Source organism: Eumetopias jubatus, unplaced genomic scaffold, assembly GCF_037043125.1.
Source record: "Eumetopias jubatus isolate StellerSeaLion01/CBP00866 unplaced genomic scaffold, mEumJub1_p1.0 scaffold_4, whole genome shotgun sequence".
Lineage (NCBI taxonomy): Eukaryota > Metazoa > Chordata > Mammalia > Carnivora > Otariidae > Eumetopias > Eumetopias jubatus.
The window spans coordinates 143,243,386-143,387,564 of record NW_028274810.1 but is presented as its reverse complement, the minus strand read 5'-3'; the positions used below and the strand labels follow the sequence as shown (position 1 = coordinate 143,387,564).

The 144,179-nt window shown below is 44.3% G+C and overlaps 1 pseudogene; it reads left to right on the top strand.

The window, feature by feature from the left end:
- Positions 1-26,737: 26,737 nt before the first annotated feature.
- On the top strand, positions 26,738-138,052 carry LOC114215266 (small ribosomal subunit protein uS19 pseudogene; annotated as a pseudogene).
- Positions 138,053-144,179: the final 6,127 nt, after the last annotated feature.

Genomic DNA, 144,179 nt, shown 5'->3' with positions numbered 1-144,179 from the left:
CCCCCATAAGCAGTTCTCAACATGGCGATTTGTTTCACTCTTTGAGGCCAGCGGGACAAATCCTTCCCGCCGATCCAGCTAAGATGGAATTGTATGTCACACAAAGGAATCTCAGGCCTGATTGTCCCATCACGTTCCCAAGTCCTGGTCATATAAGAGAAGGGGGCTAGACAGGGCATGTACACCAGGGGGTGGGAATGTTGGGGGCCACGTGGAATTCTGACCACTCTACCCATTATCCTCCTTCCGTCTCCTTTCCTCCTGCTGTCTGCACTTGGGTGGGACCTAATCTTCCTACCTCTAGAAAAGTTTAAGTCCTACGCTGGAATAGGAAGCTCCTTGTCAAAAGGGAATTTGAAGTGAATCCAAGGAATTGGAATAGAAACAAACATCCCTCATTGGCTAATATGAAGTCCACCAGATTTGTTTACTGAACTATAGTATTCATTGTGTCCTAGGTATTGCTGTTAAATGTTTTACATACATGATGTTACTTAATTCCCTCAACATCTGAGGAGAGCATGGTGCCCCCATTTTACAGAGGAGGAATTTGAGACTCAAAATGGACTCACTCAGACTCACACGAGTAGCAAGCGAGGGGGGCAAGTCTTCTCAAAGGCCTGCTCCTCACCACTGTGCCATATGACCTCTGGCTACCACCTCACCAGTGTGTACATGGTGGGCTGGGGGTGAGAAACAATAGAAGCAGCACCCTGAATGACATTTCTCCATTGCATTAAATAGAAAACTGCACCATCTTCCGAAGTTCTACATATCTGGTGCCTCAGATGGGTCCCTTTAGCTTCTCTCTTTGTGACTGATGGTGTCTGACATTTTCAGATCCTCCTTTAGGCCTCTTCATCAGAAACACAACTTTGAATAAAAGAAGAATTTTAAACCTCAAAAATCAGAAAGAAGACCTCTCAGCCTGCTTCCTGCTCATGAAAGGATTTTGGCCTCTATCAGTAACTATCAAGATGCTGAGACCTCTGTAACTTCCTAATCAAGTATGAGGTAAATGAAAGTGTCACATTTACTGCCCAGGAACTTTATGGTTGTGTTTCACAGACTGAGTATCAGAAGTTAACCACTGGTTGCTGCCAACTGGTTGAGATGGAATATTCCATGCAACAGTGCAATGCATCTGTCTATATGGAGGCCAAAAACAGGGGTTGGTGTGGAGACGTGTTCAACTATAGGACCTAAATGCTAGTTTATAACTTAAAAGGAATTGCATTTATCTTCAAGAACAACAGAGTAGCTTTCAACCTTTTGAGTCAAACCCAAGAAACAGGTAAGCAATGTCTCATAGGTGTACAAAGGTGATTGCCTATTACTGCAGATCTCATTGAGGTTCTAAAAAGCCTAATGAATCCATCGGTGGGACAAACTGTGGACTCAACTCATTGGAGTTGACAATACCTCCCTACCACTACTCCTGACACTGAGCCAAACTAAGGAAAGGAGAGCCATCTTTTTAATCACCTTAAGGCAGGAGCCACTGTGGCATCTGTGGAGGGCCTGGGGCATCGCATTAACATCCTTCAAACCTATACATGGGTATATGACCAGAGACACTTCCAAACGCCAAGAATTAGGACCTGGCCATGCTCACCATGTCCTGCAAACGAAAGCTTACCCTGGGCTGTTCTTTGATCAAACTGTCTTCCATGTAGACCTGGTAAACATGACCCACATCTCTTCCACTTCCCCCGGGGACAATGAAAGTAGAATTTCAACTTCAGCTCTAACTTGTTATATAGGTTCTTCTCTTCTTCCCTGGACTTGTCACTCTTCAGTGCATTTCTAATAGGAAGGACAGGGGAAACCCTTATACTTGGTTTTCCCTTAAATGTGAAGCAGCATGAATTTATGGGACTCATAAATTCACGTTTGCCCTTCACTCATGTTTCCCTTCACTAAATCAAGTGTTTAACTGACTTCTTATTTAGTTATACAGTAAGTTGGAAATCCTTGTTTACTACAGCATATTATGCTTTTGTTAATATATTAGATTAAATCTAATTTGATGCTCTGATAAATGTTCATTTATTTTTTTACAAAAAAAGCAATACATTGTATTTTTAGTAAAAAAAAAATTGCACAAAAATAGACACATAGATCAATGGAACAGAATAGAAAACCCAGAAATAAACCCACAATTATATGGTCAATTAATCTTCAACAAAGGAGGAAAGACTATATAATGGGAAAAAGAGTATCTTCAACAAGTGGTATTGGGAAAACTGGACAGCAACATGCAAAAGAATGTAACTAGACCACTTTCTTACACCATACACAAAAACAAATTCAAAATGGATTGAAGACCTAAATCTGAGACCGAAAACCATAAAAATCCTAGAAGAGAACACAGGCAGTAATTTCTCTGACATCAGCTGTAGTAACATCTTTCTAGATATGTCTCCCGAGGCAAGGGAAATAAAAGCAAAAATAAACTGCTGGGACTTCATCAAAATAAAAAGCTTTTGCACAGTGAAGGAAACATTCAACAAAACTAAAAGGCAACCTACAGAATGGGAGAAGATATCTGCAAATGACATATTTGATAAAGGGCTAGTATCCAAAATCTATAAAGAACTTATCAAATGCAACACCCAAAAAACAAATAATCCAATTACAAATGGGCAGAAGACATGAATGACATTTCTCCAAAGAAGACATACAGATGGCCAACAGACACATGAAAAGATGCTCAACATCATTCATCATCAGGGAAATACAAATCAAAACTACAATGAGATATTACCTCACACTTGTCAGAATGGCTAAAATCAAAAATAGAAGGACAAAGAAGTATTGATGAGGATGTGGAGAAAAAGAAACCCTCCTGCACGGTTGGTGGGAATGCAAACTGGTGCAGCCACTCCGGAAAACAGTATGGAGGTGCCTCAAAAAGTTAAAAATAGAGCTATCTTAGGATCCAGCAACCACGCTACTATTTACCCCCAAAAGACAAAAACACTAATTCAAAAGGACATATGCACCCCTGTCTTTATAGCAGCATTATTTACAATAGCCAGATTATGGAAGCAGTCCAAGGTCCATCAACTGATGAATGAATAAAGAATGAATAAAGAATATGTGGGAGATATATATATATATACACATATTTCATATATATATATAATGGGAAATTATTCAGCCATCAAAAAGAATGAAATCTTGCCATTTGCAAGGACATGGATGGAGCTAGAGAGTATTATGCTAAGGGAAATAAGTCAGAGAAAGACAAATACCATATGATTTTACTCATAAATGGAACTTAAGAAATAAAACAAACGAGCAAAGCAAAAAAAAAAAAAAAAAAAGAGAGGGAGAGAGACAAACCAAGAAACAGGCTCTTAACTATAGAGAACAAACTGATGGTTCCCAGAGGTGAGGTAGGTGGGGAGACAGGCAAAATACATGATGGGGATTACAGAGTACATTTATCATGGTGCGCACTGAATAACATATAGAATTAATGAATCACTATATTGTACACCTGAAACTAATATAAAACCATATGTTAACTATACTGGAATTAAAATAAAAAACTTAATAAAAGAACAAAAATAAAAACACTTATATCTTTAAAAAAATCAGAAAGAAGAAACTGTGCGTGGGTTAAATCCAAGGCAGAGCTTCCAACCTTTAGGACTTGCATAAATTTTGTCTAGAAGTCAATGGAGCATGAATAGAAATGCTGACCTACCCCAAGCAAAGCACACACCTTCCCGGGTCCAATCACCCAGAGCTTGGCACGGGCCGGGGATGCCTGGGCATTGCTTCTTCAGAATTTCACTCTTGATTTGTTGCTGCCAGGATTCTGACCAAGGCTTACAAAGGAGGCAGGAAGCTATTGGCACAAAATGGTCCTATTGCTTTGTTTTAGAATCTTTGTCTACACCCCTGGGCTGAGAAAGCACCAGGGAAAGCCTGAGAACACGTAAAGGAAACAACGTAGCCCAATGGTAAAGACCGTGGATACTGGCCCAAGTCCTAACACCAGCTTTGCCATTTGATGGTTGTTTGACTGAAGGAACTCATTTTTAAATGATGCAACTTGATTTCATTCAGTTACATGACTATTTAAATTTAAATACAAGTGATAGCAATCTCTCTTTTTTATTGAAGCATAATTGACATATAACGTTGTATTAGTTTCAGGTATACAAAGTAATGACCTGATAATATGCACATGCAAAATGATCACCACAAAAAGTTTAGTTAACATCCATCACCTGACACAGTCACAAACTTTTTTTTTTCTTGTGATGAGAACTTTTAGGTTCTACTTAGCAACTTTCAGTTATGTAACATGGTATTGGTAACTATAGTCACCATGCTTTATATTGCATCCCCATTTGGGGAAGTTTTTTTTTCCCCTCTCTGAGCCTCAGTTTCCTTATCTGTAAGCTGAACACGGGCATACCCACCTAGGAGAGAATTTAAACGTGACATTAAAGCACCTAGCCCACAGTAGAGCCCCTGCCCCCAGGAAGTGTTTGCTAAGGGACGACTGTTGATATATTGCTTTTGCAGCTGATGCTTCCCTGCTCTGCACTGTCTAGCAAGTTCTAGCAGAGGTACCTCCATGCCCCAGTGGCAGCTTAGTCAAATCGCAGGCAGGAAATGTCACATCTTTTAGGCTAAGCTCTTAGCCAAGAACTGGGGTGTCAGAGAAGACTTTAGCATGAGAGGATGTTCAGAGCTACATGGACGGATGCACAGGAGTTAGCAAAACAAGAGAGTGTGGGAAAGGGATCCTGGAAGAGGATGTGTGAAGGCCTGGAGGTGAGACACAGTGCATCCTAGTGCTCTGTGGTCTGTTACTGCTGAAACTTAAGTCCCTTACGTTTTTCCTGCCCTGATGTCTAGGATGCATAACACATATGAAGTGCCACCATCTATGTCACTTAGAGATTTGTTTTGAAAAGTTTGTGTACATGTATGTGAGTCACACACACACACACACACACACAAAAGCAGCATTCTCCAAAAGTTCAGTGATAACTCTAGTCTTAGGAATCAGAACCTATTTCACAGACTGTGACCCAGAGGGGGAAGCCAGATGCTTCTCCGATGCAGGCACCCTGGGAACACCACCTCCACTGCATATTTTAAAGTGGCAAAAACCTGTTAGCTCACAATCCTGGCACCATGGTAAGGATTTCACCTGTGTGATGTCACATATGCTATTGTCTTTATCCATTTCCCCTTAAGTCAGGCTGTCAGTCATTTGGGTTCCTGGAGACGTGGAACATTTGATGGGCAGGCGGATTTTGTAATAGCCTGCCCCGCCTAACTCAGAGACTGGGATTTCTGCTGGGTTGTTGCTCTTGTGGTTTTGGAAGCCTGAATGGAGGCTCTTTGCACCCATGGCCTTGTGACCTGGAAGGGACAAAAACCAAAGGACCGTCCACCCTGGTGAAGGGGGCAGAGTGCTTTCAGCTTTGGGGCAGAGTAGCTAGTGCCTTCCGGCTCTTTGATTCTGTCCCCATATCGTATTCAGCCTTGTTTGCATCCCGTCTCTTTCAAAGTCTGCCACGAAATGACACCATCTGAAAACAATATCTTCCCTTAGAGCTCCTGAAAAGGAAGGAAGGAAGGAAGGAAGGAAGGAAGGAAGGAAGGAAGGAAGGAAGGAAGGAAGGAAGGAAGGAAGGAAAGAAAGAAAGAAAGAAAGAAAGAAAGAAAGAAAGAAAGAAAGAAAGAAAGAAAGAAAGAAAGAAAGGTAGAAAGCCCTATGTCAACCAAATGAAAACCAGGGCAATGTCAGTGTTCTTGGGCCTCCAGATATTATAACTTATGGGCAAATATAGCTGCAAAAGAAATCACAGCTCACTTCCATGCTGACGGCTTGGATCAGGCCAGACGGAGACCCCAGGTTCTCCTGCAGGGTCAGGCCCATGGCCCCCAGCCCAACCAGCTGGCCCCTCTTTCCATGTACCGTTCTGAAACCTGGGTTTCTCTGCATTTTGATCCTCTTCTCTGTGGACTATGTTGTTCACACGCAGGGGTTACTATAGTAATAGAAAAACCCTGTTGTGCTAGAAATTTTGCAAAAATATAATTTAGGCAGAAGCATGAAACTGGTGTGTTTATCTTTTCATGGGGATGGAAGCTCAGATCCTGAGCTTCCAGGGAAGCTGGAAGAATTCAGGTCTGAGCACAGCTGTCCAAACGCCCTGGAAGTGGGTCATCGCCTGACCAGTGGACTGGACGGGACTGTCAGGCCTGGGTGAAGCAGGAATGGTCTGGAGAAGGGGGTAGAGGACAACACCCCTGGCCCAGGAAATCGTCAGACTCCGAGTGTGTTCCTCACCTCTGCCCCTGAAAAATCTTGCAAATGAATAAATGAACAGGGGGCCTTGTTTTCGGCTCATTCCCCAAGCTTCTCTTCCCCTTAAGACTTGTGTCAGGGGAGGGCTAAGACCTCCCAAGAGCAAGGTGTAAAGCTTATTTGGGCTTTTTCCCCCTCCTCCCCTGGCCCCCATCTGGCCCCAATTCTAGGCTCACTGGACACTCAGCAAATGCTTATGTTGACTTAACCCATAGCACTGAAGAACTGGAGGGGACAGATTTCGTCAGTGGTGTGAAGGAATAAAGTAAGTGGATAGCCCCCTCTGCAGACATCTGTCTGAGCAGAGTTCCTGGGACAGAGGAGCTTTGAGTTATCATGGAAATCTTAAGACCTCTGTCTAGGGGTTGGAGAAAATGACCCTCCACCCCAGACAACCCAGGGCAGTTCTCGCTGATTCTATCATGCAGAACATTTCTGTGTCTCATGATGTGACCCACCGGCATATGGGCCCCACCTTCACCCCCCATTCCTTTCAATGTTTCTAAGGCTAATTATCTTTTCCTCTGCTCTGTAGCATAAATCACAGGGAGGTGACTTAGCTGTTCACACTAGCATTTTATCAAAATCACAGTCTGAGTGTGAGCACCGTCATGGATCTTAAAGATCATCTGGAACCGGGAGTGATTCACTATCTTTTTTCCACCCAACCCTCTGAAGGGATGAAACACACTTCCATCAGGAGGAGCCCTTCTAAAGCAGTGATTCCAATGGTGGGGGGGGAGGTGGGCTGAGGGGGGGGTCAAAACTGGAATCATAGGGGGTAGGGGTAGTAACTGTCAGGTTTGCTTTCTGTCGTCTGGAAGGCAGAGCTCTGGGGAAAGGTGACACAGGACAGATACATCTTGATAAAGGTAATCAAGAACAGCCTGAACCACACAGCTGGAAGCAGTCCTGAAACTCTGTGCCCCATGGTTCTGCTATCCCTTTGTCTACCCTGAAAATAACCAACCGAGTTAACACCTAATCGTCTAGATGTGGGAAGCCAGGGAGACCCAAGGAAGGGAAACAACCAGAAGTCCACAGAAAAAGACAATGCTCTGTGTCAAACTCAGGTCCTAGACTCCCACTCCAAGTTAGGATGTTGCACAGTACATAGATGCCTAAAAAGGCCTATGCTTTCTGAAGGAGAGGAGTAAAGGCACTGATCTGTTCAATCATTCATTTAAAATATGGGATGAAGGGATGAAGGAGGAGCCCAGGAATTTCTTGGAAAGAGGTGGGAAAGGCAGGGGAACGTGGGCATCAGCTAGAGGCATGGGAAGTAGAGGCGTGCTGGGTGAGGGCAGAGGCTGTTCTCCGGGATCTGCAGGCTGGGAGGGAGAGGGCTGTGTGGGTGCCAGAGTCAGCACTCGCTTGGACACCCCTGTCCAGCTCCCTATTCAGTGACATCATGTCGGTCACATGCCAGCTCTGCCACTTCCCAGCTAAACGACTCTGGCAAGTTGCCCAATCTCTCTGGGCTTCAATCTCCTCTTTTATAAAAATGAAGGTAGTAATGAAAGTCTTTATCTGCCAGGTTACTGTGGGGATCAAGCGACTCAGTGAGTGTAAAGTGTTTAGAATAGAGTGTCAAGTAGAACGTGATCCGCTGTATTAACAATGTTGAGGGCGAGCATCACCCTGGCTGGTGTCAGTGTGCCCAGAAAACCAAACAAAGACAGTCAGAGTCGTTCTAAAACATAAGCAGTTACTATGGAGCAAATGCATCAAAGTAAATGGGGGGTTAATCAGAGCCACCAGAATCTATCTTGGGCAAATCAATGAAGAGGGACTTGAGTATTGAGGCCTGTGATGTGCCTGCCAAGCTTGGTGCCAAATACTTGTCATTCTTTTTCTCCAAGTCCTCCCTGCTTCTAGAGCCTTCCTTCCACCTCTCAGGTGTCGGCTTGCATCCCACTCTCTGACCATGGGTACAACGCCTCCACCACCTGGGGCTGGCTCCCCCACAGAGGGACACTTGTATTTTCAACTTGACTGAGAGTTGCCATCAAACCTTCCTTGTGCTCAGATCTCTGTCTCCTACTAGGTGACAAATTGCTGCACTGATGAGCAAATTCTAGACATTCGTGGGATACTGATTTCTGAGTACCGGAGTTGCCTTCATAACCATTTCAGGCAATGGTCACAAATGTTTAAATCAGAATTCTAGAGAAATACGTGGTTTTGATAAAAGGAGAACAAATTACTCACCAGGAGGGATTCCTGATCACAGGATATCAAGCTACTTACTGCTTTCCCAGGGTGACCTTCGCCACTCTCAGTGTCCTTTACTTTTATGTCCCAAAGACACCTCCAATGCTATCTGTCCCAAACTGATGGCACCAGCTTCTCTTCAAAACCAGCTTCTCTTATGCTCTTTTTTGCAGGTGTTGGCAGCCCCCGCGGTTACCCAGGTCTGAAAAGGGTCATTCATTCTTGATCCCTTCCTCTTTCTTAACCCCCTGCCACCATTCAACAATGTCTGCTATGTTGAGTGTGACCAAGTACTAGGGTCTGAATATTTGTGTTATCCCCAACTTCATATGTAGAAATCCCAATCTGCAATGTGATGCTATTCGGAGACAGGGCCTTTGGGAGGTGCTTAGGCCAGGAGAGTAGAACCCCCCGTGAACGGAACAAGTGTTGTTATCAAAGAGACCCCACAAGAGAGCTCCCTCGCCCCTTTGTGCCATGGGAGGCTACAACGAGAAGCAAACAACCTGCAAGAGGGCCCTCACCTGACCATGCTGGCACCCTTGTCTTGGGCTTTCAGCTTCCAAAACTGTGAGAAATTGCTGTTGTTTATAAGCCATCCAGGCTGGTAGTTTGCTAGCGCAGCCTGAATGGACTAAGACATCAACTGTCCCAGTTTTCCTGGGGCTGAGGAATTGCCCAGGATGTGAAACTCGCAGGGCAAACATGAGGAAAGTGTCACGGACATAATGTTCTAGGCGAAATTCTGGGAAGAACGTGACCCTTAAACAACTGCACAACAGCCAGTGTCGTGCAGCACCCCTAGCCCTCGCAGGTAGGCCAGAAGTGCAGGAAAACTCAGAGCCTTAGAAGCAGTTCGCAGGAGGGGTGTACAAATACCCCAACCCCCTCGCTTTGGAAGGGATAATTCGGAGACGTGTTATTTTACACCATCTCTCAGTTTCTCCGCACATTTAAGCAGGTGATTAGCTGCTTGCCCTTCTCTGCGTCACTCCCCCTGATGGTACTCCCTGTACTTCTCGAATAAACTACTCACAGTTGAATCCTTGTCCCCAGTCTGCTTCTGGGAAAACCCCAACTAAAACAACCGCCACAGAAGGAGCCCTAGGCCTCAGATTGGAGCTTGTCGATCGGGGCTATTCAGTAGAACTTCCTGAGATTATGGGACTGTTCTAGATCAGTGCTGCCCATATCGAGAGTCACTAGCCACGGGTGGCTTTGAAGCATGTGAAATGTAGGCTGGTGTGACTGACCGGCTGAATTTTAAATTTTACACCGTTTTAACTTATTTATACTTAAAGAGTCACACATGGTTTGTGACTATCGTATCAGATAACACGTGTTAGGGAACAATCATATCTTTCTCTACAGAAGATTAAAAAAGTGTTTTGATTTGTTAAAAAACAAAGGTTGGGGGTTGATAAGGAGAAGAGGGTGGGGAAGGAGTGGGGTGAAAACCCTGGTTTCTGACAATTCCCTTTCGCCTGGGTCTCTGGAAGAAACTTGTGTAGTTGAAGGATCATGATTCACTGATGCCGTCCGTGAAGAATCCCACTAGCTGGACTCGCAGATCATAGACTTACCTGCACTAATTATAAGGCTGGCACCGCTCAGGATGCTCTTAGGTCTTGCAGTTAGTTCAAATAAAATCACTCAAGTATTCTCTTGGTAAAGTTGTTCCAGCTACATCCAAGCTACTTTAGTACCTCTTGTTCTTTTAGCCGCATGTTCTTCGAGACGATGTTTCCCACGACCTTGAGTTTATTAGGTCGCCATGAGAGGTTGAGAGTAATCTCCTCTGCGGGAACATTGAACACATCTTCCTAAGAGAGAATATTTGCTAATAACCATTTGTAGTGCTGAGAAAAAAAAAAACAAAATCTTTTCTCAAAGTCAGGCTCTTCACACGAACTGAGGGCCCTTGTAGTTACGCAGAGTTTTGTGTGGTGACCAGTTGTGTCTCATGCTGTTGTTGTACAGTGTACAGTGACAGGTTAAGTGCTTGGGCTCTGGGTCACGAGGACCTGGAGTGGACACCTGACTCTTCCTCTATGGGATTGTGAGACTTCATTACTTAGTTTTGCCCCATCTGTAAAATGGGCATAAGAATTGTACCTAATACCTGCCCCACCACAGTGGTATGAAGAGAAGATGAAGCAATGGAGGGAGAGGTCAGCACATTGCCTGGCACTTAGAAGGCACTCGATAATTATCATCAACTTCATCAATGTCATCAGACAGACCCAAGTTCCAATCCCAGATTGTGTGACCTTAGCCAAGTTGCTTAACCTCTCTGTGTCTCAATTTCCTCGTTTTTAAAGTGGGGATAATATCTAGCTTGAAGGACTGCGTGGAATAAAGATAATTTGTAGGCAGTACTTAATGTGCAAAAGGTACTTCCTATGTAATTATTATTCTACCTTTTTTCCCCCTGTAGTGATAAGCACATGGTGGGAATGTAGTGAATACTTTCTGACTTGATTTTTTCCCCTCTGCTGAAAAATACCAGGCCTCTTTGAAATCACGTTAAAGAACTCTGAAATTTGAGTAGTGTTTTATACTTTAAGATATGTCAGGGATATTCCCTCATTTGACTTCTTGTTTTTGCTGACTGTAATCAGGGATAAATTTTGTATTTTACATGGAAATTTCAGTCATATTTTTGTGATGTCTGGGCTAGGAATAAACCAACATTATCTGAGCACTTTGTGCCCAGCATTGGGTCCAGATTTACTTATATAATCTCGTTTTGTCTTCATAGCAACCCTTTGTTATTCCTCTAAAGGGCTAGTATCATACCCATTTCACAGATATAGAAACTGAGGCAAAGGGTAGCTAAATGGCTACAAGATCACACAGGGCAAAGCCAAGTTGCAAAGCCAAGCTGTCTTCCTCTAGAGCCCCAGCTCTTTGGCAGTCTGCTATCTCCACACAATGTGGGCTTTTCCTCTTCCTCAGGGAGCCCGATTCTGGCAAAAATCTTGTTATAATGAGTGTGGCCATGTCTGCCTCAGCTCTTCTCTTTCCTGTCCTTGAACCACTAGCTCCCAGCAGCAGTTTAGGTCCTGGCCTCCCTCCCCTCAAGCTCCAGGTGGATAGCAGTTGTCCCCACTTGTCACTCCATGCGGGTAGCTCCTGTGCTTTCTTCTCTGCAGTGAAAAAGCTCAATGAAGCATACAATGTGATAATGGATTTCCAATTGCTTTAGCTAACATCTTCGTAAATTGGTTTCCTGCGCTCGTTCCACTGCAGGTCTTTGCCATTCTGATGGAGACCAGGTAGTGCAGATTGCTGGGCCAACGCAAATGCAGTGTGTGCTGGTGTGCATGCTGCAGTCAGTCAAAAGCAAGTTTGCTGGGTGGGTCTAACATTTCTCTCTGTTTGTCTGTCTCTATCTCTCTGTCTCTCTCTCCAACAAACTTAATGGATATTATTTCACAAACACAAATGTGTTGCAAAACTCTCCCTTTTTAAAAAAGCAAGATGGTCTCTCATTTCCAGGCTTGCTGTGGTCGGTGGCACAATGACCATATATGGGCCAGATCCAGGCTGCATGTCACATCATTCACATTCTTGGCTTCCTGAGTCACTGGAAGTTCATTATCTAACCTTTCCAGAGAGCCTGCAGTGTGTGGGCGGTTCCATTCCTGCAGACGGACAGGAAATCAGATAAGCCCCATCTGTGTGCACATCTGCTTGGGGACCTCTTTACCTGTTCCTGGAGAAAGAGTTTCACGTCGACAGTGAAGTGACTGCAAAATTCTTGCCTGGATTTCTAAATCCCTCACTGGAGTCAGTGGACATTTCTGGAACAGAAGACATACGGCAGCCGTAACAGGCTGGATCAGAAGGCAGAAAACATCTCTTTAAATCTAAGACCTCTTTAACTGTGGAGGGAAACATCAGAAGTTCAAAACAGAGGCAGATTGTCAAACTGTTCCACAGTGAACATCATTCTACACATCCAGTCTTCATTCTAAACCTGTTCCTGTTCCCTTTAATCTCACAACTGTTGACACAGATTCTTCTTCTGCCCTAAATCCAGCCCTCTTCAAATGGAAAGCACCTTCGGGAACTTTCTCTTGAAAAGTTAGCCCTAAGTGGTGGAAGACCTCTTAGGGTTCATGCCTCTCAGTCTGTCGTGTGTCCACCCCCTCCATCTTTGCCCCCCAGTTTGTGTAGAAGGCCTTAATAAGAAACCATCCTGTGTGAGTCTTCCAGGGGTCTGCAGTGAGATGAGGCTGGGAAGTTCATTCCATCCCAATGGTAATGGTCTGAGGTCCAGGCTTAGTATTGGGACACCCATGTTCTCCTGAGGAACTGGCTGGCTTCTGTCCTAGGGACCCTGTAAAACTACCTCTGGGGTCGCCCACTTGAAGGCCCAGAGGGCAGTGCAGGTGACGCGAGGAGCTTGGGCTGGACGGGCCACCTGCGCACTGAGCATACATCACAGGGGACAGCTTGGTCAGCCCCAGCTGATGCTGCCAGCCAGGAAGGCAGCCCAGGACTGCTATACCTTCTGATTTTTTTTAAAGGGAAGCCAGTGTGAAATGTCTCAATTTTCTAAGGTTGGCAACCAACCAGTTGAAAACTATACAAACAGTACTGACGAGGCCCAAACAGAACGTATCAATGGGCCACATTTGGCCCATGAGCCACCATTTACCTCTTCTGGCCTTGACTATGAAACCCACATTCATGGTCTACCCTCAGCAAGCCTAGACGATGTGGTGTGCATTGTTTTACTCCATGGTATTTCAGTCTTCATCTTGTGTATGCTTGTTTTTGTTTTCTCCAGCCTCATCACTTGATAATATTGAATATTGTCTTGTTAAATTGCATGTGCCACTGAAGAGAGCTTTTTGGAATGAGAAAGGGAAGCCGCCCACTACTTAACTGCAACATACATTTCTTCCCTGCTTTCCACGCCTGCCCATTTGGACTGGTCTTCAGATGAATGTAGACTAGTCTAAGACAATCAGGGTAATTCCACTCCTCTTGCCAACAACTGGGTTAGGCATGGTCATGTGACCTAGCTCTGTCCAATGAGATGTAAGATCAAATCAAGGGGGCGGGGGGAGGCACTCTGGAAAAGTTGTCCTCTGTGAAAAATCTGAGTCTTGATGCCATTGTCAGTCCCAAAGCTAACAGCCCCGGGCCTCCCTCCCTCTGCTTCTGGTTAGGTGAGATAATCAACTTTTCTTCTTATTGAAGCTACTTTCAATCAGGTGTTTCTGTTGTTTGCTACCAAAAGCATCCAAACTGATACAAAAAGAAAATTTCTGGGTCACAAAGCATGCTCCACTCAGGAGATCAGATTACTTATCAGTCAGTGGGGTGGGCCCAGGCTGACTGGCCCCTGAGGCCTCTTGCATCGAGGAGACCAAATTGAAGACTCTGCGCTCTCTCTCCTGCCAGGTGCTTGGGAACAGGCCTTGGGCACATTCATTCAATAACATTTTACCGAGTCCCTACCTGTGCAACCCTCACCTCCAATGACCGTGTGACTCAGAGCAGGAAGAACTAGATGTGTGTTTAGGGACTTGACAGAGCTCCAGAAATGAAAGCTGCAGGGAGTGCTTGCTCAGAAGTGTCAGGTGAATACTCTTTCTTCTCACAACCTGTCAGGATTCCCAAACTATCAGGACTGGACCAGTTTGGGCTTCCATTCTAGCAACATTTTAGCCTCTTACTCTACCATAAGCTAGAAAATGTGAGTAGAAACGCCTGAGAGAGGCGTCAAGGGCTTAGCCATCCTCGAAGGGGCTACAGTGTGGAGGTGGTGGAGGGTGGCCATGACATTCCACAGTGGCCACTGTGCCCACATATGCCACCCTCTGGTCTAGGAGTCCTTCTCCCTAATTCTAGGTTCCTCGTGACACCTTCCATTTCCTGAACCCATTGAGGCTACAGCAAACACTATTAAGAATGATGATAATACTAGCAGGAGGAGAAATTATAGTAATGGCTAATCCTGAGTAAGACTCTGTGTGTCAGACACTGTTGTAAGTGCTTTACATGTATGAACTCATGTAACTCCCACAACACCTCACGACTTAGGAGGTCAGTTATCCCCATTGCATGCATAGGGGACCTGGGGCCACGGTCACATAGCTCATCCCCTAGCAAAGCTGGGCTTCGAAGCAAGGGGGTATGGTTCCGGGGCTCTTGCCAACACCGTCCTACCCAAAGCTAATTGTGCTCATTGCTGGCCTGGCAAGAAGGGATTAGAAAATGTTTACTTCTCACTCTCTGCAGGATCTGGATTTTTAAAAATCTTGAACCTGCCCTACTTTTTGCTGGGTTAAAAATATGAGACATGACAGTCACCACATGCTCTTGGGAGAATGTGTCTAAACACTATATGCCTTACACTCTGATGGACTGACCCTCAAGCCTATGTGTCTTCGTCCTACAAATCTTCCTTCTGCCCACTGAGGAGACACTGGAAAAAGAGAGAGAAAGGGTGGACTCTCTAGTAACTATATGGTCCCCAGGTAACCCTGGCTAGAGCACTCCAACCCGGGGAGGGGGTGAAGGGGAGAATGAGTCAAGTCTAAGGAAGGTGAACTTGGACAGGGCATTTGTCTTGGCTCTTTGATTGCAGGGCTTATAGCATGAGAGTCAGGGGCTACTGACACATTTCTACAAGGCGAACATCTGATTATCTTGGATAGATGTCTTTCTTCATTTAGACATCATTGGGTGTGTATGTTCCAGCACCGTGGCTATGTAACAATTGCCCCCCTTGACTTGGTGGCATAACACAGCCATCTTATGGGTTCCGTGGGTCAGGAATTCAGTCAGGCAGAAGGGGTATGCCTTGCTTGTGTTCACTCCACGGAGCCTGGGCCTTGGCTGGAGGCCTTGAAGGCGGAGAGCTGGGATCCTCTGAAGGCTCATTCACTCACCTGTCTGGTGGTGGATGCTGGCTGTTGGCTGAGGGCCTCCGTTTCTCTCCATGTGGTCTCTCTACTTGAACCAGTTTGGGCTTCCTCACTGTGTGGTGGCTGGCTTCTAAAAGTGAACATGGAGAAGATGGTGAGGAAGGGAAGAAGAGATAGAAACATAAGCACCAAGGGGAAGCTCTACCCTCCTTAGGAGCTGGCCTCATAAGCCAGGTAGCATCACTCCTGCCATTCTCCAGTGGTCAGTGCAGTCACAGGCTCGTGTGGAGACTCAAGGTGAAGGAAAGCAGACCCTAATTTCCCCATGGGTGGGTGTCAGTCACATTGTGAGAAGGACATATGGGATGAGGTAGATATCTCCATCTTTGGAAAACACGGTCTGCCCCTTCATTTGAGATGACAACAGCAGCAGAAGGAGCCTTGGCCATCCTTCCCACATCTACCAGAGAGACTGCCCACCCAAGTTATAGCTTTGAAAAGACTCCGAACGCTAGCTTTAACAGTTACCCATCCTGTATCCCTTTCCATCAGAGCCTTGTTCTGAGCAAGTTAATCGGAGAAACCCATCTCCGTTAATGGGTACTAATGGGTTACTCATCCTGTGAGACCTAATTGCAACCAGTAGGGATCTGCCTTTTGGAGACATGATTACTTAGCCTAAGATGTGACTTAATAATGTCCCCAGAAGAAGGGAGTGGGCACACATGGCTCTCTTTTGGTGCCACTCCTCTCATAACTGTGTGGGCAGCCACCTGTCTCTCCAAATGCCAAGCGAGGATCTGTGTGACAGTTCAATTAATGCAAGATTGCTAAGAGCAGGTATCCACTAGAGTACGAGCTTAGAGAAGTACTTTATTTTCTGGATCAAAGATGTTAACAATAATTGTGTTTGAGTGGTAGAATTGAGTGATTTGGGTTCTACAATTTCCTAATTTTTTATGAGTGTGTATTACTTTTATCATAAAAGAAAAAAATACTTATTTTTAAAACTTTCATCAGTAAGAGATAGACCGACAGGAGACCTGGGCTCCAACCCTCCTCTGTCACTATCAGCTTGTGACATCTGCCAGGGCCCTGGATGGGCAACTCTGTGACTTTGTTTCCACAGGCATCAATGTTGGCCCCCTGTACGTAACTTCTGCTCCGTCCCAAGGTTGCACGATCATCTCATGAGGAGCAGACGCAAAACATTTGGAAAAGGCCTAATTGCAAAGATACTATTTATTATTATTTGCCTTTTTTTTTTTTGCCCCTATGTTAGACTTCATAAAAACAGTAAAAGTGAAGTCAAGTTGTTTACTTGTTTACCTTAATATCCAGGGCCATTTCAGTCAGATGCTGGAATATAGTTTTCACGACACATTTAGAAATCCTATGAAGCCCTTATCACCACACTCATGAACAGAATTTCCTTTAGCATTTTCTTCTTTGGCCTTCTTGACATCCATCTTACAACCATATGCAGCACCTGTGAGCTAATAAATAATGTATTCAAAGAATTCCGCAAATCCAAAAAGGTCACCATTTGCACATCATCTGTCTATCAAGAGAAATTTTTGGCTCAAAGTAAAAAAGCAAGTTTATTTTGGTGTAACAGCTGCAAAAAAGAAATGGGAATTAGAGACCCTGCCACTTAATCCCTTTCTAAATATTCATTTAAAGCCCAACTTTCATAAAATTTGATGGGCCTTCATGGGTGAAATCTTGCCAGATGGGGACGTGAAGATTGGGAAAGTAGTGTAACCTGGAATTGGATTTGTTGGGTTGATACAGCATTCATTAAGCCCTGCCTGCCTTGTTGCCCAGCTGAAGAGGTGAGTGATGCTGTAGAGACTCAGGACCACCCTCACCACCCACTCCTTGGATCCTGGAGCAATCCTGATCGAGGCCCTAAGCCTTGCACAGAACCCCCTTCCTCGCCCTGCAAGCTGGAAATGACTCATAGTGATGACTTCAGCCTCCCTGGTTTCTTATGTTGCGGCAGCGCCCCCCACCCCCACCCCGCCACCGCCCCGCCGCACTCCCCTCTTTCTGTGCTGTGAATGTGACCTGCAACAGGCATTCTCATGCGAGATCCTCAAACAACCCCATGAAATAGACAATACCCCCATTTTCCCAATGAGGAAACTGATTTAGAGAGGTCAGAGGACTTGCCAAAGGCACACACACATGGCAAAGCCAAGTGTGTCTGTCCCAAATTCCCTCCTTTTGACCTCTGTGCTGTCCTGTGTCCCACGCTTCTGTTGGACCCCCAGGGTGAGTCTCCTCCCCACCACCTCCTGCCCTCACCTGCTGGTTCAGTAAGACCTGTGTCTTCCTCTGGGGACACTTCATTGCTGCTTTCTGTGTGCTGTGGCTGGGCCAGGTCAGGGGTGTAATCGTTGGGAAATTGCACCTTCTTTGGAGAAAGGATGACTTTCATCCCGTTCTCAGCCTAAACAAATACAGCTTCACCACCAGGGAACACAGTATTGACAATTTCCCCTTCTCTCCAGGCCATGGGATGCCCTGAGGTCTCTGACTTCAATATCTGGCCTAGGGGGCAGCCAGTTTCTTTCAAATTAGTTGTCCTGGCTTTGGAAGATGGCGCCCAGACCTTGGAAGAGTCGGGTTCCCGTGTTTAGAGCAGCTCCCATAGCAAAAAGATGAAGACTTCAAGCACAGAAAGGCTGCGTGGATCTTTCCCAACCTCCTTCAGCGGGGTGGGCCCACCGCGGAGCAGAGCAATGACAGTCTGATTGGCATTGTTTTCAAAGCCACAGGTTTTGTTCGTTTTCCATCAGGGTAGGCTAGTCAACAATGGGCAAAGCCTTTCTAATGTCTAAGAACATATGGAGAATTCTAAACCATTTTTTAAAATTCAAAATGGACATTCAGCCCAGGAGTCTTACTCCACAAGAGAGAAATAGATGCATTTGCGTGTTCCGTCTCAGTTGCCAGAGAAGAGGCTCCCTATCTTGTGACCAAAGGCCTCTGGCCCCAGAGGCTGTGCAGGTGCGTTCCTGACAGGCCTTGAATTCCAGCTTCTAATCTTTTGCAGACCTCAGTCTGGACAGACTAAACTCGAAATGTCTTCAAAGACAGCTCAACAGAGGCTGCACACTGCATGCGCTATAGCTGTTGTCTGGGCTCAAGTTCATGCCTTGGTTGCGTGAACTGCCTTCCCTAGGGAGGCAAACCGTCTCCACTCCAGCTCTTTAATCATTCCTTGTATGAGGCTGGATCAAACTTTCTGAAGGGCAATTGGTTTTAAATAAATAGTCGCAGGCTCAGTCCAGAATACATTTTCACTCTATTGTAGTGGGAGGGGACACGTATAATTGCATGTGGATCAGAGAAGGCAAGAGAGGGAAGGGTCAGCCCGGGACGGGAAGAGAGAGAATACATGTGTCCACAAATTACATCATCTACAATTACATAATGTGCTAGCAAGTAACATACTAGATCCCCAACTCTCTGGGAGGAGATAAAATAATTTGTTTTCCTTTTCCCTTGTCCTTTTCTTCCTCTTCAGCACTGAAAATGAGTTATGATGCAAAATCAAATTGCTCTAAACCTGTTATCAACACCCACCCTTGGAGACAATATGAAGCAAGCAGAGAATGACTATTCTCCATTGAATTTCTCCTGTAACAGTGTCACTATAACTACCGCTACTAACTACGACATCGGGGTGGGCTTTCTCAGATTACAAAACTCTCCTTATTCCATCTGTCATCCCCAAACAACTCCATGACTCCTCATTGCTATGATCCCCACTGCAGAAATGAGTCAATCTATCAGTTTCTCACTGTGTAGACAGGGAAGTCCAAATCAAGACTCTCTGATGATACTATGGATTGGGATTTGTGGTTGGACGGCCCCCACATCTCTAAGACCCTCTAGATGGTGACTAGCACACTGCGCATGTGGCGGTCACTAAATTCTGTCTAGTTACCTAATTGTTGCACGACAGACTACCCTAAAACTAAGAGGTTTAGCGCTACAACCACTTTCTTATATCTCACGGTTTTGTGGATGGGGGAATTCAGAGAGGACTTGACAGGGTGATTCTTCTGCTGCCTACAGTGTAGACTGAGTCATTCAATGGTATTCAGCTGGAGCGAGCTGCTCTGGAGGGTCCAAGACTGCTCACACACCTGGTGCCCTACAGGGACAGCTAGAAGGCTATGCCTTTCTTCTTCTCCCAGTACCCTCCAGACCCCTCCACGTGGTCTCCCCAGCAAGGTAGTTGGACTTTTTATGAGGAAGATTAGGCCCTTAGAACCAGTGTTCTGGGAGACAGGAAGTGAGCATTGTCTGACTCCTAAGGCCTGGACACGGTCAAAGCAGTCCCAGAGCCTGCCCAGATTTGAGAGGAAGGACAAGTTTACCTCACGTTTGGACAATCCCGTATTAACAACAGAAATCCAAAATTGATACTATTTGATGATGATATCTGAATAGCTGTTTACGAATGGATGCTCACAGTTTTGAGGAATTTTGATTCACAGGAGAGAAAATATATGGTATGTGTTTCAGGGCCCACAAATTTCTACCCTTCAACAAATGACCAGCTTTGGATTTCCCAGAGTACAGTGTATATGACGATCAGCTGGCCACCCCCAGGAAGACTAAAAGAGGGTACGGTTCCGGGGTGATTTTTGAGGCCTGGATTTCCAACAGCTCTTTCGCTCCCTTAAAGAACACCCAAATCTTAATCCCCTGAACCTGTAAATTTTACCATATATGACAAAAGAGACTTTCCAGATATGTTTAAATGAAAGATTTTTGAGATGGAGAGATTATCCTGATTATCTGGGCGTACCAAATATAATCACAAGGGTCCTTATAGTAGGGAGGCAGGAGATCAGAGTGGGTAGCCAGAGATGTGATGACAGAAGCCAGTGGTCTGAGTGATGTGAGGAAGGGGCCACGAACCAAGGAACGTGGGCGGCCTTTAGAAGCTGGAAGAGGCAAGGAGCAAATTTTCTGCTGGAGGTTCCAGAAAGAGCCAGCCCTGCCAACATCTTGATTTTAATGCCGTAAAACTCATTTTAGATTTCTGATCTCTAGAACTGTAAGATGATAAATTTGTGTTGTTTTAAGCCACGAAGTTTGCAGAAATTTGTTACAGTAGCAGAAGGAGACTAATATGCTTCTCTAAAGCTAAGAAATTACAACATCTCATGGGGTTTATATCAACAAAGAGGTCAGCCTCACAAATAATAAAGTCTAGCAAAATCTCTTTCTGCCATTTAACATCCTGCCTTTAACTAAGTCCCTGTTAACACACTCTTCGATTTGTGTTCTCCCTTTCTAAGGTAACAGCTTCCAAGGAAAGGAATTAAAACTAAGAGCTAAAAACTATCTTCTAATGAGCGAGGGAAGGAAGAACAGTGAATTTTGTTTTTGTGGAAACTTCTAAACTCAAAAGAGTGGTTTCACTGAGTAGGGAAGGGTGTCTCTTTTAAGAACTAGGCCATTAAACATTGAATGCATTTCTTAAGGATTATCTGAGTGGTTCAGTTGACTTTTCACACCAGAGAATAGAGCTTAACTAATACCTTTTTTTTTTTTTAAACAGGGAAATACTGTTGGGGATTTATGTAATAATGCTTATTTGCTTTTGACAAGTACTTAACAGACCACTCTCTGTGAATTTGGAGGCTCATAACAAGTAAGCTTGTCCTCACCGCAGAGAGACAGGGAAGGGAAGGCTCATACAGAACCCACCCTGTCATGAGGAGCAGAGGGGATTCAAGTCTGAGCCAAGTCCCAGGTGCCTTCCACTAAAACTCTCAGGTCAATGTCCAAGGGAAATGTTCCTACCTAACTTCCTGCTCCCCACCCAACAAGAAGGGCTGGGGAATTGAAGTGGGTAAATGGAAAATGAATATGGTATCTGCCTGTATCAAGTAACAGTTGGATCTCCGTTTAAGAGAACTGACCTTCAAGAAAACAGGGAGATGTGAATATGAAGTACTGTGGTATTAGGTGATAAAAGCATGGTGGGGGTGTTAAAAAACCTATCAGTTAAAGATGTGCCTCGGACATATTTATGGGTCCAATGACATATCTGAAACCTGCTGTAACTTCTCTATCCCTGGCTTCTAGAGTTATGATGACAGATGACATAGGGTGGCAACCTGTTGAAGCTGGATGATGGGGTCCATGGGGTTTCACCTTACTATTCTTTCTACTTCCGTGTTGGTTTTGAATTTTCTATGATTAAAAATAAAGAGAAAGAGAACTGTGGCCTTGGGTCCCAGGACAAATACCACGGGGATCTCATTACATAGGGTTCTCTTGTCTTAGTGTGTCTGTTCTCAGCCTAGGTCCCCCGGCTGGCCTCCTTGAGCACTTCTGTGTCTGAGAGCAAAGATCTGCCCTGGAGTGTGCATCTCAGGAAGGTGGATATGGCCAGCCGCCCCTGGCCAGCCGCCCTTGGCCAGCATTTTAGATGAGGGAAAGACAATCTCCAGCTTGTCTGAAAGAGAAATAAGGAAATGCTCACCAGGGCAGCTCACTGTCTGACACCAGTGGAGATAGGACCCATGTGTCCCAGATAAGACAGAATCAGGGTCAGCAGCTGAGGGCTGGAATCCATCAGGCCCCAAGAGCCCACCTGGGCCCACTCAACAGTTCCAGAATCTAGTTCTAAGAGGCTCTTTCCCTTAAAGATTCTCTTTTCTTTCCCATTTCTTTTTTTGAGTATGGTTGACACCAAGTGTTACATTAGTTTCAGGTGTATAACATAGCAATTCAACAAGTTTGTAAGTTATGCTGTGCCCACCACAAGCGTAGCTACCATCTGTCACCCTACAATGTTCTTACAATATCATCGACCATGTTCCCTACGCTGCACCTTTTATTCCCGTGCCTTATTCATTCCATACCTGGAAGCCTGTGTCTCCCATGCCCCTTCGGGTGTGCCCATCCCCCACCCCCTTTCCCTATGGCCACCACCAGTTTGTTCTCTGTATTTACCCCAAGATTCTTGATGACTTCCAGAGCAGAAGTGGGAGAGGCGGGGAGTTCAGGTACAAGGTCGGAGAGGTGCAGGTGTGGGAGAAGCAGCTTAGGGTGGTCACCTGGAGAGTAGAAAGGGTGCTCCCTACCCTAAGATGGAGAGATGGTAGGACAGTCCTCCCTGCTCCCATATAGGGCGCTCAAGTGAACTCACATTGGGGTAGGAGAGGGAAATGACAAGATTTCCCCTGCTTTTCTGAGAAGTAAGATGGTTCACCCGCCCAGAGGACTGCGGGAGTGTTTTCTGGCTTTCTGAGTGAGCTCTGCTGCCTCCCTTGACCGGACTTCAGGTAGCCACCTGGGACAGTGCCAACCCAGGGCCTCCAGGATGCAGCCAGCCAAGATGTCAGTCAGGCAGCAGCAAAAAGTGTCGCTGACACCTTTCTGGAGTTCTGAATATCATGGAACACTTTTCATTCAGCTACAGGAAAATTCCCTACCCAGGGGCATGATTTCCTGCTGATATATTTGGAGTTAATTGTTCTCAACCTTGGCTGCAGGTTTGGATCACCTGGGAGATTAAAACCCCCGGTGCCTAGACCTGCCCCTGGCCAATTAAATCAATAGGCCTCAAGTGTGGGCCTGGGCACCGGGATTGTAAAATCTCTGCAGGTGATTCTAAGGTGCCAATCATTTTTTCTTTTTTTAGAATCATTCAGGCCTCTGCGCACCTGTCACCCCCCAGAAAGGCTTTCTAGACCAGCCCACTGAAGGAGCCTGCTTATTTTCTCAGTACCTACTGATGACCGAGATGACGTGATAGAGTTATGTGTATGTTTTTATCATCTTACTGCCTAATTAGAAAGTTCTGTATGGGAATGGACATCATTTAATCATCTGTTTTGCTCACCACCGTACCCCCAGCTCTATGAAGTGCTCCTAGCATACAGGTGTCACTCACTAAATGTTGCTGAATGAATGCATTAGTAGGAAGCAGTTTTTATACACTTTATGATCCATTCATGGCTTGTTGTGGATGAATAATGTCTGTAAGATTGCAGACAAGAGGAGAGTGGATCAGAGTGGAGCCTGGCCCCACCTCCAGGCTTTGGAGGGACAACCCTCCTGTTGGGAGGTGGTAGAATCCCTCAAAATCACCGTTAGGTGGTCCAGCAGAGTGTGGTGCACAGCGCCATCTTCTGGACAAGACAAAACTGGGTTTGTTTTCCTCACATCCTGGAGGGTTGCCTGAAAGCCGCTCTTCTTGGAAAAAGATCAGAGAAGGCAAGCTTCATCCTCAGTGCATTCACCAGTATGAGTGAGCAGCATCATGGATGAGTGTGTGTGTGTGTGTGTGTGTGTGTGTGTGTGTGTATTAAGATTTTACCTAATGCACAAATGCAAAACCAAAATCCACCGCTCTTTTCGGATTGATCCAGTGAAGAAGCTCTGGGTCTGTGCCAGGAAAGTCAAACCCAAGAATCTTCAAATAACTCTCAAAAGTGAAAAATGTCAAGCCTCTACTCTGTGGGACATACTGCTCTCTCGCCCCCTTCAACATCTGTTGTTCTGAGGCCAGCCTGAGGTGACCACATAAAGGGCTAATTGATGGTCTTTGATCAATTTCCTGGAGCTAAAATGACAGAGGACCCAGCTGTTAGAAGAGCTATTCCAAGTTCTCAAGTGGGTTTCCAAATGCTTACCGTATGTTCAGTAAACTTCAGACTAGTTTTTTTATTTTTATATTGTAACCTGATCTTCAGAATGAAAGCTCCATAATCTCTCGATCTCTCTCAGACATGCACACACACGCACACACATACACCCCCCACACCACGCACACACCACGCCCAGATACACACAGGACTTAATATACTTAGAAGCTTCTCTTAGACCTTTACAAGAATATTGTTCTCTATTTCAACTTGAAAACACTGGATAAGGCCAGAAATAATTCCTGGGAGGGCTGAGATTATTTAACTAAGAAGGAGAAAGTTGATTTAAGAGAAACTTCAAATGAAGAGCAAGCCTTGATTAGATAAAAATAGGACTAAAATATGTGTGAGCTAGTCATACGGTGGGGGTTTCCACTTCATGAGGTTCTGTTCAGGGACATCACTCTACCCTGTGTGGTCACAAATCCTGTTGTAACAGGATTCTAAGGTCTACCAAAAATTGTTATGCCAAATATGGGCAGCAGCTGTTCAGTACAAAGGTGATAACAATGACAACCAAAAAAAAAAAAAAATCAGCTTACTGTGTGGCTGGAGAAGCTCAATTAAACATCAGGAATAATGTCCCAACGGTGAGTGATATTCTAGACCAAGCCATGGAACGAAGCAGTGAAATATCTTTTCTGTGAGTCTTTTCAATATATGACAGATATTCATTTGAGATTTCTGGAATCTGAGATTCTCAGGCGTTGAAGGCACTGAAAAAATCAGTAAATTCTGCAGTCATTCAGCAAATATTTGATAAGTCCCTAGTCTACGTCAGGGCCAGGTCCCTGGGGGGTATGCAAGCCTGTGCATGACCCAGTTCTGCCCCCCTGGGAGTGAGGGATGATGCAGATAAACACTAATCACCCCAGGAAAGTTTGCTTCTCATGGGCATGACCAGGTTGTCCTTGACCTGCGGGTGGAAAGATGGGTCGGATTTTGTTTGATGGGAGGTGAAGCAGGTGCCACCAGGCCAAGGCGATGGTGGGAATGTAGACCCAGCCCTAGGAATATACAAGTCAGGTCTAAAGGATAGTGGGTCATGTGGGCTGGAGAAGAGATGTGTGGGGCGAAGTGGGGACAGATGAACTAGGAAAGGTAGTTGTGGGTGGCCTCGAAGGCCAAGCTAAGGAATTTGGACTTTGTTCATGAGCAACCGAATGTTAATTATGACCTTCAAGATGCCAAAGGTCAAAAGGAATGGTTTGACTCACATATGTTTTGAGCCTGGGTGTTGGGTCTCAGGAGGGTCCCCTCTGTGTCCTGGACATCTGGGTGCAGGCACGGGGGGTCCTCTTCAGGAGAAAGGGCAGCTGTGGCACAGGAAGATGCTGCATCCCAGCAGACATGGTTGAAACCCAGCTCAGAAGGCATACCTGAGCAGCATTGCCTTGAAGTGTCATCGATCGATTTCTACTTTATTATGTTTGTAGGTTATAATCTGAATGAGATAATAACCCTCTCTTCTAGAAGCTAAGAGGTCTGTAAACCTCTTGCTATTTTTCTGGTGGTAATACCCTTCCTTGGTATTCTGAGACCAATTTATCTCTGTTATTTTAGATTTTTACCTACACTGTAATTGCTCCCTCTCAGAGGCCTAGTGCTATGTGAAGGCATTTAAAATACTGAAATCCAGGGGTGCCTGGGTGACTCAGTGGGTTGAGTGTCTGACTCTTGATTTCAGCTCAGGTCGTGATCTCAGGGTCGTGGGATTGAGCCCCACATGGGGCTCTGTGCTTAATGCAGAGTCTGCTTGTCCCTCTCCCTCCGCTCCACTCGCCACTCTGGCTCTCTTAAAATAAATAAATAAATAAAATCTTAAAAATACAAAAACAGAGTTGAAATCCTTCCCATATTTCTGGGACAAGAGTAGCAGAGTGGTTAAAGTTGAATTCTTGAGTCAGACTTCCTGGGTTCATAACTTAAAAACATATTGTGGGCATATTACTTACCCTCTTCCGGCCTCCGTTTCTTCATCTGTAAAATGGGCATAATAATGGTACTTTCTACCTGATAGGATTGTGAGAACTAAGTGACCTAATAGATGTCAAGTGATTACAAGCGCCTCACACAGAGTCGAAGCCCATAAATGCTCTCTTCATCAGTTTGCATCCTGTACTTGGGTCAGAGTCAGCCCCTTTTTGGTAACCGCGGGCCTGGCTCCCATCCGGCCTGGGGCTCTGAGTCTCCTCCCATCAGGAACAGCGCTCCCCCCCGCCCCGCCCCTCGCCTGGCTCCTGCTACCTCCTGGCCCTCCGCTCCTCCCTTTGCCTCCGTCCTCAGCAGTACTGGCCTCCACTAGAAATGTGTGCTTGTGCACACTTCAATGCCTTTGCATGGATGTTCCCAGGACTTTCACATCACCCCTCCATCACTCAAACCCAGCCCGGGGGGCCCCCACCGCTGTGAAGACCGCCTGGCTCCCACACTACCCTGCGTCACGCCCCCGCCACCCCGGAGCGTGCACTTGTTCGCTGTCCTAATCCCGGCCCTGCAAACCCTCCGAGGCTCGAGGCGGAGCGGGCAGGCACCTGATACAGATTTGCTCACCTGAACTAAATGGAGCTCAGAAGATTCCAGCCCGTCTTGGAGCTCCAGGCATGTACAAGATGCTGTCTCGGGGACTTTGGTGGGAGTGGGGGAACCCACTGACTCAGTCAGCAGCGTTCCATGATCCTGAGCGGGGAGCGAGGGCCTCCCGGGCCCACAGGTGCAAGGCCCGCGAGGAGCGAAAGAACCGGATGAACCAGCGCACAATCGCGTGGAGCGGGTCACCGCCGAGTGTCAGCGCTGAAGATGGTATGGGGTGAATTCGAGGCTGGGGTCCAGGTAGCAGAGACCTGGATTTGAGAAGAAGGTGGAGGGTGAGGCAGTGTGGGCCGGGCAGTGCCCACAGGATCCCAGAATAAGGACCTTGGAGATGGCCAGAGTCCCCGCGCGGGTCCACAGCCTCCACACCGAGCCAGGGCAGGGGAGGGCTTCGAAGTAAGAATCAGACGGGGAGGACCACCCTCCGTTCTCGGGGAAAGGACCTTCCTGACACCGGTCTTACTCTGCTAGTTGTTAGGTCCTTTTTTAAAAATTTATTTTATTTTTTGAATTTCACTTATTGATTTAGGTTCTTTTAATATGACCCTTCAATAATTATTTAAAGAATGAAGAGCAAGGAAGGAATATATAGAACAAGAAAGATGAGCTATGGACTCAAATGGACACCTGACGCCTGGGTTTGAATCCTGGACCCACTGGCTGCTAGTTCTGTGACTGGGGCATGTTCCCTACCTTCTATAAGACTCTTCTTTATCTGTAGACTGGGGAATGACACATGCTTCATTTTGGGACAAGGTCAGTTTTATTTAAATATAATTTACACACAAGAAAAACTTATCAATTTTAAGTGTTCAATTTGATGAGTTTTGTTTCATATGTCTCATGGTGCAACCACCACCATAATAAAGATATTGAACATACTCACCTTAAAAAGTTTCGTCTGGAGGCACCTGGCTGGCTCATCAGAAGAGCATGTGACTCTTAATCTCAGGGTCATGAGTTCGAGCCCTACATTGGGGGTAGAGATTACTTTAAGAAGTAATTAATTAATTAATTTTTAAAAAGTTTCCTCCTGCCCCTCAGCAGTCAATCCCCTCCTCCCACCCCAGCCCCTGGAAACTAATGATCTGTTTTCTATTATCACGATTTTGCTGTTTCTAGCGTTTCTTAGACATGGAACTGTACAGTATTATAATCTTTATGTCTACTCTTTTTTCCCCCACTTTGCATAACTCTTTTGAAATTCATCCATGTTGTTGCTATTATCCAGAGTTCCTTCCTAGCTGGTCAGAGTACAGTGGTGTTTATAATTAATTGTCATGACCAGTTATAGGTTTCTTGGTTCCTTTTCCCCATCCGCCTGCCCCACATGACCAGACTAAAACAAAAATAAAGTGAACTATTTTATTTTAAAATAAAATGAACTATTTTATTTTAATAGTTCATTCCTTTTTATTGCTGATTTATGAATATTCTGCAACATATTTGTCTATCCACCAGTTGATGGACATGTAATTCCAGTTTTTGTCTATTATGAGTAAAGCCATTATGAACATGTGTATATAAGTCTTTGGGCAGACATATGTTTTCATTTCTCTTGGGTAAACACCTGGGAGTAAAAGTGCTGGGCATATGGCAGGTATAGGTTGAGCTTCATAAAAAAGGGTCAATCTGTTTTCCAAAATGGTGATACCATTTTACATTCTTCCCAGCAAGGTGTGAGAGGGCTAATTGCTCCACATCTTCACCAACATTTGATATTATGTCTTTAAATTTTTTTAAGTTGTGAATTTTAAAATTTTAAATTTGTGATTTGCAAATATTTTCTCCCATTCTGTGGCTTGTCTTTTCATTTTTAAACAATGTGTTTTGAAGAACCAAAGTTGTTAATTTTGATCAAGTCCAGTTTATTAATATTCTTTTTTGTAGTTCATGGTTCCTGTGTCCTAGGTAAGAAATCCTTCCCCCGCTCAAATCACTAAAATTTTTCCTGTGTTCTCTTCTAAAAGTTTTAGAACTTTTTTTTCTCTTACCCTTAGGTCTTATGATCCATTCAGGGTTAATTTTTATGTATAATGTGTGATAAAGGTCAAGATTTTTTTTTTTAACATTTGGATAACAATGGATTTTTTTTTTAACATTTGGATAACAAACGATTTCAGCCCCGTTTTGTGGAAAAGATGATTCTTTCCCCATGGAAATGCCTTGGCTTCTTGGCCAAAAACGAAATAATGGCCATGTATGTGTAAGACTATTTCTGAATTCTCTAGTCTGTTCTAGGATCTATGTACCTATCTTCATCAATACCACTTTCTCTTCATTGCTGTAGAGTTATAACACATCTTGAAATCAGGTAGTATAACTCAAACGTTCTTCTTTTTTAAAATTGCTTTGCATATGCTAACTTCTTTGCATTTCCATGTATATTCTAGAAGCAGCTTGTCAATTTCTATAAAATCCCTGCTAGGATTTTGATTGAAATTGTGTTGAACTTTTATATCAATTTGAGGAGACTTGACATCTTAACAATACTGAATCTTCTGACCCATGAACATGGTATATGTATTCTTTAATTTCTCTCAGTAAGGTTTCGTGATTTTCAGTGTACATGACTTGTGCATGTTTTATGAAGTTTACAACAAAATATAACATTTTAATGTTATTACATATGGCATCTTTATAATTTCAGTTTATGATTGTATTTAGGAATACAAATAATTTTTCTACATTGTTGTATTATGCTGTGATCTTGCTAAATTCACTTTTTAGCTATTAACTTTTTTCTAGATTCCTTAGGATTTTCTGCATCAAAAATTATGTCTTCTGTGAATAAGACAGTTTTACTTCATTTCCAATCTGTATGTCATTTCTTTTCTCGCCTTATTGAACTGACTAGCACCACCAATACAAGGTTGAATAGCAGTGATTAAAAAACATCCTTGATTTGTTTCCAATCTTGGGCATACAATCTTTCACCATTAAGTATAATTTGTTGGGTTTTTTCATAGACACTCATTATTAGATTGAGGAAATTTTCTTCTATTTCTAGTTTTTTTTTTAAAGTTTTTAAAAATCATGAATTGGTGTTGAATTTTGCCAAATGATTTTAGCTCATCTATTGGTAGGATCCCATGGATTTTCATTTTTAGTCAGTTAATGTGGTGAATTGCATTGATGTTTTTATTGTTTTAAACTGAATTTTCCTTCTTGGAACAAACTCTACATAGTTACGATGTATTCTCTTTCTTCTGTATATTGCTAGATTTGATTTGTTAAGCACTTTTGCATCTGTGTTCATGACAGATTTGTCTATACCTTGTAATGTTTGTGGTTTGGTATCAGCTTTGTCTCCTCATTTATGAAAGCCATTGGATTCCACCTGGGATTCCCCCACAGTGGCCTGCAAACTCTCTCAAGGCATTACACTGGGGCAATTATAGGACTCATCTTATTCATTTCCAGTTTCACAGGACCACTGTCCTTCATTTAGCATCATACTCTAGGTGGTCTTGGGTTCTCCAGAGCACTTTTTAACCATCTAACTTGTCCCCATGTACTTTCTATGTTTGCCTCTATCAGCTCTCTCCTGCGGTAGAACACAAGCTCTTCACCATTCTTTGTCCAGCACCCAGGACAGTTCATGGCACATAACAGACACGTAACACAATATATTGTTTATGGAATGAGCAAATGAATATTTTGTGTTGTTGTACTCTGTTGTTTTATCATTTATTTTTTTCTCTTATGCTTTATCTCCCAAACTAGAGCCATAGTTTCTTGAAGACACCTCTCTGATCATCAATTCAGGATTATTATGAAGATTAAATTAAATTACACATGTAAGGGTCTAACCCAGAGTTTGGTTTATACAGATGCTCAAAAGATGTCAAGTGCTTGTTTACTAATTTATACTTTCTTCTATTCATTTAATAAAGGTTTACTTGCCAGCCACCATGAACAGATTTTGCAAGGCAAGGTCCTTAGAGAAGCATGACATCTGAGACACTAACTGAGGTATATCATCAGTGTAGCTCATGAAATGGCCATATTTTAAACTCTACAGTTCCGCAGGGAAGTGGTGGTATTTTTGCCACAGCCCACATCAAAGTCCAGATGGAGTGAGGGAGGGATGGAAATGGAGCCCCATAACCCCCAGGAACTCTTAAGATTTCATCTCCTAAGTAGTATCGTCCATCTGTTTCTGTAACTTCCTTAGCAACTTAACAAGTAAATCCTTAAATAGTAACTGCCAGCAATATTTCGGGGTGTTTTGTATTTCTTATTAGGTATAAGAGCCATGAAGGTAGCCCCTTATAAACTGTTCTGCTACTAGAGATATCCGTTGAGCTTCTCTGCTAGACCCACACGCCCTTTCAATCTGTCTCTAAGGGGAGGTTTCTACTTGGTTACAATGAGCCAGCACTCACAAGTCCTGCATATGGACATCCATTGTTTCTGCCAATCCAGCATCCAACACCCCTTCTTGAGGCAGCAGCTCCCTGGTGTTCCCTGGGACCCTTCCCAGGCTCAGACTCATGATTAGGGTGAGGATGGTGCCCCTCGGATGATGACTTATTTAGCAAATCATTCTGAGAAGCACATATCTTTTTTTTTTTTTAAGATTTTTTATTCATTTGACAGAGGGAGACAGCGAGAGAGGGAACACAAGCAGGAGGAGTGGGAGAGGGAGAAGCAGGCTTCCCGCTGAGCAGGGAGCCCGATGCGGGGCTCGATCCCAGGACCCTGGGATCATGACCTGAGCCGAAGGCAGACGCTTAACGACTGAGCCACCCAGGTGCCCCTCTTTTTTTTAATATATAAAAATAACGTTTGTTCTTGCAACTTTGGTCTCCTGGATGGTTCTTTCTTTGAAGAGTTTTCTTAAAACGTACAGAGAAAACATTTTGTTATATATTGTAGTCTGATTAGAAATGTGTTGGTCAGGGCGCCTGGGTGGCTCAGTTGGTTAAGCGACTGCCTTCAGTTCAGGTCATGATCCCGGAGTCCCGGGATCGAGTCCCGCATGGGCTCCCTGCTCAGCGGGGAGTCTGCTTCTCCCTCTGACCCTCCCCCCCCATGCTCTCTCTCTCTCTCTCAAATAAATAAATAAATAAAATCTTAAAAAAAAAAAAAAGAAATGTGTTGGTCAGACCTGAAGATATGATGAGTGTGTTCACACATCAAATAGATTTCTTATCTTAGATCATGTTTTTCAAATCAGGTCTTTTTCATTTTCTTTTATTGTTATTTTAAATATGACTCAAATTTCAGTCACCACCAGAGTAGTCACTGCTGCTTATTATTCAAACTCCCAGTAGCTGGACTCCAAACCTCAGAAAATGTGCCTTCTTACATTGTTGACCATGACGAAATGACATCAGCAGATTGGAATAGGAGCCTTCGTGTTCTTTATTTTGGTTCTTAGGCTCCATTAGCAGGTGCCCTGTACCTGCAAAATCCAGATATGACAACCACAGATATTTTCAGATTTTTCAGTCCTGATTTCTAAAATGTCCCTTTGTGGGTCACCTGAGTGGCTCAGATGGTTGGGCATCTGCCTTCGGATTGGGTGATGATCCCAGGGTCCTGGGATCGAGGCCCGCATCGGGCTCCTGGCTCAGCAGGGAGCCTGCTTCTCCCTCTGCCTCTGCCTCTCCCCCTGCTCATGCTCTCTCTCTCTCTCTCTCTCTATCTATCTATCTCTGTGTCTCAAATGAATAAATAAAATCTTTAAAAAATAAAATAAAATAACATGTCCCTTTGTCCACAACCATATCTACTTGGCCAGTTGTCTTTACTTTTGGGTTGTGATCTGAAATCACTGTAAGAATAGAGCCCTTGTTTTCATCACCCAAAGTCTCGGCTCCTTCACCCCACTTCCCCTACTCCTTGTCCCTCTTGTTCTTCCTGCTTCTGGAATGTGAGTCTTGGGCTTTCAGCCATTCCCTCGGCAAACTGATGACCTTTGCTCCAGATGACCATTGTCGTAAACAGTGTTGTGCTTCTTGATCCTCTTGGGTCCCCTAAAAAATATTATTTTGATGTGTTTAACTGCACAAAGACACAGCACTGCAAGCGCTCAGGAGTTCCCATCTCCTTCTCCACAGTCTCAAGGCCATTAGCCACCGACTGCCTGTGGAGGAGCACGAACACCCAGCTCAGGCTGGGCCAGCTCTGAGGCCTTCCCCACCCGCATGGTTCCCCTGAGGGGTGAGGCTGAAGCTGAGCTTCGCCGAGCCTTCTGTCTGAGATCTCACCCTTGCTTGGTGTCACAGGTTGAATTTGCCTTCACCCCTACCGCTCAGCTCACATGCTGAAGTCCTGACCGCCAGGCTCTTAGAATGTGACCTTGTTTGGAAATATGGTAGTTACAGATATAATTAATTAAGATGAGGTTATACTGGAGTAGGGTGGGCCCTAATCCAATATGACTTGCATCCTTATATAAAGGGGAAATTCGGACACAGAGACATACACACGTGCAGAATATCATGTGAATGTGAAGGCAGAGATGGGGGCGAAGCATCTACAAGCCAAGAAAGACCAAAGATTTCCAGCAAACCACCAGAAGCTGGGAGAGAGGCGTGGATTCTTCCTCACAGCCCCCAGAAGGAACAAACCCAGCTAAGACCTTGGACTTCTAGCCTCCAGATCTGTCAGACTACATCTCCGTTATACAAGCCACCCAGATTGCAGTACTTCGTAATGGCAGCCCTGGGAGACCAATACACTTGGCTTCATACCTTTCCCTGTCCCACTTCCCACTCCCTTACTGGTCTTTTCTGGGAGAACTTCCATGATCTAACCACTTGCCCATGAATTCTCATCTCCGGGCCTGCTTCCTGGGAACCTTGGACAGATACCAGACTCCAGATGTCTCTCGCCAGCCTGGATCTCTCCCAAGCTAGACAGCGGAGCCAACTGCCCACTGGACACCTGCACCTGGACATCCCTCAGATATTTTAAACTGAATGTGACAAAATCAGGCTCGCCACTTCTGATGTCTCTGTGCAACCCAACCGTGCTCCTCTCAAGTGCAATGACGCCGTCAAGCTTCAAATGGCTTGTGTCAAAAATTTGAAAACTCCTGTTGCCCACTTTTCCTCTCCCGCTCCCTTAGAGCTCGTCGTTGCCCAGAGCCTGTCAGATTCCCCCTCAGCTCCCAGGTCTGCCCTCCTGACTCCATTCTTCCCTGCTACTGCCCAGGCTTCTCCTTCGTTTATCTGTCTGGGACGATGGCACTAGTCTTCTTGCGCCCAGTCTTCCCTCTCCTGTCGCCCATAGGACTGCCAGAATATTTCCATGACAGAAACCAATGATGTTACTCTTTCTCCTAAAACTTGTCTGTGTCTCTCTATCACCAACAGATGAGACCCAAACTCCTTGGCATGGTGAGCCTAGCTCCTGCCTCACATGGCGTCTTCCTTACGGGCCTCACCGAACCACCAGGAGTTCCTTGGGTGTGTTTGCCATGCGCTCTCTTGCCTCCTGCTCTACCCCCTGTTTTAAGTCTAGAGCCATCTCTCCCCCCTCCCTCCCCCCCCACTTCATCCTGTGGCTGGCTAATTCTCATTCGCCCTCCAATCTCTTCTGAAGCTTGACCAGCTCTGTGGAGCCACCTAGCCACTCCACCCACCACCTCTGCCATGCCCTGGATGTCTTGGCCACAAGGATGTTGCCCATAACACTGGACTGTAATTGTTCACTCTTCTCACTGGACTGTGAGCTCGGTGAGGAGCAAAGGCGAGAACAAAGCCAGAGCCCAAGCGAGGAAGCTGGGCGGAGTCTAGAGGAAGCTTTTCCAAACCTTCTTTGTTATTCTACCAGCAGTGTTTTCTTTGATAGCATGTTCCTGAACACCGTAAGTCCAAAATTAGCCTCATCTCCATCCCACCTCTCCATTCCTCGATTGGTGCCACCCTTTCCCAGGACAGGCAGACAATCATGTCTGTTACTCTGGTAGCAAGGGAAAGACAAGCTTCCTTCTAAGGCTTTAGGGGTTTATGATCATCCTCTTGAGTAAAGGAGGAGGGTGAAATCAGAGCTCAGGAAGGTGATAGTAAGCTCATCTTTGGGCCTATTAGTCTTTTTGTTTTCCACCTCTTGTCTCTTGTTTTAATGTAAAGATTTCCATCCTTGAAGGAATGAGAAGTCATTTGGACTTTGAGATTAGAATGCAGGTAATGAGTATCCTCAATGCACTCCTTGCATAAAACACATTTGATTTTATCCTTTCTGAGTTTACACTGGAAAGTTTGTGCTCTGGGACTCATTTCATTTGGTAAGCATTCACTGAGCACCTACTAAGTGCCAGGCACTGGGCTAGATTCTGGGGATGCAGAATTGACTAAGAAATGGTATGTCTTCACCAGCAGACACAAGCATACTAAAGAGAACATGGTGTGGCTGGCAGATGGCTAGCGGTTCCCCAATCTTTCCTCTTTCCTTCTTCACAGTCACAGAGTTTTCTTAGCCCTGTTGAGCACCTGGGGCAGATAGTGAGAGGGGGTTGGGACTCTGAGAGGCGAGAAGAAAAGAGTGACAGTGGTGGTGGGTGGGGCTGGGGCTGGGGCTAGTTCTCAAGAGCAGAGAGGAAGGAAACTTTGCAGCCATAACATGGGACCCAGACTTCAGAAATGAATACTGGCTTTTTGTTAAATGATTCTTTTGGGGGTCTATTGAGATGATTCTATGGCTTTTCTTTGTTAAGTTCTTAATAAAGTGAATTACATTAATGTTTGAATATTAAACCCATCTTGCACATATGGGATAAACCCCATTTGGTCATGATTTATGCATTGTTGGATTTGAATTGATAAAATTTTATTTAGAATTTTTACAGCTGTATTTATGATAGATTTTGGTCTGTAGGGGCATCTGGGTGGCTCAGTCAGTTAAGCGTCTGCCTTGGACTCCCGTCATGATCCCAGGGTCCTGGGATCGAGTCCTACGTCTGGTTCCCTGCTCCGTGGGGAACCTGCTTCTCCCTCTGCCTGCCATTCCCCCTCTTTGTGCTCTCTCTCTCTGTCAAATAAATAAATAAAACCTTAAATAAAAAAAAGATTTTGGTCTGTAGTTTTCTTATAAAGTCTTTGATTTTGGAGTCAGGGTGATATTGACTTCATAAAATGAGTTGGGAAGCCTTGGATTTCCTGGAAGATTTGGTGTTGATTTGGTATTATTTCTTCCTTACGTGTTTGATAGAATTCACTGATGAAGCATGTGGGGCAGGAAGTTTCTTTGTGGGAAGGTTTTTAACTACAAATTTAATTTCTTTAGGGCTATTCAGGTTCTCTATGTCTTCCTGAGTGAGCCCTGTTAGTTTGTATTTTTCAGGGAATTTGTCCATTTCATGTAAATTGTCAAGTTTATTGACATAAAGTTGTTCATATCATCCCATTATTATTTTGTGAATAGCTGCAGGATCTGTAGCAATGTTGCCTCTCTCATTCCTGATATAGGTAATTTGTGTTTTTTTCCTCTTTTCTTTCTGATCAGTTTGGCTAGAGATTTATCAATTTTATTGATCTCAAAATTTTTGACTTCATCAGTTTTTCTCTATTATTTTTCTGGGGTTTTTTTTTCCTTTCATTGATTTTTATTCTCATCTTTATTATTATTTCCCCCTTCTCCATACTTTGGATTTCACTTACTTTTCTTTTTCTGGCTTCTTAAAATGAAAGCTGAAGTCCTTTCTTCTTTCCTAATAAAAGTATTTGGTGCTATGAGATTCCTCTTAAGTATTTCTTTAGCAGAATCCCACAAATTTTGTGTTTTCATTTTCATTAGGTTCTATTTTGCCTTTTGATTTCTTCCTTGACTCATGAGTTAATCAAAGTGTATTATTTCATTTCCACATCCCTGGGATTTCAGAGATCTTTTTATTACTGATTTCTAATTTAATTTCATCATTGTGAGAAGACATAATTTGTATAACTTGAATCCCTTTAATACTTATTGAGTCTTATTTTGTTGCCCAGAATATGGTCTAGTCTTGTAAGTGTTCTATATGCACTTGAAAAGAATGTGTGTCCTACTGTTGTTGGGGGTTCTCTGTCAGGGCAAGTATGTTGCTAGTATTGTTCAAACTTTCTATATCATCACTGGTTTGCTGACTACTTGTCCTATCAGTTATTGGGGGGGCGGTATTTACCGTAATTGTGGATTTATTACTCCTGGAAGTTCAATCAGGTTTTGCTTTGTGTATTTTGGATCTCTGTCATTAGGTACATAAATATTAGGGTTTTTAGGTCCTCTTGATGAGGTGAACCCTTTGTCATTAAGAAATTGCCTTTTTAAAATTCCTGGTGATATTCTTTGCTCTGAAACATACTCTGTCTAATATTAATATAGCTACTCCAACTTTCTTTTGATTAGGGTTAGCATTGTCTGGCTTTCCCCATCCTTTTACTTTTAACCCATTTGTGTCTTTATATTTCAAGTATATTTATGAAAAACACTATATAGTCGGGTCTTCCCTTCTAATGCAATCTGACAGTCTCTGCACTTATTTAGACAACTTACATGTAACACGATTATTGATATTGTTTGTTTAAATCTACCATGTTACCGTTTGTTGTCTAGTTTTACCATTCTTCTCTTTTTCCTCTCTTACTGCCTTCTTTTGGATTACTTAAATATTTTTAATGATTCCATATGTCCTTTTTTGGCTTATTAACCATAATTCTTTGTTTTCTTTTATTAGTGGTTGTGTTAGGAGTTAGAGTATATATTTTAATTTATCAGTCTACCTTCCAGTGATAACATACCAATTCATATATAACACACAGACCTTCCAGTAGTGTATTTTCATTTCTCTCCTCCAGACCTTTGTGCATCTAGCACAAGCCTGAGAAGTGATTCTTTATTTCAATTTATTGATTATTATAATATTATTATTAATATGACAATAGCTGACATATATTGAGCACTTTGTATAGGCTAGGCACTAGGGTAAATGCTTTACATGTATAAGCTCATTCTCATTTGGGAACTTGTTTCATCCAAGTAATCTCAGAGTGGCATCTCCCTGTTACAAGATATATAAACAACATTTCCGAGCACTCACTCTTTGCCCAGCACTGTTCCAGCTGCCTGCAATTGCATGCACTGATTCATTCAGCCTTAGTAATAACCTTACAAGGCAGGTAGAGGGAATTCAAGTAGCTTGCTCAAGACTGGAATTTGAGTCTATCAGTCTGACTCCAGAATCTACCTTCTTAACTGGTACACTATTAACAGGGACTATATTGATCTATTAAGTTAAAATAAATACTTGTAGGAGATGGGTGGAGGAAAGGGGTAACTGGGTGATGGGCATTAAGGAGGGCACTTGATGTAATGAGCACTGGGGTGTCATATGCAACTGACAAATCACTAAATTCTACCCCTGAAATTAATAATACGGTGTATGTTAACTACATTGAATTTAAATAAAGAATTTTTAAAAATAAAAATAAATTAATTAAATAAAATAAATAATTGCAATACTTTTAGGATGAGGAACTTCATGTCAGGATAACAGCTGTAGATAACTAGGAAGTTATCTCTGCTCTCTGAATGGAACATTTTTCTTTTGAAGACCCACATACTAGTCCCTGCTTTGAGGCTTGCTTGCTTTCACAGCGCATGGAGATCATGAACTCAGACCTGTTTAGCTCTCTGCTTCCTCAGATCAAAGTCTTGGGGTCACTTTAAAAATAAAATGTATGTTTTTAAGAGCACAACCTTACTTCATTAAATTTCATTTTTTTTGGTAAGTTATTCATAAAAATCATGGTCCAAGAACCATGAAATTTTTAAAAAAGGACCAAAAATCTATTCTACCATCTGAGTTCTCCTTTTACTTTTAGAGTGTCATATGGGATTTATGCTTTAAAATCATATTTCTCTTCCCTATGACCCAGCAATTGCTCTACTAGGTATTTATCCAAAGGATACAAACAGAGTGATTCAAAGGGGCACATGCACCAGTGTTTACAGCAGCAAGGTCTACGATAGCCAAACTATGGAAAGAGCCGAGATGTCCATCCACAGATGAATGGATAAAGAAGATGTGGTGTGTATACACACACACACACACACACACACACACACACACACACTGGAAAATTACTCAGCCATCAAAAAGTATGAAATCTTGCCATTTGCAATGACGTGGATGAAACTAGAGGGGATTATGCTGAATGAAATAAGTCAATCAGAGAAAGACAAGTATCATATGATCTCACTGACATGAGGAATTTAAGAAACAAAACAGATGAACACAGGGGAAGAGAAGGAAAAATCAAATAAGATAAAAACAGAGAAGGAGGCAAACCATAAGAGACTCTTAACTATAGGGAACAAACAGGGTTGCTGGAGGGGAGGTGGGTGGGGGATGGGGCAACTGGGGGATGGGCATTAAGGAGGGCACGTGATGTAATGAGCAACTGGGTATTATAGGTAACTGATGAATCTCTAAATTCTACCTCTGAAACTAGTAATACACTATACGTTAATTAAACTGAATTTAAGTAAAAATTTTTTAAAAAATCATATTGCTCTTAAGCTAGTTCTAGAGGAAATATGGTGGATAGGTGCATAGTTAACAGAATGCTTGTTTCTTGACTAAAAGAAGGCTAAATCAACATGTACTAAAGTACTGGTGCCATGAACCATGTTATGCACTGTTTATCCTTCAGAATTGTACACTGTGGTAGGTATTCTCAGTTCCATTTTACAGATGAAGAAACTGAGGCTCAGGTTTACACAGCTCATACATGGGCGAGGGGAACTGTGAGACCAGGTCTCTCTTCAGCACATCCCGTGCTTCCTCTAGTTCCCTTTACCACCAGATATAGAATCCATTATTATTTTCTTCCTACCGTTCTTATTTATTAACTGTAAAGGCTAAAGTAAATTTAAAAATAAATAAACTGGCGGTTTCTGATTTTTAAAAGGAAGCATATTTCTGAAGAAGTCAAGAAAGGAAACATGATCTGAAGTCGATGCTTGCCAGGGTGGAGATGGGAAATGCCCTCGTGATTTGGGGTTGGGACGCAGATCGCAGATCCTTATAATCCGGATTCGTTGGAAAGGTGGTAGCTGAGACACATTCTGCACCGACTCTTTATATGCATGATTGCACTGTTTCGCTTTGGTCAGCAGGTGGCAATATTGTGTCACAAGGGACATTTAATGTTACCAGAGGAGGTAAAACAGTGACTTTGTTTTCATGTCAACAACTGTATTTTGCAATAAAATAGTGGGTTCTGGTTTGATCTCTTGCATCCTATTTCTTCACATGAAGAAGGCAGCACAGATATTTCAGGCAGCTTCCCTGCAGCGGTGCGTGGACCGCAGGTTGCTCGCCCTCAGACCTCAGTGAGGAATGGGACCAGCATTCTTAAAACTCTCCCGGGGGGAGCCACTGGGGACCTCTTGACTCCTGAAAGTGGGTGCCAGTCACAGGGCTCAGAGTCACCTAATGGAAACATAGGTTCTTTGAGCGACGATGGAAATTAGAGTGACATCTCATTTCTTTAGAGATCCCCCAATTCGAAAATTTCAGTTGTTAAGATCCCATTCTAAAAGTGAAGCAAGGTGGGGTGGGGGTGTGGGGGGGAGAATTTACACCAAGAAATGGTTGTGGAATGGGTGCATAGAGACAAATCATGTAATTTGTGCCTGAGAGAGACACTGAGTTCCTTACTAGGAGCTGTTTACTCTTCGTTTCGACATAATTCTAATCAAGCTATTTCTTTTTTCTGGTATGTAGCAGAATTGGAGGAGGGAACAATTTTGGGGGGCAGGTGCAAAGACAGACTCAAGGTCAGGAATCGGGGTAGTAGGCCTGGGAACAGAAAGACGAAAAGAACAAAAATGAGACTAAAGGCCTCGGACTGCAGGGCTGGGACAGATAGCCCCCAGGGATGTCACTGTCACAGGGCTCAGCCCAGGTACAAAGGCCCCAAGCCATCCATCTGAGCCATAGTTCTATTTGCAATGCTCCATTTCCTAAGGCAAGTAGTGAGTAATGAGATAGAGAGGAAGAGATTTCTATCCAAGTGGGGAAAGAGAAAAAACGGTTTGCTGCGAAGAGTGGTTTCAGCAGCCGGGCAAATGAACTCCTCACCCAGCGGGAAGCAATGTGAGCCCTAGCGCTCGGGAGGCAGACCGACCTGGGCACAGATCCGAGCCGAGATGTGCTAAAGGAGCACTAGCAGGCTGCTCAAGCTTCTTAAGCCTTGGTTTCCTCATCTATAAAATGGAGGATGAGAGGGTTTTGGTGAACGCGCAAAGTGCTTAGCCCAGGGTGGGCATACATCCACCCCAGCTATCATTTTTTTATTCCAGGTAAGCCATGTGTGGTCCTGACCTCTACCACTGTTGGGATCCCCAGGACCACAGCCACACCGTGCATTGCCCCATTCCTGGACAGGTGTCGGGCTGGGTCCCACAGCTGGACCCAGGGGTTCTGGACAGTTCTCTGTGCTTGCTGCAAAGCGTGGCCAGGAGTCCCACCCCACATCTGTAGTTCGGGATCCCTAGCCATGCAGCTACCCTGCCCCTGCATCCTTGGCCAGTCTCAGTGTTGCTTCCATCTTCTGCCTGGACACTGCCAGCCCATCCCCCGAGCAGGGGTGCCACTGAGGCCTGATAGTATCATGACCGTCTCTTTCAGCTTTGAGCAGAGCCTCAGCAAAGCCAGTGTTGCAGGAATTGAGCCTGGTCTCATGGACAGCACTGACCTCAGGATGAGTCCTCCCAACCCAGGGAGTCCCTGACAGGCTAGACCGTGTCCCCTTCTTTGTGTGAAATTCTCATCCCCCATACCAGCTCTTCTTGTTTCCCCCAGGAAAGTATTTTAGCTCCGGGTGGCTTTGGTGAGAGCTCAGGGTTCCCGCACTGGATTACGGCATAGACCTCCAGGTGTGCCTGGTTCCCCAACATACTCCATATTTGTTTCGGTGGCTGTGGTTACCAAGTGCCACATACTGGGTGGCTTAGGTCAACAGAAATTTATTCCCTCACAGTTTTGGAGGTCAGAAGTCTGAAATCAAGGTGTCAGCAGGGCCGTGTTCCCTCGAGGTTTCTAGAGGGGAATCTCCCCTGGCCTACTCCAGCTTCTGGGGGCTCCAGACATTCCTTAGCTTGTGGCTGCATCACTCCAACTTCTGCCTTTCTGTGTCTTTTCTTCTTCTGTCTCTTAAAAGGACACAGGTCATTGGATACAGGGCCCATCAGGGTAATCCAGGATGATTTCATCTCCAGATCCTTAACTTAATGACATCTGCAAAACCCTTTTCCCAACCAAGGTCACATTTGCAGGTTCCCTATCTTCTGGGAGCTACCCATTCAACCCAGTCCACCCTCCATGCCTTGATGACCACTGAAGGTGGAGGGAGAGCAGTGGAAGAGGGCTTTGGAGTCTCTAGTTTGGGTTTGCCTGGGCTCCTATACTAATCCATTTGAGGGACCTACCCATCTTGCCCCTCCCCACCTTTCTTTCTTCTTAGTCCCAAGGCCCTCCACCTTTCCAGGCCATGGTCACGCATGCCAACAACTGATTGGAAAGATCTTCAGCATCTCAAGATGTGCCCATAGGAGACACTGTGGTCCCCACCCTCATGCCACACAGTCTCCCCAAAGCAGGCCCCCGTGAGGTCCACCAGAAGAGCCCCAGCACCCCTCAATGCTCTTATCTTCAACCGAGGAACCCAGCTGTACCCTTGGTGTTCTTCCTTGAATGCTGACATCACACTCCGAGCATCCAGCTGCAGCCTCCCCAGGCTCTGTGTATTAAACTGCCTCCACCTACTGAAAGTCCATCACACACACACACACACACACACACACACACACACACACACACACACACATCAATGCTTCAAGGTAAAGACTAGCACCGTTAATCCCCACAGTATTCTGAAAAGGTTATATCCAAATTGGACGTTTGGACATTGGCATCTATTTTCCTATGGATTTTCAATATTTTAGCAATGATCTACATTTCCTTTCTCATCACTTGCCTCATAATTTAAATATTTCTGTGCCGCTCCAAGTTGTGATTTATAAATGCTAAAGCGAACATTCAAAAGTCATGTGGGAGGTGGGACGACTTTCCTCTGACAGGACTGTCCCTAACATTGTAGGATGTCTCTCAGCCCTGCCCCCTTCAAGGCCAGCAGTGCCTCCTCACCAGTGACAACCAAGAGCATTTCCAAAGAGCAGAATGGGCCAGGGCAGTGAGCCTGGCAACCAGAGCCCCTTTGCTCAGAGGGGAGCAGGGCAAGCCTTCCCAGCGGAACTGCGCCGCAGAGTGCTCGGGAGCACCCAGGCTTGTCTAGGTTTCTCTGAGATTTCTTCTCAGTTCCATTTTTAAGAGTATTCCCCACCTTAAAATAACTGCAGATCTTGGTTCTCTGATACACATCTTGAAGCCTATTCGTTGATTTCACTGATGGGTGCTGAATAGACTCCAGGTTTCAATCTCACTAACATTCAGTAATTTGAAGACATGCCGATCTTTACCTCTAGATGTGGAAATTTACCTAGATGTAAATGGCCACATCTGCTGAGCCCAACCAAATGCAAAGCAACCCTTCAGCTCTTCCTAACTCCACCAAACCAAGGTCTCCAATGGGGACTTCTACCCAGGTCCCTAGTTTTGCTGATTGGGCTTTCCCTTCGGCAGCTAACTTCACATCTGCATTGTTAGTTTCCCGCATTCCCAGGGGGCCTGTACCCCCTGGGGTTCGGAAGAGACTTTAGAATTCCTACTTTTCCTAGCAAGATTATCAGGCCACTGGCAGCCAGGTGCTCCTACACTGTCCACTTGGAGCCTGCTTTCACCTGGCCTTGCTCCGCCAGCAGCTAACTCCCGGAAGTTGTAACCAGAGGAGGGGGAGATGGAGCTCTTTCCTGGTGGGTAAATATTGACTTGTGGTTTTGTATCATGGCAATCAAAGCCTTTCTTGCCCTGGCCCTCCCACACTCTGGACTCCTACTCCCTTCCATACACTGCCCCCACCATTCAACTGCACAAATGATTAGATTTCCCATAACCCGAAAAATAAGTATGATAAAGACTCTACGTGGTCCTTATCTTGGATTGTGTTTCCTTTGCTTCTCTGTCTAGTAGAAGCTTCCTCCCACTTCCAGGCCTCGGCGAAACCTTGCTGGCTCAGCCCGACTAACACTCTCTCCCACACAGCAGCGCTTCGTGCCTTGCCTACGTGGGACCAGGTGTCCCGCCAGCTTTGGGCCGCCTGCCTTTGGGAGTCTCGGTTAGCTGCTCCTCGCATGTGCTCTTAGCATCTGGGCAAACGTTTCACGGAAGCCCTGTCTCTGTATCCTCATGGCCCCTTGCTATCAGCCAGGCTGTGAGCTTCTGGAGGGCCGGGCCATGTTTCTGTTTGATGGCTTGTTTTTGTGGCCCCGATTCTGAGCACGGTAAGTGGTACAGACAAAACATGTTCAGTTAAAACTGATTGAATTGATTAGAATTTCAAAGCTGAAGAAAAGATGGTTTACTTCAGATCATCTACTTCGGAGATGATCCCACGTCCAGAGAGGCAACGTGGTTTGGCTACGTTCACTAGCGAGTTACGATGGAGGAGAGACTAAGCCAAATGTCGTGAATAAGTGGTTCCAGAATACTTGCCTTTTATTTAGCACTCTGCACAGCTTCATGGGGTCAAAAGAGAAACAGGAACCTTTATTTCTTCCATAAGAAACTTACACAGCAACCCACTAACAGTTACATTGTATTGTAGCCAACCCTCAGCCAAGGCTTCCTGAATGAATTAAGGAAGAGATCAACGAATGGGTGGAGCGACCTATCCTTTTATTATTTAAACTCTCTCATGTAAAGAGCACACCTATACGGGAAAATGCACACATTTTAAGTATACGACACAAAATTCTCACAAAGCGAGCGCTCTTTAACCACCAGTCCAGTGAAGAAATGAAACTAAGTCCTCTTTATGCTTTCTCCCAGCTCCCGCCCGTGCTCTCCCCTCCCAAAGTAACCACTTTCCCCATTTAACCATAGATTTGTTTTGCCTGGTTTTGATCTTTATCTAAATGGAAAGCGCAGCCATGGTGCCCTTGGGTCTGGCTTCTTTTGCTGAATGTCATGTTTGGAAGACAAGTCTGTTATGGTATATTAGTTGTGGTTTGTTCATTTTCATTGTTGTGTACAATTTCATTGTACGATCACGCCATTCTCACCACCACTAACTAGTCTGAACCCTGACGTGCCTGGTTTTAAACCCTGTCTCCACCACATGGTTCCTGTGTGATTTGGCGTAAACTGAGAAATTTCTGGTGCCTCTGTCTCTTCATCTGTAAGATGGGGATAATAGTAGTTTATAATATAAAAAGGATTACATGATGCACATGGGTCTACACCTCACTTTTTAAAACCTAAAATTTTATTTGTGTTATTCTTACTATATTTACACAGATCTTGCATGGACCTGCATCATTTTTAAACAATGGCTGCACAGTATCTCATCATATAAATGTATCATAATTTATGTAAGAAGTCTCCCGTTGAGAAACATCTTAAGTTGTTGACAGATTTTGCTATTGTAAACAATGCAAGAATTACTAAGAATATACTTTCCCGAACTTTTGGAAACATATTTTGGGTTAAGTTTCTTGCCAATAGTATTGCCAGATCAAAAGACACATGCTTTTGAAATCTTGATCAAACTTTTCTCCAAAGAGGTGGTGCCCTTTTATGCCTTCAACAACCCCATGTTGGACAACCTGATTCTCAACAATGTTCGTCAACAATGAACATTGCCAAATGTGTTGATTTTTGCAAATTGGATGGGTATAACATTTTCTTCTTATTGTTTGGTTTTACATTTGAAAAAATTAGAAGAGCCATTTGCATCTACCTGCTCTTATTTTTAGTTTATTTTTCTACTAGGTTATTTTGGGTTTTGTAAGAAAATTTTAAAACTCTTTGTAAATTAAAGAAGCTTATACATTCAAGAAATATAGGGCATATAGTTTCCTCCCCACTTGTCATTTGTCATTTGATTATGTTTAATGTACATAGTTTAACTATTTTGTTGTACAGTTTATCAATACTTGCCTTATGGCCCTAGGTCTTGTGTTTTGCTGCACCATTCTGAGATTATATATATATATTTTTACTTTTATATTTTTTTTAATGTTGAAATCTCTGCTCTATTTGGGATTTATTTTGGTAAGTGAGTAAGGCAGGGATTGAGCTTTATATTCTTTTCAAACGGTCAGTTTTCTCATATTTTATTGAATAATCTAACTTGTCCAACTGGTTTGGAATGCTGCCTTCAGAAGATAACTAAGTGTATGTGTTTGACTTTCTTTGTGAATTCCCTTCCATTCCATTGAATTAGTTGTCCATTTCCTCTCCAGAAGAAAATGGGACTTTATTGACTCTTAGGCTTTAATATCTGCTAGGGCCACTTATTCTCTCCACCTCCACCCCCCAAAATTTTGTTTGTATTCATTTTTTTGAATTCCAGTATCATTTTATAATATTCCTTCTCTTCCAAGATACTATTTTATTGAAATGACACCATTTATGGACTAATTTAGAGAGGTTTGATTTTATATTATTGTTTTCTGTCCTAAGAATAAGAAATCTTCTCTTACAGATCAGTTATTTAAAATTTTTCTGTGTATAGGTTTTCCGCATTTCTTCTACCATTTATTTCTTAATATTTTATTTTTTTACTTGCGATGGTAAAACAAGATATTCTTTCTATTATATTTCCCAGCTGGTTATTTTTTATTCATAGTCAAACTATTAATTTGTATACTTTAATGAAATAACTACCTTTTGATACTCTCTTTAGTTCCCAAATTTTGGAGTGAGCATCTTGGCCCCTCTAAAAATATAACCCCATCATCAGTAAATTGTGGTCACATTACTTTCCAATATTTGTATGTCGTGTTTCTTTTTCTAACTACATTGGAGTGTGCTTCTAGAACTCTGTTAAGCAACAATGGGAGAGTGAGCACGCCATTTTGTTCCTGATTTTCATGTTGTGCTTCCCTTTGGTCTGTGGGAAGACCTGTGGTTGAGTCAAGATCGGACCCTCTTTTCTTTATTCTAGGCTGCACTGAGAAACTAAACTGGTAAGGAATTCTCCACGAGCCCAGTCACTTCACAGGAGCAAAGTGCTGGAGCTTGAGGTCACAGACTCCACTCAGTAGTAAAATATCTGTTGTCTTGCTTCGTTTACTGAGTGTGTCTCTGTCAGTCTCTGTAGAGGTAGATATGTGAAAGGGTAGTGCCTGAGACCGCATTTCAGCTTCCTGGTCTCCTTGCCAAGCAATTTCCCACCCCATTATGTCATTTCCAATAATACATTTTTCACTTATTAACTGTAACTCATTTACCATTTGACATTTGTACCTTATGTGTGTTTATTTAAATAGTCTGTTTTTCTAAACCTATTTTATGTTTTTAAAGTTCTGGAACCAAGTTGCATTTCCCCATATATACCCAGTCCCCAGTATGAAGTCCCACATGCAGTAAACCCAGATAAATAATTAACTGAAGTGAATTATGTGAGGGTACTTTGAAATTAGGAAAGTACCCTTTATATAGAACATGAAGATCTTAATAACTTAATAAATAAGGAGAATGGTTCCTTTAGTCACCTCTCAGTGTTGTTTGAGATCGATAGGAAGGAGAATATTTTGGGAATATTTGTAACATTGTGGAGGCTGATTTTCCACTGCACCTACCATGTTGTAATGAAATGATGGGGTTTGTTTGTTTTCTTGACTAGACCATGAGCTCCTTAAGGACAGGACCAAGTCTTATCCATCCTTAGTACCCACCCCGGGTCCTGGCATAGAGTAAGTACTTAACATTTTTGGAACTGAATAGAGCAGCAAAAGGTCTTATTCTGATATGGGGCCAGTGGTGCTCTCGGTCCGAGGGTCACATGAGACATGGCTCTAATTCAAAATGGCCACAATAGACCAACCGCCAAAAATGGGACCCAGCTCTGGAGACTGTCAGTGCCCTGAAGCTCCCCACTTTTGGTTTCTGATGGCTTATCTGGTAATTAATCACATGCGGCTTGGGGCTATTTCTTCTGCTCTTAAGTGCTATTAAGTTATTTTATAATTTGGGGTTTTTTCCCTCATATATTTAGGTCGTTTCCTAATCAGACGACATGCAACTTAGGGAATGGTATATTAATATATCTGTTAAAGATTCCTGCACTCCTGGCGTTGTCCCTGGCCCTGACCCAAGCTCATCAAAAAGTCTTTTTTTCCTCTCTTCTATTTCTGGACTGATCTTTTGACTTCCTCATCTAGATTCTTTTTATATTTTTGAAATCCAAAATCTTTTTTTGCTACCCTTTGGATTCCTGGATCACTCCGTGAGAACAATAATTGCTATTTATGGAGGGCTTACCATATGCCAAGCATTGTACAGGGCACTTGACATAGAGAAGGTATCACGACACATGCTTTGCAGATGAGGATATGCTTGGAAGTTGCTTTTCTCTATTCTGCTCGAGTAGGGCAAGACAGTCTGGCTGCCTGTATTTCAGGATGCACGCGGGGTCCCCATAGAGAGCGCTGAGGAGGGGTTGCACTTGGCAAGGTGAAGAATCACGTGACAATTTTAAATGATTGTTAAATTACTCAGGTGACTTAGAAGCAACTTGAAAACTGGATGTCATAAGTGCCAAGGCATGCAGGTTTCCAAGGTGCAAACTGTGGTTTGGGAGTTTTGAAAGAGCATTTACTACTTTTGCTCTGCCTTTGTCAATACCTCATTTATTTGTTTGTTTGTTTGTTTGTTTATTTATTTATTTATTTATTTATTGTGTTCCTCCAAATGGAGCAACTCCACGAGCTGGGGATTACCAGGATATGAGTGTTCCCCTCCTGGAAAAGAAGGTTTGCTCTTTGTACCCCAGATGCAATTTTTTGTCTTGGCTTTTCCCATATGTTCCTGGCACCCTGGACCCAGGATATAATTATCAGGAATTAAGCTGACTTTACTTACCTGTTCAATCATAAATGTTGAGGCAGTTTTTTTCCTTGTTTGCAATGGCTTATTAAATTGCGTATCGATTTATTAAGCACTACAAGGCTAACCCTTCAAGTGGCAGATTTAAAAGAATGATTTATTCAAGGAAAATCTCAGCAACAGGATTAAAGAGGACCTAGCCTGCTCGTGAGGGAAACCTGAAAAATGGCCCCCCAAACGTCTTCATATGATGTTTCTCCCATTTCTTAATACATTTCTTCTTATTGTTTTTGGCGCACTGTTTCCAAGGACACATGAAATCACACCTAGTTATTTCCCACTGGCCTCCTGAGAGTAAGTGTCAGGTAAGACCAAGGTGTCTCTGAAGACAGAAGAGAGTATGGGGTTAAGTTCTGGTGGGGTTTGCACGGTTCCAATGCCATTTCAGTCCAACAAAACCGAACTGGAGCCCTATGCGAGAAATAAATAGTTTTGTTTGTCTTAACACTCATGTTAGCTTCTGGTAAATTCATATTTCTCTCCTCACCTCTTTTGGGGAAATTGATCCTCCCCCCCTACTTCAACTGTGCAGCTCTATCCATGGCTGCCAATCATAATGTCCCACTCTACTCACGTTAGGACTAGGGATGGGACCCAGGTTATGCTAAGGAGACACCTTCACTACGCCAAGGAGACTTTTTAGGATTCAATGTCTTTGGTGGTGGTGATGGTAGGGGCTCTGCTATCTCCGTTGACAGGTTGGGAAGATATGAGAGAGCGCATACAGCAGCCATGGTTCCTCTGTGTGGAATGAGTCCCTCTGCCTTTAGAGGAAGAAGAGACGAGCTTATAAGTACAGAGAAGCAAAAATGAGAGTGGAAAGGCAATCTATTTAGCCATAGCTTTCCTTGTTACATAAACTCTAAATTACCCCTTTTGCTTAAACGAGCTTACACTGAGTTTCCGTCACTTACAATCACAACTGCCCTGATTAGAACAGCTCTCCCTTAATGGGTGTCTGGTCCCGTTCTCAGTGCTCAGGAGACAGGGAGGAATATGATTCTGTATCTGTTTTCAAGGAACTCAGATCTATCGGGAGAGGAAATTACCTCAACAAACCACAAAGGAATGTGATGGCCGCCATAATAGAAGGAGTGCACACAGCCATAGGGTTAGGGGAAAGAATTCAGGAAATGCTAAAACTAAAGATGGATGTTTAAACCAAGCCTTCAAGTCTCTGGAGTCAAGGCTGATAAAGACCCAGTACGGTGGGCATTCGTATCCAGCCCCTCTCCCTTACTAACTGGGCAATTTGTTTACCTTCTCAGGGCCTCAGTTCCTTCTATAAAATGGAGACAAACATCATATCTATCTCATGGGTTTTGGCACATATTAAATGCTATAGTGCTTGTAAAATGCCTGGCACAGTACAAGTTTGGTAAATGTCAATGATTACCCTCCTCCCAAGGGCAAAGTCCACACCCATATATTTTTAGGGTTGTACCTTCTAAATGGAGCCATTCAGGACAACACAGCTAGGGGAGAACACATCTTACTCTCTACCTGATAGATACACTGCTTCGTGGAGAGGGATATTTCTATCAGCTCTTATGCACACTTAGTCACAGCCTACGCATGGTGTCTAGATCCTTGACTCTTTGGAGAGAAGAACCTCAGAAGGAGAGAGAGACCCCTGCTTGGACCTTAATGAGCTCAAGGTAACATCTTACAGAATCTGAAGGGGAGACAGAAAGCCCATTAATTCACAACCTTTTATGTAGGGTTTCAATAATCTCTGGCTTATTATTCTTCACAAAATCCATGGTACTGGCTTGGATTGTTTACCTTTGCGAATTAATAAACAATGAATGAAAAAGCACAGAGAGGTGTGCAGTTCCAAAATTTGACTCTTTAATGGCCTTTCTCCAAAGTCTTAAAAACCCCAGGGAATCTAGTCTTGATTTTGTTTGTTGGATCCTCCTAGGACCTGGAGCATGACAAGATTCTAATGAGTCTTAATGATTGGGTGATTAAGTTTTGTTTATTATGAAAACCCAGTTAGTCTTATGTGGCAGACTGTTGGATTTCAGCAGAAAGAGCATCAAACTAGAAGTCTGGCTCTGACAATATAATGGATTGAACTAACATGCATGTCCCACCTACTATAAACACATAGAAATGCTAGATAAAATAAAAACCACCAGCTCCTCTAATTTAAATACATAGCTGAATGAATAGAGACTATTTGGTTTAATGCTCTGCTGTGGTGGTTTGAAACTCTTGATGCTGTTATCTCTGAATGTGTGTTTTATAAGTGAAGTCTGATGGGATAATGGAGTGTACACATGAGCAGAGGAGAAATATGGACAAAAGAAAAAGCTTTATATTTTAGTATATTTAATACACTTTATTCCTGCTGTTTTTAAGATTTTATTTATTTATTTGACAAATCGGGTGAGAGAGCACAAGCTGGGGAAGCAGCAGAGGGAGAGGGAGAAGCAGACTCCCCACTGAGCAGGGAGCCCGATGCGGGACTCGATCCCAGGAGCCCGGGATCATGACCTGAGCCGAAGGCAGATGCTTAACTGACTGAGCCACCCAGGAGCCTCTATTCCTACTTCTTGAGTAAGAGGTCCCTCAGTTTCATTTTACACTGGGCCCCATAATCATGTAAGCAATCCTGGGTAAGTTTCTGTTTATTAATTTAGATGGTAAGTATATAGATGTTTGCTTTATTATTATTATTCCTTAAACAGTTCATATTTGCTTTATAGTCACCTGTAAATGTGATACTTTTTACAAGAAAAAGAGAAGAAGAGAAAGGGAAAAAAAGGTAAAAATACTTCCAGATCCTGAGACTCTTCTATGACTTCAGTGAGGCTGGTCTTCCTTTCTTCCTTTCTTCCTTCCTTCCTTCCTTTCTTTCTTTTTTTCTTTCTTTCTTTCTTTCTTTCTTTCTTTCTTTCTTTCTTTCTTTCTTTCTTTCTTTCTTTCTTTCTTTCTTTCTTTCTTTCTTTCTTCTTTCTTTTTTTCTTTCTTTCTTTCTTCTTTTTTCTTTCTTTCTTTCTTTCTTTTTTCTTTCTTTTTTCTTTCTTTCTTTCTCTCTCTCTTTCTTTCTTTCTTTCTTTCTTTCTTCTTTTCTTTCTTTCTTCCTTTCTTTCTTCCTTCCTTCCTTCCTTCCTTTCTTCCCATCTTTCTTTCTTTCCTTCCTTCCTTCTAGAGCGAGTGCGCACACGCGCATGTGCATGCAGCAGGGGTGGAGGAGCAGATAAGCAGAGGGAGAAGGAGAGAGAGACTCTTAAGCAGGCTCCACGCCCACAGAGCCTGATATGGGGCGCAGTCTCACGACCTTGGGATCATGACTCAAGCCAAAATCAAGAGTCGGACACTTAACCGACTGAGCCACCCAGGTGCCCCAAGTGAGGCTGGTCTTTCTTATGGAAAATGGATTTTATTTTTGGAAGCAACCTACAAGTAATTTGGCCATGAGTCTGGTTAATGACTGCTGGATAATGCCACTTTGATTCACACGTAAAATCATTACTATGACGGATTTTGTCATTTGGTTCACAAACTAGTTCTAAGGAAACTCTTAAAAAACTGTTTTAAACATACTTTTTAATACATAAACATCCCTAGATTGTTTAGATGCTTCCAAGTTGACTCTTCTGATTGGATCAATGATCAAAAGAGTTTAGAAATTAGGCAAACTAATTTCTTCACCCAATCCTTGACCTCTGTGAAAGCACAACAAGGATATATTTCACAATTTGCTCTCTTCTAAAACATTTAGAGGAAATTCACCAGGCAAGGCAACATATAAATACCTCTTTTACTGGTGAAAATCAGTCTATTTATCATTTGGCTAAACTTTATGTGGGGAAAATGAATGTGTGATGTCCAGGGTGTCCTAAATCTGGATCACACTCCCCCTGCAGATTTAAGATAAAGTTCGAAGATGAAGTTCTTCACTTCTAACCAATCAACATCTTTCCCCTGCTTTGTTTGGCATTTGATAGAACTCTGTATCTTTTTTTTTCTTTTCTGTGACAATTTAATCTTTCTTGCCTATTAATTTAGAACAAAATGGACAAGCAAGGTGCCATCATGTCTGAATTCGAATGTGACTCCTACTACATTTAACTTGCAAACCCTGCTCTGGGTAATGACTTCCAGCAGTGGTAACCCAGTGGACATAATTATAGGCTAACAGCATTCGTGGGCTGCTTATTCCGTGATTCTGGTTGCTTACTTTCTCTGGGGAAGGAATAGAACAGAAGAGTCAATAAGGTTGTTACATAAGGCGCCCCCAGCCCACACGAGCTGCCATCTCTCTGGAGGACTTTCCTGCATGGCCAAGTCGGCAGTGGGCCTGGCCCCTCCCCTCCCTGCTCACCAGGAAAGGAAGGTGTGAAACTCTGGCACAGTCGTCAGGGAGCCCGTCCCCAAGGCTCAAGCCAGAGGTGTGCTAGAGCCAGCTCATTCCAGCTTGCTAGGACCAATTACACACATCTTTCCCTAATTCGGTGTTCAGTGACTTCACTGTTGGTAAGCTTGAAATCAGCCATGGTAGGTTTGCTTACACCAATAGAATTAGCAAATACAGGGGGTGCCTGGGTGGCTCAGTTAGTTAGGCATCTGCCTTCGGCTCAGGTCATGATCCCAGGGTCCTGGGATCGAGCCCCACGTCAGGTTCCCTGCTCAGCGGGGAGCCTGCTTCTCCTTCTGCCTGCTGTCCTCCCCCCCCCCCCCCCGCCTGTGCTCTCTCTCTCTCTGGCAAATAAGTAAAATAATATCTTAAAAAAAAAAAAAAGAAAAAAAGAATTAGCAAGTACAAAGCTTTTCTGGTTAGAGAGCTTGTTGTGAACATGTTTATCAGCATGCCACTGGCTGAAGCCCTGAGCGCGGAGACCAGGGCCTGTCAGGAGATGAGAGGTGACAGACCTTCAGTCATGAGTTAGTTGGTCACATTGCAGGAAAAAATCCAACACAAGGACCAATCTGGCAGGACTGTTCTGAAGAGCACAAACCAGCAACCTGGCCGACCTTATAGGCTCACGGTGAATGAGGTGTGTTAAATAGCCTTTCGTTTTCCACCCAGCTATTTGGGCGAAGGAAAACACTTGTTCTTCTAGATGCAGGTCTGGCCTGTGTTGAGAACCAAAAAGATGTCAGCAGGTGTCCCAGAGGAGAAATGGCCCCCCGCCCCACCCCCCACTTTTTAAAATGAAAACTGTGCGATCCCTTTCGATATTAATGACTAGTTTTGAATGAAAAAAATAGGAAATTAAACAAAGAACTATATTTTACTTGAAAAAGAAAACCTTAATCCGAAGTGATCTAGGAAAAAAAGGCTTGCGTAGCATTTTTTTGTATGTCCTTTTTTTTATATGTCCTATATCCTTTTCCATGTGTCCTTAATTTCCCACCGGACTTTGCATGTGTTTATATACCCTAGCAGAATGTATAAATGGAAACCATCATGGATGAGAAAGCGCTGTCACCCTTGGTGACTTTGGGTGGGTGGTGGACTCCGAGAAACAAACTGAGGTTCTCGAGGGGAGGGGGTGGGGGGTGGGTCAGCCCGGTGATGGGTATTAAGGAGGGCACGTTCTGTGTGGAGCACCGGGGGTTATGCGCAAACAATGAATCCTGGAACACTACATCAGAAACTAATGATGTAATGTATGGTGATTAACATAACAATAAAAAGGGGGGAAAAAAGAAAAAGAAAACAATTCCCAACAGAGAAATTTCAGCAATTAATTTTGACCTAAAAAATCTAAGTTTTGAATAAATACCTGACTAGAGGATGCTATGTAAGCAATGATTCACATTGCCTTGGATTTATTGTATGCATCTTTAATACAAAGAAGAACTGCAAAAGAAAAAAAAAAAAGTAATTGTTGAGAAGTCCAGGGCCGAACGTGTTGGCTGGTCTGTCCAGTACACACTCGTTCTAACCCGCTGATTTGAAGTCTCAGTATGCTGCTTCCTTTCCAGCTGATCATATCTGAACCAAAGAGAGAGGATGATGGATTGAATCCACTTAACAAAATGACACAGACAAAGTAATACCCACAAGTGTATTTTTGTCTCTGCAAAAATGAAATAATTTCTTTTTCTTCTTTCAAGACGAATACCCACTTTCTAGACTCATTAAACTGTCATTTTTTTTTTTTAAATCCCAAACTGACATTTCTGGTCACATCGATTTTATTCACATTGAAAATGGTGAATACTTAAAAAAAAAAAAGTTGCATAAAATTTCCTGCTTCAGAAATGTCTGGAGATTCTTTTTTATTTCTGTGTGAATATGTATGAAGAAGAGTCTGGGCTAACAGCTGTAGGAAATGTGAGAAATACGTAGTGTTTAATTAAATGTGTTCTGGATATTTGGGGAAAACATTCCAGGTTTATTGAACATTTAGGCAACTGCCATCTTTGTGGACTACAGCTAATATTGTTCTCTGGAGAAGAAAGCTGCTAATCCCAGAACTTATTAAATGCTAAATACCTTGTCGAGGGAAAGTTTGAGGCTAAAAATATCAACTCTAAAATGTCAGAAAATTCTGAAGTTCTCATTTGCTCTTCTCATAAGGCATTTTGATGTTAGTAAAAATATTGTTAACAGACCAGAAAAAGGCAGCCCCTTCTGAATTCTGTTGAGTTAGCTCATCTTAATTAACCTAGAAGATTCCTCCATTTCCTGGCTGGACCCAGAAAAGACTATCTTGGTGCTGTAGAACAAGAAATAGAAATGGGTAGACTCTATGGCTGGGAAGCATCAAGAGGAGAGAAATGTTCTTGGAAAGGCCCTGAGTTCAAAACGAACATGGCCAAGCACACGCTGTTCTATCATGACGCAAGTTCATGGCAATTGAATTTTATGGCAACCCCATCCACTGGGAAGAAGATGGCCTTGGGACTCTGGAGGGCTTGGAATCCAGAGAGAGTCACACAATGATGGGGCTTTGGATCCCAAGGCCCTCCACAGTCTGCCTGAGTGGGCTAAATCACAAAGCTTTGGCTAAAGTGCCCTTAATCCCTGAATGGTTCCTGAAGCTACAGCCAATGTCATTGTTTTCAGATCTATTCTTCTGTCCTGCTTCCAGTAGATCATTAACATAGAACTGTTGAAAATGGCACTCCAATCAATGAAAAAAATCTAAAATAAATCTTGGAGATCACTTGAGGCAAGTATGTCAAAATTGATCCTGGGCAGGGTGAGTGCCCAAGGCACCAGGATTGAGACTGTGTTAGTTCTCTGGCCCTTGCTGGCAAACTGTGTGATCCTGGACACATCATTTAAGTCTCTGACTTGGGCCTCATGTAAAATAGAGCCATATATATTCCATATTGTGTGTGTGTGTGTGTGTGTGTGTGTGTGTGTCAAATTCAATGAAATAGTAAATTATAAATACTTCATCAGGTACCTGGCCTAAGAGATTATGATTTATTTACTTAGATTCCCTTGCACTAAAGATATCCCAACTGCTGCATCGGTTTCTGTTGCTTCTGTGAAGAACTTTGATTGGGATTAAGTCCAGGCAACTCTCAGTGGTGGCTCAAGGTATATTCCTTAGAGAACAAATCTGAAGCACTCCATAAACCAAGGCAATGATTCTCCACTGTGGCTGCACATCTTGATTCCCTGGAAACCTCTAAAAATACCGAGGCCCATAAGAATCAAGGCCTTTAAAAATTTCATACCATCGAACTTGGAAATTCCACTTCTAGAAATCAATCTACTCTTAGAGAGATGTGAACAAAGACATATGCTCAAAGCATCTCATGCATTTTTTCTAAGGCATCTTCCAAGTGTAGTTTAATGAATGGAGAATGGTTAGATAAAATATGATGTATCTGTAAGCAATTGCAGATCTGTTAAATGACACGCTGTGGTATTAGAAGTCGGGATATCATTATCCTCGGGGTAGGGATAGTGACTGGGAGGGGGTGTGGAGGAGGTATAGAGGGACTTATGGAGTGCTGGTAATACTGAATTTCTTCACCTGGGTGCTGGTTATATAGGTGGAATTGCTGGAGATAAATGCACTTTCTATATGTATGTTATACTTCAATAAAAATTGAACTTAAAAAAAACTAATACCTGGGTTTTACCTCTAGGGGTTTTTATTCAATGCCCCCAGGGTCAGCCTGAGCATCAGAATTTGTTATACCTCCTCAGTGGGTTTTAACACGCAGCCAAGGTTGAGGGCCTCTGACCTACGAGGTTCACTGAGAGCTCATTTGCACACAGCTTGCAGAGATCTGTGTAGAGTGGGCGCCAGAGACTGGCACATTCATTCTTCATGCAACCTATGCCTTCCCTTCAATATTTTAACTTAGAGTCATTCCCATCACGTGGTCACCTGGACCAGGACGGAATGTCAGTCCATGCTTTGTGCCTCCCATCGGTTGCAGGTAGGGGAGATGGCACACCTGGGTCTTCGTGTCAGCCCTTGCCAGAATGAGTGTGCGGCGTGGTCTTTCTGCCCATGGAACAGGGGGTTGGGTGCCTCCATGATGAGGCCACAGGCATAGGCGGCCTCCCCAACACACGCATTCGAACTGTTTCTCCCCGTAGCTTCCCAGAAGTCTTCACTTCCTTTTTTGGTAGGATTTAAATTCCTGCCAACAAGTGAGAACCTCTTTTAAATACCAGCTGACCCTGGCAGGTTATATGTAGACTATCGGCCGTGTAAACCAGATGGTGAATTAGTACAGAGGCCTTTTGATAATAAAATTGTTATTTTCAAAAATAACAGGACATAGAAGCAGGGTTTTTTTTTCAGCCTCAGGACTAATGACATTTGGGCTGAATGCTTCTCTGATGGCGGGCATTCTCCTGTGCCTGGTAGGATGTTGAGCCACATCTCCAGCCTCTACCCACAGGAGAAGTCTGCAGTATTACACCGCTCGGACGGAAGCACTGAAACTAGCTCCACACATTGACGGAAGTCGCTTTGGGGGCAAAATCCCCTCCAGTTGAGAACCACTATACAGAAGGGGTGAGCACTTTGATGGAAGAAGAGAGGAAGAAGAAATTTTGCAACATAGGGAGTTAGAGGAGGCCAGGCCTGGACTAGGCTGGGTAGAGGGGTGTTGATACCCTTTTACTTCTCATGATCCACTCATGTCTCAGCCCCAGAAAACCCTCCCCCATGTTCTGAGGTGAGACACAGGTGGGTCACGGGAAACAGCAGGCTCTAAAGACAAGACCCATCCGGAGGACACAGTGCCTTGCACCTGTGTGGAAGCGCTGTTGTCCTCTGGAACCCGACTGCTCTCCTCTCCTTCACTGCCTCCAACATGTGAGAGGTTGTGAAGTTAGGGCTTACTGTGGGAACCGTCCCTCCCCACCCTCTCCCCTTCAAAAATACTTCCAGCTTTTCATGGTGACAAAGCTACCTCCTGTGAATGGCATAACTACGGGTGTTCATTGACACAACATCATCTCATTTATCACCCGTGAGGCCATAACACATGTTCCCAAAATTTCTTAATTCGAATCTGCGCGATTCTAAAGGACTCCGTGTTTGCTAAAGTGGAGGCATTTTTAAGTGCCTAGATGGAAGGCAGACGAGGAGCAGGCTGGCGGGGGAACTGCTCTCCAGGGTGACGCGGAACCACTGCAACCCACCCCCTATCCCCCCTCAGGTCCTTTTCCCAGCTTGGAGCAAGAAACTTAAAAGCTGTTTTCCAAGACTGTCTGTAACTGACAGAGTGTGTTTCATTCCTGTTTCCTTCCATGTCATTCTCTTCACCTGAGGGTCTGCTTTATTCAGGTGATGGGACCCTAAGCCCCTCTCTGCGAGGAATAAGCAGCCAACGCTGTCCCCCACAGGCAAGGGAGCAGCATGCCTGTGGATGCGGACATCATCGCCCGGCCCAACGTCTCTGTCCCCTGCTCCGGCCACTCAGCTTCTAACCCTAATGGGGCTCCCCTGTGGTCGTGAAAGACGCTGAGTCAACAAAACCCTGGCTGGGGAGATTGGCTCAGATTTAAGAGAGGACGTGTGCAGGCTTTCAGTGCTCCTCGGCCCACAAGCCTTAACCACTGTACAAACTGATTTAGAACACTAAAGGCTGACTGTTTGTTTAGGGCCTTTATTGACTCAATTCCCGCCTCTAAGGCAGGTGGCCTCAGCCAGCCACTCAGTCATTGTTCTGATCTGTTCTCCTCAGTGATACGGTGGCCTCCCTGTTGAGAGTTCTTTTCTTTACTTCATTTTCTGGTCCTTGAAAAGTCGGGCAATCAGCTCACACTTACAGGTGTAGTGTTTCATTTTTAAAGAGGCATCATTCACTCTAAGTATGAATTTGCAGCTGTCAAATTGGGGTTGTTGCAAAATAGGGACTTTCCTACTTTCCTCTTGGAAAGCGAAGGTCCGAAGGGCCGAATGCCACCCCCCCCCACCCCGACTGTGAGAAGCGTTGCCCCTGTTCTGGTACATTAACTCTTTCCGACCCTCACTTGTAAATGGCTTCCAAAGTGCCCTAATGTATAATTAAGATGGGCCCCAAAGCCTCTGCCAACTTCCCATAGTGCCTGGCTCCCCTGGGAGAGTTCATGATTTGGCTCAAAGTGGCAACTTGGAAGAAAGAAACAGGATTGCTTTTCTCATTGTCTGTTGGAACAATAATTTCACTTATTTAATTTTTTTAATTTAAATTCAGTTAATTAACATATAATGTATTATTTGTTTCAGGGGTACAGGCCTGTGATTCATCAGTCTTATATAATACCCAGTGCTCATTACAACACATACCCTCCCCAATGTCCATCCAATATCATGTATTAAGCATGTATTTTGTGCAAAGTGTTATGCCTAATTTTGTTGTTTTTAGATGCATTGGCTCCCTTGATCCTCACCATAAACTTAGTGCTGGATATTATTGCTCTCTTGTACCAGATGGCGAAGCTAAGGACAGAATGGTGAAGTCACTTGTCCGCGGTCGCTCAGGGGCCAGAGGCACAGTGGGGATTTGATCCCAGCCAGGTCTGTTTGACTCCAAAGCCTCTGCTACTCCCTCGCTAGCCCCTGACTACTCATCTGGGAGAAAAGGAAAGCCCCCAAGACCCCAGCTCAGGCAGCACGCACATGGAGTGGTCCCGGGCACAAGGCCAGCAGTGGCAGCAGTGGGTCTGCTGTGGTCTGGCCTGTCGGAGTCCACTTGGCAGCTTCTCCTCCAGTGGTACAGAGCTGACATCCTCTCTTTTGTGTGGCCACGGCTGTCCTTGGACAACTTCCTCAGGCTTTCTTGTCAGAGAACAGAGCTCATGTGTCACTTGATCATGCCACCAGTGAAGGAAACTGGGAGAAATACACATACTCACATATTCACACACACACACACACACACCCCACATGCACACACAAAGACACATGCACATGTATTCAGACACACACACATGCACACACTTGGACATTCGCACACATTTGCATGAACACACATACGCGCGCGCATAGGCACGTGCACACACGTCCCCACACACATGTACAAATTCATCCAGACACATTTCCACCCATCCGCACACATCCACCCTCAATCATTCCCTTGCACACTCGTTCACACTTCCACCTGCACACACTCACACGTACGCACACATCACACACACACTCATAAATGCACTCCTGCAGTCAAACCCCTGCGCTTTCATAAAGTCATACCTGCCCACTCACAGACATCCACTCACATGCACATTATTCGCACACACATTCACACACACAGGTTCATACACACTCACACACCCACTTACACGCGTATACCTCTTATTTCCTGCATGGAAGCTGGGTACACGCTGTGGTGCAAGTCAGGAGGCCAACACCCAGTATAATAAACTGGAAGAGGGTGGTGCACTGTGGGATCTTGTGACTCCAAAGCCACTCGAAATCATCGGAGAGTTTATAGCAAGGGCACTGGCTTGGTTTTAAGAAAACGTGCTCTCTATCCTGCCTCTAGTTTTCATGAGTCAGGTTATTGGCACCAGGCCCTTTGCTCAGAGTACCCACTTTGGAATCTTACACACTAGCTCTGCCACCTTGGCTGAGTAGCTTCACTTCTCTTTGCCTCCCTTTTGTCATTTGTAAAATGGGGATAATAAAGGTGCTTACTTTATAAAGTTAAGAGCACTAAATAGGCTGATGCATGTGAAGTTCAAGGGCCAGAAAAGGGCACATATGGTTCAATAACGGGGTTTACTCAATTTTATTAACCAGGGAGAATGGGTATTAAAGGCAGACTTCAATTGAGATTGTGATATGGTACCGAGGTCCAAGGAGAGATTTGCCAAGTTTTAGGGGCTTTCTGCCCTGGTGGCTATAATCTATAAGCTCTTACACTTGAGAAAACTTCAGGGCAGGGGAGAGCTATCTTTTCTCCTTCTCCTTCTGAGTGTCCTTGAGTCCCTTAGACTAGTGAGTAATAACTCAGTCACGATAACTCAGTCAGAAGGACAGGGTCTCAGACCGCTGAAAAGGCCAGCTTTGCCCCTTCCCGTCCACCTCGCCCCCCCACCCCGGTTAAATTAATCCCTATTTTGTGAAAATTTTGTTAAACCCTCGGAGAAGGAGCCATGCAACAAAGAGGAATTTTATTTTTGTGCTCAGCTCACTTGTAAGCAGAGTTTAGGAATTAGCACATTTAATCAGCAATTCCAAGACATCTCCTCTTAAAAGTTACAGAAGAAAGTAGAATTATTTTCATTAAGAGTAGTTAGACCAGTGACACACTGTTTTGTTCTACGTCTTTCCTTTGGTCAGGTTCAGGATCACTTTTCAAAACTTCCAAGTCTTCATTATCCCAGTCACCTTACTCTTCCTGTTTGTTCATTTCCGCAGGGCCCGCCCCCGCGCCCCCACCTGCCCACGGTTTGCTGCTTTGGCAGCAGCTCTGGGTCGTGCCTTCTCTTTCCTTCTTTGCTCTGTGACGGGCCACACCCTGGTTCTGTCTTTCCTTCAGAATATCCCCACAGGGAGCTGGAGGCTGTTCTTCTCCTTCCCATCCTGCCTCCCGCCTGAGGAGGCCAATGCTTCAGCAGAAAGGCACGATTTGCCTTAGAATTCCAACTATTTTGTTATCAGAGCACTCATCTCAGCAAAGGAGTGACCAGAAAAAGGCTATTTTGCAGTGTCCGAAAGCACAAGTTCCTCTCTCCTTTGCCACAGAGATAAATGGAGATTTCCCAAGCAGTTTTCCTTTGTAATTTGTTTTTTAAGTTCTCACCGACGTTTACCAAATAATTTCTATCTATGCCTAAAGACTAATTGGAATGATATTCACTTAAGGCTAATAATAGTTACTTGGGGAGGTGACATGGGGTGATTTTTATTTAATATGTTCATTTCTGCTTCGTACTGTTCCATATCAATTGACTTAAAATGGAGCATAATTTTAAAAACATGTACACAGCAATACAGCAATAAGTTTTTCAAATTCTTTAAAATGCACGATTTTTTTTCTGCAGTAGTTTTCAAACACCTCACTTAGCTGGCCAGTTAAGCAGCACTTTTTACTGAGCTCTGTTCAAGACAGGTTATGAGGTAAAAAGAAAGTTACTCTGGATATGGAGCCAACATTTTCCTTCATTTTGGAAGGCACGGTTGAATTATCAACTCAGAAAGCTCTTATAAAATACACCCATGGGGCTCCTGGCTGGCTCAGTTGGTGGAGCATGTGACTCTTGATCTCAGGGTTGTAAGTTCAAGCCCCATGTTGGGTGTAGAGATTACTTCAAAATAAAAATCTTAAAAATAAATTAAAAATAAAATACACTTTATGGACCTTTTTTCAGGTATTGTTTTGTCAGATTGCCCTAAAGATGAACAACATGGTCAGTTGGGAAGAGTGTTCAAGGGGTTACAGTGTGTGGGCTTTTCCTGGCATCTTCTTATTTTTTTTAAGATTTTATTTATTTATTTGACAGAGAGATAGAGAGAGAGCACAAGTAGGCAGAATGGCAGGCAGAGGGAGAGGGAGAAGCAGACTCCCCGCTGAGCAGGGAACCCAATGCGGGGCTCGATCCCAGGACCCTGAGATCATGACCTGAGCTGAAGGCAGCTGCTGAACCGACTGAGCCACCCAGGTGCCCCTCTTTCTGGCATCTTTAAAAAGAAAGGGAGTCCTTCTATAAATGAACGGTAGTTTTCCCTTGGTGAGCATCATCAGCTACACTTTGGATATACATTCTTGGGGTAAATTCCATCTTCCAATTGAAGTCTAGCTTCTTTCATTCAAACTCATGTGTACAAAATTCATCTAACTTTGTATACGATTGCAAGTAATTAATTTTCATTGTTGTGTGAACATATTACGATTTATTGATCCATTCTACTAGATGTAGTCATTTGGGTAGTTCACAGTTTTGCACTATTATGACCCATGAGACTATAAATAGTCTAGTACATGTCTTTTGGTAAACATATGTTTGTACTTCTGTTGAGTATGTGTGTAAGAGTGAAATAGAATATGCAAATGTTCAGCTTTACTAAACACTACTCAACAGTTTTTCAAAGTGGTTGTACCAATTTACATTTCTACCCGACGAGTATGATAATTTCAACAGACTATCTTTTTCCCAAGATTTATGATGGATGGTAACCCTGGAGAGAAATATTTGCCTGAACCAGCAGATGATAATGCACATGAGTCCTTCCAAGAAGTCCAAACACCATTCATTTTCACATGAATTTTCAGATTCAAACATCCCTCTGAGAGAAGGAGGTATTGTCATATGCCACTTCCTCTTGAAGCTGGAGGAAATTCTATGGAAGCAACTGAAATGCTTTTTCTAAGCTCCATATCTCCCACTTTACCCCAGAGCTTTGATTTGTGGTCCAAATGCCTGTCTGTGAATTTGTTACAGGAATGTCCTGCTCATGCTAGCATTTCTACTATAATGTTACTTGTTGCAAATAACAAAGTCTAATGCCATGATCCCTCAGCATTTTCCAGATAATCCACCAGTAAAATGGGGCATATTCATAAACTCTCAGGCCTGACCTTGAAGGTCTTCGGACAGTTTTAAATGGAAAAAGAAGCCTGTCTAGGTTTCCTGGCCTGGCTGCTCATCAGACTCACCTGGACAGCTTTTCAAAATGTGGAGTCCCCATCCCCACTCTACAATAACTGAATGGAATCCCTTGTGGTTGGGACTTGGGAATCTGTATTTTGTAAAGTTTTCAAGTGATTCTGATTTGACTGGAGACCACTAGTCACACTTTGGAATCACTTTTGCCCCCAGATAGCTAAAAAAAAAAAAAAAAAAGATAGTCAGCCAATAAAAATGCAATAGCAAAATCCCAAAACTAAGAAGGAAAAATGAGTGAAAGATCAGAACTTTTCCCCTTCTTTAAAATATTCTGTTGAAGTTGGCTCTGGCTCCAGGGTACTATTAATTATAAGCAACAATTCCATGGCACTCAATAGTTTGCTGAATGGTTTCATATATATTATTTCACTTAATCACTCAAGACTTCCTTAAGGCAGAAATAAGAATCCCCAATTTATAGAAGCGGATACCGAGGCTTGGAGGTTAAGTTACTCCTCTAACGGGAGAGCCAGAACACAAACCCAAACCTCCTGATTCCTGATTCCCAATTTTATGTATTTTTCACTACCCCCAGCCCCCAGTACTCAAAAGCGTCAGAAAGCTACGTGGAGGCCAGCAAGAGCTAAGTGTTCCAACAAGTCTGAACGGTGCCCATGAGTCTTACTGGATCCCCTTCCATTCTCCTCCCCCCATCTCCTTCCTGGGATATTCCTCTAATGTCTCTCATGCACCAGGTATCCTGCAGCGTGCTAGGGAATCAGAGATTTTTCAAAAGTTCACGTTCCAGTGGGGAGAGAGAGACAGATCCTTGTGCAGCGATGCGCCAAATGTCACAGTCATATCTAGAGAAACAACAGGCCACCACAGTTAGGCCAAAATGGGAAGGGGAGATTATGCCCTGATTGCTCATTCAACTGGCCATGTGGATTCATACTCTCTACTCAGGCTAAAGGTCCTAATGATTAAAGATGAGAAGAACATGCTTTGATGTAGTCTCACTTCAAAGGGGAACTGTTGTATTTTGACTGGTAGTAGACCCTTCAAGATGTGTCATTCAATTTCTCATCTGTATTTTATAACATGTGTGTACCCTCTCCTGACTAAATTTAGAAGCGTGCTGTCTTATTAGTGGTTCATTTACATACTCTTTAAGCGATTATCGATGTTCAAAAGAGGTATAGAGGCCGTCAGGAGACACTCAGGGATTCCCTCCCAGGTCTGGTGCATAAGACAAACAGCTTCCCATATACCGTGGCGTAGCTTTGTTTATGCCCAGCAACTGGGCTAGCCGGACAGAGGAGGGGCAGGTACCTGTGTGTTCATGTGTGTGCAGCACAGCTCGGTCGCACACGGATTTCTCCAACATCCTATTTCAACAGTGACAATAAACTACCCACTTTATTTTCAAACACCTGAGAATTACTCAACAATAATCAATAGTTGTCAGAGGCCCGGTGGGCACAAACAGCTTCCTCAGCAAGGAGTCCACAGTGGTGAAGGAGACAGATATGTCCCTGCCCACACTCCCCACTTTCCAAGTCGACTACTGAGGGCCAACTAAACATTTCTGGAAGAGTGAAGGGGAGCAGTGTTCTTAAACCTGACACCACCTCATTGCTTCACCCGCTTGACATCTCTGAAGCATCGCACTTGGCTGAGGGCTCATTTCCTTTGCTCTTGTTCACACCCTTTGGTTTCTGCGTCTCTGTTCTTTCCAAGTCTTCATTTTTATGAGCACTGGGTCCCCTCGCCTTCAGTGTGTCCCCTCTGGACAACCGTGACATCCTCTCTCCTGCTACCCCTGCTCCAAGGTCTCTAACTTGTGTCCCATCTTTCACTTTTCCACTGGAGTTATAGTTTGCTTTTCCCCTTTCCAACTTAAAATAATCATAACTAACAACTGTGTGTGTGTTTTAAAAACATTTACAGAGAAAGCTCCATCCATTGTCTGAATCAACAAGCACTCCTTGAGAGCCTTCTGTGGACCAGGCATGGCTCCTGGTACTAACCCCAGTGGTCAGTACTGAGGCGGGTCCAAGATAACATAGTCTGGATGTGACAGGCTCGAACACAGTCTTCTCATCCTTAATTCTGGTTCCTTGGGAAGAAGACCCTGAGATGATGATTAGTGTGCAGGAGGGTTGTAAGGAATACTCTTGGGGGACCGGAGTCTGTAGAAGGGAAGGGGAAGTTGGATTGGGCAGAGGGAGAAGTTGGGTGACAATGCAGTCTCAGAGAAGTCTCAGAGTTCTGAACATGGGGTGGCTCCCCAGAATGGTCTGCTTTGAACTAAGACTCACTGCGGGAGAGGGACTGAGTTCTTCAGTCTTGAAGGGGATCTGGGTGGTGCATCTCAGCAGCCACCACACCTCCCACATTGCTAAGATTCAATGCAGGTGATTGATCTGACTTGTTGCCTTGAGCTTTAGATAAAGGGCAGGGGGCTCATGGAGAAAGAGAGCTGAGTTCCTGTGGCCAGGACTGTTGTCTTAGGTGATAGTAGAGCAGGAAGAGGCTGGAAGGGGTCTGATCAAGTCCAACCAGATTAATGAGCAAAGGCCAACGTCAGGCCAAGGTGGGCAACCCTATTTCCTGGCTCAGGTGTTCCCTTACAGATGCTGTCCCTTCTGCCTGGAATGTTCTTCTCTCAATCTTCAGGTCTCTGCTTACATGTGACATCCTCTGTGCTGTCCCCCCAGGCCCAATCTAAATTAAGATCTTGGAGACCCACTTGCTTAATATCGTAAAATCTGCTTTTGTCACACCTGTCACCCTATGGTCCACTGGGGGACAATTCATTCAGTATTTACCCTGTATTTTGCCGAGAGTCTCATGAAGGCAGACATTTTTTACATGATATCTCCCATGACTAGTGGGTGCCTAGTACATAGTAGGTGCTCAATAAATATTTTTAAATGATTAAAATTGCAATAGGAGCTGCATCAGGGTTCTTTGCCCAGGCAAGGACTGGGACTCTCACACTGGCTTGGTCAGCCGTCTTCGGACACAGATTTTCCTTATCAGTAAGAGTCCACCCTGCTTTTCCCTGTCCCAGTGCCAAACTTTATGCCTGCCACCCTGCAGATGTTTTAAAAACCTGTGTGTTGATGGTTTTCCCATTGTAAGCATTTGAGACTCTTGTCACTGGACCTACTGGAGGTTGACACCCTGGAAGCAGCCTGCCGCCAATGACAGATGGGAGTTGGTGGGTGAATATCTCAATTCCCTCACCCTTGTTCTATAATATCACCCAGAGGTCCCACTGTGATTGACCCGCAGCTGCCCACAGCAGGAACCTGCTCTTTAATGCACACTATAGACTTCCTTCTCTTCCCTGACTCTCTTCCCCACATCCTTACTGGTGCTTCCTAGAATTACTTCCCAAACAAGCTACTCGCATTCAAATCCTTGTCGAAGGTGGGCTTCCTAAGACAGCAGGCAAGAAGGCGGGGGCAGTGAGGAGTGGCTGGCTCTCAGCAATGACATGAAGATGAGCAACACTGTCAGAAGGCATCAGAGGACATTTGGTCTCAGTTTGATTCGTTCTTATGTTCTTCCCACCCTTGCAACCTTACCCCCAACTTTGAGCCTTCCATGGTCACGTACACTGGCACCAGTGGGTATGGACTCAGAATGGTAACTCAGTTTGCAGTGAGTCTGAGAGAAATGTAGTCAGGCAGTGTCTTAGTGCATTCAGGCTGCTATAACAAAACACCGTAGACCGGGTGGCTTATAAACAACAAATATTTCTTTCTTGTAGTTTTGGAGGCTAAGAAGTCCAAGATCAAGGCACCAAGGGCAAAGGCAGTATCTGATAAGAGCCTGGCTTCTAGTTCATAGACGACATCTCTCTGTGTCCTCACATGGAGAAGGGACAAGGGATGTCTCTGGAGTCTCTTTCATAAAGGCACTAGTCCCATTCACCTCTCAAAAGCCCCCCCTCTTAATCCCATCACCTTGGGGTTAGGATTTCAACATGTGAATGTGGGTGAGAGGGACAAATATTCGGTCTACAGCAGATGGATAAACTGCCATCAAAGCAAACCCCTACACACTGCCAAAGCGAACTGGACATGCTCTGGGATCTTTGCTGCCTGGGTGGGCTCTCTTGTGGCTCCCCTACTTGCCTGGAATTTCCACAGCTCCTCTCCCAAATGATCACGCACATCACCCTTAAAGTGTGGAACCCCACAAGAATGATATCACTTCAGGGTCAGGTCGAGGACTGGGGCCCTGTCTCCCGGTGATCTCTCTTAAACGCAGATCCAGTCATGACCTGTGTTTGCTCAAAACAATGACTCCCCCTCGTTGTAGGGTGACATTCAGATTTCGTAAGTGTGAATCTTCTGGCTGTTCATAACATGCCCCCACCAGCCTCTCTAGCACCTTCTTCCACCACTCCTCCCTGTGGCCCTGAGGGAGCCACACCAGCCTGCTATTCTCGCCATCGCGCAAATGGGCAACTTGTTGGCCTATCCCTGCAGCTTCGCTCTTGCTGATCCTGACTCCTGAATCCCCCTCCCTCTCATCTGGATCTGGCAACATCTCTGCTGTAAAGCTGTTCAGAATGCCTCTTCCATACCTAGCTAGAAATTAGGGCTCTTTTGGTCTGCTTTGTTTTACTGTTAGCAAACTTGACTGCAGTTAGTTGCATGCAAATCCGACTTCTCTAACAGAACCGAAATGCCTCGAAGGCCAGGTCTGTGGCTTCAGATTCCACACGCCACTAGAGCTCCATAAATACTTTTCTGCTTTAAATGAGTAACAATAAGCTCTTTAAAGAGTACCTTTCTCCTTTCTTGTTACCGTATCTTTCAGGGAGAATAAGTTAGAGAGAAATCATTTCCACTGAGAAATCACTTTAATATAAGGCTCCCTGAGTAATAGCAAAATTTTGCTTGAAATAGCAAATTTGCAAACAGCATCAAGAAATCCTAGATATGTTTCTGGTACAAACCTGAAGGTTCCTGGGGCGCCTCGCTGGCTAAGTCCATGGAGCATGTGACTCTTGATCTTGGGGTCATGAGTCTGAGCCCTATGTTGGGCTAAGACTTTACTTTAAAAAAAAAAAAAAAAAAAAGCAAACCTGAAGTTTCCACAAAGGAAATGAGGCTCCCAGTGCCAGGATCTTGGGCCATTTCCTGGGATGATCTCTCTCTCAGAGATTTTTTTTTTTTTTTAAGACTTATTTATTTTTGAGAGAGAGAGTTTGTGCCAGCGGGCGGGGGAGGGGCGGAGGGAGCGGGAGAGAGAATCCAAGCTGACCCCGAACTAAGGGAGGAGCACTGAGCCTGATGCAGGACTCGATCTCATCACCCCGAGATCAGGACTCTGAGATCACAACCTGAGCCAAAACCAAGAGTCAAACGCTCAACACACTGTGTCACCCAGGCCCCCCTGAGAAATAAAGTTTAAAAGAAAGAAAGAAAAGATTTCAAATACAAGTAACAAATATATGCAATTCCTCAAAAGGAGCTTCACAGCATTCCCTTTCTCCTGATGATATCACCTTTAGCCAGGAACCCTCGGCAACTGCGATTTCAATATTCTTCATTTTGCTCTGAGAAACTGGTGCAACCTAAGGAACAGTTAAGAGTATTGGCACCAAGGAAAACCTAGGCTCTAAAAGGACAAGCAGGTGCTTTGCTATGCAAAATGACCTCAACAAGTTCATATTCAACTTCAACAAGCATTTAAAACATCTTACATATGAAAGTAGAATTGGCCCAAGCTACATTAAAAATAGATCTTCAAAGCTGGAGCGCTTGAATAAACATTTGGGACACGGGTCCTGAGAGGGGAGGGCTGGAGAACAAGGGAATATGGCTGAGAGGGGCAGTCGGGTCCTCCTAGGGCTCGAAGGAGCCACCCAACCACCACACACCATTCTTCCTTTGAAATAAGAGAGAACATCATAGGGACTGCTTGGAAAACCCAAGCTCCTTCATTTGAAAAAGTAATGGCACATGGATTTATAAGCATTTTCTTTCCAATTCTCTTCTTTCTGAAAAATAAATCAATTTTTTTCTATCCATTGCCTAGCTCAAGCTCTGCCTCGCCACCTACCTGGGGTTTTTTTATTATTTTTAATCTGCTCTCCTGGCCATGCTGTGGATGGTCTCTGTTTCACCAGCCACAGTCCCTTTGTCGGTCTCCTCAGCTTGCTCTCCTTGTCTGCACACCCATCTCCAATTAAACCATTGTTTTAGGTGGTGGCCCCATTCCTACTGTGGCCCGTGCTCGTGGCCCGCGCCGACCGCATGGCCTATCGCCTCCTTCTTTCCCACCCTCATCTCACTCTGTGTCCCGGGCGTGGGCCCCGTGGTAGGCTGTTGGCCCGGTGGCCCTGAACGAACCACACCTCCAAATCGTTGCCACGTAGGAGGGCAGCCCCTCCTGCGTCGACCCTGGGGTGGCCCAGGCAACTTGCTTTGTGAGCAAATAGGAAGCAAGCAGAGGTCCCATTAGCGCTTGTCTATGGAGGCTTCCATTCCGGCCAGTCATGTGCCCCACTGTAGAGTGGCCTGAGCTAGACCACTGCCTATGGAGAGAGACCCTGATGGATGAGATGACTTCCCAGTGGAATGCAGCCATGTGACATCAGCTGCAGCAGGTAAAGCAGAAAAGCTACCCACCTGAGTCTGTTCAACTCTCAAACTCATGAAAACATAATAAATACTGTATTTGTTTTAAGCCACTACGTTGTGTGGTGTTTTATGACACAGCAATGGATAACAAAAACCGTCCCCATCTGATCTGGTCTCAAAGCAGGCCCAGCCAGGATATCGTCCCACCTGGGGCAGGGTCAGTTTCCGCGTGTCTCCAGGCTTTCTCCACGACCTGCTGACCCAGCTGCCCCAGACCCTGGGGCACCACAGGCATCTGCTTTGGGAGAGTTGTGCATCTGGGCTCTCTGAACAGGAAACCGATTGAGAGAAAACTGGGTTACGTGTGACTCACCTCATTCATTCCTAAGCCTATATTATAGCTATCGTGATGCTGAGTCATTGTTTGGAAATGAATTCAAATTTGCATGGTCTGTCAGACAAGGAGCAGGGTACTTACAGTTTGGGGCTTGTTTGTTTGTTTCAAAAATGCACTCTTTGTAACAGTGTTGTCTTTTGTATTACTTTCCTCCTCCCTACATCTTTTAGGGTAAGAGGGTATCCACAGCTTTAGTATTTTTCAAATTATTTTTTAAAGGATAACTTTTATTTTTTTTAAAAGATTTTATTTATTTGAGAGAGAGAGAGCACAAGCAGGGGGAGCAGCAGAGGGAGAAGCAGGCTTCCCGCTGAGCAGGGAGCCCTGATGCAGGACTCGATCCCAGGGCTCTGAGATTATGACCTGAGCCGAAGGCAGACATTTAACTGATTGAGCCACCCAGGCACCCCTAAAGGATAACTATTTTAAAACAACTTAAAAAATTTTTAAATTTAGCTCCAGAAATATTTGAGAAAAAATGATACTTACTTTTCATTAGGAAAGCTACATTTTCATTTTTGAAGGGCTACTTGCAAGCTCAGGCTAATAAACTTATTTTTGGTCCATAAATTTGCACTAAAGGGCTCTGGAATTTTGGAGGAGTGGCCTTCATTGAGAAGTGGTCTTCCACCCTGTGGCCTGAGTGGTGGATTGCCAAGATATTGACACATCCGGTAGGAATGCTCAGGGCCATGAGCACAAGGGCAGAGGTGATGGGTCTCATCTGTCCTGTATTCTCAGCCTTGGGCACAGCACAGGCACTGAGGTGTGCTTCATAAATATTTACTGCATAAGTGAATGGATTATTTCATGTATGAGGAATGCGGTGCCTTGGAAACGTTCGATTTTCTCTAAGAAACCATACACCTTGATAAGTAAAAAAATTATATATATATATATCGGCTAAACGAAGCTGGTGCCCCAAAATTAGTAAAAACAGGTTCAGTACTTTCCTGCAATCCCTGTGTCAAGTGTTGATGTGAAAACAAGTCCAGTATATGAACAAATGAACTCTACAGAAGGTCAGTAAGAAATGAATTGTATGTGTGCTTACTATGCATTTCATTTGAAATATGAAAGGGAAGGCAACATTTTTAAAGCAAAAGAGACTTTAAGTATCATTTTTCTGATTAAAAGCAATAGTTGGCTTTATTTTTAAAAATGCAGATATGTATAAGTGAACAAAATAAAAACTACCCCTACAAATAAAAACAAATTGTTGTCTGTCCTATGCACACACAACAAAAGTGAGGTTACATTTTTGCGACATGCTTTATTTTCTTACCAATGTGTCATGCATAACTTCATTTTGTTAAATATTCCCCTTTGTTATCTTTTCAAGGGTTGAATTGTGTTACTCCATTTAGTGTGGTACGAAATTATTATAGCCTATTTTCTAATTTTGGATGTTTGAAATTTTTTTACTATTATAAAAAGTTCTATTTAAACATACTTAAAAATGAATCTTTGCAAATATACATGATTTTTTATAGCCAAATTCTAAAAAAATGGATTTCCTGAATTAAGTGGTATGCATTTAAATTTTTTGATACAAATTGTTATATTGCCCTCCAGAAAAATATTGTACTTATTTCTGTTTCCCCCACTTAGCTTCTGGACATTCATTACCACTAATTATTATGAGTGTTTTTGTTATCTTTATAAGTATGATAAACAAAAATAATAGCACGTATTTGAAAATTAGCTGATTATTAGTGATATTGGGTATTTCTCTAATTTTTTCTCCGATTATTAGTGAGATGAGATATTTTAATATGTTCAGGGACCATTTATGCATCTTCTCTTGTCAAATACCAATGTAGATCTTACGGCTATTTTTTCTACTGCAATTTTTTTTAATGTATTACATAAGAATGATATTAACTCCTTGTGATGTGATTTGCAAATATTTTGCCTGTGTGGTCATTTGTCTTTTAGTATTGCTTGATATTTTTCTCTTTTCTAAGATAATGCAAGAATCTTTGAACGATCTTCATGGATTTTAGCAGTATCATTTGGTCTCATTTTGCACCTGATTATTTTAATGAGTTTCAGATATTGTACATGCAAAATTGTAGAATAATTTCAGGTCTATGAGGATGCTATCTTCCTTCAGGGAGGACTTACACTTGCTTCTGGAAGAAAGCTTAGGGTCCTAACAATACCGGATCAAGCTAATCTAATTCCCGAGTTGGAGATGATTGGAAACTGGGTTCAGTGTGAAGGCTCATCTATTTCCACACTCTGTCCCGATCTTTCAGGATGCCAAAGCAATGCGTGGGAGTTTACTAGAGGCTTCCCTTTTCAATTATCCTTGTACTCTAATCTTTGTCCCCTTCACTCCTCTGGGTTCTCAAAAGGGAGGTTGTAGACAACCTCTCAGCCACCTGCTTTGGAATTAGCTAACACTTCTAGGGGTAAAGCATCCCCAGATGCTGGGTTTATGCCCCTCAGTTTCCGTCTTCTTTTAGACCTTGGCTATGCCATTTTTCACGGGCTTTTTAGCTCTCAGATGCCTTCAAGCAAATATATTTTAAACTCTCTTCAGTTTTTTATTTATTATTATTATTTTTTAAGATTTTATTTATTTGTTTGACAGAGAGAGACACAGCGAGAGAGGGAACACAAGCAGGGGGAGTGGGAGAGCGAGAAGCAGGCTTCCCGCCGAGCAGGGAGCCCGATGCGGGGCTCGATCCCAGGACCCCGGGACCATGACCTGAGCCGAAGGCAGACGCTTAACGACGGAGCCACCCAGGCGCCCCTCTGTTCAGTTTTTTAAATTGTTTTCCGCAGTATGGTTGATCTCAATTGCATCTCAGTTGCTTAGTCTGCCATTGCTGGAAAACTGAAATTCTTTTGAAAACATTAATTCAGTTGGAATGTATTTAGTTTTAGGGTGAGTTATCCTTTCATTCCCAGTATAATTCATCAAGTAGTATTTTTAGGACATGAACTATCACCATTAACATACTGTAAATGATTATATAAATCATGGTTATATAAATATTTGGGTCTATTTCTGGACTTTCTATTCTGTTCTACCCTTTTGTATATCTCTGCACCAGAACCATGCCATTTACTGGGTAGAGTCAATTGCTCTAATTTTATAATACATTTTAATATTTGGTGAGAGTTCTCTTTTTTCCTTTTTGCAAAAATATTTTGGCTCTTCTCATGTCTTTGTTCTTTTGAGTGAATTTTAGGATTTTTAAATTACCTGTCCCCCCCAAAAAAAATCTCATTGAAACTTTAATGGGAATTTTAGTAAATTTATATATTAGTGTGATAATTCACAAATTTTAATATTTAATTCTTTTTTTTTAAAGATTTTATTTATTTATTTGACAGAGAGAGACACAGCAAGAGAGGGAACACAAGCAGGGGGGAGTGGGAGAGGGAGAAGCAGGCTTCCCACTGATGCAGGGAGCCTGATGCAGGGCTCGATCCCAGGACCCTGGGACCATGACCTGAGCCGAACGCAGACACTTAACGACTGAGCCACCCAGGCGCCCCTTAATATTTAGTTCTTAAAAGCAGAAGCATGGCATAAAATCTATCTAGACAGGTCTTTTAAAATTTATCAGTCTATAAGTAAGTTATCTTTTATTCCTGAGCTTTCTTAATATATTTCCGTCTATACATTGCCCGGGGTTTTTCAAGTAGTCAGTGTCTGCTGCTAATGATTAATTTATCTCATCTTGCTCAATATTTATGCCTGATTTCTCTTTTTTTCTTTTCTTTTCTTGTCTTATTGCATTAGCTAGAATATCCACTATCCAGAACAATGTTAAATAATGATGATGATAATGGACATCGTTGTATTCTTTCTGATTTTTAATTGGGTTGCTTGTAGGATTTTCTTGTTAAGTATAATGTCGGCTATTGATTTGAGAGAGCTACTTCACTGAATGAAGTTTTGAAAATAAATATTGATAAAAGCTGCATGATCTCACGTAAAATATAAGATGTAAGATAGTTATGGCCCATCTGCTTCCTATAGCTTATATTTGTCTCTTAGGTTGGGGTGTATTAGCTTCTTGGGGCCGCTCTAACAAAATGTCGTAAACTGTATGGCTTAACACGACAGAAATGTATTCTCCCTTACACAGTTCCAGAGACTAAAATCCAAAATCAAGGTGCCAGCAGCATCAATTCCTTCTAGAGGCTCTGAGGAGGAGTCTGTTCCATGCCAATCTCCCAGCTCCTGGGGGCCGTTAGCAATCCATGGCGTTCCTTGGCTTAAAGATGCTTCACTCCACTCTCTGCCTCCATTGTCACATGGCCATTTCCTCTGTGTCTGTGTCTCTGTGTCCAAATTTTCCTCTTCTTAGGAAGACACCAGTCATATTGGATTTAGGCCCCACTCTACTAGGATGACCTGCATCCTAATTGGTTCCATTGGCAAATAAGGTCACCCTGACAGGTCCCAAGTAGACATGAATTTTTTCAGGATGTTATTCAATCCAGTGCATTTGGGTTCTCCAGAAGCAGCTCTGAGATGAAGACTCTGTGCAAGTCATTTATTCAAGAAGTGCTCCCAGAGGAGGCCAGTAAGTGGCGGGAAGCAGAAGGAGCCAAGCAAGGGTGTGATGGCAGGTCAGCTTTTTTGGAGAGATGGTGCTTTGACATAATCAGGAAAGATCTGGCCTAATAAAAATGATGCCTCACAATTGTGCCCACCTGAGGCAAGGGACCTGGACTGTCATACCTTCGAACCATGTTCATCATGAGATAAAGGTTGCCTGGGAAACTGGAAAATCCCAGGCACTTCTGTCTCCAAATATGCAGTAAAGTCTTTCAGTAACGTGAGGGAAACTTTCCAAAGCAAAGTCATAGTCACAAGCTGTTAGAGTAAAAGATCACCAAACCTAGGCAAAGGGTACACGGGGATAGTGAAGAAGTCCCAGGAAAATCACCAGTGTCTGCCACAACATATGACTATTTTTGGCGTACGTAGATTCATCAGTCAGAAAATTTCTTCAAGTATGCCCATTATTTTTTCTGGAAATCTGCCACGCCTACTTAGTGTAGCTTCTAACATTCTTCCCTAAGTAAGCCCTAGATTCCTTCAGTTTCCTTCCTCCCTAATTTAGTCACCGTTTACAAAGTATTACAAACCCTGCTTTACTGTACTCACTTGTAACTCTTCCTATTTGAGTACAACCCTAATTCCTAGATGTGTTCAACAAAGCTCTGAAGTATGCAGTGACAGGAAGTTGTCAAGTGGAAATACTGGCAATAATAAGAGAGCGTCAGAAGTGCAGGCAGCCAGCCGAGAAGGTAACAGAGACAGTGGGAGACAGATACTTTGTCATCAAAGTGATGGAGGCAGGGACCTCACTCACGAGGCAGGAGAGAGAAGCAAGGATTACACAAGTTCTGTTACACGCCCCCCATACACACACACACACACAAACACACACGCAGCAAACATACAAACACATGAATCCACAAAATCCCCAAAACCAGAATATGGTAGGTCCAGTTTGGGTCTATGCTATAACGACTCTGGAACCTAGGTATTTTGGGGGAACCACAAGAAGTCTCTTTGAATGAAGTCTTGTAGGAAAGCATCCATCTGAAGAGATAAGAAAGGCAGGCTCTGCCAGTGTTAGAGAGGAAGCACAATTCTATAGATAGCATGTCTGTCACAGAGCCGGTCCTTTAGCTGAGGATTGAGTCTAAGTTCAAAGGAAAGGAGACTGTGGATAAAAAATGGAATGACCTCTTCTCACAAAAAGTGAAATGTGACAATGGGAGCACCGGACAGCTCTGCACAGGGACCCCTGTAATGAGGGTGAGGGACTCATCCGAGCAGACAGGCCTGGATACTTCTGTCTGCAGCGGGTACGGTCTCACGTCAGCATAGGGCTCTGGTGTCTTGTGAGTCCCACGGCATCAGCAGAAGTGGGTGTCAGGGACCCCACAAATAGGAGCAGATGTGGTGCCATAGTAGGAGACTTTGGGAACATCAGAGGCCATGGTGCCGGCATCTCCCCAGGAAGACAGGGCTGGAGCGGGAGGGGAGGATGAGAGCTGGTATCATGTAGCCAAAATCTGTGAACCCATGTGAGACCCTCCAGGAAACAGGTGAGAGTGGGTGAAACCGACTTCGGGAGAGCAGGGTAGAGGTTCCTGTGTTTGTGCAGGTCCTCCGAGAAGCAGGCACCACGCCAGGATGAGATGTCAAGGGACCAACCAAGGACAATACCTGTGAAGGGAAAAAGATGGAGCCGGCGAAGGCAGGGAGAGCCTTCAGACTGTGCTGCGTGTCTGACCCCTGTGAAGGAGGAGTGAAATAGGAAGAGTCTCGAAATGCAGGCCAGTCCTCAGAAGGCGTCAGCCAGGCTGAGGTCAGTTCTGGAGCCCACGTCTCTCCGTTGAGGAGCCCTGTGTCTGGCCACGCCCAGGACGTCCATCATGCTCAGTTGCTAGCTGGGCGCAGCCCATGGGAAACATGGCCACGTGTGACACATATATGACAGTAGATCCCGAAGGGCTTCGGTTGGAGCCATTGGACAATCCTGCTCCCCTCTTCATGACTACCACAGTCCCATACTGGCCGATGGTGCCACCACAGAGAAATATTTGTTAGTCTGTGAGGCCGAGCTACATGGAGAAACTCGGGCTGCAAATAGTTACAAATTGTAAAACTCTTTGGAGCTTAAAGAGTTATACTCTTATAGTTATCTGGACTCCTTTATTCAGAACTATGCCCTTGTTCCCTCACGATGCCTGTTGACTCAGGCGCATCTATAGTAGATAATATTAGAAGGCATCAAAGAGATTCTGGAATTACTGATAACTTGAGCAGACATGGTCAGAATGAGAACTTTGGGCCTCAGAATATCAAAAGATAACAGAATTGTTAGCATTTCTCTAAATGTTCATAGGGTTGGCTAGGGTGATAAAAGTGAGTCTATGTGAAGGAACTCAGGTAAAAGAGAAACAACCAACACCCCTGCTCTAGCTGTTCAGCTGCCTGAGGAATAGAAAGACTGCTTTATATGCCCAAGATTTCAGAACACCGCTGAGGGGAAGGTTTTAAGGGGACTGAAAACCTGACCCAGTGTGCATCTGCAATGATGCCATTTGTCAGGACTGTCAGTTTAAGAATTATTTCTTCAACTGGTGCTTCTGCCACATCAGGTTGAGCTTGTTCACCAACACACAGCACCTAGGGCTTACCCCTGCAAAGTGTGAGAGGTAAATACAGGACAGGGAAAACAAGGACGTGCCTAGTGCTGGCAACTTACTGAACGAGTTATGTCGAGAGGGGATGACAGCCAAAAACATAAATAGCATCACTATTAAAAAGTTTAAATGAGTTCATGCCTGACAGATCATTAGTTGTGATTTGGGGGGTGCCCTCCTTGGATCTTTAGAGGGTGACATCAGGGTGATTGTCCTGTTTGGGCCATAACAGTATACTGGGGCCTCTGTGAAAGCCAGATGGCTGAACCAGATGTACGATGGTTCTCATTTAAATATTCTCAAGTGAATGAATGAATGTGAGGAAATTCTAAGGCAGCCAGCCGTTAACTTCTGTGGTTGTGCTAGCTTCCCCTCATCACACTTTTGGTGGGGTTGCCAGGCTTTCCAACCAAGAAGACGATTTCATGGGCGCCACCCAGATTATCAACATCTGCTCAGCTCTAGAGGATCCTAGAGTCCACCTAGTCTGTGAGTTTCTTTCTACACAAGGTGTTGAACCAGTAACAACAGCACCTAGAAGAACAGAGGTTGTGGGAACCCTTTTCTTTCTTTCTTTCTTTCTTTTTTTAAGATTTACTTATTTATTTTAGAGAGGAGGGGGTAGGGAGAGGAGGAACAGAAGAAGAAGGAGAGAGAGAATCCTCAAGCACACTCTCTGCTGAGTGCAGAGTCCAAAGGGGGGCTTGATCCCAGGACCAAGGTCCTGAGGTCATGATCTGAGCCGAAATCAAGAGCTGGACACTTGACTGAGCCACCCAGGTGCCCCTGTGGAAACCCTTTTCAAACACATGATTCCAACCCATAGAAAAGGAGCAATTCTGATTGAAGCTATGGTTGGGAGAGTATTAGGAATTGAGTGTAGACAGCATGTCACCCATGCCCATCCTTTCCCTGTCCCCAGGGAAGTCCTCAAGACCCCTCTTCAGGGCATGTGGCAAAAGAAACCAAGGTATTTAGAGTTGTTGAACTGGATGCTCTTTGACTGTGTGATTACAGAATGCCACACCATACATGGCAATCAGAGTTTTCTGGTGAATGTCGATGGGCTTTTCTAAAAAATAGCATGGTGGCCTGGACAGAACATAGACTTTAGAGTCAGAAGACTTGGATTCCAGTGTTGACTCTGACACTAGCTTTATAACTTTGGCTAAGAACTTCTCCAAGTTTCACTTTCCTGGCCTTTATGATGGGGAGAACAACATCTCCCTCAAGGAACTCAAAACGAGATGCCCATATTGTCTTGGCCAAGAAGGGACAGTCCTGCCCACACAAACATTCTGACAACCTTTTGTACCTTGATTCCCAACATCCCCCTCAGCGCTCCTGTCTTTGGCCATCTACTCTGTAGATACTACTGCAGTCCAAAATCAGTGTCTCCTGGGACACAATCCTGTTATTGCCATTTGACTCAACCTACCATGACCATGGGTAAAAGGCATCAGGACACTCCTTGGACTAGCCTTGCAGGACTCTGGCTGCTGAAGTGGGAAGCAGTAGGTGGGCCTCAGACTCTAAGGCCTGCTCAGTTTCTGAACTAACTCAGGGTCGGCCTTCCTACTGGGACTTGGGTTCCAGGTGCTAAAGCTACCCCAGCTGAGAGAACATGCAGTGACTTCACCCTCCAAACCATAAAACCTTCTGCCTGTTGAATTCAGGCAACCCGATTTTTCACCCCAAATAAGCATCTGTCCTGACTATAAGCCAGAGGGGGAAATCTTTAAGTCTGCAGTGGACGTCTGCACAGGGAAAATCAAACATTAGCCAAAACCAAAGACTGAGAATTTGGGCTCACCCCAAATGAGTCCTGGCTGCATAGAACAATCAGAAAAGTCACCAAGGAGAATCCTCTCCAGCCAGGAAACAACAACGGCTCTGGGCTCCTGTCTTGGCTTGGCTAGAATCCAGCTGTCACCATAGTTCCAGCCTTCCTCATCAGTCAAATGAAAAAATTGGATGAAGGCACCCCCTGGTCTTTTATAGGAAAGGTGCTACGAATACAGGAATTGAGTCACACGCATTATGTACTCCCCAGTGGCACCCCTCCCCAGCCCCATATGGGCACGTGGGAAAATGGAAGGAAAGCCAAACGTTCCAATCTGGCTTATATGGGAAAAGAGGCCCTCAGTTCTTAAGAAATGGAGTAGAAGCAACACCTTGGCCTTCTCACAATTTATGCTAAATGATGCACCACCGATCTCTTTAACACATGTTCTTGTAACTCCTGATCTCAGGAGATAGGCTCCCTTCTGTTCATTGTGAGGGAGTTAGCAGAAGTGAAAGGATGTGGGTAGCAAGTAATAGGGAAAGCAGGTTCTTCAGGCCCCACCCCCGTGGATGCCTGGGAATTCAATCTGGGGAATATCAGATAAGTAAACAAATCTGTTAATGGTAGGAAACGGAGTCCAGCTCCACAAACATAGAAGAGAACGGGCCAGATCCTAAAGGCCCCTTTCCTTTCCAGAGGCCATTGTTTCCATCTTCTTGCTGATAGAGAGGATGAGACAGAAGCTTATGTTTTACCTGGAACACGAGGTAGTACTGTAATCGCATGTTCCAAATGTTGAGCAGCCTGACAGGAAACAAGAATAACAGAATTTGGCAGAAGGAAGGTGGGGAAGCAAGAAGCCAGAGCCCAGTGATTCTGAAGGAGAGAATCAAAGGAGCCAGAATGCATGTCTCCTCCGGGCTCGGCACTGAGAACTTTGGGGTCGGAGGAGGTGTCCGGCCAGTGGGCAATGCCCAGTGGGTCCTCCTCCAAAACCTTCCTTGCACCTGCATCTTGTCTCTTAGCCGATCGGAGGGATTTCGTGACAACCCAAACCCATTTTACCGCAGTTTTATGTGAAAGGTCTTTATACTGTGTCTGCCACTCTTATATCATCAGGCTTACTATGTTTCAGCCTGCCTTCAGAATATTTTTGGATATTAGGGAACCAATAACTGATAATAATGACCGTGATCATGATCATCATCAAAATAGTTAAGTGCTGGAAACTCTCCCACGCACTTTGAGTATATTTTCTCACTAAGGTAAGTATTATTATTATTATCACTGTTTTACAGAAAAGAAACCTAAAGCTCAAAGAGTTAAAGTAATTTCCTCGAGGTTACAAGGCTACTCAGTGGTGAAGCTGGAACTCTAACCCATAACTACTCGCACCCAAATCCATATTTTTAGTAAACCCATATTCTCAAATAGGCTGGACAACGCAGCCAACAGCGAGCAGGGGGCATTTAGCGAGCACTCACTAGTTCTCAGATCTCCCACGACTTTCTATCGATAATCTCATTTAAATATTCATGGAAGCCTACAGAGTAGGTACTATTATTACCATTCTTTTTTAGTTATTGTTATTGTTACAGAAGACAATGAGGCTTGAGAGTTTCAGTAACTTACCTGGGATTACCTGGGAATCCAAGCAGTAGATTTCAGGTGCAGCCCTGGGCAGTCTGACTTGTAAATTCATGCGGTTAGCCATGGGGTTAAATTTAGAGAGAACCCTTCCAACTCACTGATCCAGCAACACATGCTGCACGTTGACAATAATCTGAAATTCCAGGGCAAATCCTATCTGTTCTGCAAGTTCAATTTCATATTTTAACTGCTTGGGGCTCTTCCCACAAGTGTAATGTTTGGTACGTGGTTGATCACCAACAATATGGATCTTGGGGCAATTTCTTTGCTCCCTGATTCATGCTTGGGCTTGAAATATTTATTGCACACCACCAGTAACTTCCCAGGCAAAGGTAATAGTCCTGTGTGAAGTGAAAGATGATGAGCTTTATCTCCCCATGAAACTTCGTACAAACCTTCCTAAAATCAATCCATGGCCAACTCCATACTTACTTTGGTCCTAGTGACCACGCTGCCAGGGCATAAGCCCTGTCATTAGTAAGGGCCAGGCTCTCAGAACTATGCTGGCTCTTCTGCAGAGAGCCTCTGTTTCATAAAGGGCTTTGGGATTTTCCAGCACTAGATTTCTATTTGACCAAAAGTTCGAATCTGTTCCAGGCTTCCTTCCCCCAGTCACCATGTCCAGACCTCCTACACTTTTGAAAAGGCCCACTAAAGCGTTTCTAACGTTCACCTCCATTTCCTTCAGCGAGTTTGGAGGTAAGTTTCCCAGAGTCTTATCAGCATGAAGAATCATGAGCTGTTTCTGATGTGATCCGCCCACTTCCCAAATCCCCCACAGGAATCCATCGTAATTTGATTCCAGATTTTAAAAAAAGAAAAAACATGGGTTCTTCCGTACAAATAAATGCAGGTGCTCCAAGGGCTTCACAACTTCTTTGTCCTTATGTCTTGTATAACATGTTATCCACTGTCATTCGAAGAAAAAGTTTCTTTTGCTTCCTCCATCTTTTGTTTATTGTTCATTGTGTTTGTCCCTTTGGATGCTTCAAAATGGCCATTTGCATCTTTCTATAACTATGTTTCTGTCTTTTTGAACCAGAACTTGCCCAACCTTTAATTTTCTCATCTGTCAAGCAGTTGGACTAGACTAGGGCCAGCAACCTTTTAAATGTAAAAGACCAGATAGTATTTTAGGATACAGTCTCCATGGCAACGACTCAGTTCTGCCCTTATAGTGCCAAAGCAGCCATAGACAATACACGAGCAAGTGGGAATGCCTCTGCTCTAATAAAACTTTATTTATGGTTGCTGAAATGTAAATTTCATATAATTTTCACCTTTCCTGAAGTGCTATTTTACCAACCACATAAAAATATCAAAGCCATTCCTAGCTTGCCATTTACAAAATCAGGCAGTGGGCCAGAAGTGGCCCTTAAACTAGTTGATTCTAAATTTCCTCCTTATTCTAAGTATCATGGCATTTTAGAACTAGAAGCTAGCAAATCCAGTCACCCTGTGTCCCACGGAAGGAAAGAGTGGCCCCGAAAGGCAAAGGGACTGACCCACACTTACATAGCCTGCTGGTGAATGATAGTTCGGGACCATCACAGGAGTCGGTTGGCTCACAGTCCGGGTCACCCCCACCACTGTGCCATGCCTACAGCTTGCAGACACATATGCTGGGTCCCATTTATTAGCAGAGAACATCACTTTAAAAAAGTTACAAGTTAGAGGCACCTGGGTGGCGCAGTCAGTTAAACATCCAACTCTTGGTTTGGCTCAGGTCGTGATCTCAGGGTCTTGAGATAGAGCCCTGAGTCGGGCTCTGTGCTCAGTGCAGAGTCTGCTTGAGATTCTCTCTCCCCCTCCCTCTGCCCCTCCCACTTGTGCCCCCTCTCTCTCTCAAATAAATAAATAAATCTTTAAAAAAAAGTTACAACTTAGAGTACCACTCTTTACTCTTTCCTGGAAATTTTATATCCTAGTATTTAAGTAAAAATGTGACTTTGAACACTTTATTTGAATAAATGTATAAAGTACTTGTTTCTAATAAAACACTAAAGAATTTGTGTAGCATACGCTTTTTACAGTTGCTGTTATAGTTAAGGTCAAATTAGACAATGACTTAAATCAACATTTGTGACACTTTGATTTAAAAAATAAATTAATTAAGAGAATGTATCTAGAAATTTTTCTTGGGTGATTTGGACCGAGGTACTAAATACAAGGATATCCACACATACACAGACACACGAAGAAGGAAAAATTTTAACTTGTCCCCTCAAAGACTGGTAATATTAGCACAAATAAATTAAAAACTACCTTAGATGAGCTGTGCAAGGGACACACCACCTCTACCCTCCAAGGAGACCTACAAAGGATTAGTGACAAAAGCCTCGTTGTTGCACAAGATTGAGCCAATCACCGTGCAGTCAGCCTAAAATATGAGGCACTGTTATAAAATCTATCATTCCCCATCCGAACGGATTGAACAGACAATAAGTTAGATCATTGAAAATGCCATATTTTCCTTCCCCTTTTCATCGGCTAAAAATGGATAAAGTGTTTTGGAGGGGTGTGTGTGTGTGTGTGTTGGAGGGGCGAGAAAGCAGCTGCTTTAAAAATTCAATGCTCTCCCTTCTTTTTTTGGTGACCAGGAAAACAGGAAGCTGAAGTTGGGAAAAGAGGGAATTTCATTAAAAAAAACAGCCTAATAAAACAAGTTTTCAAATGGTAGTGGAGGGAGGACAGTGGCCCAGGAGGAGAAGACTGCTCCCGTAATTCCCATCTGGAACCTGGCTTACACTTCCCGATTCTGCACACAAAGTCTACAGATTCTTAACTCCCAGGAGGGTCCCTCTCCATTCCAGCAAGTGATCCAGGGAGAGACAGTATTGCAAAGAGAGAGACGAGAGACACGACCGGTAGCTTTTCAGATGGCCGCCATCTTTCCGCGGTCACGCCGTTGTGAATTGCAGCCTCATTCACCTTTCTGAACCCTTCCCTGAGACTGTCTGCACACCCTGGGGAGAAGAGGGGTTAGGAGTTGTAGCAGCCCCAAATGATGCAAGCTCAGGTGTCCTCGTACCAGACGTGAAGCTGGTCTCATAACTAGTCAGGCCTCGATGATTCAAGGATTCAGCAAAATGCGCTGAAGCTCCCAGTTGAGAGGCTGGGATACATCTGATTTTGCAGGTGATAAACCATCGCCCCTCTGCTCCCCAGACCTTTGGGGAGCTCAAGGCTTCATCCCACAAAAGGAAAGGATCTGGGTTTACTTTGCTGAGTAGGAAATGATTGGCTTATCTTTTTCTCTAGGGTCAAGAGGCCCTTGGCCTTGGTTTACCGTCTCGAATGTGATGGCCTGCCTTCTCTGTCCCCTTAGCCACGTGTACCACCCAGTCAACACCTGGAAAGGAGAATCTGGACAGCCCATGTCCACTCAATCAGAAGTCCTAGATTTTTTTTTTTTTTTCCTGCTCCCCTGGCTCCATTCTTGGACATTTTGATTCCTTATCTCTCAGTGCTGTCTTCCTTTTCCTACCCATTTCTAGATCTGGGGACTGTGATTCATGCTTGTTTATTCTTTTATTATGTATTCCTGCCACCTGTACTGGATGCCACCATGTGCAGACACTCCACCAAGGCTGGTGGAGAGCAAGATAAAGGAGGTCCTAGTGCGCTGGGGACAGAAAGCTTAGCAATGAACAGGACAGCTGAGAAAGAATACGCAAGTGCTTTTACAGCCTTTGCATGTGGTGAGCGCTATGAAGGATATCAGCTCACTAACTATTTATAGAGAACCTGCTAGAGCCAGGCTGAGGGCCCAATGGTGATCGTAAAGAGACCCTCCCAACCCTATTTTCATGAAAACAGACCATTAATCAAAAAACCACACTCATGAATGTTACAATTATAATCAGAGTATTTAACGGGGGAACTTAGAGTCCTGGACAGCAGGGGTGGCTTCTGGGAGGAAATGTTGAAGCAGAGACCTGAAGTGAGGGTGGGAACCAATGAGGCCCACCTAGCACAGGGCCTGAACTAATTAGCGGCCATTCACTAAATAGTAATATTTAATATAAAATAAGTAATTTGCATTTCTTTGATAACACTCTGGTCCTCTGGGTGGGGGTCCCCACTCACATCATTCTCACATTCATTTGCTCTCTGGGAAGAACTTATTGCTAACATGCTTCTCTCTGCCTGAGCTAATTACTACCCACAAACATAAGACCAATAGCTAATTTATATTTTGGCTTCTGGGGTGGATGTCTCACTACTTTGATGAACTTAAACCCAGAGCAGTCCATCCTTCCTTGGCCTCTGTTTGTACAAGCTGGAAGATTAAGCTGGAGGAATAGATATGGCTTTATGGATTTGTAACAATAGGAAGCTCAGGGGAGTGAGCAGGTGCGCAGAAGTGTGGCTATGCACTCAGGGCAGAGCTTGGGTCACAAGTCCTCATTTCCCTCCATTGCTTATTCTTTTTAGTGCTTGCTTTCCTGAAACCCTGGCCAGGCTCAGGGAGCTCAGAAGCACTCGCAAGCCCCAGGAACACAAAGTTCTTGTTTTAGGTCTTCTCCCAGGGGCGTCTCTGAGCAAGCCATTTAGTGACCTATTGTACCTGCCTAGAAAGAAGAGTCATAGGACAGCCCTGAGCTGACTTCCCAGAGTGTGGAGGAGAATCCTCATTAAGATAATTTGGAGGCACTTAGCAAAGATGAAGTTCAGGGTCAGTACTCAGTGGCTCCTAATAAAACCCTTGGAGCTTTTAGGAGTAGAGCTGTTGAGGAAGGGAGGGGATGGGTAGCGGGAGGCGGAGGGAGGGCAGTGTCTGGCCAGGAGACTGGCACCTGTGCTCACTGGGACAACATGGCCCGATCTCTTGTCCCGTCATTCACGGCAGTATTTCTGCAATGGGAACAGGCTGCAAGATCTGTTCATGCTCAAGTGGTCACCCTGTTCTCTCGGGCTTTATTGAGGGACTGTAATTCATGTCCCAGCCAGCAGGTGGGCGTCCCCTTTGATGCACACAACCACATCCTCTGACAGCCTTCTCGGGAACCAGTTCCTTTTAGACATATGATCTGTGATGATTTGAGGGCCTCACAGAAACTACGCAAGTCGCTCAGATGTGAGCTGTAGGAATTAGAATTGTTTTAAATTGTCTGTACAAGATAGCCATGTTTTAGAAATAAAATAGGAAAATTAGGGGGAAAATACCCATGATCCCATTAACCTAACACATTACTAACTATTCCCATTTTGATGTATTTTTCCCATCTTTTCCCAAATGCATTTTTTACAAGGCTACGATCATGTGCATTAAAATCAGTGTTCTGTTTTGCTTTATGTTTCTATGCAGTCTTCATAATAATCAATTTGAATGGCTAGATACTGTTCAGTAAAAGCATAGACCATATTTATCTTAATTGTTCCTTATGACTTTACATTTTCTCACACCCATTTTTCCCAGTATGGTGCCGGTATAGGTCCAGGCAGGGCCTGTGTCATGTGGCAGAGCGGCTCTCTCTGCTGAGGGCCGGCTCAAGTCTTGGGTATCTGGAGTGAGGCTTATTGCTTATCAGTCAGGCAGCGCTCCACATTGTAGATAATTAGACTGTCCTGGACCCTGGATGTGCAAAGTCAACAGGAACCTTTCTCATCTCTCATCTCTACAGGTTCTTGCTTCATGCTCTCTCCACTTCCTTGGACACATGGTGGGTGGAAAATGGCCACTCCTTAGTTCCTGGGTTCAAATCACCATTCAAGAGACATTGCCAGATGGACGTCTGTCTCTTAATCCCTACTCCAAATTCCAGAGAGGGAATCTGATGGCCCCATTTAGGCCTGATCTATCTCTCCTCTCTTCTGTCAAATACAAGCAAGGAGGTAGAGTCACCTGGTACCCACTAGAGACCTACACTATTTCTACTACGGACAATGAGTCCCGGCCCCTATCTCAGGCCATCCCTCCAGCTGTGCCCTGCACCCTGCTCCTTCTCTCCTTCTCAAAGTCATGACTCCCGCAACCATCCCAGCCCTCCCTTAGGTCTCAGTTTCCCCCATCAAGTCGTTCTGGGGGTGAGCAAACACGTTCTGGTATCTTCCAACTTAAATGATAAACCTCCGTTGGCTCCATGTCTTTCTCCATTTAATACCCAACCCCACTGCCCCGATTAGCTGACAAGGTTCTCAGAAGAATTATCTATATTTCTGTAACCATGCCCTCATCTTCCATTTTCTTCTCAGTCCCTTCAGTTGGACTTCCTTCCAGTCCCACTAAAATTACTCTGGTGAACGTCACCAAGACCTCCATCTTGGCATATTTTTATCCTCATCTATGTCAACTTTTCAGAAATATTCCATACAGTCCACCACTCCTTTCTCAAAATATCCTCTCCTCTTGGATCTGAAGAGACCATATATAATAGATGCTCTGCTGCGCCTCTCAGACTCCCCCAGGCACACCAAGCAACTCATTCCTCCAGTTGTCAGGTGTGTTGGTGGTTGATAGCTCAGGGCTCAGTGCATCTCTGGGAATTGCTCTCAAACAAACTGCCTTGCCCAAACTTTAGCCCCTTCCCAGGGATAGCCCATACCCAAGGACTGGTTGATGTGAGCTCATGTGAGGGTGCAAAGTTCAGGCCCCTTGCCTCAATTTGGGATAACTCTACAGGTCCATCCCAGGTCCAGAACTCTCAGTTGGGCTGGACAGACTGAAGCTACTGTAGCATCGCCGCTGAATTTCTCCCTCTGCCCAATCCTGCTTCCCTCATTTCCTTAAAGATGTTGTTCCTGAGATCTCCTGAATCTCCATCTCAGGGTTTCTGTCCAGGGCACCTGACCGAGGATAACAAAGTCCCTGGTTTTCCTCTTGCCACCTGGATGTCTTCCAAGTTCATCCCTGCACATCTTCATTCCCGGTTTCTTCTCTGCCTCAACAACTTTAAAAAGCCTCTTTCTCGCTCTTCCTGTCTTTCTGATCTCTCTTTAGCATTCTTCTTTGCTGTGTTTGTATTATCTGGTTGTTACACAGGTGCTAAATAGAGAACTGATAAGATAGTAGTCCCAGTCTATCAGTTTTCCTTAGAAATGGCCACATTACCCAATGGCCTGTACTCGGGTTGTCTGAAATCTTAAGGAAGAGAGAAACTGCAGGATGGATTTTATCCACTGGGTCAAATGAAATGAGTGCAGCAATATTTATTCTTCCATAATTGGTTAAGTAAATAGTATTTACTCACGGACCCCTAAGAGGACCTGATATACAAAATCAGACCAGTGATGGTAAAATTATGTACTTAGCTATTATTTTGCTGTAAGTACATCTCATTCTCTCTCTCTCTCTTTTAAGATTTTATTTCTTTGACAGAGAGAGACACAGCAAGAGCAGGAACACAAGCAGGGGGAGTGGGAGAGGGAGAAGCAGGCTTTCCGCGGAGCAGGGAGTCCGATGCGGGGCTCGGTCCCAGGACCCTGGGATCAGGACCCAAGCCGAAGGCAGACGCTTAACGACTGAGCCACCCAGGCACCCCTCATTCTTTCTCTGAATTCTATAATATAGAATTATATAGAATTATGAAATTCTATAGAATTCATTTCTATAATAAAGAAGAAAAGGATCAAAAGTTTGAATTTGCAACAGCTGTAAACTTTCCAGCGGGGCCAGGGGAAATAGAACTCTTTGTCACAAAGAACTTTGCAAGCTAAGGCATCAAGAAGAAATCGGCTTCCTGGACTATTATGTACAAATGAGATCACCTAGCAAATTAGGAAATATCTGTTACCTAATGTAGTGCTCATGTCCTCCGCATACTACAAGTACACGTACAGATGATGTTGATCTCTTTGTTCCGATCAAGGCACCATGGGTATGTAAGATGTTAACATTAGAAGCAGCTGAGTGAAGAGTAGAGGGGAAGTCTCTGCATTAGCTTTGCAACTTTTGGGGAGATCTAAAATTAAAGGTTTCGGTAATACCCAGTTGAATCTGTAAGTCCAGTTTGATTAGTCCCTCTGTGATGCTGAAATTGGGTATTTGGTGACTCCAGCCATTCATAGTATTGCCATGAATATGGAAATCAGAGAAAAGGTCTTTGGGCAACAGAAAGCTCTCATGAATTCACGGGAAGGGCAGAGGCGTCCTCAGGCCTGCTCACTGCAGCTGTGCACAAAGATACCGAAAGGACTGGAAGCTGCTGAGAAGTACAGACTGCAGTAGGCAGTGTGAGAAGGAATAGTACCGATAAATGCACAGCTGGTTGGGGACATTTGGTGCACAGGCAAACAGAATCACATATTTCATGGAGTGTGACTGAAATATAATGCATTTCAGTGGAGGACATTCATGATATTCTTGGATGACAAAGAAAGGGTGAAGTGATCTTTGGCTTAGACAGAAAATGCTTCTAAGAAGGTCATGTTCAGCTCTGCTCACACACCCTCCACACAGGAGAAATGTAGTGGAGAAGAAAAAGCATGGGCTTTGGAGCTAACATCCCACACCATCTGACCTTGGGCAAATTCCTTCACCTTCTTGAGTCTTCAGTTTCTCCATCTATAAAATGAGAATAATGATAGATATCCTGCACAGGTTACAGTGAAGATTCTGTATTAAAATCTGTATAAAACAGTAAGCAAATTCCTGGCATTCAGAGGACATGAAATGTTCAGGAGGGGACAAATACTTATTTGCATACCTGACTGTCTGAGGTTTAGGGTTGATGCTCAGATCACCCCTCCAGCTGTGGCACTTTGGGGCTCCCTCCCTGTGTGATCTCTGGGCATAGGAGGAACTAATATGGGTCAGGTCAACAACGTTGTCAAGTCCCAGTGATCAGGGTAAAACTTATGGGCTGAAGAGCGAAGAGGTTAGGAGCCCTGGCATCTTTGTGGTCTTGGCTTAACTCTGTGTCATCTTCACCCTTGAAATTCCCATAAGGCTGTCAGAGTAGATGGGCCTGGGGCTGCCACTGCCCTCCAGCTCCAAGATGGTGGTGGGTTGCTCATGCCAGCTCTCCTCTGAGCCTTCAGGAGAAGCACTCCTCCTTTGGATTAATAGTTCCTGACCCTTTTCACCATAAGAGTGATAAGATCCCGAGAGCCATGGAAGCCATTAGCCTGGTTTTAACTGAGGCCAAAAGAGACCTCCCTGTCTATGAAGTCCACCCTCATCCATCAGGGCCAAAGGCTCCAAGTGGTCATTTGGGGCCAATGCCTGGAACAGAGTCTTATCTGCAGAGCACCTTCAGAATCCTCAATGTAGAAAGAAGTAGAGGGTTCTCTCATGGCTAGCATGGTTCCTTGAACTTCATCAATCTGCAGATATTACTTGATGCCCTAGAATGACTTATCTTTTGCCTATGCTGGTTTTTAGGTCCTGTCCATATCCCTGGTTTGGGCTGAGTCTTGGTTTACCAGTGTTCCCATTCTGTCTTCTAAGTCTTGCCGCAAAGAAGCTTGTCCCAGCCTCATGTTTTGTGTCTATGATCTAATGCCCTGGCGAGAAATGCATACCCTATGCCTTAGGAAAGTATCTGTTCAAAATGGCTCAATAGACAAAGATTGACAGTCAAAGAAGAAAGTGCCAGATATCATGAATATTCATGCATGTGGATGTCTTATGGATCCAGATGTTACTGAGCACACAGTGGCCAAGCATATTTTCCCTGACTGTGGAACGAGTTGACAATTTAGAGGAGTTGCTAGAGTTCTCTGGAAAATACCTGTCCTTTCTCGCTTCTCACTTTGCTATTGATTTCCTGAGTCCCTGCTCATATGCCCTTACCGTCTCCACCTCCTTCTGGACTTAGAATTGAGGTCGGTCACTTCCCAACATGCTTAAAACCAATTCTCAGCAGTTGGGCTCTCATTTCTGATCACAAATGTACATCATCTTTTCAGGTCTAAACATGATAATAGTAACACATAGATTTTGTTGATAGCAGTCTCCTGGTTTGAACTGCTTATAAGAAGAGGTCAAAATCCAAATGAACTGGCCATGAAGTTGTGAGTCTTGTTTCCTCTGGAACTGCTGACATTCGGCTTATTTCCTTTTGCAGAAGGAGGGAACAGATTCCCATTCTTTTATCTCCTTGCCTCTCCGCTGTCAGATCTATCCTTGTCAGTGTCCTCAGGCATCTCCGGGTTACGTTAGCAGCTTCCTCAACCCTGTCAGCTCCTTTCATTTCCTCCTTTTCCTTCAGGTTCATCTTAACAGGATCACCCTTGCCTCCCCACTGAACATAGTTGCTGAGATCTTTGCCCCCCCCCAAATCCTCTTGCCATCACCCACCTCCCCCCAGTCAGTGGGCACCATGATAACTAGTCTGGAAGGGGTGATTAAATAGGCTTTGTTTTTTTGTTGTTGTTGTTTACTCTCTCTTAGAGGCGAGTGTGGATAATGATGCAGGGAGACAGGAATTCTATTTCAGCCAAGCAACGGGCAATTGTCAGTGCACATTGAAAAGGTGAACCCGGGGAGCCTGGGTTACTCGGGTTTTGATCTCATGGTCATGAGTTCAAGCCCTGCGTTGGGCTCCATGTATGGAGCCTACAGAAAGAGAGAAAGAAAGAAAGAAAGAAAGAAAGAAAGAAAGAAAGAAAGAAAGAAAGAAAGAAAGAAAGGAAGGAAGGAAGGAAGGAAGGAAGGAAGGAAGGAAGGAAGGAAGGAAGAAGGAAGGAAGGAAGGAAGGAAGGAAGGAAGGAAGGAAGGAAGGAAGAAAGGAAGGAAGGAAGAAAGAAAGAGAAAGAAAGAAAGAAAGAAAGAAAGAAAGAAAGAAAGAAAGAAAGAAAGAAAGAAAGAAAGAAAAAGAAAGAAAGAAAGAAAGAAAAAGAAAGAAAGAAAGAAAGAAAAAGAAAGAAAGAAAGAAAGAAAGAAAGAAAGAAAGAAAGAAAGAAAGAAAGAAAAAGAAAGAAAGAAAGAAAGAAAAGGAAAAGAAAGTAAAGAAAAGGTGAACCCAACAAAAAGCTTTAGAGCATCCAACCTCACAAGTGTAAAATGAATCTATGGGAGAACCCAACTAGAAGCATATCAAGAAATCATTTTGTTTGTTGTTAAGATGAAAAAACAGGGCAAAATGGACGGAACATGCTTGTCTTTAGCATTCCTTTCTTCACCTTCCTGTATCCCCTCTTCACAAGATTCAGAGCTCTAGCTCAGCTTCATTCTGCCTGCCTAAAAGCTGGACCCATGGGCTCACTTTCACAATGGGGACAGAGAATCCCAAACACGTGGTAGTGTTTGAAACTGAGGAACAGGTTACTGATGGAGAATTTAAAAGGTCCTAAGTGTTGATTTGTTTGAATTAAATATGGACCATGAAGATGGGAACCAGGCTTTCCTAGCCTGCTTAATTACTGCATGCTGACTGCAGCTGGTATCTTCCATGTAGCAAACTGGCCCAGGGAAGGGGAGCGGCTTAGACACGTGCAGAGACATTCCAGGGTACCACATCATCAAGGTGGGACTTTCTGAATCTTTATGCATTTTCATCTTGTTTCCTCAATCTTCAGATGGGTAGATGGCTAAATAAATGCAAGGTTCCAGGTGCTGGGGAGGAAAATATGGCTAAGCCACATTTCTGCCCCTGCAGAAAGCAGACATTTTCATGAAAACAGTTTCAGCAGAAAGAGCTCAAGACAGGACAAGCACAGGACAAGTAGAAAGAGGGATGACTAGAAGGAATAGGTATCTAGGAGGGTTCTCTGCTCCAAACCATCCCAAGCCTAGCTCAGAGAGTCTTGGGTTCTGTCCACCTAAGCCTCCACAGATCCCTGGGTGGGGGGCAGGGGGAAGAGGTGGGGTTGGGTAGAGTCCCAGCTGGTCTCTGCCACTTTTTCTGGGGGAGCATTCTCTCAGGGAGGCCACTTTCTCTTCTTATTCAACCACGCGAATTCTTAGACCTCCTGGCCTCTGAGGCCTGCTGTGATTCCTCTGGGGGTCGACTGACCCTCTCCTCAACACCTGGAGTTCTCGGAAGACACCAGGGCACTTTTCAAGAATGTTCTATATGAAAGCTGAGCATCCCAGTAAAATAACAACTCCATCTTTCCAGATGCTCAGGGTAAAACCCTGGGGTCATCCTTGACTCCTTCCTTCTCTCACATTGCACTTTTAATCAGCAATATCCTTTTGGTCCAACTCCAAAATATACACTGAATCTGATGTCTTCTTTCCATTGTTACCACCTTGACTAGGCCACCATTATTCCTCTTTTGGATATTTGCAGAAGCATCTTTTTTTTTTAATTTTTTCATTGTTATGTTAATCACCATACATTACATCATTAGTTTTGCAGAAGTTTTACAGGAGTTTTGCAAAAACCAATCTTAATTGGTTTTCTGACTTCATTCTTGTCCTTCTACAATCTATTCTCAACACAGCTGTCAGAGGATCTTATCTCTCCTTTGCTACAAATGCTCCAATGCCTTCCCATGTCACTCAGAGTAGAAATCAAAGTGCCACAGAGTCATGAGCACCCCAACCCAATCTTGCTGACTTATGTCCTCCTTCATGGCCTCACCAGATTCCTTCCCATATCTTGGAGACACCGAGTATACTTCTGCCTCAAAACCTTTGCCCATGCTCTTCCCTTGGGTAAGACACTCTTCCCTCAGAAACCGGCCCAGCTCCTTTCTCACTTCCTTCATACCTCTACTCCAATGTTGCCTAATCAGTAAAGCCTTCCCTCATCACCCTCCTTCCCAACCCTGACCTGATTTATTGCTTTCCTTAACACTTATTTCCTAACATATGTATTTTGGTATTTGTATTTGGTTTGGGTTTGGTAGTCTTACCACAAGAATGCTAGCTCGATGAAAACAGGAACTTTGTATACTTGATTTACAGCTGTATCTCCAGGGCCATGGACAGGGGCCGCCCAGGAAATATTTTTGAATGGCTAAGTGAATAGAAATTAGTGGGGGAACTGTAAGGTACAGTGAGGTATGATGGTAATCTAGATCTACAACCCTGGTTTTCAAACCTTCCTTCACCATGGGATCCCTTCTTTAAGTGAAACAAAGGGGTTGGTTGAAGGATGGGGGAGAGTGGAGACCCATTCATTGGTCTCCCTTCCCACTCTCTGAGGAAGTCTCCAGCATACCTTGGCTGAACCTGCAAGGGTCTGAGGAGCACAATTTGAAGACCAATGATCTAGGAGATAATTTTAATATTGTGACTGTTTATAGTGGTTAAGAGGTTGTTTGTCTTTGGGCTATAATTTGAGTGCATATATACATGGATTCTTGCAAGATGTTCTCTAATTAAATTCTTTACTTCAAAAGAAGCCCACCATCCTTCTGAGAAAATAGAATTTGCTTTGTAGCAATCAACTTTATGATGCAGTCTTCTAGAACACTATGTTGCAAAAAGCGGGGACTTCTTGTGATGGTAATTTGGCAAGGTCATTGAGGTAGAACCAGAAGAAATGTTTACATTTGACTTTTTGGTGTTAGGTGAAGAATCAGAAACCAACGTATTTGTGTTCCAATAAACTTTCATGAAGTGGCTATCGTGGGCCAGGTTAGGTGCTGGAGACTCAGTCAAGAACTAGACAGAGTCCCTGCCCCCCATGGAGCTTCCATTTGAGAGGGCCAGGTAGATAGTAAACACACACAGATAAATGAATTGTTTATTTTCAGTCAGCATTGCATTGCTATAAAGAAAAAAATCAAGACTATGTCATAGAGAATAATGAGATCTGTCAAATAACTGTAGCCTTACTATTTAGTTGTGCAAAAAATTAATCAGGCTAATTTCCATACCTCAAAACTGAGCAGTAAAATTTCATGTTCAGAATGATTGTCCAGAAAAGCCAGACAAATTATTTCCCTTAAACTCATTTTTAAGAAGGAAATGAGAGAAAATAAGAAGGAGAGAGGAAGGAAGGAGAAAGGGAGGGATAAAACTATGTTCTAGAAAAATTTCTTGTAAGGTGGAGAAAAACCATTTAACCAAAGCATGCCACTCCCGAAGAATTCCAGCCAATCAAGGACTTGTTGAACCAATTAAAACTGTATCCTATTACTTTGGCTATTTAGATTGAAAAATCTAGGAAATAGTGCTTATATTTATTTGTATTTCCTGATTTTTCTCTCTTTAATAAAGGAAATCCCTGGTGTGGTTTTTATAAATGTCATCTTGATATCAAGTATTTCTCATTACTTAGTCTAGCTCCTTTTGGATTTAAAAATGACATCCTAATCATCTGTAGTCTTTATATAACTAGAAAGAATCATGTCTGCAAAAGTGACACATTTGTAAAAGTGACAATCTTTTTTAGATCTTTTCTAGATCGATTCAGATTTTTAAAAATTTTATTTATTTATTTATTTGTCAGATAGAGAGCACAAGCAGGGGGAGCGGCAGGCAGAGGGAGATGAAGGCTCCCCGCTGAGCAAGGATCCTGATGTGTGGGACTTGATCCCAGGACCCTGGCGTCGTGACCTGAGCCGAAGGCAGATGCTTAACGACTGAGCTCCCCAGGCATCCCACAGATTTATTTATTTATTTCAGAGAGAGAGGGAGAGAGAGAGCATGAGTGGGAGTGGAGGGGCAGAGGAAGAAGCCGACTCCCCGCTGAGCAGGGAGGCTGATGCAGGGCCCAACCTCAGGCCCCTGGGATCACTACCCAAGCCAAAGGCAGATGCCTTAATCAGCTGAGCCACCCAGAGCCCCTAAATCAATCCTATTTAATTCAAAGTGATTCACGTTATTGCTGACTTTGAGAAGTGTTGACAACACATACTAGACCATACCAATTGCTTCCATTTTTCTTGACTGACAAATAAAAGGCAAAGGGATCGTTTTCAGAATGAGTCCAATTAAACCGAGTATGACTGGCGAGGACTGCATGATTTAGAGGCAATTTCCTCCCCATCCATAAATACCACTTTTAAAGTCAAGGATAAAGGACATGAGAGGGACATGAACTTGGGTCAGAACTGATATTTTTCAAAGCAAATTTCTGTCACACTGGGGTTTGCGGAGAAAACCAAGTGCTTGGTCACAGTGGAGGCACTCTGGAATGTTCCTAGGTGGTGGTGGTGGCACCAATCTAGGCAGATATAAGACTAGAACAGTGTAACTGATAAGATCTAGAGTTTTAAAATGTGGTTCCAGGAGATGCCCGATCCATAACTGGAAGTTGGTTCACCTTCTCCTCCGCCATCAGACACCCTCGTAATAATTGCTAACTTTTGAGTGCATAGTAGGTGCCATCTGTTTTATTCATTGTCTCGTGCAGCTACCTTGCCAGGTGTGAACCATTAGTATACTCATTTGCAGATGCAGAAATTGAGGCTTGGTTGGGTAATTCGGACAATCTCACATACTAGTAACTGAAGGAATTAGGATGCCAACTGAGGCAAGTGGTTTTAGAAGCTGCATTCATAAACACTACATCCTGAAAATATTCCACTTTGATCTCATTGTATGTTGGCATCTCTTGTAAAGTTTTGTTTAAAAAGAAAAAAAAAATTATGTTGTTAAAACAAACCACCTCCTCCCCAAACTAGGTTTGAAGACCACCCACTTAGAGTAATCAGAACATCTCCTCTCACTGCAGGAATACCTTGCAAAGAGGGGTAAATGGTAATCTCCAAAGGGAGGCAAAAATGTCCTAGGGAAAGGGCTTGGAGCCTTCTCACTGAGCCCAGACACCTGAGAGAATATTAACAAAGAGTAAACAATGGCAGTAATTAATAACAACACCCATCATTTATTGAGTGCTTGCTCTGTGCTAGGCCTTAAGGCCTTATGCTAGGTATATTACATGGATTATCTCAAAACTTCGTCCTTCCCCAAACCTTCTGAGGTCAGTACTACTGTTATTTTGGATTTTAAGAGGAAGAAACTCACACTTAAGCCTTGTGCCCTACCCAAGGTCATGCAGGACTCCCAAGGGACACATATTTGAAACTTCATCTGATTGCAGAACCTGCGTCCTTAACCACTAAACTCTATACAGCCCAAAGTCAAACCAAGCTGAATGTCATGAGGAGTTGGGGTCAGATTAATGGCCTGAGTCCAAAACAGACAGAAATGAGCCTGCTAAGAAGAAAGTGGAGTAAGATACAGCAGTTCAGAAAGCATTCATCAATCCGTGGACTCAATCTATTATTCAGTAAGTCTTTCTTTTTTCAAATTAAGTTTTCATTTTAATTCCAGTATTGTTAACATACAGTGTTATATTAGTTTCAGGTGTACAATATAGCGATTCAACAATTCTATACACACTCTGTGCTCATCATGAGAAGTGTACTCTTTAATCCGCACCCCTTACTTCCCCCATCTTCCCACCCACCTCCCCTCTGGAAACCATTAGCTTGTTCTCTATAGTTAAGAGTCTGTTTCTTAGTGTGTCTCTCTCTCTGTCTCTGTTTTTTTCCCTTTGCTCATTTGTTTCGTGTCTTAACTTGCACATATGAGTGAAATCTTATAGTATTTGTCTTTCTCTGACTGACCTATTTCACTTAGCATTATACTCTCTAGCTCCATCCATGTCATTGAAAATGGCAAGATTTCATTCTTTTTTTATGGCTAAAGAATATTCCATTCCATTCCAATACATACCACATCTTCTTTATCCATTCATCTTCATCCATTGATGGACACTTGGGCGGCTTCCATAATTTGGTTACTGTAAATAATGCTGTTATAAGCATAAGGGTGCATGTATCCTGTTGAATTAGTGTTTTAGTCAACAAATATTTCTTGCATGCTCACTGGTTCCACTCATGAGCTCTTTAATTCGTTCAGCAAACATGTACTGAGTGCTTCATCCTGGGGAGATAAAGATAAGTCAGTCCCTGTCCCCAGAAGCTCCAGCCTACCAGAGAAGTTGTGTTGACAAATCTCTAAGAAAATAATCACTAACTCAAACAAACAAACCAAGCCCCGCCGACCAAACCCCACTGCTTTCTGGATGGCTCCCTTCCCACTGATGGAGCCTGGTGTCTGAGGGAGCTACCTCTCTGCCTGTGTATTCGCAAAACTGATTTCAGAGTTCTTGCTGCTGACGGATGGTGCTAACGGGGACCGACCTGTGGGAGATAGCACGTTTTTAAAGATTATTTATTTATTTATTTATTTATTTGAGAGAGAGGGAGAGAGAGAGAAAGAAAGAGTGCACTAGCCGGGGGGAGGGGCAGAAGGAGAGGGAGAAGCAGACTCCCCGCTGAGCAGGGAGCCTGACTCGGGACTAGATCCCAGGACTCTGGGATCATGACTTGAGCTGAAGGCAGATGCTTCACTGACTGAGCCACCCAGGTGCCCGGAGACAGCACTTTTTCCACTCATTTGTGAGTTCTGGATATTCAAAAGTAGACCCAGACCTTGGGAGGGGAGCCCCAAACCTTTGCACCCAGGGAACTGACAGGAGTTAGGGCTGGTGAATGGAAGGAAGACGGGCACGTGTGGATGGGCTTCGGGCTGAGATACACCGCATGACAGGCCAGACATCTACGGGGGCTCTCTGAGGACAGGGAATGGTTGGGAGAATTTTAGGACACTGCTGTTGAACACTTGCTTTTAAGCTGCCGCCAATATTATGCTTGGCTGCCATCTAATCCTTTCCCCCCAAACCTGCAGGAAAAGTTGGCTACAGCGGTGTTACTTGAGGGAAGAGGAGGGCGGTGCTGCTCTGAGGACCCAGGAGGCAGCAAGAACCTGGGCGCAAACTGACTGTGGGACCTGCAGCCCCCAAGTCAGCTCAGAAACCGTGAGGCGGGAGCTTGACTTGCCGGGCGACAAGGCACACATGCGGGCCAGACATGGGAGGGCGGACTCAGCTGTGAAGGCAGAGACACCTTGAAAGTCTAGTTGATGGGGATGACTAGACACCCCACACTTGGGGGTGAGGGGAACCTCCCCCACGAGGGCTTCCTGGGTGAGATCAGGCCTCGGGTGGGTTGCCAGCTGTAAGGGGAGCCCGGCAGAGACAGGTGGCAGGAGGGTTCTGGGCAAAATGGAGGAGCAAGAACAAAGGTGGTGGCCAAGCATCAGCACAGTCTGTGGGCTGAGTCCAGGCCAGGGTAGGGGGCAGCTGGGCGGAGGCCAGGGCCCAAAGCTGAGTATCTTGGGGAGGTTGGTTATTCATTCACGGGCCCTGGTTCCCAAATGGTCTTTCATGATGGAGTTGCCACAGGCTTTGCTGAAATGAGAAAAATGTGGACATCTGTGTCATTTAAAGACCTTTTTTTTTCTTAAATTATATATATATATTTTCTTACTGTTTGGTTATGATGACCTTTCTTTCATGAAAAAGTAGGGATCATTAAATGGTCATTGTTTCAAATGACTTGCTTGATGAAAGAACAAGTTGGCAGCTCTACACAGTTCTCCACTATTATGTTTTACTATTTATTTTATTTTACTTTGCTTTACTTTCTTTTCAACTGCCCTATAGAACCCAGATGTCTGTGAACTAGGGTCAAGGGGATGGGAGAGGAGTTTAGCAAGGGAGTGACACAGATCTGCATTTTGGAATGAAAACTGGTCAGGAGGTGAGAGTGACTTCGGAGGGTGGGGTCCATGACAGGGAGGTCGGGAAGGTGGAGCCACAGCCTGGGTGTGGAATAGGTCTCAGCTTGGGCAGAGGTGGCAAGGGCAGGATGGACAGAACAAAGGCAAGGAATGTGTGGGAGGTACAGCTCCAGGAGTTGAAGGGCCTGTCTCGTTCGCGTCTGGGCTCCTGGTGTCTGAGGTGCTGCTTGGCCCAGCTGATGACCACGCATGCTTGCTGACCATGAACAAACTTGGAGATTGGTTGAGTGCAGGAAAGGAGGGACAGAGTGGGTGGCTTGTGGTTCCTGGCCTGTGTGACTGGGTGGATGATGAAGCCCACAGCTGAGATGGAGGAAAATAAGGAGACAGGCAGGACTGGGGGAGATGGTAACTCTTGCTTCAGAGGTGTTGGGTGTTAAGGGTTTATGGGACATCCAAGCTGGGAGGCACAGCAGGCAAGCCCATCATAGGCTGGGAGGTCCAGGGAGGGGTCAAGGCTGGAGATGAACTTGAGAACACTTCCTAGGACCCCGGCAGCTGGAAGAGAGGGAGAGACCGTTCTCTGAAGTGACTGTAAGCTGGCAAGCTAAACTTTACTGAACATTCCAGAACTACATCAGTGTGGGAAACACCCCCCGCACAGTCCATTTTGAAGTACAACATGGTGATATGGTATCATTGGTGATATGTTAGGACTTTGGGATTTACTCTACTATCCCTGCTTCAGATACCCAGAATCTCTATCAATACATCCTTGATATACCCAACATCCTGTAGCAACTTAAATGTTTCCTAGTTTTGCTTATTATGAATTTCAAATCTTGAATATACATGAAAGTTTTCCAAAAGGTGAGAAAATATTCTAAATATTTAAGTTTATACATCGTAGGCTTTATCAGACACATAGTTTGAGGAGGTTAGGAGAAAATAAAAAGGTCTGGGATTGTTCTTTCTTCCCAAATTCAGACTTTACTGGTTAACCTGGTTTCTTCAAGGTTGATGTGATATTTATTCTAACCTGCCTTTACTGCAAAATCAGAGGGAAAAATAGACAAATGAATAAGCATTTGAGGTGGAGATGAGGAAGGACACGTTGTTTGGAGCCCTCGGTGTTGGGCAGGCACTGTGTTGGGCACTTGCAATAGACTCTCTCACTGAATCTTCCCACGTGCACTGTGGGGCAGTACCATTCAGCCCTTACAAATGAGGGAACTGAGAAGCTTCAAAACCTGTCCTCAGTCACATGCTCAGTAAAGTGGTAGAGATTAGGTTGGAACCCAAATCTGTCTCTCTAAAGCCCTTGGAAAAGTCCAGCATGTACTTTGCTTTTGCATTTGCTATTTGTCTCAGGTCCTGTTAGGCAAGCCCTGAATCTAGAGAGAGCTGTGCCTTGGGCTTATTAGGGCTTGATTTCCATGGTCACCAGGAAGGAATCTTCTCCCCAAATCCTCCACCCTCAGATTATCCTACTGCACTTGAGGAAAGAGGAGATGGAGGGAGAGAAGGAAATCAGTGGAACCCAGCATGTTTGCACCCGGACAGCTCTGGGCCACGAAGGCAATGTTCAGCCTATCAAGACACCTTGGTCGTCATCAGGCCAGGATACCCACAGAGGGCACCCAGATCAGGGCGGAGGTGACCTGTCCAAGCAGATAACCTACTTACAGAGGTCACTGCAGGAGGTGGGAGGGACCCCAGGCAGTGATGGAGAGGCTCTGTCACCACTCAGCTTGCAATCCAGCCACTTCTGCTCATTTGGCAAAAGAGTGGGGGAGGGAGGAAGTTTTTGGAGAAGTTAAAATGAGGCATGTGGCCAGCATTTGGGGAAACACTGAAGACCTGGGCTCCAATATTGAAACCTATTGCTGTGGGGCCTATTCACTCATCTCTTCAAGAAGTATTTTTTGAGTGACTATTTTGCGACGGATGCTGGGGCCACTAGTGGTGAGTAAAACAGACACAGGCTCTTGCCTTTGTAAGCTTTATCATCTGGAGGAGAGGGCACAGACCGTAAACAAATCCAAATTATAAAACTACCAATTGCAATCATTGCTTTGTGGGGACAGTGGTGTCAGACCTTCGGGAGTCTTCTGTTCAAATCACAATCTTGGGGAGGCCATCTGGTGGGGGATAAGGCACCCAGCAAGAATTAGCTCACACCGCCTGAGCACTAAGAGGTGACTGTCTAGAAGAGACCTTCTACCTCTCTGATGGGGGATGAAGAAACGTTCATGAACATGAGGGTGATAGATGGCTAATTGTTTAAGAATATTCACACCTCGGGGGTGCCTGGGTGGTTTGAGTGTCTGACTCTTGGTTTTGTCTCAGGTCATGATCTCAGGGTTGTGAGATCGAGCCCCGTATCAGGCTCTGCATTCAGCAAAGAGTCTGCTTAAGACTCTCTTTCCCCTTCCCTCTTCCCCTCCTCCCTCTAAAGTAAATAAATAAATCATAAATGAAGAAGAAGAAGAAGAAGAAGAAGAAGAAGAAGAAGAAGAAGAAGAAGAATATTCACGCTTTCCCTTCCACCTCCATGGTAAAAGTATAGTTTCCTATCCCTTGACTTCAGGGTCAGCTGCGTGACTTGTTTTGGTCAGTGGGCTGCTAAGAGTAGTAATGCAAGCCCAGGCAGTTGGGATTGCCCTTCTGCTCCTCTGCCAGGCCATGAAGAGAGCTTGCCCTTGGAGCCTCTGCCCCTTTGGCTTGGACCCCAGAGCGAACACACAGACTGTTAAACTCAATCCACAGGAGAGGCCCAGGCCAGCTGGAGCTGGAGCTGGAGCTCAGTGCAGTCACCGCCGATCCCCGCAGACTTGTGAGACACACAGACTTGAGAGCGTGCGAAGAAAGCCTTGCTGTTGTAAGCTGTGAGGTTTGGGGTGCTTTGTTATGCAACAGTATGTGGCAATCGCTCATTGATACAGCCTGTAATGGTGCCAAGAGGTAGTCGAGAGAATTAAGCTCCTCTTGCTCAAGCTCTCCCAAAACAAACAATCCAACTGAAAACAATGGATATACTATGCAAATACAATACCCAAGAAAACCCTCCCTTAGCAGCTGCCTTCCTACCATATTCCAGCCCTCAGCTCCCATAGGAATTCTGGAACCCCCGCTGTGGAGCACAGCTTCCGCCTCAGAAAGTGGGCATTGCTGCCTGGGCATTGCCATCACCTGGGGCACAGGTGACTCTCTTCACGCCACTCTTGGCCTCCTGGTGGCTCTGCACTTTGAGGGTTAAGGGCAGAAGCTTTCATTTCCCCTGCACTTTCCACTGTCTCTCCTTTCCTTCTTCCCAACCCCCCCTGACATTTACTGTGAGTAGGCTCTGACTGGTTCTGTGTGGGTCAACTGGACACCTGAGGTCCAATCAGCTGGGCCTGGGGTACAAAATCAAGTTCAATGAGCATGACTGCAGGGAATCAGCTTCCTGTGAACGAGTGTAGAGTGGGAAGTCCAGGGGGGCATTGCACTTTGAGCAAAAAGCCCCAGAGCAGTCTATTTCTGGGCAGGGCCATCTCTGTTATTTCTTTGTATGGCACATTGCAGACAGTGCTGAGCACACGTATGGGACTCCCAGAAGCTGCACGTAGACCGGCGGCTGACTGATCCCAGGAGCATTTTTACACCGGAAAAGAACATCAACCAGAGCAGTGATGATAAAAACAGTTATAGGGCAGTATTAGGGGACCAAGATTTCTCATCATCCTCAGGTAACACTGGACAAAGAGCCGGTTAAGTGATGACTTTGCAGCCCCAGTGTTTTCCCTCCAGAGTTATAGGGCACCGGCTGAACTGAACCCCGATCGCCACTCTCAATCCCCTCTGAAAGAAGCACATTTCCCAGAAAATCAGAGGAGTCCATTCCCCATACCAGCCCCAACTAATCATCACCAGCCCCAACTAATCATCACAAGTACAACTCCTCCACTCTCAGGTAATTTTATCTATAGCAAGAGCCACTTACAGCTAAAATATATCTTTAAGGAAGGAAGGTAGTTCTTGCAAACGTATGATGGCTGGATGGTCATAGCTTGGGTTTGCCTGGGGGTAATAAGGCCAAAGTCAAGTCATGAGTCAAGGGAGCAATCAAAATCTGAGTCACATCTCCAGGCTGGGCTTACAAGTGTAGCGGCGTTTCCCAAAGTATATGCCAAGAAGCACTGGTTATAGGGGACATGATGAGAAAAACAGCAACAAAAGAATCTTGTGGTTAAATAATAACCAGGAGATCAGAATCAGCTTGCTGAACCAGAGACTAGAAGATGGAACCTCAGAATCAAGAGCGACAGAGAAGCTCCAGAGTTCAGGCTCCGAGGGTAGAGTAGAATGACAGCCCAGCCATGTAAAAACCAGAGACGGAGTGAAAGTGATAAGAGAGTACTGAGAAGGGGGAGATGATTCATACCAGGGAGACACAGGACAATTTCCCAGATTGGGACATGTGCCTAGTCAGCATTCGTGGGGAATCAGTGGTGTAGATAGGATTTGAGCAGCCCTTGGAAGGATGGCCAATAGGGAGGTGGAAAGGTCATTTTGGGCAGAGGAAATATTTGAACCATAGCCCAGAGTGTGGGGTTAGTTTGGCCTGCAGGTGGTTGGAAAGGGGGGCATGAGGCTTTAGCTTTGTGCATTCTCAGCATCTCCCCAGGGAAGGAAGAGTGACTTTCAGCCTCGTGCTGTTCCAGGGCACAGCCTTGGAATGAAACAGGACCCGCCACCCTCATCAATGCCAGCTTTTGAGCAAGATTGGGCCGAGACGGGGCCAGGCAGCCCCAGTTCCCGCCTGGACAAAGCAGACACCCAGACTCCCCTGGCGTGCACCACCTGTGCTCAGCAGAGCTGAGTGTCCATTACTCGGAGCTGCAGGCTCCCAGGCAGGGCCCCAGCGGCTTTGTGCATGGCCGCTCCTCTGAGCAAGGAGAGCAGTGGTGCTGGTATCTCCTCCCCAGCCCAAACACTCGCTTTGTTCTGCCAGACAGCTTTACCGTTGTGTGCTCTATCACCTGCCCCTAGGTCTTCCTCTCAGTCCACACTGCAGGCCAAGGGAGAGGGAGGTGCTGTGTCCACAGTTTAAAAGGCTTCAGAGGGGCGCCTGGGTGGCTCAGTCGTTAAGCGTCTGCCTTCGGCTCAGGTCATGATCCCAGGGTCCTGGGATCGAGCCCCGCATCGGGCTCTCTGCTGGGCAGGAAGCCTGCTTCTCCCTCTCCCACTCCCCCTGCTTGTGTTCCTGCTCTTGCTATCTCTCTCTCTATCAAATAAATAAATAAAATCTTTATAAAAAATAAATAAATAAATAAATAAATAAATAAATGGCTTAAAAGTTCTTGGATAGGAAGGGAAGGTGGAAAAAGATGGAGAGTAAGAATGTCTATGGCGAGTAAAATGCCCGGCACTGAGCCTTTTGGCAAGACTTTCAATGAAACTTCACATTCAAAAAACAACATAAAACAAAATAAGAAAGTTTTCCCTCCATCCAGTAGTACTTATGAGAAACCACAGAAGCCTACAAGACATGAATTAGAATCAGAATCATTTTCTCCTCTCATGATTGATCTTTAATTTCTTGGCAGTCTTTTTAAGCTCCTAATAGTTTTTCCTGCCTGTAAAATGGGCCACCTCAGTCCACAAGGCAGCTCTTGTGACCTATGAAGAAGGTGTTGATAAAGACTCTCAGAGAAGATGAGGAGAGCTGGTGAAGAGCAGGGAAACGTGAGGGAAGGCCTCCCCGACAAGCAATCCTTCCAGTGAATGACTGGTAACGACTGACGAGAGTGAACAGAGGTATTTCAGCACTTAAGTCAGGGAGACCTTCTGAGCTGCAGTCCTGGCTCCCCCATCCATCTGCTGCTAAACTGGGTCAAAGTACTTATCTCCCCCTCCTGTTAAGTGGGGATAATCACATCTACTTAACAAATAGTTGTGAAGATTCAGTGAAATAATAGGTATAAAGCATTTAGCACGATGCCTGCACCTCACAAGTGCTCAAGAAATGTTAGCCCTTCAGTGTGAAAACCACTGCCCTACCTGTCAAGGCTGTCCCTTTTATACCAAACAGGCGGATACACACATTCATAGCCCTTGATCCAGCAATTCCCCTCCCAGAACTCTCCTTAAGAAACTATTCAACCAAGGGGCGCCTCGGTGGCTCAGCTGATTGAGCAGACGACTCTTGGTTTTGGCTCAGGTGGTGACCTCAGGGTCCTGATCTCAGGGTCATGAGATCAAGCCTCAAGTTGAGCTCCACGCTCAGCGCTGGGCTCCACGCTCAGCGCAGAGTCTGCTTGAGATTCTCTCTCCCTCTTCTTTTCATTCTCCCCCGCTCCCGGTTCATGCATGCACGCGCGCTCTCCTAAATAAATAAATAGATAGATAGATAGATAGATAAATAAATAAATAAATAAAATCTTTATAAAAAACACAACTATGCAGCCAAGAGGAAATGACGTATAAACATAAGGGTATTCTCTACAAAGTTAATAACAACAGAAAAAAAAAACTGGAACAGTTAAATGATGAAGTACACTTTTTATGAAACATCCATTTTATGGACAATTCTGCAAGCATTAAAAAGTGTTACAAAGAATAGCCAAAAGAATTTTGAAAAAGAAAAAGAAAAAAAAAGAATTTTGAAAAAGATAAAGAAAGTTGGAGGATTTACACAACCTTATTTCAAGATTTACTCTAAGGTTACAGAAATCGAGACAGCATGGTATTAGCATAAGGACATGAATGAATCAAAATTGAGCGTCCAAAGATACACTATTATATTTATGGTCAACTGATTTTTGACAAAGGTGGAGAGGCAATTCAACAGAGAAAGGATAGTCTTGCCAACAAGTGGTGGTGGGACAATTGGAGAGGCACATGCAAAACCCAAAACAGACCTTACATTGTATCAGACACAAAAATTAAGTCAAAATTGATCACAGGCCTAAATATAAGAACTAAAACTATAAAACCTTAGGATACAAGAGAGGAGAAAATCTTTGTGACCTTGGATTAGGCAAAGATTTCTGAGGTATGATATCAAAAGCACAATCTGTAAAAGAAAAAAAAAAAACAAACCCTGGTGTTAGACTCCATCAGAATGAAAAAGTTTTTCTCTTCAAAAAAATACTGCTAGGAAAATGAAAAGAAAAGCCAGATGGGGAGAAAATATTTGCAAATTGTATACCTGACAAAGGACATAAGTCCAGAATATATAAAAAACCATTTATAACAGTAAAAAGGAGACAAACAACATAATTTAAAAAGGGGCAGAAGGTTTGAAGTCATTTCACCAAAGAAGACATATAAAAGGCTAATACGCATGAAGAAATGTTCCGCAACATAAGTTATTAAGGAAATGCAAATTGAAACCAATGAAATACCATTTCCCATCCACTTTAAAGGCTACAATGAAAAAGAGAGACAATAGGAGCACGTGGTTGGCTCCGTTGGTAGAGCATGCAGTGCTTGATCTCGGGGTCATGAGATCAAGCCCCACACTGGGCACAGAGCCTACTTAAAAAAAAAAGAGAGAGAGAGAGAGAGACAATAATAAGTTTCGGCAAAGGTGTGGAGAAATTGGAATCCTCATACATGGCTGGTGGGAATGTAAAATGGTGCAGCCACTTTACAACAGTTTGGTTGTTTCTTTAAAAAGTTAAATAGAGCTACCATAGGACTCAGCGATTCCACTCGTACTTATCTGGCCAAGAAAAATGAAAACATATGTCCACACAAAGACATACGTTCACAGCAGCAGTGTTTGTAACAGTCAAAAACTGAGACCAATCCAAGTGTCCATCATCTGGTGAGTGGATAAAGAAAATATCCTACAATAGGACAATATTCAGGAGCAGACTACTGACACATACTACAATGTGGATGGACCTCAAAAACATTTTACTAAGTAAAATAAGCCAGACGCAAATTTACATAAAATTTCTAGGAAATACAAATCTCTAACACAGAAAACAGATCAGCGGTTTCCTAGGGCAGGGAATGGAAGCAGGAACTACAAACAGGCACAAGTGAATTTGGGGAGTAATGGAATTGTTCTAAAACTGGATTTTAGCGATGGTTGCTCAACTGTATAAATTTATTAAAAGTCCTAGAATTATACATTAAAATGTGTGGATTTTATGGTATATATGCTATACATCCACATAATACTATAAAGGTTGTGTAGCAACATGAACAAATTATGATATGTTAAGTAAATACAAGAAAGCTAATGCAAAATTTTGTTATTTTTGAAAAAAAAAATAAGGAGAGAGACAGACTGTTGTGTATTTGGTCCTTCAGCTTTGCAAGGGATCGGGGAGGGGATAATAGTTCTCTGGTTCTTTTCTTCTGCATTGCCAGAGAGCTTTACAGACATTAGTTCATCAATCCTCAACAATCCATGAAACAGGTAGAGAATAATATTACCTCCCCCACCTTGCTTATTTTGGTTCATTTAATGGTACAATTTATTTGAACTTAGGATGAGGGCTTTCTGCGAAGATATTTGTAATCATATTTTTATAGATTCCGAATCTCCACGTATGTATACACAGAACAAATGGATTGCATTTTAACCACCTCCTCTGAATGTGCCCCCTTCTCATTGTCCTCTTAACCATTCTGAGCTAAAGCTGAGGTGTCCTGTTACCTTAGCTTCAAAACAAAAAGCACTTGGCATGCCGAATGCTTCTGGTGGGCCAGAATGGAATATCTCTTTTTGGGCTATCCTTAACTTACCTGGACCACAAAACTGAATGTGCAGGCACCAGGTTAGCCTGCTGATGAATAACATGTCACTTTGTTTTGGTTCGGACTTACTTTCTCTCCTCCACAAACAGGTGAGGTCCCATGTTTGGGAACAAACGATAACCAAATAACAAATCCTGAAGAACGACCTTGCTGCACAAGAATTCCACTGTCTGTGCTGTGGCCCCTCGCTTACCAAGTGACCTTCCTTGGCCTTTTCAAGCCTACAGCCCTTTATAAACTTTTCCCTTTTTCTCCTTTGCTTCTCCTTAAGTACCCTCTCCCCCCTCCATACTGAGAAGCATTACTCTCCGTGCTTTAATGGGTACAGACCGGGATTTTTCTCCTTATCAGGCTGCATTATGAAGTATATTTGCTTATGTGCTTGTCTCCCTCTATTAGATTGTGAAATCACTGAAAAGGAGTTAGTGGCATAATGATTTTTGAATCCCAGTGCATGGGGATGGTGGGGATGGTGATGATCATTAGTCTGCTAGGGCTGCTGTAACAAATACCATAGATGGGGTGGCTTACATAGTAGAAATTTATTTCCTCACAGTTCTGGAGACTAGAAGTCCAAGCTCAAGATATAGGCAGGGTTAATTTCATGCTCTCTCTCCTTGGCTTGTAGATAACCATCTCCCTGTGCCTTCAACCTGGTCTTACCTAGTGTATGTCTGTCCTAACCTCTTTTTTTTTTTTTTTAGATTTATTTATTTATTTTAGGGAGAAAGTGAGAGAGAGAGAGCATGCACACAGGGTGGGGGGCGGAGGGGCAGAGAATCTCAATCAGATTCCACGCTGAGTGCGGGGCCTAACACGGGGCTCGATCTCACAACCCTGAGATCAGGACCTGAGCTGAAATCAAGAGTGCGACACTTAACCGACCGTAGCACCCAGGAGCCCTGTTCTAATCCCATCTTATAAGGACACGAGTCATATTGGATTAGGACCCACCCATATGAATCATTTTACCATAATTACTTCTTTAAAGGTCCTGTCTCCAAATGCAGTCACCTTCTGAGGTCCTGGGGTTTGAGACTTCAACAGTGAATTGCAGGGGGTGACGGGGGAGGACAATTCAGTCCCTAACAATGGTGATGGAGAGGATGGTAACAGCTGTCATCACTGAGTGCTTACTATATACCGGACACTTGACTTTCCACCTGCTTTCTCTTTTAATCTTCTATAATCCTATAATTATGATCAATATTTTGTCATTCCCATTTTATAGATAAGGGAACCAAGGAGATTCCCTTAAGTCACTTACCCAAGGTCAGAGAGCTAATGTGTAGTGGAAATGAAATTCAATCTCAAGTTATTTTGCTTCCCGAATTATCCTGCTAATCACCATGTTCTGCTACGTGCTACTAAGAGGAGTGAAGAAAGAATGATCGAATAAGTGAATGAAATAATAAAGAACACGGACATGTGACATTTAGATTCAGTTGTACCACAGACCACGTTATAGTTCCAAAAACTTACAGAAATTACACCTGTCAAAGTTTGCTAGATGGTTATCCTAAAAAGGTAATTCATTTTTGTCTTCCGATGCCAGATTTTTTAAAGGGATTCTGTCAAGTTTAAAATCTAGCAATTTTTTGCTTAAAAAATAAAAGCTGGGGTTGTCTGGGTGGCGCAGTCGGTTAGGTGACTGACTCTTGATTTCAGCTTGGGTCATGATCTCAGGGTCCTGGGATGGAGCCCCAGGATGGGCTCCCCGCTCAGCGCAGAGTCTGCTTGTCCCTCTCCCTCCTCCCCCACTCACACTATCTCTCTCAAGTAAATAAATAAAAATCTTTAAAATAAATAAATAAAAGCTGAAGTCCTACATCCAAAGAACTATAGAGCCCCCAGAAGTTTCACATATCGTCAGTTTCAAATTCTGTCTTTTTCAACAGAGAAAACGAGCTCAGTGAGGTCAGCCAACTTGCTGTTATTTTATTAGACTGATAACTCATTAATCATGCATCTTTGTTCTTATTATTTATCATCACTGTGCTTTTAGGTGTGGAGTCATTAAATTAGGTTCTCCTTTTCCCCAAGATCATTCCAGAGAAGTGGGAGTGTTAGACATGTCAGGGGGTGATAGTAGGGGCTAAATCAACAACCTTTCAAAGTGGCCTTCCAAACTGCTTTCCCATTTGCCTACCACTACCCCCCCCCACCCCCACTGCAAGTCATCCAAACTAGAGAAAGGGGGCTTTTTTTCCCCATCCAGTGGCTGGGAGGAGTATTCCCTAACCATTGCTGATGAAAAGAGAAGCAAAGTTCTGCAAAATTCCCAGGAAGATTAAGCACATTATGGAGTGCTGCCAGGAAACTGACTTCTGTTCATAGCCACCTGCTCTTGACAGCATCTCCTACGGCGCTGCTGGGCCCAGCAACAGAATCATGGAAAAATCAGATTAGACATGGAAAGCAACTCAAAGCCTATTTAGTCCACCTTCCTTAGAAGAGGAAATGAAGTTGTAAGAGGTGAGTGATGAACCCCTGATCGGCTAGTTAATGAGAGTATTGGAACCCACTGGCCTCTTCCAGGGATGAACTGGGCAGACTGCATAAAGTTTCCCTCACACCTAGCATCCTCCTTAGAGCTGGGCAGTATTCTCTAAGATGTGGTCTGCATGCCACTCGTGGTTACACAAGATGTTTTTACCTATTGTTTTTTATAATGGACCAACACTTTTTTCTTGTGATAGCTACGTATTTGTTTCAATTGATATCAGAAAAAAATAATTAGCTCACAAAAGCTATGACTCCACAGGTAAAACTGACTGCAAAGAGATTAACAATTTTATTACAAATATGCTCATTTAGATTTTTTTAGAAAGTGAGTTGGTTTAAAGAAAAAAATCCAGGGACACCTGGGTGGCTCAGTTGGTTAAGCGGCTGCCTTCGGCTCAGGTCATGATCCCAGGGTCCTGGGATCGAGTCCCACAGTGGTCTCCCTGCTCTGCTGGAAGCCTGCTTCTCCCTCTGCCTGCCGCTCCCCCTGCTTGTGCTCTCTCTCTCTCTGACAGATAAATAGATAAAACCTTAAAAAAAAAAAAAAAGAAGGAAGGAAGAAATCCGTAAATAACATTCCAGACAGTAGGATGATAGGGCAAAAATGGTGAGGTGGTGTGCAATTTGTTAAAATGCGGGACACAAGGATAATTCCCTCCTTTTCATAGATGTATTGACTGGTGGGTGGAGAAGAGATGGTATCTGCTCGTAAATATAACAAAAATATTTTTACTTCTAGTTCAGGGATCTGGTCTTGCCCTGTCCTTCCAAGCAAGCACCAGGACTGCTCATTTATGTTCACAGCTCGTGGGATTACAATACGTTCAGGGGTGGCCATCAGACGGAGCCTTTTCTCCTCTTAGATGAATCTTGTAAATACATTGTGAGAACAGCAGTTGTATTGAATTTTATTGATACACTTACACGTTCGGCGCTGAAATGATGAACCAGAAAAAATCCTGGGGCAAATGTTCTCATGGTAATCTGTAATCTGTCACTTATCAGATCCCAGTCTTTTATCTGAAAATTGGCAGATTGGACAGCAACCAGTTTACACTTGTCTATACGGCGGCCGTTCTGACATGTTTACTGTGAAAAAATACACTTTGTTTTTATAGGGTGAATAATATCCTCAAAGGGCAACTTAGGTTTCTCATTGCCCAATTTAAGCCGGTCCCAGATATCCTTAGCCTTTAAGTAATCCCTTTCTTTATTTAAAATGTCTCATTAAGTCCTCAAAATTCACAAAGTTGACTAATGAGTTAAGGTAAAGTTTTCTGCAGAGTTTTTCTGGGGCTATTTCATTGTTCACAGAGTTCTCACCTTAAAGATTTGTGTCTGGAACATTTGGAATTAATGAGCAGAGGCTTAACAACCCCCCCCCCCCAGAGGAAGATCAAGCATTAATCCTCAAATTTGAAGTGTGTGGGCCCCAAATTCTAGACCCAGAATCTTCTAGCCCAGTCCCTGGAGGCACATGGATAATCCATCAAACCTCCCATTCCTACAGAGAGACTTGTGGTAATGTTTTCTTAGAGACACGATGTCAAAGGAGGATCCCCAAATAATTGGCAAGACGTGAGTCCAGCCCTGTGGTCGGATCTCACAAGCATCTGAATGGCATGCAAGACTACAACAAATTATAGGGCAATCCCTGGGCTGGCTTTCAAAACTTCTCAGGGAGCATTATGTCCAAGGGCTCTTTTAGAATGTTGCACTCTCCTTTGTGTTAAATATGGTTTAAGACATTTACCTGGTCTTAAAAATGGATCCTCCTTCTTACTCCTTAAACCCCCTTTCATCAGAGGCCATGAGACCATCATAGCTAATACCTTACAAGTAGTCAAACTGTATACAAGCTGATGATTAGAGTCTCATGAGATAAAAACACAGCTCCAAGCCTGGAGAGAGCTTACGTGCCTGGTGCACAGCCAGTACTCCACACGGTCATGGGGGCTGAGCCCTCACCCAACCCCGCTCTCTCATTCCACCTGACTCTCTACTCTTTTCTGGTTTCACTTTAGGTGTTCTGGGATCCACAGGGAAAGCAGCAGTTCCTGTCCGGTTTGTGGTCTTGGCTGGCTTGCCTCCCACTCCAAGCTCCAGCTCTCACCTGGCCTCTGGCTCCTCCCCAGCTCTCTCACTCAACTCCCTTATTACAGTCATCTTCTCCCCACTCCCATGGCCTGAGGTCCTCCTTCCACTTGTCCTCCAATTGGAAACCAAAGCCTTTTGGTTGAAACACTTCCCTGTTAGTTCACGAATTTTATGCAACACATTTGAAGACCCAGTCGACATTCTGTACTCGCCACTGAAGGGAAATGTCCAAATTCTCACCAGAGATCATCTTCAAGGGTAAACCACATCATAAGGAGCTTGGGTTGGAGATATAAACCTTGGAAATTTTCTTTAAAAACTAGATGAAAATGGTAGAAAAATATACCCTAAAGGAGATGTTTAATATGTAAGAATGCATCTTGGATTTTTGTATCATCACAGGTAAGATGCCTCTTACCAGATATTTTGCTAATGCTTCCTGAGCAGTCCACATCTCCTGCTGCGTGAGCCTATCTCATCACAAGGTGAGCCTATCTCCCCAGACTCAGCTGATTGTACCTGGTGAGAACATCGGTCTCCAGGATGGCCCATGGGTGGCCTGTGACATTGCCTGACTCAACCATCAGTCAGATCCTTCTCTCGGGATTTAGATAAAGACACTCAGATGGAAGTTAGTTATGGTGGTTGGACCTGGAAGACCATGCAGATTTGGGGACCGAATGGCCATTTTGGGCTATGTGTAGACAAGTAACCAGAAGTAGCCAGCTGGCAAGGAAGAAGTTAAAGGAGACAACATACAGAAAGAGACTTTGCTGTGACGGAGAGAGTTGGAAATGCGAAAAGAGCATATCACAGAGCTGCCTTGATTCCTGCCTTTCCTGTGACTGGGTACCTTGGCTTTTCCAGGACTCCCATGCATGTATGTCCTCTCAATAAACTCCATTATTTCTGGAACAACGTGACTGAGTCTGTGTTCCTGATTAAGACAAAACTGGTGGTGAGGCGCCTGGGTGGCTCAGTTGGTTAAGCGCCTGACTCTTGATTTCAGCTCAGGTCATGATCTCAGGGTCATGAGATCGAGCCTGCATTGGGCTCCACACTCGGGGGGGATCTGCTTGAGATTCTCTCTCTCTCCCTCTGCCCCTCCCTTCTCTCTCTCTCTCTCTCTTTCGAATAAATAAATCTTAAAAAAAAAAAAAAGACAAAACTGGTGGAAGCACAGAATGAGTCAATCTATAGAACACTAATGGGTGACCCATCAGAGCTCTCTCCAAGGGCAGGTTGGTTAGTGACATCTTCTCAATGTTGGCTTGCACATCAGCCAAAGAGATGTACCCAACTATGTTCCATCCTCATTCCAAGACACTTACCTCTGCCATTTTGCTTTAAAGGAGCTGCACATCTCCTGCACATCCAATGCTCAATCTCTCTAGTGTAGAATCACAGACCCTTGGTGTAAGAAAGAAATGATGCCGGGCACCTGGGTGGCTCAGTCGGTTAAGTGGCCTGAGCCTTCAGCTTAGGTCATGATCTCAGGGTCCTGGGATCAAGCCCTGCATCAGGCTCCCTGCTCAGTGGGTAGTCTGCTTCTCCCCCTCCCTCTGTCTCTGCCCCCCACTCATGCTTGGTCTCTTTCTCTCTCCCAAATTAATTAATTAATTAATTTAAAAAATTAAAAGAAAAATAAAAAAAAGAAAGAAAGAAATGATGCTATCATGCCCAGCCACTCATCTCATGGTTGAATCACCTCTGTAAATCTCTGGTCAATCATTTTCTGGTCCAGACTTGAATACCTCCAGTGACAGAAAATTACAAGTGAATCCCTTCCATAACTACCATTTACTGTACCATTTATTGAACACCTGCTATGTGCTAAGCACTATGCTAGCTACTCTGTAAATATTTTTTCTGAAAACAGAAAATTTATGTTTTAAAGGAGAAAGAGAAGAGAACCAGCATTTATTGAGTACTTACTATGTGCCTTTCTCTTTATAGATGCTGACTCTTGTTATACTCTAAAACCCACTGAGATCATTTTCAAATGAGGGAACTGGGGTTCAGAGAGGTCAAACTGTTTCCCTCAATCACAGCCATACACATCTTGTCAATGGTTGTGTCGGTTAGAACTTTTTGCTCACATTGAAAAAATTCCTATTAACTTAAGCAAAAATAGAGTTTACTGGGAAGACTTAAATAGCGCATGGAATTGAGAGAATGCTAAAGAATAAGGAACAGGGATGGTAATAATTCTCTTCTTTAGGCAAACCACATCATAAGGAATTTCGGTTGGAGATACAAGCTTTGATGATTCTCTTTATTTTGGGGGGTATCAGCTTAACTCTTTTTTTTCTTTAAAAATAATTAACATATAAGGTATTATTAGTTTGAGAGGTAGAGTTTAGTGATTCATCAGTTGCATATAATACCCAGTGCTCACTACATGATGATTCTCTTTAAAGACTGGAAGGAAATGGTGGGAAAATATAACTTGAAGGAGATGCTTGCTATATAAAATGTGTCTGGTATTTTGGTATTCTCATTGGTCAGGGCTCTGCTCAGGAAAGAATCAGCTCTGGCCGTTTTCCACCCTCATGTCACTCAGCTCAAGATAGAGAATCCTGGGGAAAAGAATCTGGCTGGGCCAACGTGGGTCACATGCTCAACGCTGGGCCAGGGGTGAATAGTACAAATTGACTGATTGTCCCCCCAGGACTGCTGTCAATGGGGAAATGTCATTTCCTCAAAAGAAATCAGGCTATTGCTTTTAGAATAAAGAGGAATGGACTCTGGGTAGCAAAACAACAAATGCTTACCACAGTGATGGAACTGCATTCAACCATTCTTTATTCAAAAGATTTTATTTATTTGACAGAGAGAGAGAGCACAAGCAGGGGGAACGGCAGGCAGAGGGAGAGGGAGAAGCAGGGAGCCTGACGCAGGGCTCAATCCCAGGACCCCAGGATCATGACCTGAGCCGAAGGCAGTTGCTCAACCAACTGAGCCACCCAGGCGCCCCAGCATTCAACCATTCTTTCCACCACTTTCTAGTCTGAGGAAAAGCAAACTTGCCTTAATATAGGATCAACACCTGTTTCCCTCCAACTTCCCCCTTATTGGTCCTGGGTTTCCAACTTGGAGCCAATGCAACACCAGCCTATTCTTTCTTGCATCTGACAGTCCTTCAATTATTTGAAGGTCATTAGCATACTCTCCTCCCTGCTCTGCCCCAACACCCCAGTCCCAGTGTCCTCAAATCTGGCTATAAAGATTTCTGGTTCCATAAACTCTTCCTCACATGACATGGTTTGAGTAGCTTCTCCACTGGTGGTTCTCCTTAAAACCTGCTTCAGATTTTTTCTTTTCCCACTTAAAGCATGGGGACCAGGGAACTCAAGGTTAACACTTCTGATATGCGTTGTTCAAAGCAGAGTAGAGAAGAGCATCTCCGAATCACAAAACCTTAAAGACCAACTGGTCATTTGCTTTTACACTCTGCCTGATGCAGAATGCCCACTACTGCCTAATGGGCCTAGTCCTGCCTCTTAGCATTGCCATTAGTTAGCTATATGACCTCACGTGAGTTATGTATGCTTTGTGAGCAGGCTTCCTTCCCTGGTACCTGTAATCATAATACATACCTATGGCCACTGTAATTATTCAATGAGACAATGCATGTAGAGTATTTGGCAAAGTACGTCTAGCTCATAGCAGGCCCTCAGCACACTTACTATTATTACCATTTATTATTATTACTCTACCCCAAGTAAGTGGCCATTCAGCCTTTCTGTGGCCACTGAAAGTGGGTCATTGTCAGAGAAATCATGTCTGTCCTTCAGAGTTTGCTCAAAGGCACACGAAAGACAGATTGGTCAAAGAGCACAAAGTGCAGAGTTTATAGACACTATCAGAAGGAAATATCAGTTGGGAAATATAAACGACCTTGTGGGAAAATGAGCAATGCTACAGAGTAAGGAAACGGCTTTATGGTACTTTCCTTTGGGTAAAGTGCAAACTAATATTTTTCTTTTTTTTTTTTTTCAGGATTCACTGGAAGCAGTCATTATATCAGAATCTGTGAAGATCCAGTTCTAATTATCAAGAAGTAAAAACCAACAAGCAAATACCTGTTATTGATAAAATACTCAGTGATGGAAGGGGCTTCTCACACCCAGAGTAAGCTCTGTTTGCAGGACTTTCAAACTTGGATTTACTGCTCCCACACTAATTAGGCGAATAAAGGAAAGCAGGCCTGGAGTATACATGTAGTAGATACCCTAGAAAATGGCCATTGTCCTTTGCTGCGTGATGATGCTGCAACTAAGGGTGTCCTGGCATGGCTAGGGATGGCGTGGGTGAAGTAGTGGTCTCTGGTATGGTGGTCGGTGGCGTCAGACACAACTGCAGCCTTTAAAAGTATGTGCACCCGTAGGGGCTGTCTAGAGGATAGTCAAGAGAATCAGTGTTGGAAACAGAAACAGTAACTAGATTCTGTGACTTCTGATTTGTCCGTGAAGGACCAACTCCAAAACTTCATCACGGTCTTGTAAATCCCTGGCACTGTGCCTGTCTCAGAACAGGAGTTCAAAGCTGAACGAATGAATGAACTGCCTAAGTTCAGACCCTGCTTCTGCACCTACCAACAGTGTGATCTTAGAGAAGTTCTAGAACGTCTCTGTGTCGCGATCTAGTCTGTAAAGTGGAGATCATAATAAAACCTGTCTCAGAATTGTGGCGGGGATTAAATGAGAAAATGGGGATAGTTTGGAACAGCACATCTCACCGAGTAAGAGCTCACGAACTGAGAGTGGTTACTGTTTCTGGTGTTTTGTTACTATTATTACTGACTTCTGATCGGTTACTGTTTCTGATGTTTTGTTACTATTACTACCGACTTCTGATCAGTCCTGGTAGATGGGCTGCACGCAGGAATCTTCACATTACACAGATACCTAAAGAGTTAAATTGCCACAATAGCAGCTGTTTTACCACCAGCACCAGTCAACAATGAGATGGCTGTTTTTGTTTGCTTGTTTGTTTCTGCCAATTGAATTTTAAGATCCTTTGCTTCACTATAATTAACTCTTTGAACTGGCAAGGCTCTTTCTGTGTAATCACCAGCTGCCAATCCTTCCTTGCCCTCCCATCTCACTACCAGGACTCCAGGGATGTGCATCCAATGATGGACTTCAGAGCTTTGGGAGCACACAGAGGCAGGGGAAGCACCCCCATTTATGTGGAGGTTACTCACATATTTTCTGCAATGAAGGGGGACAATGTGAAAGAAGGGGCGGTTTCTTGTTGGTTTTTAAAGAAAACTAACTTGGCAAATTTTTTTAAGATTTTATTATTTGAGGGGTGCCTGGGTGGCTCAGTCGTTAAGTGTCTGCCTTCGGCTCAGGTCATGGTTCCAGCGTCCTGGGATCGGGCCCTGCATCGGGCTCCCCGCTCAGCGGGAAGCCTCCTTCTCCCTCTCCCACTCCCCCTGCTTGTGTTCCCTCTCTCGCTGTGTCTCTCTCTGTCAAATAAATAAATCAAATCTTAAAAAAAAAAGATTTTATTATTTGAGAGAGAGTGTGCATGAACAGGGGGGAGGGGCAGAGGGAGAAGGGGAAGCAGAGTCCCTGCAGAGCAGGACCCTGAGATCATGACCTGAGCTGAAGAGTCACCCAGGTGCCCCTCACTTGGCAAATTTTTTAAAAAAATAATTACTTGGAGGGGCACCTCGGTGGCTCAGTCTGTTAGGCCACTGACTCTTGGTTTCAGCTCAGGTCCTATCTCAAGGTCATGGGATCGAGCCCCACATTGGGCTCTACACTAAGTGCAGAGTCTGCTTCAGATTCTCTCTCCCTCTGCCTCCTGCTCACTCTCTCTCTCTCAAATAAATAAATCTTTTTAAAAATTAATTACTTGGAGGTGCCTGGGTGGCTCAGTTGGTTCAGCATCTGCCTTCTGCTCAGGTCATGATCCCAGGGTCCTGGGATCGAGTCCCGCATCGGGGCTCCCTGCTCAGCAGGAAGTGTGCTTCTCCCTCTCCTCCCTGTTTGTGCTCGTTCTCCCCCTCTCTCTCTGTCAAATAAATAAATGGAATCTTTTAAAAAAATAAAAATAAATTAATTACTTGGAAATTTTCAGAGTTTTGAATTTGTTTTAGCCATGTTGCCTATAACATTGCAATCAACTTTCAGGTCCAATCTTCTTTGGCTTGATTCTCCCCTTTCTCATCAATGATGAATATGATACAGGGAAGTTAAAGCAATATCCCCAAACCCCTGGGAATCAAAAGGAAGTCATGTGATGCACGTGGGTCTATGTCTGTGTAGACTCCCCATTACACTATGTATACTACATATATTATATTATCCTGATCTATTATTTCAACCACAAACCTACTTTCTTTAATTATGTTTTTTCAAAACAGTATTTTTTTACTTTCAAAATAGACGGATTATGTACAATTTATTGAGGAAAAAAACCCGGAACTTTACTCTCCTGGGGGTCTTCGGCAGCTGTGCTAAAAAAAAGTAGCAAACATTCCTAGACTGTCACAAGCCAGACAGCATCCTTCAAGGAGCCTACGTTTTGCTCTCAATAATATTATGGCCTCTTTAAAAAGAAAAAGAAAAAAAAAAAGTCAGGGGAAAGGGGAAAGACTTTTCACTTCTATTATCTTTGGCATTTTGTACCAGTCCACAGTTTCTCAGGTCTTGAGACAAGAAGCACATTTTCATTTTAGACATTTAAAAAAAGAAAAAAAAAAAGTCCTGAATGTCTTTACAGTTTCTTCCCTGAGCTGTCTAGAGGGAACTATTTATTTTGCCTCTTTACCTTGCAAATAGCTAACGGCTTCCAACCAGGGCTCAACCCAACCCTTTTGTGCCCTGGAGTCATTGCCGTGTCTTTAAAAGAAAACCGATTCTCTGGAATGTTGTGCGTGCACATGCCTGTCGGACAGGGCCGGCCCCACCTGCTGAGCAGGTAAACCAGATCCTCCTGCCGGCCTCTGCAGCCACATTCCAGCCGGGCAAGCTCCTACTCTCTAATTGTTACCTGTCAAACAGGTCAACCAGGCACTTGGGTCTGGTCCAAACATGCATATGTTCCCACGAAACCCTAAACCTGCAAACCTTTGACCTTTCTATAGTGCCCCAATTCCCTTGATTATTTTCACCAGGGCTGATTTAAATCCAAATGATGACTTTTTAACGGGGTGCAGAGCCTTTCCTCCTTTCTCACCGGGGGTGGTAAAGCTGATCAAGCACCGCTTGGGGTGTCTGGACTAGCACATGGCAGTAATTGAAGTTGACCAGCGAGGCAAAGATCGGGGTCGCAAAGCTCCTGAAATAAAATCTACTAGCCTAAATCACTCATGGAAATCACAGGCTGTCCACCCTGGCCAAATGGAGAGTGAATTCCCCAGGGGGATAACAATGGAAGAGCTTCACAGGTGAAAACTCCCTCTCCTTTCTGGCCCTGGGCCGGCAGCAGAGAATGTGGCCTATGGGCTCAGCCTCAAACCTACAACCAGTGAGACCTTAAGTCGTGGGAACTGTTTGCGCTTAGCTTCCTCTCTCTAGTAAAGAGTAGAAGGAGGCTACACAGGTTCTCAGGCCTCTTCCAGCACCACTCAAAGTAGGGGGGATCCTATCACAGGCATGCTGATGCGTCTTCATCTTGCTATCTGGGGCTGGGTGGGCGGCGTGGGTGCTGCTAGCGGGACCTGGATCAGCTTGGGTCCATTTTGATGAGGTTACCAGGTCTGGGGACTTCTCCTCTTGGGACATCTGGATAGAATACAAGACATCCTTTTTAAGCTGTGTTTCCCTTCTGTGTCTCGTCTAGTGAGTTCAGGCTTTTTTAAGTGGGAGAGGTGATTTTTTTTTTAAAGATTTAATTTATTTATTTGAAAAAGAGAGACACAGCGAGAGAGGGAACACAAGCAGAAGGAGTGGGAGAGGGAGAAGCAGGCTTCCCGCTGAGCGGGGAGCCCGACTTGGGACTCGGTCCCAGGACCCTGGGATCATGACCTGAGCCGAAGGCAGACGCTTAACGACTGAGCCACCTAGGCGCCCCAGGAGAGGTGATTCTTTTGATTGCTTTGGTAGTATGGACTATCCTTTTTATCCTGCTGATAAGGAATTCAGAACCAAAACTAGGGGCTCACTGAATCCAAACGCTTCATTCTGCAGATAAAGAATCTGAAACCTAGAGAGGGGGTATGAGTTACCAGATGTCCTGCAATTAGTCAGGCTCCGCATTTAAGGGACTGTGGGGGTTGGTGAATATTGTGGGCTAGCAGAATCACTGCCGGAGAAGTGACATTGCAAGATGCTGCCTCTCAAGAGCTCCAATTAAGGAATTTCAAAAATCCAGGCAAAGAACACAAGCTCTCTTCTGAGATGGACAGTGCTATCAGGCCAGTTTGCTGGTGCTAGTGGCGGAGGGTGGGGGGGAGGCTCTCCTCTTGGGCTGGACAGGTTATTCTACAAAAAGCTCGGGATCACTGTGGGCAGGGCAGGATCTGGCACTTCCTGCTCATTCATCCAGCTCAGACTTGTCTGCCAGAGCCAAACCTGCAGGGCTGGCTCCCAAGAGAGAAACTTCCTTGAGGCTCTGGGATGGTGGAGTCGGGCAGTCTGCTTAGCATCCTTCTCACCAGCGGCTCCCTTCAGGGAGGGCAGAGTGTAGGGTGCATGGGCTCAAGGTGGGGGACTCCATCCAGAAGCCTGCCTGGCTTGCTCCTTGGAGTGCATTCACTCACGAGGGCTGCTTCATGCTGTGGGTGCCATGACCCCCTGGCCCACCCCGTGCCCAGACACACACACACACACACACACACACACACACACACACACACACACACGGGCTGTATGGATGGAAGGGGCCTTCAGAGGTCACACTGGACGAACGGGCCCTCTGTCTCCTTGTGAAGATCTCCGGGAATGTGTGGACCACTCTGCGGTTGCTTTAAAATAAACATTACACAGTATTGACACAGCAGACCTGATTAGCATTATTTTCTCATTACCAAACACAAAACTTTCCACACAGAATGAATTGTTGAGCCATCAGCTTCCATCAAACGCCAAAAGTCTTCATTCTCATGCTCTTCCCGGATTCACTCCACCGTGTTTTGGCCGCGGAACGCTGAGCCAGCTACTCCAGCTTCCTTCTCTGCAGACTGGCAACAGTTGTCCTACTCAGGACATGGCTTCCTTGTGCGGAATAAATGAGATAGCAGCGTTTCCTGCCTGGTATGGGGCCTCACACATAATATGCATTTAATGTCAGCTCTTTTGGTTGTTGTTACTGACATAAAACTTATTACAATAGTGACCCACGTGGCCCGTTTCAGAATGGTAGGTCTAATGATCAAAAAGTAACTTCAAAATAACTCAGAGCTCTTTACTTGTCGTTCTCCAACACTGGGAAGGGGGGCTCCTTACACACCAGAGTTGTTCTTTTCTTTCTTTCTTTCTTTCTTTTTTTTAGATTTTTATTTATTTATTTGTCAGAGAGAGAGAGCAAGCAAGGGGGAGTGGTAGGCATAGGGAGAAGCAGGCTCCCCGCTGAGCAAGGAGCCTAATGCGAGACTCGAACCCAGGACCCTGGGATCATGACCTGAGCCGAAGGCAGATGCTCAACCCACTGAGCCACCCAGGCGTCCCCACACCAGAGCAGTTCTCAGCCCATGCCCTGCCTTCAATCCCAGGCTCCTTCCCCAGCCGTCCCTCATGCTTTTTGATGCCTCTACTTGCCATCTGTTGGTAAGGGATCAGGGGTTTTAAACAGATTTTAGGATCAAAGAATCCAAAGCGTGATGAGAAAAGGCACTCTGAGAGAGAGGGTATTCTGGATCATGGCTGGGGTTTTCCTACCCTCCTCCTCCTCCATTGGCTACAGCTCATCCAAATGACCACATGGCAGTAGCGATATTGGGTGACTGTCCTTCTCTGACCCTTTCTTTAGGTCACCACACCGGTCACAAAGCAGGCTTTCAGAGAGAGGAGTCTAAAGGCTGAGAGAATCTTCTAACTGGGTAATCAGCTCCCAAATCCTCACGTGTTGACAGCTCTCTTTAAAGCCCTGCCCTTTCTAAAATCAGAATGGCCCAGGACTACCCCAAGCATACTCCACTGGGCAGGGTCAGAGCCCTGCCCCAGGCAGAAGCAGCCTGGGCTCTGGGGATGGATGAGGAGGTTTGCTGGACATTTGGCCTCGGGGTTGATAAGGAAGCAAATCAGTCAAGGTCCTACCTGGAACAGAGTGTGTACTCGACAAACAGTTGTTGAATTGGGGCTGACTGAACCCAGCACATCCAATGAATCACCAAATGCTGTCAATTCTACCTCCTAAATCTCTCTCAAATCTACCGACTGCTCCACATCCTCATCGCTTTGACTCCCACTTAGAGCACTGAGCTTTTGCATTTGAATTAATGTAACAGCATCCTAACTGATCTTCTAAGCATGGTATATGTGGCCTTTGATGGTGGAACTGAGATTCCTCTCTCCGGGCTTACTCCTAGCAGTTCCCCATCCTTGATGTAGGGCACGCTGCCTCTGCTCTTCCCTCTGCCTGGGACACCCTCCCTGCCTAACCCCTACCCATCCGCAGGTCTCTGCTTATGCATCTCTCTCTTCAGGAATGTCTATACTCTACCAAAACCAGTTTGTAGCTCCCTCCCAGGCTCTTGGCAGCACGAAGACAGGCACGGCTTCCCACCTGGTCACTACCCCAGACTGTTCAGTGAGCCATTCGTTGTGTGTTTTCTCATTGAATCTGGAGAACCACCGCAGAACACAGGTGTGACCATGCCCACTTGACAGATGAAGAAACTGAGTTTCAAGACATGAAATAACTTGCCCACAGTCAGCCAGCTGAGACAGAGGCAGAGCCTATGGGATTGAGGCCTACGCTTTTTACTTCTACAAGAAGCTGCCCCAAGAATACTCAATCCACTCTGTAATTAAACAAGTCAGAGGTCAAATAATTAGTTAATGAGGCTCTGAGGCAATAATGAAAGGGATCAAAAGATTCTTGCGAGCCTCAAATTCAAAATCAAGTGAACACTTGACCTTTCAAAGGAAGGTGTGTGGGCCCCTTGGGAGCAGTTGCTTTTTGAGCCCCTAGATTAGCCATTTTCACCCCCCGAAGTATTTAAAAGACACTTGTCCCGCCACATTCTGAAGAACTTTTTTATAATGCTTAGAAAAGAATTCTGGGTACAGAGGCACATTTTTGCTTTTAGTTTGGATTCTAGCAGTTAGAAAGTTTTATGAGAGAATGAGGTCTGAAAAGCCATGCTCCAAAAGCCGAGATGCAGGGAGTGGCTGGAGAGGCCAGAGAGGAGGCTGAACCCGAGGGAGGATGCTTAGGTCCCGAAGCGTGTGGGGGATACAAGAATGCCAGGGCCCTACCTTCCAGAGACCCCCAGAGCTCCCAAGTTCAGAGGAGAGAAACAAAATTGGACGCAGAAGAAACAAGACCGTCCTGGGCCTGATGGCGGTTAGAGACAGAGCGGAGGGAGCTTGGATTTGAAATATTTTAGCCAACGTGGAAAGGACGCAGCAAATTGGGTGAACCAAACGCTTTCTAATGTCTCACCCGGGTATCCCTGAGAGGGCTTCAGGATGAAATGTCTTGAGTTAGTGCCAAGAAGGACATGAGGACATCAGCTGATCTGGCCTCCTGCCCTTACCGAGAATAAAAGTCAACATTCTTTAGCCACAGGCTTTGGTTAGAAATAAATATGGACGGGAGCAGACAACTAAGACTGTAAGTGTGAAGGGAGGAGTCACATCCGGTTGCTTTGGCTCTTTCCGGTCCTCCCTTCGCTTTGCCTCAGAGCCCTCACCTGCCAGAGCCTTCAGCCCACGCCTGACCTCTGGTTTCTGCTCCAGAGGCTGGGATTCAAGATCCTGAGAGAAGATCATCGATTCAAAACTCAGAGAAGGTAGCAAGATTTACTAAACAAATGACATGATGAAGGATCGTTTTGCTTAAACTAGCCATCATAAGTCCTTTCCGAGACAAGGTAAGGTACAAAATAATTAAATAAAATAAAAATTAATATTGAAGTTAAAAAGGGAGAGGTGGCGCCGGTGCTTATGAAAATTCCTTGGATGTAGAAATATAGAACTAAAATCCACCAAGTCATCAGTAGCACCCATAGAGTCAGCTAAAGCAAAAATCACATCAGAAGGGGAAATATTCTGGAGCTCCTGGGTGGCTCAGTCAGTTAAGCATCCCTACTCTTGATTGTGGCTCGTGTCATGAGCTCAGGGTCGTGAGATGGAGCCCTGCATCTGGGTGTGGAGCTTGCTTAAGATTCTCTCTTTCCCTCTGCCCCTCCCCTACTTTCACTCTCTCTCAAAAAAAGGGGGGGGGGCATTCTTTACAGAAGGCACAATGATGGTCTGCAGAAATCAGCTTGGGCTTTAGGAGTGAGCATCATAGAAGAATGTGTAGGCCATATCCCCCAAATGGAAAGTATTGCCCCTGTTTATGGAAGAAATACGTTTAAACTTGAATGTCAGAAAAGTACGTGAACCAATTAGTGGCTGAGTGAAGCAATTGAAATGCATCCAACTTCCTACCTGTAAAAGATAATCATGTTTCATAATAATGAATGATAATGGTCTGTGATGGTATGTGAGCACAGAGAGGCTGAAACACCAGTGTAAAAGGGAAGTGTTTGTGTGTTCAAACAAAAACACGCATGCACATGGACTCACACACACCAAACAGGATTTGTGCTGCTCAATGACTTCAACAGGAAGTCCTTCCTTGGAAAAGTAATAGGACTGAAGATCTATCTGTGTCCAAAGCTGACCCTGATGGGAGCTTGGGGGGAAAAGGAACCATACCATGGAATATCTGGCTAAAGCTGCCTGCAGAAAAACGCTAGCCTAACTTCTCTAGGGAAGAGGGAAGGAAAAGCTACCCTGTTCAGGTTTCATTAATACACTCATAGACTATATTAAGAAAGTACAATTCTTACATGAGCCAAAGTCAAAAGGACTTCGTAAATTTATACATAAGCATTTACCAGCCTATTGTGTGTCCTTGAACTTGCCAAGGGCTTTCTGAGAAGACATCATTACTTCCCTCCAATTTTATTATGTTTTTTAAATATCTATTTTTACTTTTTCTTTTAAGTGTTTATTTAAATTCCAGTTAGTTAACATACAGTGTAATATTAGTTTCAGGGGTACAGTACAGTGATTCAGCCCTTCCATACATCATCCGGTGCTTATCACAAGTGTACTCTTAATCCCCATCACCTGTTTCCGCCATGCCCTTGCCCACCTCCCCTCCGGTAACCATCAGTGTGTTCTCCGTAGTTAAGAGTCTATTTCTTGGTTTGCCTTGCTCTCACTTCCCTCCAATTTTAATCTAGCTGGTAGATAAAACAAAGGCATATGAAACTACAGGCTGTCTACAGCAATGGATGAGTGAAAGAGTTTGTGTGGTTTAGTTGCCTGGGGACACAGGGAGTCAGAGAGCAGAAGAGCACGTGCTACGGGATTAGACAGAGAAGGACAGTCCCATTAAATAAATGGATCTAAAGAAATTACTTGGACTTGAAACATCCCGGCTCTGACCAGGATGCCCAAATAAATCATCACAAGGATATTTGCTCAGTATTTCCAAGGCCTATGACACCATGAGTCTTACTATCTGCAAAGTGCCCTACGCGTGTTATCCTCTTAAATCCTGCCACCACCACCCAAAAGCATGTCCTAACACCACCCCTGTTGTTCAGGTGAGGAAACTGAGACACAGAGAGGTGAATCACCTTGCCCTCAGTGACTGAACTAGGAAGTGGCCTGTGATATTAACCACCACTCTCTTATTAGCTAGAGAGTAAATGCTCAGTAACTGTTGAGGCTTCCGGTCAAGCAGAAAAGCCATCAGAAGTCTCAGCATTAGCCTAATACTTCTGCTAACATGCTAATGTAACAACTGCTTTGAAACACAGATACTTGGTTTGGAAATCTCAGAGATATCAGTACATTACATAACACAGCAATTATACAGAGGATTTTCAGTGGACTACTACCACTCAGGATGTTCGCCAATTAAATGTTGAAGGGTCTTCTCTAAACATTCCATTCAGTCTATAATGTTGATTATAATAAGCAGAGTTTTGGCAACATTTTTCTTTCCTAAATAGAATGTCTGATTCTGCCTAGTTGTGTCAACAGAGGCTAGGTTTAATGTATACAACTTGATTTCTTGATTTAGTCTTTGCCCCTTTTGAACCTGTAAGAGGTTCAGCTAACATCCATAGGAGTTGGAAGTCTTATTCAGTGACATTTTGAAACAATCCAAGAAATGCTTACTTTTCACAGGGGTTACATTTAAAGCGATCCGGTGGTCCCTGCTGGAGACCATCTCCTTTACTGAAATCCAGCCTGATAGAGTATTACCAAGATGCCAAGATTCCCAGCTCTTCTTAGGAATGTGTTATATTGTTTTCTTATAGCCACTCACACATTGTGTTTGGGCCCTATTATTATATCACACAAATCACTTGGATTTTTCTTTTTGGTATATTGGTATAAAAATACCCATTATGCAAAAACACGTTAAGTAAGGCGACCCAAAATATATAGCTGATAAACCAGAGGGAGTCCTTACTGCAGATGAATTCACACGTGGGTACCCAAGGGAACACACACAAGGATGGCTCTGGCAGTGCCGTGGTGTTTGGGGGCTGGAAGCATGTGGGTGAGTACCGCCGGGGGTGTGGACGGGGCAAGCGTGTGGAAGCACAGCCTAGAATACTCTGCCACAGACAGGAACCAACAGACTGGATGGAGTGAAACATGGATGGAGCAGCATGGATAGAGTGAACAATTAACTATCAGAATGAGGCACAATGCCTATACATAAAAAAAGTACAGGCAGAGAAAGCAGCAAAACACATTTTTATAAGAAGGCATATGAACTCGAGTATATATTGTACCTGCGTCCTGTGTATTTGGATGGTTGCCCATGGTGAGGGTAAGAAACTTGGAGGGAGAACGGAGTAAAATGGAATAAAGAAATAAAACGAGAGAGGGCCTTGCATGGACCAATGAAGACAGCGTACTGTGAACTGGTGAATATGACAAACTCATCTCTGAATCTGAATCTCTGAACCCAGAGAAGGACACTTAACCCAGAAAGATTTTCACCCTGGGTGCCCAGCCCTGTGGCTCCTGAATGAGGTGTTTGAGAGGAAGGTTAATGATTGCTGGGTGGGTTTCTTAAGCTCCTTGGATGTGCTTGGATGCTCTTTAGGCCAGAGGCTCTCAACCTTGGCTGCACAGGAGAGACACCTCGGGAGAAGTAAAAAAATCCCACTGCTGCGCCCCACCCTCAGAGCTTCTGTGATGGGCCTATGGTGAGGCCCAGGCATCTGTATTTTTCCAGAGCTCCCCAGGTAATTCTAAAGTATACCTAGGATTAAGAACCACTGCTTTAGGCTTTTGCCTTTTCCTTTCTAGTTGTGAATGTTGCATTCTTTGGCATTGGAAGAGAGACTACTGAAATCAGATAATTTTCCTTTTGCCAGACATTAATCTCATGGTTAACAGAGAGCACCAAAGATAGCATAATTCATGTATTTATTTGATTATACAATTAAAACTTTTGGCCGGGCCACTGTGTGTGCTTAGGGTGGGTACTACATAATTCTAGGGGATGTGTCCACAGTGTAGTTTAAGCAAATGGAGTGCCTTGGAGTTGACCAGTGCACAACCTGCTCTGTTGTATATAGCAACCTGTGTGCTATACACTGGGCTAAGTGTCTTGGCTACATTGGTGACCAAGATGACATGGTCTCCAGGGAAGGTGGTCACAATGGGATTTCCTTGAAGTGTGGCCGTGCGATGGTGGGAGGTGCCCCTCAGGAGCTCAGGTCAAGGGCCCTCACCCAGTCTAAGAGAGCTTGCTGGAGGAATTAAAATTTGGATCAAAACCTGAAAGACAAATACATAGGATGGTCTGGGGTGTGGGAGGAAAGTGCTGTCCACCAAGAGGGACATCCCTAAAAGGGTAGAGAGATTTTACTGTGCTCATAAGATAACAAAGGAGCTGAAAGAAACAGTGAGTGAGTTTGATGGGTAGGGGTGAGAAATGGGTACTCCAAAGGAAAGTGAGGTCCGACTACAAAAGGACTTGTGGGTCAAGTTAAGAAGTCTGGGCATTGGGACACCTGGGTGGCTCAGTCGGTTAAGCATCTGCCTTCGGCTCAGGTCATGATCCCAGTGCCCTGGGATCGAGTCCCGCATCAGGCTCCTTGCTCAGCAGGGACCCTGCTTCTCCCTCTGCCTGCAGCTCCCCCTGCTTGTACCCTTGCTCACTCTCTCTCTCTCGCCCACACTCTCTCTCTCTCTAACAAATAAATAAAATCTTTAAAAAAAAAAGAAGTCTGGGCATTATCACATGGGTACTGGAGAATAAAAAGAATAAAATAATCAAATATGAGACTTAGATCATTCTAGCAACAAGTACAGTTGAGGCTGTGGGGAGGCAAGAGTAGGCACAGAGGACTAGTTATGGGACTATTGTGCAGATCGGGGTGAGGTGTGGTGGCTTGGACAAGGCCTGGGAAAGAAGAGAAATGGACGTGTGTGAACAATATCCCAGAGAGATAGGACATGGTGACTGCCTGAGGGAGAGGGTCAACGCTGGACAGAGGTGAAGCCATTCACTGAGTTAAGGCACAGAGAAGAGGAAAAGATGGAGTGGAACAAGGCAGGGAAAGATGGTGATTTTGCTTGAATGTGCTGGTTTGGGGGGGCTAGTGTTGCAGGCTGAGTTCCTGGGAAATAGGCTCTGAAACACAGTTTGATGAACAGGGTATTTCTTAGGGTATGTTCTTGAGCACAACACAGAAAGGAGGGGAAAGAAATGGGAGTGGGCAGAGGGAGAGAGTGAGCTACAGGGCAGGCCTAATGACAGCCTTGGCTGTGGCAGAGTATATTTCCCAAAGACGGCCACACCTACTTGTGGCCCATCCCACATGTTCTTCTTAGAGTGAACTTGATGCTCCTCTATTAAGAGGTGGGGTCTACACTCCATGTTCTTGAACTTGGGGGTACTTTTTAAACTGCTTGACCAGAGTGGTGCTGCATGACTTCTGAGGCTAGGTTATAAAAGGCAATACGGTGTCTGCCTTGCTTCCTCTCTGCCATATGCATTTTAGGAGCCTGGAGTTAACAATAAGAAGTTTGGCCTCCCCGAAGGCTCCATGTTGGAAAAAGAATGTAGAGAGATCATGTAGAAGTAGAGAGAGACGCCCGAGGAAGCCAGCAGTCTAGCCCTGTGCAGTTTGAGTGTGCCTAGTCCAGGTGCCAGACACATGAGTGAGTGAGAGAGTTTTTAAATGCACCCAGCCCCTGGGCGCCTGGGTGGCTCAGTCGATTAAGCGGCTGACTTGTTTTCAGCTCAGGTTGTGATCTCAGGGTTGTGAGATAGAGCCTGGGTTGGGCTCCACGCTCAGCGGGGAGTTTGCTTGGGATTCTCTCTCCCTCTCCTTCTGTCCCTCTCTACTCCCTCTCTCACTCTCTCAAATAAATTAAAAAAAAAAAATCTTTAAAAAAAAATGCACCCAGGCCCAACCTCCAAGCTACCCCAGCAGGCACTGAGCGGAGCAGAGATGTTCTCTGCTCCTTCTCCAGCCTGAAACCAAGACCGCAGATTCATGAGCAAAATAAGTGTTGCCATTGTCTAAAGCCATTACATTTTGGGATGCTTTGTTACACAGCATTAGAAAACCCAGCCCATCAACTCACCTAGAACTAGGATGGCCTTTTGGAGCTGTTCCAAGTTGGGCCAAGATAGTGGAGGCTTTATATCCCACACTGATCAGTGATTGGATGTGGCTGCCCAAGAATTGGTGTGACCTTGGACAAGGAGGGTCTTTCCAACCAAGGCAATTCTGGAAGAGGGGCACAAATGAAGGTTGGATGTGGACAGCATTCCCTGCAGCTGGAGCAGAAAGTACTTCCTTGAAGGGGGATCTGGGCAGCACCTTGCCATGACTGCCAAAGCCAAGGAGATATCAAGCCAACTACACAGTCGAGAGCTTGGAAGGGCATGACATTGAGAAATATCAACGTTTGGCACAGAGTTTCATCCCGTGGTCTGAGAACTGAGAACACCCTGCACTGAGTCATCTGAATGCAGCCCCCTCCCCTGACCTGACAAATCAGCATTCAGGATGATGAGCAATCTCCTTCAGATCATCCTCATGCCCACTAACATTGAGTTCCTGGGAAATAGGCTCCTTTTTATGTTGTGCTCAAAGCCACGGGGGAGTAGATGAGGTAGTCCAGGAGATTACATAGGATGAAATGAGAACCCTGGAACATCACCATTTGCCAAGGAAAAGGGGTAAGAGTGGGGAACACAAGTAGTTTCCAGGAGGAGCAGGAACTAGTAGCAAATACAGATGCAAGTCCAGGAAGGGTGAGAACACTGGAGTATTTATTGGATTTGGCAACAAGGAGGTTCTTGTTGGCTCTAGCCAGGGAGTCAGGGTGGCTGTTAATCATGTGGGGGAGCTGTGATGAGATGTATCCTGAGCTGCTTCCTGGCTGAGGTTCCTGGGGCAGAGGAAGGGACTAGAACTAAGAAAGACCCCTGGAGGATTAAATGAGGGTTGTCTTGGGATGGGCCCTCTGCTCAGAGCAGAAAGAAAGGGGCTGACAACAAAAGCAGCACAGAGTAAGATAGGAAAGAGTAAGTGAGTTGAGTAGCTAAAAGTAAGACCATAATCCATCAGGGAGATGAAGGACCAGCTAAAGGAGCTAAAGCCAGGAAAATATTTATTATCAAATACTCTTCAGGGTTTACACAAACCAAGGCAATTTAGAGGAGGCTCTCATTTAAATAGTCATATTAGTAGCCAAGAGAGCAAATGTGTTTTGGAATCAACAGAATTTGGTTGGGTTCCCAGCACACAAAGTAGTATCTCCTTGGAAAGCTACTTAACTTTTCTAAGTGTTCATTTCCTTATCTGTAAAATGGAGATAATTATGCCTAACTTGCTACTTTGCTGCAAGGACTATGGCTCATCCATTCATTCGGTGAGCATTTACTAAGCTTCGCCGTGTGCCGGACACCACACTACACATGAGCACTGAAACAGGGATCAGCACGGGCCGGCCCATCCCCTCCTGGAGCTTGTGCTCTAGTGAGAGAGATCAGCATTAAATGGACTATAACAATATTGACATCACTGCAGTTGTGGTCAGAACCACCAGGCAGAAGAAAGACAAAGGATGTTAGATGCTGAGTAGTGCCTGAGACATAGCAGGGGCCGAAGGAATGGTATTTACAACCACCCTCACCATTGGGAAGGTATTTAATGGCACCATGTTCAGAAAAATAGTGCAAAGAGATATTTTATATTCAGCATCTGCAGCTTCCCTCTCTCTGCTATTTTCCCCTCCTTCCCCTCCTGGGGAAACTGTGGTATTTCACATTTTTCTTATCAAAATTAGTACTTAAGGGGTGCCTGGGTGGCTCAGTCGGTTAAGCGGCTGCCTTCAGCTCAGGTCATGATCCCAGGGTCCTGGGATCGAGCCCCGCATAGGGCTCCCTGATCAGCGGGGAGTCTGCTTCTCCTTCTGACCCCCCCACCCTTGTACTCTCTCTCTCTCTCCAGTAAATGAATAAAATCTTTAAAAAAATTAGTACTTAATTAACACCATTAAATACTTCCGGGAAGAAGCAAGCAGACTGGGAGGAGAGAGGGTATTGTTTCTTGGCCTTCAAAATTACACATGAAGTTGGAGGCCTGTGTCACTTGAAATGTAAACTTACGCTTGAAATTTTTACACATGAAAACGAAGGTTTTAAAAGTGTTTTCTCTTCATACATTCATTTATTAGAAACAGCACAAAGATGCTTTCTTGTGATGGTAATCTGTGCGGTATATTGGCGCCTCTTTTGGTTTTTTTAAATTTTTGAAGTAATGTTGACATAAAGCTGACTCATTTGGCAGGAAATTTGCCAGTGTGAGTCAGGAGTGAGTAGGAGAGACATTTTACAACTTATCAGCCAAAGAGTCACTGCTAATAGCCCCCACTGGGACAGCATGTTCATACCAGGCATGGGATTTGATACTCTGCACAACTCGGTGACATACTAACCCCATTTTACAGCTGAGGAAGTCGAGACTCAGAAGTCTACAGAGCTTGCCCAAGGCCTCAGAACTGTGATTTGACCCAGGCCATATGTTTCCCAAAGCCCAGTCTACCACACCAAGCCGTGTTTGGAAGAGGAAGAAGCCGGAATGGGGCTGTGATGCTGGGTGGTCTCTGTGAGGTCAGCTGAGGGGTTCCCGGCTTCCACCCCAACTGCCACTCGCTCGACACACCCTCGCCTGCTTCAGCAGCCTCCGGTCCCTCACACATGCGTGACATGGAGTCGAGGACAGTGTGACCAGGCTCTGAGGAAGACAGCAGGGTGGCTAACGTGAGCCTGGGCCTGGGAAAATGCTGACTGGGCTGGCCCAGAAAGGAAATTGGGCAGGTTCGTACAGCTGCAGCAGCTTTGCCAGAAGTATGTTGTGCAGGTGAGAGAGAGAGAGAGAGTGTGAGTGTGTGTGTGTGTAGGAATGTGTGTGTGTGTGTGTGTGTGAGAAAGTGCGTGTGAATGGATGAGTGTTCTGGGAGCTGGTGTGTGTTCTGCACATGGATATGTTGGAGAGCCAGTGTGCATAAGACTGGTTCCTGCATGTGTTCCTGCGTGTGTCTGAGGGCACATGTGTGTGACTGTGAGTTGTGTGTGGTGAGTCTGTGTGTGTGTGTGTGTGAGAAACATTGTGTTTGTGTGTGTGTGAGAGAGAGACTGTGTGTATGAAGGGTACAACTGAAAAGGTTCAGAAATAAAGGTGCTATTTGTGGGTTACTCTGAGGCATACGTGCTCCTGATTGACTAGGACACCTCTTTAATTTTCTTTAAGGGGGCATCTGAAGGAACAGAATCCCAGCGTTACCTGAGCCACTAATCCCCAGGAGTGAAATTCCTACACACCAGCAGGTATTATTTAGAGCCTTTCTCAATTAGCAATCATAACACCTGAAGCTTTGAACAGTTGTTGTATGTTTATCTTTCTCTTCAAGTTCACTCTGTTGGCTCTCATAGCCAGCCAAGTTCAAACAACCTTCTGTCTGGCAGCCACGCACACAGCGCCCCCAGCCCCCACCCCAAAGCAGTTATAACCAGACGGAGGTTGGAGCCGATTTCCATGATCTCTGTGTGTGTTCTTCTGCCTTTTTGTTTAATTGAGCTTTAAGATGTGCCTACTTCCATCAAGGATTTGAGGTAGCTTACAACATTAAAAACACGCACCTGACAAAAATGTTTCAGAAACACAAAAAACTCAGATCTAACCTCAAGCCACAGGAGAAGAAAGCTGTTCCAAGTGTGTGTGTTCTGGTGCTTAATTTTCATGGATGGTGAGACACATCAGAAATGCAATACCGGGTAATGGTTAAGATTGAGTCGTCAGGAGTTACCCTGTCTGGATTTTAATTATTGTGCTGTTTGCTTAAATTCTCCAAGCCCTGCTTTCCCCATCACTAGAAATGAGGACAATGATAGTACCTACCTCAGCGGATTGAAAACCAAGTAAGAGAATGTATATAAAGCACTAAACGCAGTGCCTGGCACACAATAAGCAATCGATTCAGTTGTGTTGTCATTTTTACTGCCATTGTGGAATTTTAATTACACCCACATTGCCTCTCTTTTGGGTTGTGTGCACGGATCTAGGTGGGACTTCTACCTCTTTGGCCCCCTGTGAAGACAGGTAACGAGGATGTACTACTGGAGCGCTGTCATCCAACAGCCCCAACGTGGACACCGTGGCAGCAAGGTTTGGCCTGTGGGCCCTGGGAACACCAGGTGTGCAGCTGAGCTGAGCTGAGTTGGGGTGATGCCACGCGCTCAACTGCAGGTCAGGTCCACTGAGACTATTCCAGGGCGATGGTCCTAGAAGACCCACGGGCCTCTTTCTCGGCCGGCTTGAGTTCTGCTGCTTTCTGAGAAACAACTGCTCTTCAGAACAACTGGTGTCAGAGAACGCTGGTAGCCTCTTTGGTGGACACAGACTATGGCCCAAACGCCTCCATGTGGGTTCTGGACTCCCCCCAAGATAACTAGACACACAGCCATCATGTCCATTATTTTCCAGTTATCATCAGTGGCCAGTGAGAGATGATCTATCACTCCTCAAATGTGATTAAATACTCAGGAGAATCCCACTGAGCCCTCCCACCTCCCAGCTACCCCTTGGCTTTGCCTCGGTTCCCCACGTTCCTGAGGCCAGGGTCATCTGGACAGGCAGGCGTGTGGGAGTTACCCCAAGAGCTATCAGTCTAATCCTGCCCAGTATTTGTTTTCCACACGGATGTCTCCCATTCTTTCCCTCCGGCCAGCAAGATGGGTTCAAGGGCTGCAGTGATTCATTTTTTATCTCTGTGTTCCCATCCCCGTCTCTCACCCTCTGGTCTGCTTAGTGCCTGGCACTTGGTAGGTACTCCATTAATGTATTGAATCAGAGTGTGAGTATGAAAGCAAGTAAGCAAAGGCATGAACTCTTTCACAGAGAAAAATGTTAAAGCAGAAGTAAACCCTACAGGCTGTGAGGATGAGCACCCACAGGTAACAGGCAGGGACACGGAGACTGTGGCTCCCAGAAGACGTGCTGAGCCTCGGCAGCAGGACTGGAGTCCAGGGACCCCACTGTCGCTGCACTGCTTCTTATTTCCCTTGTCAATCTTCATCTCCCGTTCTTCTCGGAGAGAGACTCCAGGAGTTTGCAGGGGGGGTGGGGGGAGGGTGTCTGTCAGCCCCGCCTCTCCCTGAAGTCACTAGTTCATTAACTAGGGTACAACTTAGCCTAACCTCACAACAAAACCGAATCAATAAATATTGATTGAATGCCTACTATGTTGACAGCCAGGTGAGAATGAGGGAAGGCAGGAAGCACAGAAGAGAGAAGCTGCGTGCAGCTTATCTTCCTTGTTAGTGGTCAGTCTGACACCCCAGGTCACATTCACGAGACAGTCCTGAGAAGGCAGCAGGCATGCTTGGGGGCTTGCGGCTAGGAAAGATAAGGTGGGGAGGTCTCCACTGGCTCTGGAGAAAGCCCCTTTCTCCCTCAGGCAAGACGGAGGGGAGGATGTTGTGTAAATAATGAGTCCAAAACTACACCCTGTTCATGTACCAGAATTCCAAGAATGATTAAACCTGACTATGGCTCCAGGATAAAGAGAAATTTAACATTGCAACTGCCCGTGCACTTTCTCTCCGTCTCTGTCCCTCTCTGTCACACACGCACGCACACACACAATGTGGACATCTGCTACCTCCTAACTGGTCCGTAAGGAAAGCAGTTTAGTCTGATAGAAAGGTAACACTGGGTGCACTCAGAAGACGTTGACTGCTGTCCCTGCTCAGGCACTCATTCCCGTGGTCCTGGCTTCCTAAGTGCTCCAGAGCCCTACTTGTCCATTTTTTAAAAGCATAATACCAGTATCATTTATCTGCTTTATAAGGATGCTGTGATTACACAGCTTCATAGATATAAACAATCTTTAGAAGCTGAACTACTGTATGCTCCACACAGTTGAAGTATTCTTGGAAAGGTGACTGTAGACTTCAACTGATTGATAGGGTAAGTGTCCTTATAAAAGGAAGCACCAGAGAGCTCACTGTCTCCTGGCCCCGCACCCCCCACCCCCATCTTTACCATGTGAGGACGCAGTAAGAAGGCAGTAGTCTGCCTTTGGCTCACACCAAAGCTAAATGGGCTGGCACCTTGATCTTGGACTTCCTAGCTTCTAGAACTGTGAGGAAAAAAAATTTCTATTGTTTAAGTTACCATCTATGGTGTTTTCTTACAACAGCCACAAAACAAACCTCAGTAAATTAAAAAGGATAGAAATAATACAAAGTATGTTTTCTGATCACGATGTAATGAAATTAGAAATCATTAGCGGGAAAAAAATTGGGAAACTCACAAATATGTGGAAATTAAACAGTACACTCTGATATAACCAATGGATCAAGGCAGAAATCAAAATACTTTGAAGGAAATCAGAAAATACTTTGAGGTGGGGCCCCTGGCTGGCTCAGTCAGAGGAGCCTGTGGCTCTTGATCTTGGGGTCATGAGTTTGAGCCCCACCTTGGGTGTAGAGATTACTTAAATAGGTAAAACTTAAAAAAAGAAGAAGAAGATAGTTTGAGGTGAATGAAATGAACACATATCAAAATGTATAGAATTCAGCTAAAGCAGTGCTTAAAGGGAAAGTCATAGCTGTGACTGCTTATATTAAGAAAGGAGAAGGATCTCAAACCAATAACTTGATCTTCTACCCTGAGATACTGGAAAAAGAAGAACCAACTAAACCTAAAAATGAGCAGAAGGAAGGAAATAATAAAGATTAAAGTGGAAATTTAGGAAGAGCTGACAAGAGGGCAGAAGTGGAGTGGAATCAGCAACACACCTTCCGCGGGCTCACCTGTTGGGGTAGACCTTGATCAGTGGCTGGACATGGCCTACAAGCAGTTGACACAGCTATATGGTGCCCAGCAGCAGCGAGGCTCAACCTGGGTTTGCAGAGGAAGCAGCACTCACTGCTGAAGCGCCTGCCCAAAGCCAAGTAGGAGGCTCCTCACATGGGGAAACCAGAGGTGGTTAAGACGTGCTTGTGGAACATGAGCCATCCTGCCAGAGATGGTGGGCAGCATGGTGGGTGTCTATAATGGCAATATCTTAAACTAGGTGGAAATCAAGTCCAAGATGATTGGCCACTACCTGGACAAGTTCTCCATCACCTGAAACAGGGCAGGCCTGGCATCAAGACCACCCACTCCTCCTGCTTCATCCCTCTCAAGGAGCCTGTTCCACCAATAAAGGCACAGGCTTCTCTAAATTAAATTAAGTGGAAACTCAATAAAATAGAGCCTAGAAAAACCATAGGAAAAAAATCAATGAAACCAAAAGCTGGTTCTTTGAAAAGAACAACAAAAGAGACAAATCTTTAGCTAGACTGACTAAAACTCACCTATAAACAGGGATTTAAACAGACTTTTTACTATGGCTAGGGCCCTCAGACCCCTGCTCATCCTTTACAATGGCCCAAGAGGCTGAACTTTTAAGAGCTGGTGGTGCGGCCAAGTCAGAGGCCAGACTGGAAATCAAATGTCCTGATCCCCACCTGGGGCTTCTGACACTCTACCCCCTTATCTAATTTCTCACACCAAATCAAGTGCTTGTATGTCAATTCATATTTGAAAGGCAATAGGAAAACCAATGAAGAGAACTTTGCCATGATGTAAGTTGAGAAATATCCTTGAGTAAGTCAAATCACTGCCTCCTACTTGGTCTTCTGCAGAAGTCAACAAATGTCCTAATTTGATTCATTTGAAGAAGGGATTACTCTTCTAAGCATTGGACCTATTTTCTCTGGTTGCTTAAGAACGATCCAAGGCCATATTAGATGTGGTAAGAGAGAATTTAAATCATGCTTGAATAAATAGCTGTTCTCTTTCAGGGTCATATTGACTCTTTTGGGATTATAATCCTGGACAGGAAAAAGTTGGACAGTGGAGGAACCAGGGTGTGCACTGTATTAGAGACTATGGTCTATTTGGGGGCAGCAGAATCCCCAGAACATTCCCTGCATCTCTCATTGTACTTCAGAAACACTGCCCCAGGATGGGGGGGGGGCAGGGCAAAAGCTGCAATGACCCTACTCCATGTGATTTCCGAGAGAATGCTTGATTCTTTTCTGAGGAAAGATGAGCCTAGAATTACTTCCAAGAACAAAATCAAAATCTCGGATGCTGCTCTGATGGGAGTCCCTAAGTTGGTCTCCCTATCGAGCAAGCATTTTATGGCAGCCCATATTATCCCATATAAGGGCAATGACCACTCTCAAACATTTAGACTTTGCCCCTTTTAAGTAATATTTTCTCAGAGCATTCCAGCGACAGACATGCCTTCACAATATCAGCTGAGCTTGCTCTTCTCCTTGATATGAATTTAATTCAGCTAATGAGAGAGTAGAACCTGAAGGCAGGGAGAGGATTTTAGTTGCAGTCAAATGAACCTGGGTCAAAGGAAGGTGTCTTATAGTCATAAAAACAACAGATATTTACTGAGTACTTGCTATCGCCAAATCATGTTCAAAGTACTTTCTGTGGATTAAGTCATTTAATCTCAAAAATTCTGATATAGGTGCTATTATTGACCCCATTTTATAGATAAGAAAACTGAGGCAGAGTAGTTAAGAAATCTGCCCAAGGTCACAAGAGGCTGGGCTCCATTAAGTCTTTTTTTTGGAAACCATGCCACATAACCAGCCTTTTGAGGGAGTCAGCTTTAAGATTTGGCTCTACCAAGTACTATTTGGAATCATATAAACAAAGCCTCTGTCTTACAGTTGAAAAGACAAGTCTAGAGCATTCACTAGTGTTAATGATAGAAGAGATAATTACATAAGGCACAATCATATAGCTCTAGTTTCAGTAGTTAGAGACCACCAAACCACAAGTCTATTTGATAGATCCTTCTAAATAATTCTGGATCTTTCTGGGAAAGGAGAGAGCCTTGCCCAAGGATTCTAGACCCCGGCTGCTCATTAAAATCACCTGAAGAGGTTTTAAAAAGTACTTATGCCTAGGCCCATTGAATCAGAATCTCTGGGGCAGAGCTGGGACAACTGTATATACATTTTTTAATCACCCAGGGGAATGCCATGCATAGTGAAGGTTGAAAATCACTCGATTTGCCAGTATTTGATATATTCTTGCTGCTTGGCCACACCAAAGCTCTGTTTAGTTAAAAACTCACCTGGTGAGGGTGGAACAGGTTTGGGGCGTCCTAGAAAAGCAAAGTCAGGATGGCTGTTGGTGTCTTGAATTCTTTCTGTGAATTAAGACCCACTCACATAGCGTGCAACCACTGTCTTCCATATAAACAGGACATTAAGTTAAAGAAGGTACGTGCTGGAGCAAACACAAGCTTTTGGAAGTAAACTGGCTTGTGTCTGTCTAATCCAGAAAGGCATCAGCAGACCTACCTGATAGCCACACATATCTCAGCTTTGGCCTTTCCCTGTCTTGGCATGCAAAGGCCTGAGGGTCCCAGACTAACCATCTGGCATCAAAGCTAAAATCAGGCTAAAATCTAAAGATACTCAGTTATTAAAACAAAACAAAAAAAAAGTGTGGGCCAGAGGAAGGACAGGCAGTCTCTCCCAACAGAAAAAAATTAGCCCGCTTGCCCACAGGGCAAGTGCTAATGTACAGGACCAGAGTGGAGAAGTGGGAAGTTAATAGAATGCCATCTCTCCAGCCTGCCCCCCACAGCCCTCCTGAACTACTTAAACAGTCATTTGAATCACTTTGCTTTTCCTTTTTTATCCTGCACAATGCTAAAGACCATCCCTATGGTGTTTATAGGTCTAGTTATATAAAACTGCATTTTGTCAGTTTGAGTCCTTTTTTTTAAGCCTGAGATCAAACAGAGGTGAAGGAAAGTGGGGAGTGGGGTTAAAGGATCCATTTGAGATGTTTGCCTTGGGTTACATGAGAGGGAAAGCGGAGCATGCAATATTGGGCCATGCAGTGCAGGTCTTTCCCAGCTTCCTACAGCATTGTACAAAAAGGAGAGGCACAGGCTGACCCCCATACCTAATGCACCCAAGGCAGCACCTTGAAATCCTTTCTAAGGCAGAATTAACACGAAGACTGAGTTAATAAAAGCTCTCTGATGAGCAGCAGTGATGAACAGTGACCAAAGCATCAGGGTCCAAAGAAAACAACTACAAATGGAAAAATAGCTGAAATTGTTTCTTATGTTTGTCAATGAAATACAAAGTGTGTGCTAAATGCATTGAATGTCTCAGCGAGTTCTATCTGTGACCAATTTACCTGTGAGCAGATACTGAAGACAGACGATGTCATTAAATGGTCACAGTAGCACGCTAGTGGTCTTGCTTCAAATTCCAAAACCTGCGAATTTTTATGAGTTGTCCTCTCTTTTGCACATGTCATAGCATGAGGAAGGACTGAGCTGCAACACCCTCAATTCCCCACCCCCTCATCTTTCCTTTTAAGTTCTGGCCCATATGCTAATGACAAAAGGAGCACCGGGAGGGAGGGCTTTCCACTCCAAGATCCTTTGGTGCGCAGCATGGGCTGGAGTCAGGGAAGGAGGGGGTTCACCCCCACCAGAGACAGAGTGTCTCAAACAGGAGCCTCTGCTTTTTTTCTGAGGAGGAAAGCCTTCATGATGAGGCTGATCATAAGGAGAGATAGGGATACTGCTGGCCAAGATTTCTTAACCCTCTTTATTTTTGGTTTGCATATTCACCGACAAAGATCCTCATTGTTGAGAAGCTGTCTGAAACCTTTTTATATGCATTTAACCAAAGTGAATTTGCTTTCTCTAATCCCTAGAAGGAGGGAGGAGAATCGCTATTTATTAAATTTTAAAGTATGTTAGGTGCTTTACAACACTCTCATTTTAAATCCTGTAACTACCCAGTGAGGTCAGCATTATTAGTTCTCTTTTATACAGATAAAGAAAATAAGGTTCAGAGAGGGGAGATAAGTTTTCCAAGGTCACACTGTAAGCCCGTGGTGGAGCCAGGTTTCAAGTCTAAGTGTACTGGGCTCTGGGATCTTCACTCTTGTTCTCTATACTAGGTAGAGTGCCATTTTCTCCTTTCTGTCCATCGTTATCTTTTTTTTTTTAAGATTTTATTTATTTATTCATGAGAGACAGAGAGAGGCAGAGGCAGAGGGAGAAGCAGACTCCCCACTGAGCAGGGAGCCTGATGCAGAACTCGATCCCAGGACCCTGAGATCATGACCTGAGCGGAAGGCAGACATTTAACCAACTGAGCCACCCAGGCGCCCGGTCCATTGTTATCTTCCTCCAATTCTCTTGCCTCCTGTCCTGAAGGGTGGTTTTACTGAGGACAGCATCTTCCCCCCATGCTCTCCTTGTTCCTAACGACAGAGCAGTTGCCCCTGACTGAGCCCCCAGATGGCCTTACCACGAGTGTGGGAATTTCGGGGCAATTGCAACCTTGATGGCCTTTTGTGACCAGAAGAAAGGATACAGAATAGCCTGTCTTCTGATATTCCAATCTTCCCTTTCTCTAGCTCTTCTCATGCTTCTTCTTGATAAGATGGGGACATGTCTGTTCCAGCTTAGGTCATACAGGTTAAAAGCTTGGGCTCTGGAATAAGATAGAGCCAAGTTAAAATGTACTGTGTATGGCTTTGTGTAAGGGACTTCAGTTTGTAAAATGAGAGTGATCCTGGGATTTTGTGAGCAGTACACGAAATAATGCAAGCCAAGAGCTTAGAGCGGCAGCTGGTACATAGAAGGGGCCTTGGTAAGTCCTCCTCATCCTCAGTGTCCTCCTCTTTATTCTTATTATGATTTCCCCCGGAAATGGGAGGCAGAGCGGGGTGCAGAATCGTACATCTGCCAAGATGGCAGTCTGGTCTGCCGGCTCTCAGCCATCAGCAGGTTCTCAGGGGCTGGTAGGGAAGCTGAGTAGGGGACAAGGGGGGATGCAACCGAGGTAAGTCCTCTTGTCTTTGCCCTTTCCTCTGGCTCCAGAGACCTCACTGGTAACATGATTAAGAATTGGGAATGGAGGCTGGAAGATTGTGGGGAGCAGAACAGAAAGAGCTACCAAGATTGAAACTTATGTGAAATACAACTGTATGAGCACAATGGAAATAATGTGGGTTTGGGATTTCACCAAGTAGACTCCAATTTGCCTTCACTGCTTTTGAGCATTTTTAACTTTGGGCACATTATTTCATCTCCCCGAGTCTCAATCTCTCCATCCTAATGTTTATTGAGCTGCTTCATATGCCAGGCACCTTTCTGATCACTTTTCATATCTATCTACCTATCTGAGGGCTCACATTCACATGTTATTGATATCCTAGTGTATTTTATGCCACTTCCTAGTGAGTATCTCTTGAACCATACATTGTGCTGAAACTAGGGATGCAACTGTGAGCAAGGTGAGCATGCTCCTTGCCCTTATGTAGCTTGTATTCTGGGGGTAATCTCAGGTATGAGTGAATTATCTTGTCTAGCACATAGTGTAACTTTGTAAATGTCAGTTCTCTCCTCCTTTGCCATAATTCACCTCTTGGTGCTCCACGGAGTTCAACTATTAAGCTGATCACATATAATTGACAGTTTTAGAATCAAAAATGGTTAAGGAGCCACAATTGCGTATGGTCTAACAGAGCATGGAAGGGAGAAGACCTGCCTTGATTTAAAGCCATAATAGTAGCCACAACCTCCCCGCGGATGCTTGAATGGCACTTATTTTTCTTGACTTCTCAGGTAGGCAATTTTACCCCTTGCTTTGTTAAACCTGGTTCTAAAAGCACGGCATCAAAACAGACTGTTGAATGCTCACTGAGGTAGAAAACCAGAGCCCAATAGCAGCGTCCCACACTAGGAGCCAATAGGTGAGAAGAAGGGATGGCAGGTGAAACAGCAAACAGAGGCAAGCTGACTGGCCCACTGCCCACCTGGACAGAGGGACTGACCAGCTAACCCAGAGCAGGGAAACGCAGCCAGACTTTCTCCCTGAAGCCAATCTAAACAAGAGACAAGCACTCCAGAAAAAAAACAGTATCATTTTGAATCCAGGCAAGGCATTGTCAAGGTGGATGCCAAGAAAAATGTACTCTGCCCCAAAGTAATGCTCCTTCTGCAAAAATTGGGCAGCTCAAAGAATTTGACTCTTTTAGCATCTAAATGCCCCCACACAAGCATTTGATTATCAAATCTCATTAATAGTGCTCTCAAGGACAATTTTCTATCATTATGGATGTATTGCTTTACCCTTTTTAATTAGGATGATAATGTCCAGGGTAAATAAAGCCTTCTTTGCTAATTTCAATTGTGCACAATGAATACCCTTTTTTTCTTTTCCTTTTTTTCCCCTTTCCCCCTAGGGTTCTTTGGACTGAATTTACTCTGGTTCCTGAAGTGTGGAAAAAGTAAACAAGG